The sequence below is a fragment of the Cimex lectularius genome, unplaced genomic scaffold (assembly GCF_000648675.2).
Source record: "Cimex lectularius strain Harlan isolate CLEC.00 unplaced genomic scaffold, Clec_2.1 scaffold103, whole genome shotgun sequence".
NCBI lineage: Eukaryota > Metazoa > Arthropoda > Insecta > Hemiptera > Cimicidae > Cimex > Cimex lectularius.
The window spans coordinates 1,490,024-1,624,387 of NW_019392691.1; the positions used below are offsets into that span (position 1 = coordinate 1,490,024).

The 134,364-nt window shown below is 34.7% G+C and overlaps 8 protein-coding genes and 1 long non-coding RNA gene across 21 annotated transcripts in view; 5 read left to right on the forward strand and 4 right to left on the reverse strand.

Annotated features, from left to right (window-relative positions):
* LOC106670423 (RNA-binding protein Musashi homolog 2-like) overlaps nt 1-7,618 on the forward strand; it is a 393,099-nt gene extending 385,481 nt beyond the window's left edge. For 3 of the 5 annotated variants that reach the window (XM_014400751.2, XM_014400747.2, XM_014400750.2), the window contains 2 exons: nt 4,863-5,310; nt 6,821-7,618. In XM_014400751.2, coding sequence (XP_014256237.1) covers nt 4,870-5,310; nt 6,821-7,591 — 1,212 coding nt within the window. In that variant the 5' untranslated portion in view covers nt 4,863-4,869 and the 3' untranslated portion in view covers nt 7,592-7,618. Of the gene's footprint in view, nt 1-1,498; nt 1,934-1,965; nt 2,164-4,862; nt 5,311-6,820 lie in introns of those variants that run through there. The other 2 variants (XM_014400748.2, XM_014400749.2) reach the window with 2 other exon arrangements.
* The window catches only part of LOC106670425, a 70,812-nt gene extending 40,573 nt beyond the window's left edge, over nt 1-30,239 (reverse strand). Inside the window, exons 1-4 of the mRNA XM_014400752.1 lie at nt 30,134-30,239; nt 21,134-21,203; nt 3,857-3,942; nt 3,537-3,600 (exon numbers count right to left, since the gene is read on the reverse strand). Of these exons, the coding sequence (XP_014256238.1) occupies nt 3,537-3,600; nt 3,857-3,942; nt 21,134-21,190 (207 nt within the window). The 5' untranslated portion in view covers nt 21,191-21,203; nt 30,134-30,239. The remainder of the gene's footprint in view (nt 1-3,536; nt 3,601-3,856; nt 3,943-21,133; nt 21,204-30,133) is intronic.
* A 5,682-nt stretch (nt 30,240-35,921) lies between these two features.
* Nucleotides 35,922-40,976, forward strand: LOC106670419. Of its 2 annotated transcripts, none has more exons than XM_014400733.2 (5): nt 35,922-36,728; nt 36,786-36,885; nt 40,364-40,471; nt 40,531-40,686; nt 40,747-40,976. In XM_014400733.2, exons 1-5 carry the CDS (start codon nt 35,956-35,958, stop codon nt 40,795-40,797), a joined length of 1,188 nt encoding a protein of 395 aa, XP_014256219.1. In that variant the 5' UTR covers nt 35,922-35,955; the 3' UTR covers nt 40,798-40,976. The 2 variants fall into 2 exon arrangements, with proteins under 2 accessions (XP_014256219.1, XP_014256220.2); XM_014400734.2 differs by lacking the exons at nt 35,922-36,728; nt 36,786-36,885 and adding exons at nt 39,163-39,924; nt 39,993-40,092.
* Nucleotides 36,497-49,241, reverse strand: LOC106670421. Its single transcript, XR_002910092.1, has 3 exons — nt 48,997-49,241; nt 47,397-47,500; nt 36,497-36,600 (listed from the first exon to the last, which is right to left on the reverse strand). It is a non-coding gene; the product is annotated as an uncharacterized LOC106670421 (long non-coding RNA).
* LOC106670420 lies at nt 41,076-45,118 on the forward strand. Of its 3 annotated transcripts, XM_014400736.2 has the most exons (3): nt 41,076-41,315; nt 43,618-44,305; nt 44,370-45,118. In XM_014400736.2, the coding sequence occupies exons 1-3, from the start codon at nt 41,166-41,168 to the stop codon at nt 44,372-44,374; spliced, it is 843 nt and encodes a 280-aa protein (XP_014256222.1). In that variant the 5' UTR covers nt 41,076-41,165; the 3' UTR covers nt 44,375-45,118. The 3 variants fall into 3 exon arrangements, 2 of the variants coding, with proteins under 2 accessions (XP_014256222.1, XP_014256221.1); XM_014400735.2 differs by having other exon boundaries at nt 43,618-45,118; XR_001341076.2 differs by lacking the exon at nt 41,076-41,315 and adding an exon at nt 41,439-41,468 and having other exon boundaries at nt 43,618-45,118.
* Nucleotides 49,073-72,879, forward strand: LOC106670416 (transcriptional regulator ATRX homolog). 4 transcript variants are annotated; one of them, XM_014400720.2, is made up of 35 exons: nt 49,073-49,155; nt 49,521-49,589; nt 49,749-49,862; nt 55,637-55,758; nt 55,820-55,948; nt 56,019-56,161; nt 56,223-56,256; nt 56,330-57,442; nt 57,505-57,650; nt 57,716-57,942; nt 58,115-58,222; nt 58,294-58,391; nt 58,573-58,718; nt 59,033-59,074; nt 59,176-59,316; nt 59,391-59,469; nt 60,812-60,946; nt 61,010-61,144; nt 61,204-61,320; nt 61,374-61,537; nt 61,598-61,755; nt 61,819-61,956; nt 62,016-62,191; nt 62,248-62,481; nt 62,538-62,691; nt 62,758-62,920; nt 62,984-63,184; nt 63,252-63,429; nt 63,486-63,656; nt 66,606-66,804; nt 66,878-66,930; nt 66,990-67,067; nt 67,128-67,416; nt 67,552-67,683; nt 72,595-72,813. In XM_014400720.2, the coding sequence occupies exons 2-34, from the start codon at nt 49,529-49,531 to the stop codon at nt 67,656-67,658; spliced, it is 5,553 nt and encodes a 1,850-aa protein (XP_014256206.1). In that variant the 5' UTR covers nt 49,073-49,155; nt 49,521-49,528; the 3' UTR covers nt 67,659-67,683; nt 72,595-72,813. The 4 variants fall into 4 exon arrangements, with proteins under 4 accessions (XP_014256206.1, XP_014256208.1, XP_014256207.1 ...); XM_014400722.2 differs by lacking the exons at nt 49,073-49,155; nt 67,552-67,683 and having other exon boundaries at nt 49,322-49,589; nt 72,595-72,879; XM_014400721.2 differs by lacking the exons at nt 49,073-49,155; nt 59,033-59,074 and having other exon boundaries at nt 49,322-49,589.
* A 292-nt stretch (nt 72,880-73,171) lies between these two features.
* Nucleotides 73,172-86,083, reverse strand: LOC106670417 (iduronate 2-sulfatase). Of its 2 annotated transcripts, none has more exons than XM_014400732.2 (10): nt 85,689-86,083; nt 83,447-83,654; nt 79,183-79,257; nt 78,896-79,106; nt 78,655-78,851; nt 78,285-78,590; nt 78,072-78,221; nt 77,890-78,015; nt 73,620-73,879; nt 73,172-73,553 (listed from the first exon to the last, which is right to left on the reverse strand). In XM_014400732.2, the coding sequence occupies exons 4-10, from the start codon at nt 78,907-78,909 to the stop codon at nt 73,230-73,232; spliced, it is 1,377 nt and encodes a 458-aa protein (XP_014256218.1). In that variant the 5' UTR covers nt 78,910-79,106; nt 79,183-79,257; nt 83,447-83,654; nt 85,689-86,083; the 3' UTR covers nt 73,172-73,229. The 2 variants fall into 2 exon arrangements, with proteins under 2 accessions (XP_014256218.1, XP_014256210.1); XM_014400724.2 differs by having other exon boundaries at nt 78,655-78,832; nt 85,689-86,082.
* Nucleotides 82,035-107,932, forward strand: LOC106670415 (titin homolog). 2 transcript variants are annotated; one of them, XM_014400719.2, is made up of 14 exons: nt 82,035-82,169; nt 82,695-82,826; nt 89,725-89,889; nt 94,321-94,527; nt 94,586-94,875; nt 94,948-95,059; nt 95,128-95,336; nt 95,399-95,566; nt 95,626-95,921; nt 95,981-96,177; nt 98,991-99,076; nt 99,139-99,233; nt 99,307-99,432; nt 103,898-107,932. In XM_014400719.2, exons 2-14 carry the CDS (start codon nt 82,794-82,796, stop codon nt 107,545-107,547), a joined length of 5,634 nt encoding a protein of 1,877 aa, XP_014256205.1. In that variant the 5' UTR covers nt 82,035-82,169; nt 82,695-82,793; the 3' UTR covers nt 107,548-107,932. The 2 variants fall into 2 exon arrangements, with proteins under 2 accessions (XP_014256205.1, XP_014256204.1); XM_014400718.2 differs by lacking the exons at nt 82,035-82,169; nt 82,695-82,826 and adding an exon at nt 86,140-86,760.
* An 8,170-nt stretch (nt 107,933-116,102) lies between these two features.
* LOC106670433 (ER degradation-enhancing alpha-mannosidase-like protein 2) lies at nt 116,103-120,851 on the reverse strand. The gene is made up of 9 exons (XM_014400767.2): nt 120,678-120,851; nt 120,494-120,604; nt 119,057-119,242; nt 118,755-118,998; nt 118,369-118,699; nt 118,042-118,298; nt 117,790-117,982; nt 117,009-117,137; nt 116,103-116,950 (listed from the first exon to the last, which is right to left on the reverse strand). The coding sequence occupies exons 1-9, from the start codon at nt 120,782-120,784 to the stop codon at nt 116,250-116,252; spliced, it is 2,259 nt and encodes a 752-aa protein (XP_014256253.1). The 5' UTR covers nt 120,785-120,851; the 3' UTR covers nt 116,103-116,249.
* Nucleotides 120,852-134,364: the final 13,513 nt, after the last annotated feature.

Genomic DNA, 134,364 nt, shown 5'->3' on the forward strand with positions numbered 1-134,364 from the left:
ATTTTGTTTAAATATTTTATACAAAATTTTTAAAAAAATCGACATAAATTTATGTAGGTTTGTTAATATTTTTTAATTATCATTTTTTAGTGGGATTAAGTTTTGGACTTGTTAGATCGAATTGAAGGTAAATAAATTGGTAAATGAAAAATCTTGAATTGGTGGTTTATAATTAGAGGTTGATCTAATTTGGATAAAGATTTGATTTAAAAACGCTGAATTAGACTTGAAAAAGGTTGGAAAAATATTTATAACCAAAAACAAGACATCCCATTTGTTTCTAAATGATTTTTACTTGATAAATATTAGAAAAATACGGCATACAAACAAAACAGAATAGCCCTAACATGTGTTCTTTATTTTTATTTTTTTTAAATAGTTTATAAAATTTAAAAAACAGAAATATGCATATATTTCCGTGGCTTTGTTAATATGTTTTTAATTAACGTTTTTTAGTGGGATTAAGCTTTGGAATTTTTAGAACAAAGCGAAGTTAAAGTAGTACATAAAAAGTTTGATTGGTCGGAAGTCAGTTTGGAAAAAGTTCAATTTGATTAAAAAAACAGTTGAATTAAACATGGCAAAATTCGTAAAAAAAATGTATAACTGAAAACAAGTCATCCGCTTTTCTTTCTAAATGATTTTTACTTGATAAATATTAGGAAAAAATGGCATTCAAACAAAAAAGAAAATCCCTAACATGTGTCCTATTAGATTTTTTAAAATCTTTAATAAAATAAAGAAATCGACATAAATTTTTGTTGATGTTTTAATATGTTTTTAATTAACTTTTTTTTAGCGGTATTAAGCTTTGGAATTGTTAGAACAAAGCGAAGTTAAATAAAGTATTACATAAAAAAGTTGGATTGGTCTATAATAAAAGTCTGAAGTCAGTTTGGAAAAAGTTCACTTTGATTTAAGAAAGGTCGAATTAGACATGGAAAAAGTTGTAAAAAAATTTATAACCGAAAACAAGACATCCCATTTGTTTCTGAACGATTTTTATTTGATAAATATTAGGAAAAAATGGCGTACAAACAAAAAAGAATATCCCTAACATGTGTTCTATTAGATTTTTTAAAAATCTTTTATAAAAAAGAAATAAATCGACATAATTTCTGTTGATTTGTTAATATTTTTTAAAAGTTTTTTTTCTTAATTAACAATTTGTTTTTGTGTAGAATTAAGATTTTTCATATGTCAAACACATGAGACGAGAAGAATCCAAGGCAAATTTTAGATTGTGGAATCTTTCCATTAAAATCATGCCCCATTTTCACGCATGGGATCGCCTAGAAATTTAAGAAATTCGTTCAATTTTTGTTCCTTTGGACCCATGCCGACACGGTGACTTGAAGAAACGAAAAACCGCGAATTTGAGCAGTTATAATCCAATGGGCTCCAAAACAGCTGAACCGGTCATCTTTTCTCATTATCGGAAAATTGAAATTTTTGAAATTCCTACGGGACACTTCAGACTAATTAAATCTGAGATTCTTCGCATTCTGCACGCGAAGTCTAATCGTGTTTCGGACTTAGCCGAGGCACTTTCTGATAATGCATTATCGATCCGTTCGCCCAAGGGGTTCGGTTTTTATCCCATTATAATCCGTCGGCCGTATTACAGCAGGCGTTAATACTCTCCTGGTCCCGGTTGCGTCCGATCCTTTTTTCCTTTTTTTTCAAGTATTCAAACAGCCTCGGAAAACACCAGGAAAGTATGCTGATTTTTTCCACCCTTTTGCCTGTTGGTACGCGGACCGTCAGAAAGCAGCACTCCCGATTCAGCAAGCCGTCAAACATGAAACCTCCCAAAGCCAAAAAGAAATTTATGTTTCTGTTCAGCAATTTTAAATTTGCCTATTAGTATTTTTTTCTAAGGGTGCATTTTCGTGATGCTCGTCGACAATACGCCTCAGAAATGTTTGCAGGAGTAAGTTCAAAACGATGTGCTTCATTTGTTCTCCAATGTCATGATTTGTTAGGTCTGCTTTCTTTAGTATCTCATTTGTTTCGCGTACTCGCCCAGGTTTCTTTCTTAGCTTAGCCTTCGAACCGTCCACTTCTTTATAAACCTTTCTCTGTTTTAAGTTTTTAAAGCGAGTCTTTATTTTAATAGTTGTTTTTAGAGAAAATGAACCGTTATCGTTTGAAAAGTCTAAGGTATGAAGCATTTTATTATTTTGTTACAATTTAAGGATATTCTTTGGCTTTTCCTAAATTGGAAAATATGTTATTTTCTATGTCTTGTAGCTCCTAATTCTTAACTCCGAACTGTTGGTTTTTGATGAGTCGTTGAGGGGAGGAGAATGATATCCTCGATTTGAAAACTAGTATACGATGGGTTTGTTACACGAAAGCATAAACACGCCATTTATCGATCTTCTCATAAATGAACTATTTAAATTTTCAAAAGGAAACCTCTTATAAGATCTGTATCGTTTTCAATTAAGACTGTTTATATTTTTTGTTTTGTCTTTGTTGGTTGGGGGAGGTTAGTTTAATTTTATCCAGACTGGAAATTCTTATATGCAAAGAAACAGTCCAGTTTTTCAACTTACTCCAAGCTGGAGTCAGCGGTGTTACAAGGGAAGGAGGGGTGACAATTGAAATATATATTTTCCCACTTTCTGGGTAGGTCTGTATGATGGGATGGAGGGGGTTGGGGAGAGGCGCGTATTGATCGACCTGCCGGCAAGGGAGAGGTCTAAATGTCGGCCCTTGGGCTCTCCTCTAAGGGCAAGCCCTTTCATTCCCTCGCCGGCGGCTTATTGATTCACTCCAAACCCCAAAACGGAGAAATTTTCCCGGCGCCGAACCGGGAACCCGGGGCCTTTCCTCCCTTAGAATCAATCTAAAGGGGCGTATGAAGATGACGGTTTCTCTCGGAAAAATGGGGCTCGGATTCTGTAAGACAATAAAGATTTAAGGGTTGGGTTGTATTTCGAAACAAATAATGAATGGAAGTTGTTTTTCTATTTTTCTATGAAGAAGGAAAACTAAGACATACAATGAACATAGTTTTAAAGGGAATAAAAGCGATTTATCTAAACATCTATAGATCAATATACAAATATTTTGTGGGTTGACATTTAATTTTAGTACTAAGGAAGCTTTCGTGTTGTTATAATTAAAGCCTGTGAGAAAATGAACAACTACTACCTCAAAACAAAAAAAAAGGTTCTAATTTAAAAAGAAAAAAGATATATACATGTTACATTATAATCTTCTAGCTACTAGTTGAATACACGACTTACATTTCGTTATACAAGAAGTAAACAACTTTTAATTTAAACCCTCGGGTCTGTTCAAAGCACTTAGCGTGTTTTCGAAAAGGCACAACGTAGCCAGAGTTAAAACGAGCACAGAACTCACGACACTATTCACTTTAACCACTTGGGAAGAGCCTGGACACTTGGTGAAATGGTCGTCGAATAGGACCGAGCGGTGGGTATGTCCCGTACCAGCAGTAGTACTCGAACCACAATACTGCTGTGACAGGACAATAATACCGCCCGGCCCTAGCGGCAGGTTACCTTGAGACTGTACGGGTTCAGCAAGTCCATCTTCTCGTTGATGGATTTGGCGCCTGTGATGTAGCTGAAACAGGAAGAGTTTGTGATAGAGGTGCCCAGATAGCCCCCACCCCGTATGGCGTGCAGGGCGCACGTCGGCATGCGCCCCGCGGCCACCCTCATCCCCCTTCAAGCTGATCAATGATAGAGTTCAGTCAACTCCCCCGGCTCCTCGCACTCTCCTTCTCACTCTCGCTCTCTCACTTTCTCTCCATTACATCCTAATTATAATCAATACTCAAAAGGATCGATACTGCAAAATCCGATGTCACCGTACTTACGCGACGTCCCTTGTGCAGAGCAAGTAAATTACAGCAGCGATGTCCGACGGGATGGCTATGGCTACCAAGCCTACAATTGGTAACAGCTGGAAAAGAAAGATCAACGTGAGAATGCTACAGTGGCTGTACGGTGGAAAATATTTTTCCCCATAGATCCAATGAAAGACAACCCTTCTTTTATTAATTCCGTACTTCTTAAAAAAAGCAATTAATTGATTACTCAATAATTATAAATAACTATATTGCCTTCTGACATTAAATACACCAACGCAGACCAAAGGCACTGCTGGAAAACACACTTGAAGACTAGATGGTCCACCCAGATCGATTCGTGTATAACACGATTATACAAAATGTTTCGAGTTTTTCTTAAGGACCTGTCTGTACAAGGATCCATACAATTAAAACCCTCCCCCTTACTTAATATACATTGGAAAAAAAAATGCGAACCTCATATTTTTACCTTCTTCACAAATATAGATAATTATTGGATTGTACTCTTTTTAAACCTCCTAGGTTTGAGTTCCCAAGAGGTTTGAGTATGCTTTACAAGACAAACTGGCAAAAGAGTCAAAAGCTGGTAATTTTGTTTTCTTTCGTCTCGTCGAGCCTCGCTGTTTGTCACAATCATTGTCTGGCCTTAACAGCGGGCCCAAAACATCTACAGAAAGATAATCTACCATAGAAATACACACAAAATGACTTAATTTCTAATTTGTTATACGATTCAAGACAATCTATAGTGTGTAAATATTTGCTACCGAACATTGCATTTATACATTAAATTTTGCAACAAAAATTAGAAAGGTGAAAAAGTTGTTTTTACTTAAGAATTGCCGTTGCTAAAATTTGAAGCATTTTATTCGTAGCCCTAGAATTACTTTTTATTATTTAAGATTACTAAACTCCTACTTTAAAAAAGGCGTTTTTGTGTTTCTGTTGAGATTAAATACATTTAAAAAAAAAAAAATGCAAACTAACAAATTATGTTTTTGTGTTGTTACAGTTTGGGCATGGAAGCGATGGCCCCCATAGGGGAACAGGATTTGTTCAACATGAATAACCTCGTTCCCATGAACGGGCTGAGCCTCCTGCACATGAACGGGCAGCTGCCTATCATCAAACAGGACGTGAAGCCGATGGTGAACGGGACGGGATGCGGAGGGCCGGCCACCGGCGGCGGTTCTCAGCTGAACCTCAGCCAGCCGCCCCAGGCGCCGCCTCCGAGTTCGACTGCTCAGACGAATGGCACGGCCACCGAGTCATCTCCCGCGGGTCCATCCCAAGGGGGCAACTCCTCCGGCAGGTCCACCCCCAACAGCAGCGACCCGTCTGCAGCGAAGCTGTTCGTTGGCGGTCTAAGCTGGCAAACAAGCAGCGACAAGCTTCGCCAGTACTTCGGCATGTTTGGGACCGTCACTGATGTCCTCATCATGAAAGATCCTATCACCCAGGTATGCTTTTTGTACTGCTCGTAACATTTTCTCTGCATTTTTAAACTATTAATATAAACTCAGTAAAATACTATCTTAGCCTACTAACAAAATTGTTTCAATCTTAATCTATAATTGTGTCTGTCTAACTTTACGACCTGCTTAAACTTTTCCTACTGCATAGCTTTTCTTAGCCCAATGTCTGTAAGCTGTGAGCTGTTGAGCTAAAACAATTCCCCTTTTCTCCAAACAAGCCAGAATAATGTAGACCCAAATTAATGATCTATCACTCATTAATTAAACGTAAATATTGATTTAAAATTCCTTTTGCTATTGAAACTGCCAATTTTTACGTGTCAGACATATCTGATGAACATTACTTTTGTTGGTCGTCCTTAATCAATTCCTCAGCCTATTTTGTTATAATTTTTTCATTGTTTAAAAATTTATTTTATTTGATAAATTTAAAAAATCCTTGTCATCACATTTTTGTGAGATTTCTTCTTTAGGTCAGTGAATCGATGAGCTGAAGTTACGCCGTTTCTGACCACTCCGCTCTGTCTCATTGTTTGTTCTCGACGTTTCCCCATTTTTTTTTTCCAAACACTGGCTTGTTTTGAAAATGTAAGGGGGGGCAAGATATTCCTAAGACATAAGATTTTTTTTTCATGCTTCATTAATTGATCCTGATGTTTTGTTTCATAGTTTCACTTGTTTCTCATAATCTTATCGATTTTCAATTTATCCGAGAAATACTGACAACAGACCGTTATTATTGTCAACAGTATTACACTATGAAACTGAACAAGCACACTGAATAATTTATTTCTCGGTAATTCCTGTTTCCTGTTTGCCTGGGAATTTTCGAAGGATGACGTCTGGCCGTTTTATTTATATCTCGCATACATCCAGATTGAACTTCCAGAATCCAGAGGTGGCGTGGACTTTTTCTGATTTGATCCGCGGCAAAAATCGACCAAATTTTTGACATTGTGAAGATCCTTTGTCCCGAGGTTGGAGACCTCGTCTCCTTTTCTCTCCTGCGTGCGAGGGGCTTATAATATATAACTGGTTCCTTTCAAGGACACAACGCTTGCCTTCGCAACTGTTCTGCAGACCCAATTTCTTCTGCACTATAATTGATCGCCCAGAGTACACGGCCTCGCAACCAGAAATAATTATTTTTCAAAGGACATAATCTCCATATGTTATTCTGATCACCTTCTGACCCACAAAGGAACTGAGCGTCGTTTTTACTTAATTCAACTTTTGTTGTTTATAAAGTTTTGTAGCAATTCCTGCCAGGAATCTTTTTATTGCCTAAAACACTTGTCCAACTAAATTTACAAACTTAAAAATTTGAAGCTTGTTATATCACTGGAGTTTTAATAAAATGTCCGATTGATGAAAACCAAAAACGTTATATGTTTAAAATAATCATTTAATATAACTAAGAATTGTTTCTTGAGAATAAATTTGGATTATTTTAAGATTCAAGTCTAAAATTAATCTGGTTTTGACATTGTTACAGAGGAGTCGTGGATTTGGGTTTATAACATTTGCTGAGGCAGATACGGTTGAAAAGGTGCTTAAGGTACCGATACACACATTGGATGGGAAGAAGATTGATCCAAAACACGCTACACCGAAGAACAGGCCTAAGGCTACAAACAAGACAAAGAAGATATTCGTTGGAGGAGTGAGCCAAGACACTTCTTCAGATGAGGTAAAGGCTTATTTCAGCCAATTTGGCAAAGTCGAAGAAACCGTGATGCTGATGGATCAGCAGACAAAGAGGCATCGTGGATTCGGTTTTGTCACATTCGAGAATGAAGACGTTGTTGACCGAATTTGTGAGATACATTTCCACACTATCAAGAATAAAAAGGTGGAGTGTAAAAAGGCACAGCCGAAGGAGGCAGTGGCTGCAGCGGGATTGCTCCTCGGAAAGAGAGTCATGATGGGACCCTTGGGAATGAGGATGGCTGCACCGGCTCCAGTTGCTGCCGGTCAGCTTGTTTCGGTGACTGCCCAAGCGGCTCAGGCTGCTGCGGCTGTCGCCGCTCAACAGGCTGTTGCAGGTTATAGCAAGTTGTTCGGTGGCTATCCCGGACTCGCAAGTTATCGTTATGCACCGTATCCGGTAGCTGCACCGGCGCCTGCTACACCGACACCGGCTGCACCTGCCCCTGCGTTAACTCCTGCTTCGCCCTACCAAGGATACTCGTTACCAAATGTGGATATGACTAGCTTCCAGGGAGTCGACTGGGGATCAATGTACGGTATGGGCATGTATGTCTAACTCTGGTAATTCACATCTTTACTTATTATATACCTATCTTTTGATGGCTTTTTGCTCACTTGTCTTGGGCCCTTCACTAGCAATAATTTGCAATAAAAAGACAGTATTAGCGTCATGCCCATCTTTGAATCTTCCATAAATTGGTTTGATATTATATCTAAGAAACATAATAGAAAAACTAGTATTAGTGTGATATATTGTGTATTGAGATTTTGTAAATTTGATGATTGTGATTGAAACACTGTAAAATTGTTGTTATATTAGTGTTTGTTGATAATGCCTACTGGCAGTTGTTTTTTCAAACCCTGTACACAGAGGGGTGTGCCATACATGTCTCAAGAAAAAGAAATCCTTCGAGACTTTGTTTATCGTGTTGTGAATTTCTGTATATATAACTTGATCTCAAGTGTGGGTACATATTTATACTTTAGACATAGAACAGAAAATTGAGACGGTAAAATCTCTTAAATTAGGGCTTTCAAGCCTTTGTTTGCATTTTGCAATAGTTGATATTTTGTATTAAGTGGTTTTGCGCTTTAAATAACCATGTGACAAAAGTCTGCATTAGCGGATTCTCTGAAATCTAGTCACTTTCTTTTCTCTTATTTCTTTTTTAATTTTCATCATCCACACTTTGTAGTGATACTATTTATTAATCCACATCACGACTGAGTATTTTACCTTTTAATCCCTTTTGACACAAAATTTGTATTGTTCCTTTTTTTTATATATATAATTTTGTTTTTTAACTACTTTATTTTGTTTTATTTATGTCTTGCTATTTGTATTTTATAGTTGTCATTAATTCAAATTGAAACATTCCATAGATTTGTAGCTTTTTTTCTTCAAAAGTAAAATAAATTTTTAATAGAAACATCGAAGTTTCATGCATGTGATCAAGTGGACCAAAATACTTTGTTTGGGGCGAAGGTGGTGGCATAAAAGGAACAATGTCAAACTAACAACTTCAATGAGGTACAATACCTTTAGAAATGTAGCTAGCTATCGTCGCCACCTTCTCCTTCTGTACTTATTTTTGTACTTAAAAGTAATGAGAAAATGGAATTACAAAATGTTAAATCGGTTGTTTGCAACTGTTGGGTATCCTAGTTTGAGTTTGTAATGATGATCCTAAATGAAAACAAAAGTAAATAACTTGTAGAATATAACATCAGTGTTTTTAATTTTGTCTTATTCTTTATATTACTTTAATTTTGTTTCTAATTTTATCATTTGTGGAAAAAACAACAAAGCGAAGCCCTGTATAGATGAACAGGTTGAATGTTAAAGTATGAATATATTTATATATATTGATATATATAAATTGCCATGTGGAATTATTACTACATGTCGTGTAAAAATTGAGAAAAAAATATCAATGTTACAGTGTGTTAAAAATAGTTTATAGCTCATGATAATTCAGTTGTAAACATTTTTGTCAGTGACATGAGATTCATATCTATCTATAAAATTGAGCGAAAGGAAAAAGGATAGCCCTGTAACCCCCCCCCCCTTGTTGGCAATAATGTTCCTTGTTGTAAATGTTAGACTTTGGAGTTACCTCACCTGTTTGAGTGCCAAATGGACAAATGTCATTTCACATTGTTTAAACCGAGAAAAAAAATCTTGACATGGGTATCAACAATCTATTTTCCTTTCGCCGTTATGAGACAATATTTGATTATGTGAAAGCAATAACAGTCATAGGAGACCCCTTTTTGAGTATAATTAACCCTCTATTTTTGTATTCTATAAAAAAAAAAAAGAAAGTTGTGAAGAGTTAATAAAGTTTGTATTTTCATGAAGATGTGGTGTAAGAGGGTTTCTCGGTCTCGGAACTGTCATGTGTAAACTATTAACCTTTGTCTCCTCTATACTTCTCGACTCGTTGCTGTTTTGTTGGTGGACTCGTAGTATTTAAGTATTCACTTTGACAAGTTTATTTAGTGTTAGATGTTTTTGTAGTTTCAGTGTGTAGTTGTAGAATGGGTTATCCCATGCACTTGTAGCTCAGTTTATTGAATAAAGTAGATTTCAGAAAGTAGAAAAAAGTGCTGCTTGATATGGTATTTTTATTATAACAATAATCATTCCTTTTTATTTACATATACATATTTATAAATTAACTTTGTATAATGCTTGACTGGCCTTGACTGACAATTTCAGCTTTTGTTCTAGTGAACCTACGTTCATTTTCTTTTTACAATTTTAATGAAAAAACTTTTCTTTTTTCTTAAAGAAAGTGGAAAAGACATGAAGGTTGATCATATTAAATAAGAACCCACTCGCTTTTCTGTGATAACACTGCACGGATTGTTTGTTGTTAGCACGATAGGTGAAAGGTGCAGTGGAGAGATCTACTCAACTATAGCCCAGTGGAGATTCGACATTTCATCTCATTTAATACCGTTCTTCAATCATTTTATTACCCGATTGTTAATAATTTTGGTGCCGAAATTCGCATGAAGTCTGGTAGACAGACCCGAAGCCCAGTAAACAGACTAACCACAAATGCATGTTCAAAATATGTATGACCAAAAGTAAAATTGCCTTTAACATATAATGACTAACCAATTTCATCATTAAATTCTAATATAGTTTTTTAAAATGAGATGGTTGATTGTAGGATAGTGGACTCCTGTAGTGATAATTTTTTTATTAGAATGTTTGGGAAAGTTTAAATTTGTGCCTTTAGATTTGAAATAAAGTATCAAAATATATAATAATAATAATAAAAATAATAACGCTGATATTGATGTAGATGTGAAAGTAGATTTTATATAAATGTAGTAGACAGAAATGTGAATTTAAAAAAATATATATACACAAATCAGTTGATAAATGTATTAATATTTGGCTGTTTTAATAGAAAGCGATTTTTCAGGGAAAGCGTGGGAAAATTATTTATTTGATGGCCATGCAAGCAAACTTTTTTAATTGAAATTCTCAAAAAATACAAATGAGGTTAAATTAAAGAATTTTGCCTGCTATACTTATCTGTGATCAGGTAACTAAGTCTTTCACTAACTTGAGATTTTTTTTTTAAATAGTTGTTTTGGTTAAACTGTTTAACTATTTTTAGCTGTTTCTCAGACATTGTGTTGTTTTAAGTTGAATATTTTATAGTTTACTGTAAATTAATTAGACCTTATCTCATTTCTTTTCTATACTAATAGTTTTAACACGAACCTTTGATTTCATTCCAAGAGTAGTTTAATAGCATTTTTCCTTTGTCTTTATAATTAAGATTTGAAGCCTTAAAAGAGATAATTTTCCCACTTACTCTAATCTATGACTATACAATAAAATAATTCTTATCAATTAGACTGCTGTTAAAATTTTGAAGGGACAGATCCCAAGCATTACATTTATTTTTACATGACAAACTCTCTTCAATCAATCGTCAATATGTAAATAATCAGACAGAATTTGGAAAATTTTCCCTATCTTGTTTGATTCCCCTGGTTAGCATGAGCATTTTTTTTCCTCGGAGGAAAATTGTGTACGGTAGCCATAGGGGAATGGGTCAAAATCATTTGTCACTCACAAAACATAAATCATAAACAACATATCTATCGTGATGCAATTAATGTTGAATTATCACAAAAATAAAACACGTTTATCTTATAGTCAAAATCTTCGCTCATGCAGTTTCTATTTCCTATCGCGTTTTCTGATTTTCCTTGTGTATATATCGTGAAATAGAATAATGTAAACTTAAGCATTTTCATTAACACTCAATTATTGTGGTTACTCGGTGTTTTAAATACTATTATTTGTATAAAAGCTGAAAGGAGGCTCTCTTAGAAACTACAGAGACATCGAATATTAAAAAAATAATGTAAATAGTTATTAACATTAATTATAAACTTATTTATCTTCTTAAACAACTTATTTTCAAAAGTAATTTAAAGAAAATTATTTAATGAATGCAGATTTTGAAACTTTATCAGTGCCTTTTTAAGTGGGGGTCAAATGACATTTTTATCTCATTAGCAGATCATTTTAGACTATTCATACAAAAAATAAACAAAAATCCCTTTACCTATTTGACGTGAGCTAGTCATAGCGTAAAGTTAACCACCGCACCATACAACTTAATTTCAAGTGGTAAAAAAATTTAACATAAGATGTAGTACACAGTTTGATCACAAGGTTTGTCGAAATTTCATAAAAATAACGCTTATTATCAATTATACTAATGTATTATTACACGACAGTAGAAAATGGATGCATTGTAAGTTGGGTAAGACAATACTGAATGCATAATTGCTACCGAATTACAATAGCAATGAAATTTAGTAGTGGTTGAATTAAAAAAAAAATTCTACTAACACCAAAACGTTCTCTATGTATATTTGAGCCCGAATGTAGTTGATAATTGAGGTAAGTAGTATTATTGCATAGAATTTAAATAGATTAATGCTATTGGTGTTGTGTGGCATCCCCTATACCAAATCCTGATACCAAATATTAAAAATTCCCATTGGGAATCTCTTGAGGCCTACACATAATAAACTCATTAATTTATTATATTAGTTTAACTTTTTAAAAAATAACTTAGCATGAAATTACTGTTAGGGTAGTTTTTAATTTATTTTTTCCTTTTCTTTTTTTTTAACATGGTACGTTTAAACAATAATAATAAATAATATAAGTACCTGTAACTATATTGTGATATGCAAATATATTTAAATTAATCAATATATCTAACTAGTCAATCATAATGTCACGCCTTACATAATATTGGTGTATTTTGACCACTCACTGTCTTCCTTTAAAAGTAAAAATATTTAAAATCAAAATAATATTTTATATATTCCCTCTGGTTATAAATGTATATTCTGGATTCTTAATAAATATCTAAGACATCCCAGTATATTTTAGAACATTTTCCCATATTGTAATATATATATAAATATAATATTCATTTTATCATTAATAATAATATATTATTTGTAATATACTTATACATGGTTTATGAAGTCAACCTGATATGCTGTGTTTTCATTCCTTTAACCCTAAGCCTTTAAAACTCATCCTTAATATTATTATGATTGCTTTTTTAAACTTTTATTACAAGCACTTAAGCCAGTCGATACCAAAGAAATAAAAATAAAAAAATTATAGGGCAGAGATAGTGTTGAGACCAAGCACTGACTTAAGATATTTCATTTTGGATTTTTTTTTTAAATTACTCTTGCACATTAATATAAAATGCATATTAAAAAAACAACTAATTATTTAACAATAATTAATATTGTTTTAGAAGATTGAAATCCCAAACAAATATAATAGAAGTAGTGTTTTAACAATGCTTATTTTTTCAACTGTCTCAACTAAATCATTCGGATATAAATAAACCAGTAAACTTGGTTTTATTTAAATTTAACAAGTTTCGCCAGTTTGTAAGACTGTTTAATAAACCTTAAGACAATTAAAAATTATGACAGTTTGGGGTATTTTACGTTTTGTGTTTCGCAACCGGTTAGCAATTCGGAAAAGGAATGAGATCATTTAAAATGTATTTCACTACATTGACCAAGTAGTTATGGCATCCGACTAATATTTGCTTAGCGGTTCTGGATTCGAATCCCAGCATAGCACATGGCTTTTTAATTAAGAATAGTATGGAAAAAGTACTTATGGTGCTGGGTGTTGGTCTATGAGCCGGTGAACTCGTGCTGCATCTGGCATTGGGGTCTATAATCACACACAGGTTGTTCGACTACTCTTGTAACTCGACAGTTCCTCACTGAAGATGGCACAATGCCAAAATGCATTTGAGTTCAACAAACCCGCAAGTGTATAAAGACCCAGTACCAGTTGCAGTATTGTAAAGCAGTTTGACCCCTCGTCCTCGACAACCAGTAGTTAGTTGATGACAGGAATTACTTTACTTTATATTTCGTTACTATTCATTAATAGTTAGTAATAGTAATGAGGTATTAATTATAAAAGAAATACATTTTTACAAAAACTGTCAAATCATTGATGTGCAGCGACTTAGTATTTTTTGTTTTTGATTTATTTGAATGGACTATCAGCCAAGTATAATTTTATTTTATTTCTTGCAAAGCATTTTTGACTCCTAATTTCTTCTGGTGCCCCTCATTAGGCTTTCATGGTAAATACTGCAACTACAATACGGTTGGTAAAGTTGCAAATTCTACCAAGAAACCCTGACAGGGGGATCAAAAAAACATGAATCAAAGTAAATAGAAAAACAAAGAAGAATGGGATAATAATAACACAAATTATGAGATTACTTCTTCTGCGGGGTAATGAACCTGTTCATTTTGGTCAGCCTTCGGACCATCATCGAAGATGTGTCTTGCAGAATAAAATAATCAAAAACAAAATAATTTAAAAAAAAGATTTGCTATAGAAATGAACATATGCACATCTGACAGTGTTCACAAAATGATCTTACCCTTTCCTAATTGCTCACAGGTCTCTAACAAAAATGTAAATATGCTAAACTCTCCTTGATTCCCTTTTGATTAATTTTTGTTAATGGTAATTTTCAGGGCTAAAATTATAATTTTTTTTATTATTACGAATAACCAAAAGCATTCTTTCTTTGTACATAAAATATTTGGGCCAGGATTAGATACACGATGTAACTACTCAAGGAACAGATTTCCTGAAGATTCTCATCTTGGACAAGATTTAGAGATTGTGATTGGTAAGACTTTTCGACAGTGGGATTTTTTTTCTTCTTTTTATTAATTCTCATAATTACTCCAAAATAAAAATAATTTCCGACGAATCCTTTTTCATCAATAAAATGAGACAACAATGCCATGGAACTGTGGCATATAAAGTACAAAAATAAATTTTGTAGGTATTTCACCATTAATTGTAGTTTTTACGGCCATTTTGTAGACACCTAGAGAATTAAAAAAAGGCCACCCTACATAAACATATTTATGTAATATTGTCAATTGTAAATAAACAAAAAATGTTTTTAAACATTTAAACAGCTCAGATGAAATTACTCTTAACAGAGATCGTCTTTCATCTCGCATCAGAAATTTTCCAAAATTACATGCACCCTTGAATTTATTGTTTTTAAACTGCAGGTAAGTAAAATTAGAATATTTTCTTCTCAAATTGGTTTTTCTTTTATTATAAATTACATTTATTATACGTTAATAATAAATTTACTTATTTATTGTTTTTGGAAAAGAACTGGAAATTGGGTTAAAAAGCCTATATTCTGCCTCGTAAGAAAAAAATTTTAATCTTCAGAAACTCAAATAAAATAAGATAAAGACATATCACCAAAAAAAAAGCTAGATTATTTTATTGAGTAAAAAATTAATTTCATAAATTTTATATTATAACAGTTTTTAAATATAAAAAGTCTTCAGATTTCTATTGAGTACACTAAGCAGTTGTGGGTTCGAATCCTAGCACAGGCCATGGAATTTTAATTGGTAATAATATGTGAAGTCGTTTGACTACTTGTTCACAACACCCAATGGGTAGCACTCCTGACAGGAAATATAAAAATTTGAAAATTTCAATACTGTTTTTTAAAGGACACAAGTAACTTTTTATTCCACAAATACAAATAATTCAAGTCATGTCAATATTGGCTATTCTTTGTTACGGGTTTGGTAAACGAGTTATTATACCCGACGCATTCTTTATCGACCCTTGTAAACAATAAAATATCGGTTTTACAGTGATGCAAGAAAGTGAATAAAAAGGAATGGAATAAAAAGAAGTTTGGCGTTATGTGGATAAAGGGCCATTAGGAAAAGGGTGTGGCTGCTTTCCCAGCCCCATTGCAAACAGTCCATATCCTAATTGGGTTTCCTAGCTTTTAGGGCTCCCCCTCCCTTGTTTGATTAGTAAGAGCAAAGTTGATCTATGGTCTCCAATAACGCGACCTTTTGTAAACCTCTTGCGATTAACCAAGTCACGAAACAGTGGTGTGCTTAAAAATGAATTGCTTCCGAAACCATATATAGTTACTCTGTACATATGAGAAAATTGTGGGATTTGCAGATTACAGGTTCCTACTGTTTGAAACCAAAATCTATTTAATGAGGTCGTAGATCTGATAGTGATGAATGTTGTAAAATTTTCCCATTTGATTGTTACCGATCTCACCACTTGCCCTTGATCTAGTACCTTATGATTCTGCAGTACTTTCGGGTGCCGGTGTTTAATTTTAAAAAAAATTGTAAGTATGTTTGGTTGGAATGCAAGGCCCCTCAGGGACTGATCGTGTTGAGGGCTGAAATGACCTGGCTGAGCATCATGGATGGTTGGATAAAACTGAGGTCTGACCCCAGACTGCCAACACCTACGACGGGTGATTCTCAAGGCCTGCTGATAATTTACTATATATTTCAAAAGCTGGAATTGCTGATGGACTGCGAGAAGAGATAAGCTCAACTCTGTACATGTGCTCACGTATGTACATGATCTAAATAACAACTGAGAATAAGAGAAGAGACATATACAGAAAGGAAGATCTTAAATGTTATATAGATTTGTTTGATTTTGTTATTTTATTAATAAGGAGATTTATTGTAATATGAATGGCAAAAGTGTATTAATCAATTGGGAAAATATTGATTTTTGGTTTATCCCGTTTTAAAAAAATCACAACACTATTATTGTAATATTTATAACAAAGCAATAATGATAATTTCTGCTTTCTCTTAACCCTATAAACTTTACATTTGGTGTTCTTTGGTGCAAGATCGTAAAAGAAATGGGATTTTCACCCCGAGGACGGCACCAAATATTGCCTTATTCGGAAGGAAATGCAGTTCCCCGGTTGCTATAATGTTCACTCGGGCGGACGATTTACTGCCCCCAACTTTTTTTCGGTTCCCCGGGGTTGGTGGTCGTAGCTAGACCGTCTTCACCCCCAGGGAGGCTTCGGTTGTATTCGGCCCGGGCGATAATTCATCCCCCAGCCGGAAAATCTAACTTTACCCTCGACTGGTAAGTAATTGAAAAACTTCACCGGCAAAATGCCGCTCTCGTTTCTCTCCGATTAGACACCGGATTTTCCAGACAAAGTCGAATTTTGGAAAAGGGTCGTTTCGATAAATGTTAATTCCTTGATTTAGACACATTCTTCCTTTGGTGTAAACAATTGGGACTAAGAATCTATATTTTAATGTCAACGCCACTGCCATTTTACACTGGCACTTATCTCTTCAATACTTTTGATGAGGTATGAAAAAAACCAACAGTTCTGGATGAAACAGGAGAACTAGAACTGAAAGAAACTATAAGACAATAGTTGCCACCTACGCAGAAACAGGCTAAATTGCGTTGACCACCCTTGAACGTATTGGGTTGTCCGGAAAATAATGCAGGATTTTGGTATTAAACAAAAAAAAAGAAACTAGTTACTTTAAAGCAATGTTCTTTAATCAAAATAATTTCGTTGGTAACTTATTAATTCCGTCTGAGTAGAATTCAGAATTTTTAGAATTGATAAAGTCAATAAATGCATTTTCCAGTTCCGTTTGATTTTTGAATATTATGTGTTGTAAGTAGTGGTCCAGGTGTCTAAAAAAATGGTAGTCAGTAGGCGAGAGGTCCGGAGAGTAGGGTGGGTGAGGCAAAGTTTCATAGCCAAGCTCCAATAATTTTTGTGACGTTACACGTGACACATGTGGTCGAGCGTTGTCATGCAACAAAATGGGCCCTTTCCGATTGACCAAAGAGGGCTTCATTACTGCCAATTTCTGATGCATGGTATTAATTTGGTTACAGTATGATTCAGCATTGATGGTTTCGCCAGGATTTAAGAAGCTGTAGTGTATTAAACCAAATGAAGCCCACCATACCGTAACCATTACCTTTTTTTGATGAGTTGGGGGCTTTGGAGCTTCTCCTTTGTCGAGCCACTGTCCAGAACGTCTAGTGTTATCGTAGAGAATCCACTTTTCGTCACATGTAACAATTCTGGCCAGAAATGGGTCATTTTTGTTTCGACAAAGAAGTGATGCACAAACATCAAAGCGCTGATTTTTTTGGCGATCGTTTAATGAGTGTGGAACCCAATTTTCGAGTTTTTTCACTTTTCCAATCGCCTTGAGGTGGTCAGCGACGGTCGTTTTACTGACTTTGAGTTGCTCTGCAAGTTCTCGAACAGTTGTTTTGGGGTTTTCTTCCACCACTGATCGCAGAACATCATCATTAAGAGAGGAAGGCCTTCCACGACCTTCTTCATCTTCAAGGCTGAAATCTCCCTCCCGAAATTTTTTAAACCACCTTTGCACAGTGCACTCATTAACACAACCCTCGCCCCAGACTTGGTTAATGTTTCTAGCCGTTTGGGCTCCGCTTCGGCCGAGTTTAAACTCGTAAAAGAAAATCGTACGAAATTCTCGCTTTGACATTATAAGGATGACTGAATTATTTCCAAGAAGCGGAATGCTACAGAGGTAAACAAACAATATCATTTGGAAGAGGATTAATAAGTGTTGACATTCATACAAATGAGTAATCCTGTAAACGTAAACAGAATATTTTATATAGATTTTTTTTAATGAAAACTTAAAATCCTGCATTATTTTCCGGACAACCCAATAGTTGTAGAAAAAGCACTGGTAAATACATATATCTGACTTCGAGAAATTGATCAACACAATGATGTCTTGAATTTCAAATTTTTTGCCACCAGGCGTCTCCACTACTTCATGCTTCAGTTTTCTACATGTCAGCTAGTGAACGTGCATCACCTCTTAATTGTTGTCAAGCTTAACCGACTTTAATCAGACTCATCAATGAGACGAGTTATCACTAATAGAACAAGCAACCAACCCGATCACCAGTCATCTCAACAGCACTAATTGCTCACTCGACAGCCGATGCGGCTGGCAGACTCTGTTTTATCCACCGACCATCATCTGGCTCATCGACACCCATGTGGGCTCTAACTACGGCGTACGGCAGATTGGTCAGCACTCAGTCGCGTCGCCTGCCCGTGATTCCTCGTCGCTCAACTGCACCACAATTTTTTGGTGTTGACACTTCTTCTCAAGTCCACTACACGACCCCAACTTTATCGTGTGCGAACGCTCGTAGTTCACCGTTTCCGCACTGAGTAAGCAATGCACCAACAGATGACCAACTTTTTTGTTGGAAGGCATTCCGACAGCCTATCCAACAGTCTAGTCGGACAGGAGTCAGCCGGTAGTGAGGGTTTGCGTCGTTCGCAAGAAAAGCCAACCTCGCTGTTGCAATTCCCTGCTAGACCACGACCACCCACCTATCGCCAGGGCAGAAGGATTTTGTCCTCTGAACTGCCCAGAGGATCTGTACGACTCTACGCCCAGAACCTATTAGTTTGATAATAAGATCAACGATGAGTCCAAACAAAACAAATGAACAAACAATAGAGGTCCCAGATTAAAATTCTAAACAAATATAATAGAAGTAGTGTTTTAATAATGCTTATTTTTTAAACTGTCCCAACTAAATCATTTCAATTATAAATAAACCAGTAAACCTGGTTTTATTTAAATTTAACAAGTTTGACTGTTAAATAAACCTTATGACAGTTTGGGGTATTTTACGTTTTCTGTTTCAACCTGTTAGCAATTCGGAAAAGGAATGAGTACATTTAAAATGTATTTCACTACTAATGGGACCACATTGGCCGAGTAGTTATGGCATCTGACTAACATTTGCTTAGCAGTTCTGGATTCGAATCCCAGCAGAGCACATGGCTTTTTACGAACCATGAGTCCAAACAAAACAAATAAACGAACAATAGAGGTCCCAGAGATAATAAATTCGTAATTAAAGAATTCTCTCTAAATCTGGCAAACACATTGCTGTAGGCTGATAGTAAAAGCCAGGAAGTGATAGGGCTCTATACTGATGACAGTCATCTGAGAAAACGCAACAAACCATATCCAATGATGGCCCCTATTCGTAGGTTATGCCATGTGGAGGAAGGAACTGCCCGATTAAAATGTGTATCAACCATCAATGGAGACCTAACTTACGGTACGAATAAAATCCGGGAAAAAGAATTACAGCAATGACAGTCAATGACCTACTACTCTTGAAAGAAGGATCAAGTCAATTAAACTGAACTAAGGAACTAGGAACAATACAATACGCCAAAAGTCTACAGGGTTTGGGGAACGCCAAAACCGCCGCTTCTTAGTATGCTCCTCATCATCAACATCATAGATAAGTATTACTATTACATAGCCAGAACCTTCTCATTTTAGGAGTACAATTTATAATGGGAGCCATTCAACACGTGGAAAACCTGATCTGAGAAGATAACCTTTTTCAACTATTTATGATTGACGTAAATGCATACTTATAATCAAATAAAGACGGTAAATGTTATCTTACATAGACATAGAAGATATTTTCTAAGGAAGTGACAGTTATCATAGAGTCAACCGCTATCCTGACAAAGTCAAAAAGCTACTAATTAAATTGATTGAAACATCAAATACTTTAACTTCTCTTAATTTGGGTAGTTACTCAGGAAAATGAGATTGTTTTGTGCGAACTTGTGAATTTTAAACTTTTCTAGAAAAACCGTACAATGCTTACAATTAATATTCGCCGTGCCAACAAATTGTAAAGCTTTCAATTAAATCGTGTTCCTTAAGTATCTTTCATTCGATAAATTAATTTTTCGAGTTGAAATTTATTGTCCGCCTCGGAATGGGATCGCGTAATGTGTCGGATCACGCAATTATTTCAGGAATAGAAATGCGATTTCCTCCGTCATGATATCGTGCAATTTGGCGTCGAAAGAAAAGCCATTTTTCTAACGCAAGGCAAACTTTTGAACAAACAAAGAAAAATGAATCAACACTCCACACAGCTCCATACCCCTTTAACACTATTTCTCTTTAACGTTCGAAATCGTCTCAGCGTTTATTTTCCCACGCTTTGAGTTACTGTTGTACCAACGATTGCAGTTTGTGGCAGTTTAACGATTAATTTTTATAAAACTGATCATATTAAAAACGAACTCGTTGACAGTGTGAGTGTGATCAGATATTGCCAAGATTTAACCTATGAACGCTTTGAGTTCCAGTTGTACCAACGATTGCAGTTTGTGGCAGTTTAACGATCAATTTTTATAAAACTGATCATATTACAAATGAACTCGTTGACAGAGTGAGTGTGATCAGATATTGTCGGAATTTAACCTATGGCTTATTTCTCCAGTTTGAAAAACAACAAATCACTCGACGTCCTCAGTTTCAACGTCAATCCAGATAAAAGCGATTGGACTTTTTGACGTTGAGAAGTTTTGAAAAGAATCTATTAACTTATGAACTAATGTATTACGTAACTTCTTATATTTTACACATTATATATTATTAATGATTATATTATAATTACATACATTGTACTAATTCTTTTTTAATATGCGGTGCCGGTGACAGACCTGCTTAATATATGGTGAGGTTAAGCTTGGTGTCTTATGTCGTTTCAAACTGAGCCCTAATTTGTTTATGTAATTACTTATTTAAAAAGAAAACATTCTAAAACTACAATAAATTTGAAATTGCTTACTGAATAGTGTGTCTTGATTGTTTTTAATGAAAATAATTTCCACTTAGCGTCTCCCATTATGTCTGCAGTGCTGTAACATTTTTCAAAAACAGACAAAGAAAATTAGTGGATGATTAATGGTAGGTTATCCGGTTTAACAATATTATTAAGGTGCTGAAAATACGATACAAACAGTTTAAAGATTTTAGTGGATAAAACCATGAACCAGAGTCTAGATGTGAATAATATTAAAACAATCCCAATATCAGAGTTGCTGTAGTAGGAGTGGGCCAGTTTTGGGACGTAGGGTATGTTGAGTTCGGTAGAGTAGAGCATCAACTATTGTGCGACTAATTTTGGATTAACATTGGAACTGTTAAACAATCGAACTGTTAAACAACCCGAACAATCCAAGTCCGTAGGTCCAAATTGGGGGGAAATGTCAAATTGAGCCCACCACATGGAATTAACCAAAGTAGGTATGTAAAATGAGCCGGTTATGGTTTCACTACCTTACCAGGAGATGTAAAATGAGCCGGTTATCGTTTTACTACCTAACCAGGAGATGTAAAATGAGCCGGTTACATTTTTACTGCTTGTACCAGGAGATGTAAAATGAACCGATGGCATAAGGAAGACGTTAGAGTCATAAGTACATAATGTAGGTGTAAATGCTATCAAAAGCACATCCGTCGATAAAACAAATCATGAACTAGTAGTACATTAAGTAGGTGCAAAGTCGTCAAAAACACATCGGTCAATTTTAAACAAATTATTGATTAGTCATTTAGGGTGAACTTTACTGTTCACAGCTCTGAGCCTGTCAAAGAGCTGAATGCTGTTGATTTCGTGATTCTCGTATATTGATAACTGTGACCTGATGGAATCCTGTTTTGTAATACCTACCTCATGTATAATTGCATAACTTACAACACATCCCTATTGGATCTCTCCTGATTTTGTGTATTGTGTACGATATATTTGCGATATTTGAAGTTACCAGTTGCAAACACCCACGCTGCCCGGTGACCACTTCCACGTTTTTTTTCCTGCGCTCCCTACATAACTGAATCGGTCATTTTGAAAAAGGGGCCATCTCCAACTTTTCAAATTTTAAAGGAGAAACAAAAAACGTATTATATAGTTTAAATTTTGTAGAATTGTTACCAATCTTTTTTTTCTATTAGCAAAGGATCTTATGGTATATAAACTCGTTGTTTTGGATAATTTTAACCCGTTGTTGTGCATAGGAAAATTAATTTTCCACGAGAACCTATTTACAAAATGAACTTGGGTTTTCTAAAGCACAATACAAGTATTTTTTTTTTTTAATCCACAAATATATATTTCGCCCTCACACTATTTTTTTTCTTTATTGTTTTTTCTTATAAATACAAATATCACGTTGTTTTTGTAATAAATACATATAAGTTAAAAGATCGAACATCGATGGTTTGACGTCGTTGTCCTATCCTTAGGCTCAGCCGGGTGTATTTACCCGCTGGCTCTTTTTACATCAGGGATTAAGGTTGGCGGGCATTCCCACCACAGGTAGCGGTGAGATCGGCTCAATTTGCCATCGTCCAAATTAGGGATTAGGGTAGTGTATAATAGTTTTTTTTTTTTTTTTATTAAGTAATGTCAGCTTGTTTCTTAGTCTCTTAGGCATCTAAGGTTACAGCCAAACTGAAAACTATGTATTTATTTATTTTTTACCTTGAACAATAAAACACAAAGGGAGCAAGCGTGCTTCCCTGAGGGACGCCGCCTAAAATTAGAAAAATAGGTGAGGCCTTAAGTTACTTCGAAGTAAAGGTTTGTCAGGAAGGATTTGAGGATAAAGTTGTATGTAAATGGAAGAACACTAAATTGCAAAAATAAACAAGACAGATTAGGTATGCAAAATAAAGACATCTTCTACGGGGTCCCAGGACATGTGGGAGTGGAAGGCAAAGGGAAAGCGACGCCTTTGCAGGTAGGTTTGCTATACCGCTGATAGGTCCTGAGCCCTTTTGTGACATAGGGATTCACACTATCAATGAGTACCTTAGAAAATGAGAAAACATTGGGCACAAACTATCCAAGAACTTTCTATCAAGTTTTGAAAGGGAAGAAGTAAGAGAATAGATTAAAGGAAGCAAGGAAAAAACTTCAAATCCTAACAGCATTGTTAATAGGACACTGCAGACCAAATGGGCATTTGAAGAAGATTGGTATATCACAGCCTGGTACGTGCAGATTTTCCAAAGAAATAGAGGAAACACCTTCACACCAACTAACAAACTGTAGTGCCACATTTGCCCGAAGAAGTGTTTTGGGATGGACAGTGTACCGTAGAGGAAGTGCAACCACTGAGGCCGGACCTACTAGTCAAGTTCGTTGATGAATTAAGACTCACCGGTGTGCTATAAGCACAGATTTCAAGGGGTGAGTATGCTATACATTCTGATTTATTACATCTACATTTAACTGGAAGGATACCCTTCCACAACAAGCCCTCATGCCATACCCGACCAAAGGCATCGGAAGATCAAGGAAAACAACGAACTATTGCACTGCTTAAGACATAGAAATTCAGCATTAAGGGCCTAAAACCAGTCTATGAAACATGCACCCAATTTAATCAAGTTAACAGAAAACATAAGAAGCAGTAATGTTGTTTTCTCTTCAGTAACTCTGGGAAAGTACCTACTACACAGAAGTCTATACACCAACAGAAATTTATTTACTCTACTTTTAAATAAGTGTTAATAGAATTAAAAAAATTCTCAAGGCTGCAAATCATCGTAACGCCAGCCATCGTAAATTTATTACATCCATAACCGAGGTAGATACGCGCACGCAATACGGGCAACGCCCATACTGTTAATTTAATGAAACTTATTCTCTTATGTATTGGAAAAAAGGGAATTTTTGTGAGATGAAGTCAATTGAATTTGACGCTTCGTTTCTTTATTTGACAATATTTAGAAATATACAGATTTAATTGATGAATATACAAGATGGCCCGGATGAATTTCTCTTCAATGACGCTATCAAAAAAACAAAAAATAAGTCTAATATTTTTCAGTCTAGTTTCGAATTCTTCCTCGTGTTTTGGAGAACACTTGTACAGAGTACCTCAGGCCCAGTTCAACTTCAAAATTTCAAATACAACCCTGTACATCACGACTCATCATTTTAAAGGATTTTTTACGCCGAAAACAATGGTGCAATCGGATTTGAAATTGGTCAAAAGATGACACAGTGATGGCAAAAAGAAACCAGCAGCATAATTTCGACGAGGAGCTGTATGTTACTTTAATGTATGTTATTTTACTGTATGTTAGTGAAAATCCGAATTCCTCTCTCCGAAATGTTGAAAAGGTTTTAGGTTTTTCAAAAAATAAAATTAGAGATGTCCTCCGGACTTATAATTTTAAGCCGTATCACTCCCATCTTGTCCAGGCACTTCGGGACTTATTATGACATGCGTCTAACGTTCCTTGCAAAAATGTCGATTTGGAAAACTGAAGAAAACGTTGTTCCATACATCCTATGGACTGATGAATCCAAGTTCACCTCTAATGGCATACTAAACTGTTGCAATTTAAGAAGGTGGGCAGAGGAAAATCCGAGAATTTCTTACTCTTATCATCATCAGGTGGATCATAGTATCCTTTGGTGTGGACCTCTCGGCAATAAATTAATAGGGCCTTATTTCTACAAAAATGATTTAAATGGTGCTCAGTTCAGGTTTTATCAACATTATTACATGATATTCCTCCGCAACAAAGACAAAGAATGATACTCCAGCTTGATGGATGCCCCGCACATAATTCTTTGCAGGTGAGACGTTATTTGAGTCATCACTTCCGGGATAGATGGATAAAACCTCATTTGCCGAACTGTTGACCTCCTCAGTCACCCGATTTAACTCTACTTGATTATTTTCTGTGGGGCCATTTACAAAACTGTGTCTACGCCAACCATAACCCAGCAACCTTAGTTGAAGAACTGCGGCAAAGGATAGAAAATCCTTGTCAACCCATCTCAAGCTCAAGCTGTTAGAAATGATCATACCTGATGTGGTCTTTGTCAGCCAAACACTCCTAAAGTTCAACGGTTGACTACAGATCTACAGATGCACTTTAATTTGGTGACTTGCAAGTTCACATCATTCAAGGGTTAAGTCTTCCCTCATGCAAAGATCGTCAAACAACAAAGACGTTGAAACCAAATATCAACCGATTTCGGTCTCGATCGAGTAACAGTGTTTACAATCAAACCGCTATGTTATTGTGGTGACTGCTTGAGGCTTACTAAATTTCCACCTGGCGTCATCTCTACATCAATGTATGCGGTAATGAGCATTCAGTAATTTAAGTAGAGGCTCAATCGACTTAAATCACACTCGTCGACTAGTTCCCATCAATAATGGAGTTAGAAAGTATCAAAAGAAAACAGTCTTCTCAATAGTTCGAATTCATCGCACTGCCCAAGACCTTCGCTCTGTACCGTCGACCAACATTTGACGAATGGGCACCCACGACGGGCCGTAACACTGGTTCTAATCACACGATCCCCGCTAAATTAATAACGTTTATGGGATTTAAAACATTTCTTAAATGGAGGGGAAAATTTTGGATCTCTAGATGGTCTGGTCGACAACGGATTGCGTTCTATCGGTTTTTTTGTAAATTTTAATTTATGAGGTATTTAGGTATGATTTGGATTCTTCTATGTGTAATTATTAAAATTTGCAATAGTAATATCGAAAGAAAATACAAAGGCATTCACTGCTGACAACCGACACGAACCGTGAGAAAGGCTGGCCATGGTGCCAATGGATGATCAAACTGGGAACAACGCCTCCCCAAAAACTCGTTCACATTTGAAATTGCAAACTTCTCCTATTATGCTAGACAAGTTTTGTGCGCACGAAAGTTTTTCGTTTCTTCGTCTATAAAATTATTTTTACTTAAATAAATGTTTCGATTTCTTAAAATTCTTTTTTAACTGTTTTTAATTCGACCGTAAATGAGGGAGTTTTCAATCATGTCATCCCTTTCGACATACCCAAGGATATATCAGGTCGATTTGTCCAATTTGAGTAACCGACCGATGATTTAGCGTCTTAGGTCAGTTTAATCAGCAAAGAGCTAATATATTTTGGGTGCACACTTTTTTACATGTGGGCCTGGGTCTAACCGTGTCACATTTTCTAGAGAAAGCCCGAGAAAAAGTTTTTAAAAGATTCATGCGTTACCTGCGCTGAAATGCAGATTTATCGTTCCCTTGTGCGGTCAGATCACTTATTCATGCAAGGACGGGACCTTTTCCCGATCCGGCCACATCCGAAAATGGCTCCCTTGCGAAGGAAAAGTTCGAAGTTTACTTTAGGTGTTAAATCTTGTGGAAATTACTAAGATAAATTTACCCCGTTGTAAAATGTTGCATTTTAAATGAACCACGGCTAATTGAAAAATGGATATGTACCGTTTTGGACATAAAGAATGGGTCAGTCATTTTCAATTTTGGTGTCAACGTCCGGCTTACGTAATTTCCATTTTCGTTATTTCTTGACGATTGGGCCTAACATTTTTGATATATACATATTTTGGACCATATTGATCGGAAAGGACTACACATGTTCATCATCCTGCAAACCCCATGAAGAAATATCAAACTTTCTACTATGAAGTATGAGTCAAGATCCTAGCAGTTCTGAAGAGGGACTTGTGTAAAACCTGTTGGGTGTCGCGGACGAAAAGGTTAGAACCACACCACAATGCTTTCTCCAAATTATTCACCATTAAAACTCCATGGGTATGCTGGGATTGGAACCTAGGACATCTAGTGTGGCTATACGAGTCGGACATCCCCACTCGGTCAACGCGTGAACCCAGCCGAAGACGAAAAATCCATTATAATTTTATTGAATACAGTATTAACTTCAAATAACAAATTGCCAATTTGCGGCCTCAGTGAAATACGTCGGACATGCTAAGTTAGCAGAACAAGTTGATACTTAACTTACAATCCTATGCTCCTGCACCCTTTAAAAAGGACACCAAGTGTTTTCGAAGCTTGTTGCTTAATATCGGAAGCAAAAATTAGATAATCATTGAGATTTTAGGATCGAATTTTATAATGGCTACTGACAACATCCAACATTTCCAGTTAAACAGTAAGCAAAGAACACTGTCATTTTCTTTGAAAACATTTCCAAAACACACGAGTTAGTGCTGTGGTGTAGCATTGGTTCATAAACACAGGTTTACAGTCGACGTGGTTTAAGGAAGAAAAAACCAGCTGTGTAATTGAGAAACTTTAATTAATGATAGTACACATGCAAGCACTGGGTGGGGCTGGCAGTCGGGTCCAATTTCATTAGCTGACCGGATACACCTTTGTCAGCGAGCGCAAGATTGATGTGCGGTTTCCATCGAGGAAAAACCCGAGAGACAACGCCTACCGGAGAAATATGATAACTCTTCATCGCGATGACGGGTTTATTAAAAAATATTAATCCGTCTCCAGTTAATTATCCGGCAAGTCCGGGAGTAATTTGAAGGTTAAATTAATTTAGGAGGTAATGGGAGGATGCCACGCGCATCGCAATTGGATGGAGTGACGCTCGAAATAGGAACGTAAAACAGGTTCGAGGGCTCTCCTCATGATTCCATGTCATCGCGAAAAGATATTTTTTTAGGAATCAACTCATACTTACACTCAGGATGCACACTGTATGACGTCCTTACAACAAAATTAATTTTTTTATTTACGCTTTTTCAGATTTATGTACCAAGTATTGAGGTGTTTAGATTGTTAGCTAGGAACTTCGAAAACACTAGTTGACATCTTTAAAGTGTCTAGGTTAGGGAGCTTATCCTGAGGCATTCGTTTATCCGGAGGTCTTATAGCCCCGTGTATTCTTCTACCGTTCTGGCACAATATCCAGGAATTTGTATCGAAAGTTAATCCATACTTGTTCTGCTAACCTATGCAACTCTCGAGGTTTCACGAGGTTTAGATATGCGCGTGTGACATCCCGAAACTTCTACTATTGTTTTTGCTGATGAAGTGACTACATTAGTCCTCTCCTCTCATATAACAGAGCAATGCTGTAGAACAGAAAGAATTTAAGTTAACACCGAAAAATCAAAGACTTTCATAACTCCATCTACTCCTACAAGCTAGATGTGATGCCTGTGGATGTTCCTAAAAAAGCAACCAACCTGGAATAATTATTACTCAAACATATGACTAACAAACAACAGACTGGAATTTTTTGAGTTCTGCCAAGTTTACCAACATATAACGATTCAAAATATCCCAATCCAAACCCAGAATTTCCCCAAATTTTATGTATTCGGTGAAACATAATAACCTTTACGCTTCGTACGTGACATAAATCAATCCCAATCCTTAATCCGCCATTCAACACCCTATGAAGGCCGAAGAATCAATGGCTTATACGAAGATAGTAAAAGGGAATGCAGTGAAATTTAGCTGTATAATTTGAAGTGCCATGTTCATTCTAATTTTGTGGTTTTTTTACTTGTCAACTATAAATTGTGCTATAGTATTGGATTAAAAATTATGTTATCTTTCGTTCTATTGTTTGCCTGTACCTTTTGTTTCTTCTAAGGTATTTTCAGTGTATCCGTTGTTACTGAAGGCTACCTTCAAGAATTTTATTATCAAATTATATCAAGAAAGTTACATTACGTCAATTAGCGTTTTTTCCCTTATATTTTGAGACAGTTCGTCTTGCTAGGTTAAATGTAGAATGTCTAAAAGTGAAGGGTGTTTTAAAACTTGTTAACTTGGTGTATTAGTATTTGGTTTTTTCATTTAATTTTCTCTATTGGATCATAGAAAAGGTCACAAATTGTATCTTTCTAATGCCATATTGTCATTTTCAGTGACTTCATGGAGGATTATTTAAAGTTTTTTATGTTTATGTGGACTTCTGTTTTGTTCTCTCAGAGAGTTAAGTCCAAGGCATCCGGCACTTGTGTTGGTTGAGTGAATTCAAGCTCTTCTCGTCACTTCTTTCAGGAGAATTCTGCTGGTTTATGGGGTGGTTTTTATCTTTCCTGGTTTAACATGGAATATAAAGAAAGAATAAAGGCTAGTTTTGACTTGTTAATTTCCCAATTTAGTGTGCTAGTTGTCCGAATAGATTCAGATTTGATCGATATTTACTACGATACTCATAATTAGCATATTGAGATAAGAACTGGTGCGTTTTGTGAAAAAAAACTTTTTATGTTACAAACAGGTTGAAATATATCCGTTAAAACGTGGAAATGTAATAAACATAACCCGATATATTAGGAAAAACCCAGGACTTCGTTTTCTTTCAAGAACAGGTTTATAAAATGCCAGAATTTCTAAAAATCGGTTTTGTTTTAATAATTATTTCACTTAAAATTGTCAAAATAATTTCAAATACAGTTGTTCCCCTGCTGGTTGCATAAAATGGTATATGATTCGTTCTCATTTTTCTTTTTTTTTTTAATTTCATAAAATCTTCAATGTAATTTGAAATCTCAAAGTTGCACTCTTTACTGACAAAGTTCTGCCTACAAAGTGCTGTGTGGAAGTGAGAGATCGATTGAGAGAAAACGTTTCTTGTATCGGGTTTAAAAAGTCTTACCCATTTTAAAAGTAAAAACTTTTATTTACAAAATTGCTTATAACAACAATTTTTTACGTTTTAATCCAAAAGTTTTCATTTAAATCCATTATGTCCTTTAAATTTTTTTGGAACTGATTATTTATGTATCATCAGTTTATCCAATAAATTGTGCACTTGAGAAGTAGATGTTTTAACTTCATTCTGACCACAGTTGTCGTTGGAAAGGATGGATATACTTTTTACGATTGGAGTTTTATTTTACTTATTATTTTTTATATCTGGCAAGAAGGTGTGAGCATAACTTACGCATGTGTATAAGTGAAAATTGTAATCTAGTAGTGTTAAGTCTTTATAAGTTCAACAAGTAACTGTTAAGGAATGCGACTGATTACCTTTATGTTTCCTGGACGAGTCTTGCAAAATCAAAAGTTTGTTTCGTGTTTTTACTATTAACTAACAGATGAACAGAAGAAAAACATGTGTTAACGTATAAAAATTGGGGGGAAAAATATTTGAAAGCAAATTTGAACTACAGGTGCTGGGGTGGTGCCAATTTACATTATTCCGTTTTTTCATTTTAATCTGTTAGCCAAGATTTTGGTTTTGTTTATCGTTCGGACGAACGGAGGCTGAAGGGGCAAAGCTAAGTGCCCGCAGTACTACTACACAGTGCGCCACTACATAATTCCTTACCTTCCCCTGATATCCAGCCAAAGGTTTCTAAGGAAAAGGGATACGGGGAAAATCGAGATAAAGGGTTTTTCGTGGCTGGGATGTCGGTCGAGGGATGTTCTACCTGTTCTAGAAGCTGCTTGAGAACTGTGGACCCCTCACGGCTCGCCCGATCAATATGGACGGGGGTGGGTGCAGGGTGGGGCCCCACTCTACATGATTGCCGGGTCTTATCATATTGAAGCCTATCTATCACATTTATCGGGGACACTTCCAAGCAAAGATGCAATTTTCCTTTTCCTTTTCGACAAAAATTTCGACATTTAGCATTGATCGTGCCAGAAAAGTTGATTTTAAATGCAGCCGTTACAAACTCATCGTCAATTTACGACAGATCGAGCAGAAGCTAACACATGAGCAATCGAAATGTATTTGAAAATTCCAATGATGTGATAATTTAATGAAGTTATCATACAGTGGGGGAAAGAATGGTCATAGTACTCATTTTGACAATATCAGGCCGAAGGAAATTAATTCAATGAAAATTGAAGACAATTTTTTTGAAAAGACGTAACCTATGATACTACGAAAAGACGGGAAAAATAATGCAATGGTAGTAAAAGGCTACTTAAGAAAAGGATCGAGTCAGTTGAACTGAGCAACAAACAAGGAAAAGTAAAATAGCCCAGAAGGTTGCAGGTCTTGGTGAATGCAAACCCCCGCTTCCAAGCAGTCCATTATCAACATCATCCATAGTTTTGTCACCATCAAAATGACAAATTGCAAACCAACAATATTGTGTTGTCACTGGACAGTGTCCTGGACTTGTTAGGTGAGGATCGCAGTAGCCTAACGGTTGGAACGAACCTCACTCATAGATCATACCGGTTCATCAACATCCATATTATTTTACCAAATATTGACTGCATTCACCATGCCCCACCACCGTATGGAACAGCTTGGCTGATCTTATGAGGGATTTTTTTGTCACTGTTCCTTCTTTTAAGACTTCCTATGACATAAGAGTTGAAAAACCGAAGTGTACTTCCCTCAGGGGTTTGAATTGGAATTCGCGCTCGTGTTTTGGAATCGCGCAGAAAACACCTTACTAGGCTTTGGAGATAGATTATAGTAAGAGCCGGCCTCTTTATTGGTAGTAGTTTGTTAGTATTGGTCCATTGTGCATCTACATTGTTGAATAGAGTTCCACATCAAGGCTTTTTACCAGAACCCAAAACTTTCTCAAGGACTCACGTATGTACTCTTTAGACCCGGCTGTTCCTCTCCTAGGAGTAGAAATCTCAAACTAAATAAACTTTCGCACCGACAGAAGACATGTTCCGCTGTCACTTCTTCTTGGCAATATCTACTAGCAGTCCAACTACTATTCTAGTCCTAGCATATCCTAGATTTAGTAATTCTCCTGTTAGTTTCACGATGGTCTTTCACGCTTTTTCGCATGCCTCTGCCCTGAGCTACATTACCATTCAACGGAGGACTTATTTTTAATCTTTGTCTGATGGATCCACGTTTTTGGGAGTTTGGTATGCCACAAAAGGGTTCAGGACCAACAGGTCATGTCTGTAAAAGTTCAATCCGGTTTTCAGATGACCCCTAACTGTCCTTCAGTACATTCATTGGCCAATATTCTACGAATTCTGGCGCAGACAGAAGCTTTTCCAACCTCCTGATACAACTTCTTCCAATTTTTTTGTCCTTTCTTATTTCTTCTTGTTCTGAGCCTTCTTACATGTCCTCTCATTTTTTCCAGGTTCTTGCTCCACCATACGGTTTTTGTTCTTTTCTTCTTGTCTTTTCAGAGAAAAAAAAAGCTTGGAATATTTATTAGTTTACCTCCTGAACTGCTAGAACAAGTCCTCGCTAATCTTGATTTTTACATTAGTGTGTTTGAGGAACTTCACATATCCTACCCAATCCGTTTCTCTAGGATTAAGGTATTTTGCAAGCATTGGGGGGGGGAGTAGTAAAAGCCTAATGTGTCTATGATCAGAAAAATACGACTCTTTTGATACATGCCAATACGTAACGTATTCGAAACTACGTAAACAGGCTCCTGCTAGGGTGATGAAGGTACGTACGCCGCTATTGGCTATTTCTGAACCCTCTTCAGTAATGAAGACTAAGAGAAACTCACCTCTAGTGCTGATGTTCGTGCTGCCTCACCTTATCGTGCTGCGTCACATCCAACCACATTCCTGGACCTTCTTCCACTAGGTTACACGGTGTCGTTCACCAACTACGGTGGACTAGCCAAGAGCCAACTATCCTGCTCTTTGTTCTGCCCTCCGTTTTTGCGGTTAGGACAACTGAAATAATATCGCCGGAGCAGAATCCCGGGATTAGTTTGCAGCTTACTTGTTATTAATAACAATACGTGTTAGCGAGGATTTGTGGTACAATTGTCAGTAACTTGACAATTCTTCTGAGGAGTTTTGATTGGAAGATCCAGGATGAACTGGATATCATTTATCATCCCACAGTTCCAATCTGTATGTCTTGATGACGGTCAAAATAGATTTCAATCTAAACTTATTCGTAATTATCCAATTCTTCCGTTAAGTTAAGGACGGCAGTCAGCTGTATAGGTACAGTCCTAAGCATCTAATGACTGTAAGTACTGGACAAGACTGTTTTTCAATGTACGCTGTGTACATTTTTTCTGCCTTGTCCTTCTCACCGCAGTATTTGATAAACTCAAGTCGATCGTGGATATTGCCCTTTGCTTGGAAATGTTCGGGTGGAATTGAACTAAATTGGGGTATCCATCCGCGTTGGTAGTAATGATAGTGTAGGAATGTATAGGGAAGTCTACATTTCTAAATAATATACAAGACCAAGAACGTACCCTTGTGGACGGCGGCTTGCATTCATCTAATATATGAGTAATTTTTGCCCCAATAGGATTACAGGATAATGTAGTAAAGAGTTGGTAGGAAGCAATTAAGTTTAGGATGCCTGGTTGCCAGGCCATGTCCAGGAGTGCGCCCAATTTTTGTATGTTGTGTTAATACTCTATGTTCTATAGAACGGACGAATTGTCAACGCTGAAATTTTGCTGGTTGGTGGAGTGGTAAACACGCTTCATTTGTGAGAAGGAATGATCGGTATTAAACGTTTTAAGAGGAGTGTCCATTGGATTCCAATCGCCTCCGAGACCTATTTTATTTCGTGATTGCGTATGGCGTAGGATTCATGCTTAAATGACCTCTTACCTCTAATCATATTCAGTACTCCTTACTCTAAACATAATACCACTTACTAAACCCAAACAACCTATTCTTTTGCATACCAGAGTTAACTGAAAACTTTCTTAAGAAACCTAAACCTAAGGAACTTTACCAACAAGGTAGGAGATGCAGTTTTGACTACTTACCATCACCATTCAGCAATTCTCATCCTCACTTAAAAACTTACTATTTACCCCCTGAAAAGACCATACAAACCATATCCGCTTCCGCTTAAATACCAAACTTCTAGACTCAAGGACGTAAGCCAGAAATCTTTAGCAACATCTTTTTATCCTGCCGACAAAAGAAACTTCAATCGATATTTCTGCCAGCTCAACTCTCGTCCTAGTTCCTACTGCCCAGTGCTCTGTTTTTCTCGCTACAGCAAATGCCTTAGATCCCTTCCCATTCGTGACAAGAAACTTTACCTTTACTACGCCTACTACACGAATCAAACCAGTGTAAGCGGGATTTTTCCCTATTTCCCAGAAAAAGGCGAACTAACTAAGAGAGAGCCCTCTGCAGTCAGCTTAATATAAAAATAAATAAAACATATTTCCTTTTTTATGAACTCATCTCACATGAAGGGCCCATAAATACGTTTAGAGTACTCCTAACCCCATTTATAATTTTTAATACAAATAATTTGGCCGTAGTCCTCACTCAGGAATGGCAGGGAGTGGACAAAAATCCAACTCACTCTTCATTCAGATATAAATGATGCACGTCATACACAACCTTGACATCTCGCCCTCAAACCTTTCCATCCTTCTGAAAATAAGTACTACTTTCACAAACCCCAAGTACAAAATCCTCTGGACATGACCTAATGCCCAATATACTTTGAAACCTTCCTACCTGTGTGCTTAGCTAAGCTTTTTCTAAGAATATGCTTTGTATATACATGTATTCTATGTATGCTGTAAGTTTTGGTAGCTATTTTTGCTGAGCTTTTGATGACCACCAGATGATAACTTATTACAGCCAAGTGTAGCCAATAGACCGTTTTCTGTTTTGGCAGAAATCTTAGAAGGAATTTTGTTAGGCTGGACAATGATTATGACCGAAAGATGAGCAAGGCCTTTGGGCAAAACTGTCAACTGCAACGAAAATTTGTAAATATTGCCCTTAAAGAATCGTAAAAAGTAAAAAATTGCAGAGTAGACTACTGTTAAAAAAGTTAAGTTATACTTGGCTTAACGTCCAACTACCCGTTGGTTGTTGCGGACGAGGAGTCAAAATCACTTTACAATACTTCTTTCAAGGGATGTCGGTGGCCGCAACGGTTTAAGCGTTGACACGGCGCTCATCACTGTAAGGTAAAGGTCCCGAGTTCGAATCCAGCGGCCCTGCATTCAAACCCGACATACATACAAATGGGCTTTTTTCAAAAACACCGGCACCCTGAGGGCTTATATGGCCTCTGCTGTTGCGAACCCAAGTAAAAAAAATATTTAAAAAATACTACTTTCATATGCTATCCTCAATTAAAAAGCCATGGGTTATGGCGGGATTCGAACCCAGAACCGCTTAGTGTGGCAAATACAAATCGGAAATCTTTTTATATTTTTAAACAATTATGACAGTTCGCCTAGTTGGACTAGTTCACCATTTTCTTACTGGCCTAAAATTTACTTTTCACCGCTGGCCTTTTTAACTTAAAGTTTCATTAATTGCTAAGACGGTGAAAAGCATCCCGTGAGGTGGAAAAGTCATGAAAAACGGAATAAAAGATAAAACTTTAAAATGGGTTAATTAGATTTATGTAGATAGTTGTAGTACACAGATAGTTGTTAACACACAAAGCGAAATTTCAAATACATATAAAACAATCATGTTTTTGGTTTGAAATTTTCTATTTCAGAAAAGTGAAAGCAATTGATAATAATAACAGTAATGTTAGATTGATGTTTTCTTGTTGTGAATATTATCTGAACACATTGGTATTTACATCAACTTATTTTAGTGGTGCACGACAAAAACCGAAGGGCAACATCACACTAACTCGTCCACTGAATAAATTAATACTCTGCTATTATCGTATTGGTGAGAAAAGACATAATTATGAAAATAGCACAAAATCAAAAACCAAGTAGGTACTATTATAATATTTAATTCATTGGCTCTTGCCAAGTACCTTCTTGACAATTATTCTTCACTGTTAGGAATAGATTATTAAAAAAGTTCTTCAAACTTAGCTAAATGCTTCTAACAATTTTTGCAAAGTTCATTTTTGCTTATGGCCGGGAACAAAGCTTATTTGTTGAAATAGTTCAATAAATATATATCAAAAAATGATATTTAAACCAGAATTATCATCCATTGTTAGCCTAATGAAATTGGCCAGTATAAGGAACGACAAGTCTGACAAACCCATAATAAGATTTTTAATAATGTTTAGGCATATATTTGAAGTTGTACTCACCATCGGCACCGCAATCTCTTGCTACGTGGCTGGATGGAAAAACAACATAGGTTTGGTGATGTTCTACTCTATCATCGGGACTATCGCCTGTGTGCAGTCAATTTACTTTTTGTACAACTATGAAACAGGCAAGTTGATCTTTCATGATCTTAAGATGCTGATGAAAATACAGGAATTGGACAGGACGCAAGACATGCTCCACAATGAGACAGATTTCACCTGGAAATGGATTCAGATGTACAGCTTCAACTTGATAGCTTTCATGATTTTGTATTCGTCCTCACCAATTTTGGTTGAATTCATTCTCTTCATTTTAAAAATCGAAGTGGCTCCATTTTTACCACCGTTGCCATTGAATGGATTCATTGTTGGAACAGAACGGCACACAATATTGTATTTTTGTGTTTGCTTTGCAAGTATATATTGGAGCGTGTCCGGAATGCTGGCTGCCATAGGGAACCAATCAGTTCCTGCCATCTACTTGTCGTATCATTCATTGGGGATTACTGTACTGCTAGAGAAAATGAAAAAACTAAAGAGAAAGATCGACTTGAGATCTATGCATTTTAGAGACACAGTTGATGAAAAAGTTGCTGTAAGAGAATTAATTCACTTAATACAAGAGCATAAGCTACTATTGAGGTAAATATATGTTTAAAAAAAAAGTGCTTTTTTTATGGTTTTCTTCTTATATTTTAGATTAACTCACAATATTAATTTGTACTGTGGATTTCCATTGGCAGTGCAGAATATAATGATATCAGGCTGTGTCTGTCTTCTTGCGTATGCATTTTTAACGGTAAAACATTTTTTTTTTACAACTTTATTTGTATAAAAAGATAACATTTACAATTTGTCAAAATTTAAGAAAGCAATTAAATTGAGTGTAAAACACGAATATGGCAAAGTACCAACTCTACATTGGCATTCCTCTCATTTTTTGTAGTGTTTACTGGCATTGTTGATTATAAAAAAAACCTGATAATATAAATTTAACACAAGAAATTTTAAATTATTAGTGTCTTTAGCTACTTAAAGAAAGAAATGATGCCATTTTTCCCCAAACTAGGTAATATAAACACAAAGGTTTTTCTTAGCGTGGATCCCTTTACCACAAAAATGGCACTAGGAAGATTTAAGCCACTTGTTCTAAATGGAACTGTAATTCCCTTCCCAAAGAGTGAAAATTGCATTGGTAGAAGTAATCACCTTTGTGGGAAAAGTCAGGGACAAAATCCAAAGGTCATACACACAGTTGTTTGACCAAAATAACCTATCGTGGTTTGGTGGATGAAGATATTACAGCTAAAGACAGTCAGGATCCTCAGTACTGCTTAGAGTCAGTGGGCATAACTGAGGCAATAACAATGACCTCTAGTGCTGCCTTGGGTGTCCTACTGAATCTGCCATTACAATATATCTTCTCAAGATATACACAATATATCTTCGTACAAGGACAGGCTAAAGCCAAATTTACAAGTTAATTTTAGAATCCAATTACATACAAGGAGCAAATAAAGCTTTGGGAGGAATTTCAGGTAGAAAAAGTTCCGGGACAGCCAGATGACGCTAAAGACATCTACCACCTCATTAGTAGTCAAGTCCAGAGCCATTTGGGATTGCATCAAGGTGCTGTCAGACATTGTACACAACAATAAAATTATCCATGTTTGGGTACCAAATTAAGCAAGGAAAGTTCGATGAAGACATATATCCTGAACCCTTTAGCACCATACAAAATTGCCAAAACCATAGATCTATCAGACAATTGGTTAAAAATAAGTCCTTCGTTCCATGCGATTGTATTCCAAAGAGAGGCATGCAAAATGTTTATAACTTTTTAAGTTTAGAAACTAACAGAAGAACTACTAAAAACTACTTAGTTGGACACTAGAGTAGCTAACTGGACACTACAGACTCCAGAGGCATAGTATAGACTCGGATCAGCAGAAACAAACCTGTGCAGATATTAACAGGGAGAAGAAGAAATAGCAGAATATGTCCTCAGTTGGTGTGAAGGCCAATGCAGGTTAAGTTTCCTACATGTAGAAAAGGAAAACCAAGGCCTAAGGATAAAACAGTAGTTTTTAACAAAGCTTTGAGATCTGATAAAAAGCATTAAGCTTAACAAAGAGCTCTAGATAATATCAAGATTGCACAGTATACCAATATTCGTCATGGTGTGCAAGGTGGCTCAAGAGACCAACTCCTTTTAACCATTCTGAAACCATGTTCCAGTAGTCTTTAAGAGTGACCAATACTACAGGTAACAGCAATATATCTCGGACCTCGAGAAGAAGTTCACATGGAAAAAACATGTAAGTGACCTCCTCAAAAGGATGACCTATTAGTTCCAACATCTCTACTTGAATGGAAGATATTAGTATATGTGGTAATCATTAGATCCATATGGATGTATTCCTATGGAATCTAGAGATCAGAATCAAACAAATTAGCAAAATTCAAATGTCAATATGTTTATCCAGGAAAATTTCAAATTCTCCCTGGTACATTAGAGACACACATATATTCAAGGACTGAAGTATATGACCATTTTAAGAAACAATGTATAATTTTCTTACAATAAGCTGTGTGCATCTTTTGAAAGCGAACAAACACACACACACAATACACAGTAAACAGAGATTACTTGCAGAGATTCATAATTACCCCCCCAAAAAAAAAAAATCCATTTACTGAAACCAGTTTTTTTTTATTGTGATCATCTATTTTTATGTACATTCCTGTATATTTTACAATCATGGATTGTAGACTTAAATAAAATACATGTAATTATCGTATTGGTGAGTAAAGTACCTTAACTTATGCAAATTAGCTATGAAATCAGAAAACAAAAGAACGGCTTTCTCACTTTTTGTTCATTGTTAATTCATTGATTACTTTCTGTAATTATCTTTCTCCTTAGGACTAATATTTAAAAAAAACTTCTTGTTCTTTATTTCTTATAATTTTGGTAGTCTATGAATAAGTTCAGCCAGGTGCTAACTACTCTTTACAAATATCCCCTTTCAGAACTGATTTTGAATATTCAGTGTTAGACAAAAATGATATTTAAAGAAGATTTGTCATCGGTGATGACCATAATGAGGCTGGCCGGAATGAGGAATGATAGCAGCGACCGTTTAATAATTAGATATTTAATATTGTTCAGGCACTTGATGGAAACCTTAGGCACTATTGGGACGATAATCTCCTGCTACGTTGCAGGATTGAAAAAAAGCCTCGGGATTGTGATGTTCTTCTCTGTCATCGGAACAATCACAAACGTCCAATCCATCTACACTTTTTTCTATTATGAAACGGGTTTGTCGGTCCTGCATGACCTACAAGAGTTGATGAAAAAGCAGGAGCTCAATAGACCAGCCAGCATGCTGCATGAAGTGACAAATTTCACCTGGAAATGGATCCAGATTTATAGCTTCAATATGATCAGTTTTATGATCTTTTACTCATCCTTGCCAATCGTGGTCGATTTCTTCTTCTTCATTTTAGAAATTGAAATGACTCCATATCTTCCTGGCAAACCTTTTGAAGGATTCATCAGTATTACAGAAATGCACAGTCTTGAATATTTCTCCCTTTGCTTGACTAGCATAATTTGGACCAGTTCTTCGATTTTCTCGAGCATGGGCCACCAAATTCTTATATTGATTTTCTCCATGTATCATATGCTGTGTATTACAGTGCTTTTGGAAAGAATGAAAAAATTAGGCAGAACAATCAATGACAGATCGGTACACGAAAGGGATACAGCCGAGGAAAAAATGGCTGAAAAAGAACTCATTGAAATCATACAAGAACACAACCAATTGTTGAGGTATTCGATGACCATGTATTTTCTGTATAATTAATATATTCAGATAATTACACTTTCTGATGTTATAGAATTGGCAAGAATATAAATTTGTACTTTGGATTTCCATTCGCCATGCAGAATACAATGGCATCGGGCTGCGTATGTCTACTTATGTATGCTAGTGTTATGGTAAAATAGTACCACTTTCAAACCTATATATTTTGGTTGTGTATACTGTGTCATAAATTAAAATTCTGTTAATATCAATTTACAATGCATTCAGATTTCAATAGATACTTTACTCACGAGCAATATTCAGAATATGTTTATCAAAATTGTTTAAATGTATTTAAAGCGAAATGCTCAATATTGGCTTGTTTGTGCATCTCCTTAAATTTCCTATTACATTTCTCGATTCAGTTTTCATTTTTATTCCTCTCTTTATCATTCAATTTTCCAGGAAATCAACACTGACATCAGTGCCATGCTAGTCAACGCATTCTGCCTTGTCCTTATGTTCCTCATAGCTGGAATTCCTTGCATTTTGGGTCAAAGGGTTGAGACCCTGGTAATTGAAGACTGTTCTTTGCTTTAAAACAGTTTATACTATATTCGATTAAATTTCAGAGCTACCAACTATGTGACGGTTTGTATGATTTGCCTTGGTACAAGCAAAGCCCGCATTTGAGAAAATATCTCAATATGGCACTTAGACAGGCAAACAAAGGTATGAAGATACACTATCATGGACGGTCGCCGCTCAACCATAACACATTGATTAATGTATGTTACTAATTATAATTTAAAAAAAAATTAAATGTTAATGTTTGATTTTGTTTCTAGATATTAAATACATCTTACTCTTATTTCATGGTTTTACAATCAAGTTTGTAAGGAGATTGAGACACTTGCATTATTTATGGAACACTGAGATTAAATAATAATAGCTCACAAATTACACCATCAAATACGGTGTTTTTGTAACACACTTTATATTTTTGGTTCTGATGATTTTCAGTTTATGAGTGTTTAACAAAACTTAAATTATATGAATTTACCGAAATTTAGCTCTGTTATTTTCAGGACTTGTCAATAAAATTATTACCAGTCTTTTTCTTAATTGATTTTTTTTTTATAAGAAGAATAGTTTGTAGTGTACCAATAAAGAAAAACAGTTTTTTTCTACTTTTGGAACCGCAAGGAATGTACAAATAAATACTTTATGTACCGTTTCTACCAGTAGGTTGTAAGAAACATTCAAAATGTTTTATGAAGTAAGTGCTTGGAGAAAGTTAACCATTTTTTATAAATGCGGTGAAAGCGTTTATTTTGGCAGTAGGCTCAAATTCTTTATTCTAAGCATTCAATTCTTCATGTCTCTTGAATTCACAGATGCAGCTCGAGGAAGTATAGTAAGTTGATATTTAAATAATACTATGAAACATTAAAATATATTAGAAATGGATTTTTATTCTGTTTTGTTATAAATTGGTTTAAGAAGTGAACAGATGTTTCTTCAAAATACATTTAAAAACTGTCATCAGTCAATTCATCCATTATTATAAGTATGGTTTTTGTTTACTTTTAGATATAAAAATTTGATTTTTTTCTAATAAGTAATAAAAGTTAGTAGTAGTTGTTATAATGAAATGTAAACTTTAAATATTTTACTTTTTTCCACAATTGTTTGATAATATGGTGAAATTCCTTGGCTCCATATAGAGGGTGTGCAGGAATACCACCTGATATGAGAATTGTGTTTGAACAAGGCAGCCCCTGTTTTGTTCCCTATTCTGATTCTTACAGGAAACAGGGATATTTTATTTTATCTAGTACTAATAATTTTATGTGCCCAGTGGATATTGATTTGGATTTGGATTTATATAGACTCAAATCCACACATGTACATACATACAAACAAGTACCGAGTTGAGCCTATTTGTTTCTTGTAGACCACCAGCAATTCCCGGTTTTGCTATTTACAGTTCACTACCGGCAGACTCAAAAATCACCCCCCCCCCATAGGTGTTGGCAGTCCAGGGGCAGACCTCAATTTTAACCGTCCATCTACCGAGGTTGGGCTCTGGGGGTGGGAGGTGCTGTCAACAGTCAATAATTGAGGGTCGATATGGTACTTGATATTCCACTATCAACATTTACACATATTATGCAACTAACCTAACTGAGGGTCAATGTTGTACTCGATATTCTACCATCAATCTTTACACACATTATACAACTAATCTAATTGAGGGTCAATGTTGTACTCGATATTCCACCATCAACCTTTACACATATTATACAACTAACCTAACTGAGGGTCAATGTTGTACTCGATATTCCACCATCAACCTTTACACATATTATACAACTAACCTAACTGAGGGTCAATGTTGTACTCGATATTCCACCATCAACCTTTACACATATTATACAACTAACCTAATTGAGGGTCGATGTTGTACTCAACATTCCACCATCAACATTTACACATATTATACAATTAACCTAACTGAGGGTCGATGTTGTACTCGACATTCCACCATCAACATTTACACATATTATACAATTAACCTAACTGAGGGTCGATGTTGTACTCGACATTCCACCATCAACATTTACACATATTATACAATTAACCTAACTGAGGGTCGATGTTGTACTCGACATTCCACCATCAACATTTACACATATTATACAACTAACCTAATTGAGGTTCGGTGGGTACTTGGTACGCTAGACAACTATGAACCTTCTCACATTATACATTCATGCTAATAAATTCATTCAATCTCAACACAAAGTAGTTATACACAACTATTATTACTATATACAATAGAACAACCCCGTTTCCTCCAAGAATCAGAACAGGGACAGCACATTTCTCAAATTGTGTGGCATTCTTGCACATTCTGTATGGAGCCAGGGAATTGCATCCTTCAATCAAGTGGGACACATCGAGCAACCTTTCTCTGCATGCCGGATACATACATGGGCTTTGGCCCAGTTTTGTCGAGAATGAATGCATTTATTGATACAAATGTGTAGTGTGAGAAGGCAGATGGCGCAATATTGAATGCGCCATTGACACCCAATTAAGTTAGTTGTTACACAATAAGTGTAAAGGGTGATAGGAATATTTAGGATTTAGGAAATTATTGAATTGAGGGCTGAAATGGCCCAGCTGTCGGTGGCCCCTGGAATCCAATCTCAGCGGCTGGATGGATATATCCAACCCCAGACAGCCAACCCAACACCTGAGAACAGCTGGAATTGCTTGTGAACTGGGAGAAGTAATAAGTTCAACTTTGTACAATTTGAGCTTATACATCTCTGTATCAATATAGAAATCAGTTTGATACTACAGAACAACCTGATAACAACAAAACCCAATCGGTTCAGTAGTCAACTAGAGATTCACAAATATATTAACAAACGTACTTTAGTCAGTACCTATAAAAAATAGATATTTTAATAAGTTTGAATTCGTTTAGAATTGAGACTATTGAGATCAGATATGTGAAACTATAATTTTCTTGGTCTGCCCCACTGATGGGCAGCATGATGAAATGATCCAGCTTGATAATAATAAATGTAAAAATTGTTAAACTTTAGAAAAAGTATTAGCTTAAACATGCATACTTAATGATCTTAATTACTCAAAGTTTAATTTTGAAAAATATTTTTAGCTGAACTATTTGATTTTTTTTCCAGAAAAGATCATCCTCAAATTTTAATTTAGACAGTAATCCTATTGCAAGTTATTCTCTACACCAAATACAAGGTCCACATGGAATAAAAAGGTTGATTCACAATGAGCTTGAAACACAGAATAAACACCCACACAAATGGCGTTTTTCCAGTCAAAAGTCATCAAAAAACAATACCAAAACAGAAAAGAATAAAACCAATTCATTTTTTAATAGATTTTACAGTCATACAAAGCCAGGAGGGGTACAAAATAAAAAATATGATTTGAACTGCAGTGAATGTTACAATTGCCAGCCGAGAATCAATGAAGGGAAACCAGCTTTGAATAGCATCTATTCAAGCACGGAGAGAAGCAATACTGAAACAAAACCGATATATTTGCAAGTTAATATTTACATGCGTAATACATCAACCGATTCACAGAGATTTAAAGAAGCAAAGCCTGTACATTTTGATAATCTTGAAAAGTTCTTTTTAATACCAGTACAGATATATGAGAACAGAAAGCAAAATGATTATTTGTCACAACCGCCATTGAGTGAATATTATGCTTTTGTAAGAAATAACGAAGGAAATTCACAAAATGTTGGGCCAGAATATCAACGATATAGTCTAGATACTTTCCAAGGAAAGCCAACAAAAAACTCGCAAATTCCTGCTGAACCAAGATACCCACCAATTTCAACTTTCGGTATGAATGTTGAAAAAAAGAATTTTGTAACAAAACAAAACCAATTTATACCACCATATTTTAGCATAAATTACTTCAATGGCAAAAGGAAAAATGAAGATATATTCAAGGCTAATGAATGGCTATCACAATTGAACACAAACAGCAAAAATAATGTCCAAAGAAAACAAATATTTGCTTTTCAACCCAATACTGAGAACGAATTACAAAAACATTTACTATCCTCATTGTATTTTAGAAACAACCTTCCAAAATACAACAAACAGTATTATACAACTGTGGATATTAATAAAAACTAATAATTAAACCAGTGAATATATTTTAGCTATTTTACTTTACAGCCAGCACACATTCATAAAATTGAAAATTCCTAAGGAGTGCTCTTCAACATTGTGCCTGAGGCTGACAAGCTAAATCAATAAAATTGTACATCTAAACTTCACAATTGTGTATAATGTACAACATCTTTGCTAGTACAACATAGTTTCTACATCTTTGCAAATTGGAGGTTTATCTTAAAAGGACAATTGGCAAAAATTAAACATAATCTAATCTGTAAAATTTCTCTGTATAAAATAAACTTGGATTTTCATTATTACCAACCATATTCCAAATCTAACATTGCAGTGAGGATAGGCAGACCAGAGTGATCAGTAACAACCAAATTTTCACGATTAAAGTCGTTAAATGATTTTTAGGCAAATACTTTTACTTCTGCACCTTAGGGCAAAATTGGACAAGTCTAATTTTGGCCAAATAAGTTAAATCCATATTCCAATAGTCTTTAGACCTGACAGACTGTATAAATTATTAAATCAAGAAGGATACCATTTTTAAAAAAAATGCAATGAGTCTATATATGTATATCGAAAAGTTACATCAAAATGTTGATAATTTTACTTGTCTATTTGTATGCTGCTTTTATACTGCAATAAAGTAAGTGTATTTATCTATGCCCTAATGAAAGTTTAGATGCAATAAAAATATGTTTTTTACTACCTATTTGTTTAATGGTCTGTCTTGTTATTTCCACTGATATATTTCTAAAAGTTTACTTGTACTCGATATTTAAATCCATGTTAAAAATTAGATAACCCTTGGTGCATAATGTCATAAACATTAAAAAGTCATGATAAAATTAAATAAATTTAAAAAAACCTCTTCATAATGAAATCTACATTGGATTTGATGAAATATAACCACAATAAAAAAAAAAAAAGTTACTACAAAAATTGAATTTGTATCAAAGGTCTAACTTTAAAATTGTAATCCAAAAAGTTGTTTTTTAAGTTATCCAGTTTTGCCCCCAAGAGCATAAAAACTATTTTTTATCAGAATGAATTAAAACAGTAAAATCGATTAATCGGGAATACTATTTCTAAACAATTTCTTAATTTTCATTAATATTTTTGAGATTTCCTATATGATGCGTCAGATCTGGAAAAAAATGACAAAGCAATGGATTACAACAGTCTGCCGGAAACGTATTAATTGTACATAGACTTAAGGGAATTCTTAATAAATTGACTTAATCGGACTGATAAAGCTTTTTTCAAAATATAATTTTAGTCACAATTAAATTATTATTTTGGTGTATTAATTGCATTATTGATTAACACAAAAACAAAAAAATGTTCTTCGACGTAGAATATTCTAATTTGATTTCAATTAATTATACTCTTTATCTAAGGTCTTAGTTGACATGGAAAAGAGAGGAAAAATTTGAAAGGTTGTAGGTTGAGAGGAAGAGTTGGTGTCCGGGTGTATCAAAGTCACGATAGCTCAAGTGCTTAGAGCAGCGGCGAATTTAGCTGAAGGTCGTGGGTTCGAATCCCACTCGTGACACTAGCTTTTTCATCTTAACCAAGACCTTAGATAAAAAGTATAATTAATTGAAATAATTAATACAGTTACATACATGGATTAATATTTTTAATTTGGTATAATTTAAAAATATAAATCAACAAAATACTGCTTTTTTTTGCACTTAACATTATGTAAGCAAAGTAGGTCAGAAAATGGTCAAAATGACCTCATTGTAAGATTCGTGATTCTAGCATTATAAAATCCTTAATGTCACTCTAGAAATGCGGTATTCCCTGAATGACGATTACCACAGAATATTTTCCAAGTCTCAAGATGCTCGTGTGCAATAGTGTGCTTATGTATACTATTTTTTTATACACACATGCAGGGTTCGTACAACCAACCAGTTTGTACAGAAACAGTAACAAATACGTATTTGCCAAGTGTCGTGCGAGTCTTCAACTTAGTACCAAACGTGATGGACAACAGCGAAGCTAATGCGGTTACCGTTTTGTATAACGGCTACAAACTCAGTCACAGACTACTGTTGCCTCTTTTACTTTTGATCCGTTTCCAAGAACTGAAAACCTCATTCCGAATGTTGTGATTCGGAAGAGAAGCATTCGAAATTGTTAGTTCAGCTTGGTACAGATCGAGGAACTCCAATACTATTACATTGAGCCAATCCATTCCTAACCGACGGAAACTTCTTTTCTCTTTCATTAATACATCTATATTAGATAGAATTGTTTAATATTGAAAAAATTAATGGCCTTGTTGATTGATAATTACAGTTGATATCCATACAGTACAGTTGATTAACGAATGTGCTTTGAGTTTGACTACTCCACGAATATTCATGCAATTTGAAGCCCAAGGAAACCGACAATAGCCAAGCAAGTGCGACCGAGCACTCATCCCCACTAATCGGGATTCGGCGAACCTTTGCTCAGCATTTGGCGAACCCCGCATATCTGGAGCATCCTTTAGATACCGATTTTAGTGGACTACATTAATTTTATGACTGATAATTTTGTCTGCATGGCTGACATTCCTACTCCAAATTTTAACGTAATTTTTCTTAAAAGCTAGTGGACCGATTTTCATGGTCGATAATTTGTTTTAAAGAAATTGTCAAGTGTGTTTTATAAATGTTTCAAAAATTTAAATCTGACAGTTAGTTCCATTAAAAAATCAAAAACAATTAATAAAAAAAGGTTAATTTCTGACAAATAATTTTGTGTATTTTTTTATAGAAATGTTTTATATATTTTGTGATACATACTTGGTTAAAAAGCTACGTTCCTCTTCTTTCAAATGGTCTGACTGCCTTTAAAATCCTTTCAGCCGTTTTTGAATTGTAGCTCAAAAATTTTAGGAGTCAAAAATCTATCAATTTAATTCAGTTAGTTATTTTTTTTATCTGACGTCTTGAAATGAAAGGAATAATTAATGCGGTCAATTATGACCGCTAAACATATATGGTCTATCAATTTAAATTCAAATAACAATTTATATTTAGGGGTCTTCTAGAGGTACTAAAATGAAAAATATTTTGAGTTTGTTTACTTGAAAACTATTCAGGGTTTAGAAATTTTTTGGTCATTTAAAAAAAAAAAGTGCTGCAAAATAATATCGCAAGTAGAAAGGTGAAATAAAAATATTTAAAAAAAATAACTTAAAAATTTTTTTTTTAAACCTGGGCCAATACAAGAAGTGGCGGATACATTTCCGATATTTTGGAGTGTAGAATCACACAAAAAAAAAGTTTGTTCCAATTACGTAACACACCAACCAAGTAAGCTTGTAACATCAGGCTTTTATGCAAAATGTATGGAAAATGTTTTTTGCCTCTAAAAAAAAAACTTTTTGATTTGATTTGACTTGAGAGGAACTGAGTTTATCCTCTCTAATTGGTCTCTTAGCTGATTAATTTGTTTATAATAAAACAAATATATATAACGATATAAGGTTGATGGCTGCTCCGAATTATTTTGCATTTGCGTTTCTCTGCAGCTAATTTTTTTTTTTTTTAATCATAACATTGTTTTCAAAATTGAAAGCTTGTCTAAACGTGTTTGTGAAGTGGCACAAATGTCAAAGGGATTGGTTGCCTTGAATTTTTTTGCTCATAAAAAAAAGATGTCTTGGGGCCAATTTTAATTCCATGGCGGAAGTAGTAGATATTTGGTGTATTAACGAGAATAGAATTTTCTTTAAGGTCTTTACTAGGTGAAAGAAAGACAAAAATGTCGGGATAACCAAGCTTTCAGCAACATTGTTGCCATCATCAGGGCCTATTTATTAAGAAAAAATATACATAATTAATATAAATTTAACAATCAACAATTAAAATAACAATGCATACTTTCCCGAGAGAAGAAAAAAAAAAATTCTCATCGGAAAAAAACTAATGTAAAAGTGCTTTGGTTTAGGTTATGAAGCCCATGGCCAGCATTCAGTTATATATGGTGCTTCATAACCTAAACCAAAGCACTTTTACATTATTTTTTTCCGATGAGAATTTTTTTCTCTTCTCTCTTGGGAAAGTATGCATTATTGTTTTAATTGTTGATTGTTAAATTTATATTAATTATGTATATTTTTTCTTAATAAATAGGCCCTGATGATGGCAACATAATGTTGCCGAAAGCTTGGTGATCCCGACACTTTTGTCTTTCTTTCACCTAGTAAAGACCTTAAAGAAGATTTGAACTCTACATTGATTATCTGCAGGTCGATCTACAAACATCATTTCTTGAGAATAGAATGGGTAAGAATTACAGTTAATTTTTGAGGGTATAGAAAGGCGAAAAGTGATTTAAAAAAAGAAAATGCCCAGTTTTGTCGTGTCAGAAGGAGAGGACAACTGTTTTAATAATTACCTTCCAGGCCCTGGCAGTACGAATTTGGCGGGTCACCATAAGTTCATGACGTTAGCTGCATCCAAGGATCAAAGATGGCGTCAGCGGCCGTCAAGGAGAGAGTTCTCTAAAGCGTTTCCTGGCATCAAAAGAGATTTTCAACAAGAAAGAAAACGATTTGTAAGTGAAAACGTGAATCTTTTCAATCCCTGATGCTTTTGATGTTTTTGAGAAATGGGTCTGTGTCCGCGTTGTCCATTTTCGACAATTCGCCCGTAGTTTTTCGAATCGTGCCTCGAGGGGCGGTTTTTTTTCGGCGGGCCTTCGGGAAAAAGTCGGTCCGAGCGCCGAGCACAGGTCGGCCGTGGCGAGGACTAGGCCGCGACCGCTTCTTGTTGATTCTCATTCTGATTTTTGACTCGCCCTTTTTTTTGATTTTTTGTTTATTGTCAACCCGTTCCCGTCCGGCACCCTTTTCCCCCGAGAACGCGCCCAGGACGGCCAATTAGCCGCCAAGCGTTTTCACCGCTTTTCTTTTTTTCCAGTTGGCGAGATGTCGTCGGTCGCCGGAGATTCGCCAGTCGCGAGCCCAGCTCCTTCTGATGTGTCACAAGGTAAATCGGCGGAGTAGTGAGACGAGCCCCGGAGGCGGTTTCGACTATTGATTTCCCCGGCCGTCCCGCTGCTCCCATCGATTAAAATCCATTTTCAACCCAGGGCCGACGCCGTCCCAGAATCAGACGATGGCACTTCATCCCGTAATTTTATTACAGATCTCGGGGAGGCCGTCGCAACGATGGGTCCAGACAAAGGAAACGAAAAGGCGAAGGACAAAAGAATACCGGTCACAGAGGCTGAAATGAAACTCAGGAAAAAACTGTACCCAGGTACGTTTTTCTCATTTACACAATCATTCCCTGATAAAAACATTTCTCTGGGAAGAATTGACCATCTCTGGTTTGTTTATTTTCATGACATCTGCTACACCTCCGTGTCATACGTTATAGCAGAGTAGTCATGGCATCTATCCAAAAATGTCCAAAACATTGTCCTCATTATAAATACATGCAACCATATCAGTTGTTTACACATATACTAAATTGTATAAAAACATACACTAGGATCATCACAACCGATGATCTGAAATAAAAAGTAGATTGTATATTAATTACAGCATTCACAGTGATACTTTTTGTAAACAAAGCACATTTTACAGCTACTTTAAGATCTAATGGAAAGACTTTTTCAAATAGTTTTATTCTATTTTGTGTTCTTTCTTCTCCTGTCCTCCTCCATATCATAAATATCAATAATATTCATGACAATTTATTCATTTTATCGCTGTTCAAAAGGGGTCACAGACCCAAAATTGAGAAGTCCGTTGTGCAAAAACATACATAACAATATATAATTAAAAACTTAACATTACATAAAAAGAATAGATTACGACTAGATAATAATTGCAATAGATAAAAATAAAAACTTGTTGCAAAGAGGGAAAAAATACCCGTCACAGATGCTAAAATGAAATTGAGCAAAATCCTGTACCCAGTACGTTTTAACTTTTGAGAAATTTTCATGCTTACATCTGCTATACCTCTGTGCTATTCATACTCATGAGAATGTCCAAAACATTGTCCTCATTATAAATACATGCAACCATATCAATTGTTTACACATATACTAAATTGTGCAAAAACATACACCAAGAGCATCACAACCGATGATCTGAAATAAAAAACTAGATTGTATATTAATTACAGCATTCACAGTGATACTTTTTGTAAACAAATCACATTTTACAGCTCCTTCAAGATCTAATTGAAAGACTTTTTCAAATAGTTTTATTCTGTTTTTTCTTTCTTCTCCTGTCCTTATCCCCCATGTCATATCATAAATATCAATAATATTCATGACAATTTATTCATTTTATCACTGTTCAAACGGGTCACATGACCCAAAATGGAGTAGTCCATTGTACAAAAACATACATAAAAATATATAATTAAAAACTTAACTTTAGATAAAAAGAATAGATTATAACTATATAATAATTGCAATAGATAAAAATAAAAACTTGTTACAAAGGAGGGGGGGGAAATACCCGTCACAGATGCTACAATGAAATTGCTCAAAATCCTGTACCCAGTACATTTTAACTTTTGAAAAATTTTCATGTTTACATCTGCTAAACCTCTGTGTTATTCATTATAGCAGGTACTCATGAGAATGTCCAAAACATTGTCCTTATTTTAAATATATGCAACCCAAATGTTTATACATATATTAAATTGTGTAAAAACACATTAAGATCATCATCACAACCGATGATCTGAATTAAAAAAATTAGATTGTCTTTTAATTGTAGTATTCGCAATAATATTTTTTTTTTTTGTAAAGAAATAACATTTTACAGCTCCTTCAAGATCTAATGGAAAGACTTTTTCAAATGTTTATTCTATTTTGTGTTCTTTCTTCTCCTGTCCTTATCCTCCACATCATATCATAAATATCAATAATATTCATGAAAATTGATTCATTTTATCGGTGTTCAAACGGGTCACATGACCCAAAATTGAGTAGTCCATTTTACAAAAATATACATAAAAATATATAATTAAAAACTTAACTTTAGATAAAAAGAATAGATTACAATTAGATAATAATTGCAATAGATAAAAATAAACACTTGTTGCAAAGGGGGAAAAAAAATACTCGTCACAAATGCTAAAAAGAAATTGAGCAAAACCCTGTACCCAGTATGTTTTTAACTTTAGAAAAATTTTAAAGCTTACATCTGCTAAACCTCTGTGTTATTCATTATAGCAGAGTACTTATGAGAATGAAAAAAAAAAAAGTCACAGATGCTAAAATGAAATTAAGCAAAATCCTGTACCCAGTACGTTTTAAACTTTTGAAAAATTGTCATGCTTACCTCTGCTAAACCTCTATGTTATTCATTATAGCAGAGTACTTATGAGAATGAAAAAAAAAAAAAAAAAAAAACGTCACAGATGCTAAAATGAAATTAAGTAAAATCCTGTACCCAGTACGTTTTTAACTTTTGAAAAATTTTCATGCTTACCTCTGCTAAACCTCTATGTTATTCATTATAGCAGATTACTTATGAAAATGTCCAAAAAGTCCAAAACATTGTCCTCATTATAAATGAATACAACCTTATCAATTGTTTACCTGTATACTAAATTGTGTAAAAACATACACTAAGAATGATCCATCATCATCACAACCCATGATGATATAAAATAAAAATTAAATTGCACTTTAATTATTGTGTTCACAATATTTTTTGTAAACATGTAACATTTTACAGCTCCTTTAAGATCTACTGAGAAGACATTTTCAAATTGTTTTATTATATTCTTTGTTCTATATCTGAGACATCATTTGTTTGTTTATTTATTTACGAGCAAGAGCCTATTTTATTGCAACAATAATGTATTTAATCCACTATATTTCGATTGACCAAATGACTTCTTTCAATTAATTAATCTTTTTATGTAAGGTATTGGTGGAAATGAAAAAGTTAGTGTCACGAGCGGGATGACACTAACTTTCTCATTTCGACCAATACCTTACATAAAAAGATTAATTAATTGAAAGAATATATTTAATATTATTAATTTAAGAATAATTATAAGAAAGACAAAGAACATGTAAAAGTTGAAAAACATTGAGATATTAAACATTGACAATAATAAAATAATATCATACAGTATAATTTAGATACCAATATGCAAATACTATATACATACACATATTTGCATTCACCAGATATACAAATTGACTGTTGTACAAGTTCCTCTCAAATTCCACTGTTTGCAATTACTTTTTGCCATGTTTCTTCAGGAAGCATCTATTCATTTTGCATAATAATTCCCATCCTTTGAGTCCAGCAATGTTTGAACGGTTTCAAAAATTTTGTAATGACTGAAAAGATTAGTCACAAGGTGAAATGTCCGGAGAGTAAAGTATGGCGGGTGTGATAAAATTTACCAATTCAGATTATTTAGTAATTGTTTGGTACTCAAAGCAACGTTGGGATGGGTATTGTAGAGTTGAAAGACCACCATTTATGCTTGCTAGATCAGGTCGTTTTTAGTTTATTTGAAGGTCTAAAGGGTTAGCTGTTTACAGTACAGTTCACTATTAACCATTTGCCCTTGTGGTGACAGCTCAAAAGCAAGGGGCCGCCAGAACAACTAGGGGCTGTTGACTGAGTGGCAATAAGCATTTTTGCGGACTATGTTTTTGTGTGTGATCTAATTTTCATCACCTGCTACCATCTATGAAGAAATGGGGTCGTAAGTGTGATGATAGAGGAGTGAAGAGCAAATTGAGATCCGATCTGTCAAACTCTTTTGCTCAGTTCATGTGGGATCCACTTTTGAACAAACCTGTTGTCTTTGGATGTGGTTTCTAATTGTTGTATGGGAAAAATTCAACGTCTCTCCTAGGTCTCAGGTTGTCAAAAAGGGATTTTCTTCTAGCCTATGCCTCAATATGTCATCGTCAACCTCGAAGGACATCCACTGCATGTATCATCTTCAAGAACATAATTAAGAGACAAAGCCTTTTAATAGTTAAGCATGTGAGGAGGATTCCACCCAATGGTTGTCCTTTGAAATTTGGATTCTTTTTAAACTAACTTGTGGTGTTTAGTGGCCATTAGTTAATGATTATTTGGAGACCGTGAGATGCGATCTGGTGTGACATAGGTTTTAGAAAAACATTTTCTTTATCGGCCAATTTTGATCTTTATTGAGATCATCTCGATAAAGATAGAAATGTTGGTACGATAAAGAAAATGTATTTTAAAAACCACGGTCACACCAGACCGCATCTCACAATCTCCAAATAATTTTTAAACTAAATTTATTTACACAGCAAGATGTCTTCTTTTCAGTTTTTGAAGTTCATTTGTCAGTGATAGCAACTGGACAAAATCAGTGAAGATGTATTCAAGTGCTCAGTTATGATACAATTTCACATATGCTTCTTTCACCACTTCGGCGATGCATGGTGTATTTAGATCACAGTGAAGTACAGAATTCCAAATATAAGGCGTGTTTGTGATAATCTACAGAACTTGATTTTAATGGACTTGGGAGTGTTTTTAATTGAAAACCAGAAAAGATGATGCATACTGCCAAACGGGACGGAGAAGTGATAGGTATAACAACATTAATTTTAAGAACTCTTGTCAAGAATGGGCTTTAGAAGGCCAGGTTCATCCCAAAAGTCGTTTAATCAAATCACATATGTTTTGAATATGTTTATCTTTTATTGAGTGGGATGCCTAAATATTTGACGGAATCAACTTCAGGTGCCTAAGCTCCATGACTATCAGTGTTGTTACAAATCTTTGGGAATTTACTTTCATACGCCATTTTTCATTCGTCAACAATTTTGTTAACATGATTTTATAGTTTAGAAACTATAAGACTTTTGCCTCTAGTAAGTATAGCAAGATCATCTGGAAACATGGCTGTCATTGTCATCTTAGATGGACATAACACAAGTAAGAAATGCCCCCCCCCCCAGATGCTTCACTGCAGAAAGCCAGCTCTTTTGGTGAGCTATGATTTTGCACGATGGTAGTAGAACCCTGGCAACTACTTAATTTTCAATAGAAGTCCAGAATGCCAGACTCTGCCAAAGGCCCACTGCATGCTAACAAATAGAGCTTGATGCATTTTTGCAGTTTTTAAAATTGTGTCGATTCCTCTATGGAGAGCTGTTGTTGACATGTGTGCTATGGACAGAAACCAAATTCTTAAGAAGTGGTTGGATCCGGGTTAAGATTGTTTGATGGGTGAGCAGTTTATCATATTCTTAACCTGTCATGGACAAAAGTAGTAAAAAAAGAGGAGAGCTGGAGTGGTTGAGTTAGTCAATCCATATCAGCTTCTTGTCAAGTAATACCTATAGGTACCTTTGCAAGTGAGGATAAATTCATTGTGTAGTATCATTTTGGGAATGTAGGTGTGAAAGTGGCGCAGGGTGAAGGCAACAATTATTGATATCTGAGTGTTACCACCAGTCCGGATTTTGCACCAAATTTCCAACTTACAAATCAGGCCTGGATTGTTTGTTCTGTGGATTGGGTGATTCCGTCTGCATAAGACTGCCATTTTCGAAGTGGGATATTGAAAAAGTGTCGATTGAAGGGAAGTTGTTAATGTATAGAAGTCACTCTACTCTAGGTGTGGACTCAATATACCCTGCAGAATTCCCAAGATCGCTGAGGATTTAGATAATCGCCTTTGTCACTTAAAAGTAGACATTTGATTGGACAAATATGGCATGATAGTGGCAGGGATGGCAGATTCTTCACTTTGTGTATGAATCCGGGATACCAAACCTTGCCAAAAGCCTTTTATGTATCCAGATGTCCTTTCTTTCAGATAGTTCTATATGTTCTATCAGTCTATGCAATTACTAAGGAGTAAAATGTTTCAAAAACGAAATTGGGTATTGGATAGATAGAGGTTTCGGATCAATTTTGAAGGAGGAGGATGTCAGGGAATGATCAGTCTGTGCTCGAGGAGTCAGTTTGGGATTTATTAGACTTTTTATTAGGGAAAATGAAATTATTTATTCTAGCTGTTTGTTTTATTTTTTTGTTTTTGTTTTACAGATGTGTCTGTCATTAAAAACCAGAAGATTCTATGTACAGCCTGTTTCAATGATATAAAGCATGTAATCCTTTTAAAGGAAAATTTGTATGAACATATCTTCCTGAAGGTTGTACTTTGTAAGGTAATTAGCTTGTAATTAAGCTATTTTATACAGAATTATCCATTTCATTTGATATTTACAGCATTGCTATGAATTTTACGGGGATGGGGAGTTTTCCAACGATGAGGACGGTTTTGATAAATACTGCAGTTGGTGTGGTCAAGGGGGGCACCTATTCATGTGTTCCAAATGCCCGCACGTATTTTGCAAGGTTGTGATATCAATTGGTTGATTGATCGTTAGTAGGTTTTGCCCTCTTATTAATATTTTTTTCATTTCAGAAATGCCTTAAGGTAAATTTTGGTAGAAGTTATGCAAATAAAGTAGAAGACAATGACTGGCAGTGCCTATTTTGCAAGCCTGAAGTTTTATACGAGCTCAGGGCACTTTGCTGGGCCGTTAAAGAACATCTAAAAAACATTAAGTAACTATTTTGTTGTGGTTTGTTTTAGGAAATTTAACTGTTTTGTCTTGGTCTTTTTTAGGAGCAAGTCAAATGCTAAAATTGAGACTTCGCAGGTAAAAATTAAATTCTTTTTCTCTCTTAAAATTTACTCTTGTATTGCTTATTGACATGATAATCCTTTTTTAGAGCAAATCAAGAAAGTCAATATTAGACGTCAGTGTGTTTGATACAAACAGTGATTATACCGAGCACATTCTCAAAGCCACAGACAAGTATAATAATTACTTAACAAATTTGAGAAAGTTCTGTGATATTCTTGAAGTTGATCTTGGCAAAAAACATTCACAGTTATCTGAAATAAAATCTCTCAGTGATTTAAATGGGTTTGCTGATTCTTGTAATGACGTGTTGATTTCTTCGATACAGACTTTAAACACATTCAAGAAGTCTATGCACAGTTATATGAAGAAGTGGCAAAAGCAAGTTACAACGAATGCTAAAACTGAAAATGTAATAGCATCGGAACAAGTCATTGAATTAATCGACAGTGATGAAGAACAAGACAGTGAGAACGAAAGCAAAAAGAATGGGGTTAAAACGAAGGATGGCAGATTATTTAACATTGAAATGATTAAAAGTGGTATTAAGAGGCAAAAGGATTGCTCACAGAAGAAAACCGACGTGGTAGACTTGAGCTCGGATGATGAACCGCCATCTAACCACTTGAAAACTAATCAAAACCAGTCAAAAGACTGTGTGGTGAAGTCTGAAATTAACACTACAGAAATGTCTGCATTTGAAGAGTCGATATTAAACGATCCCCTTACCAGTACCACCAATGAAAATAAAGATACGGAACCTTTTCAAAATAATGAAATGGAAGTTAGTTGTGACTTATTTGATGGTTTAACAGATGACTTACAACTAGATTCTACTTTAGAACCCCCTCGTAGTGAATTTGAGGAATTGCAATTGTCAGAAGAGGTACAATGTTCTTCGTCCAAAACAGGTGAAAGAAAAGCTTCAAGCAGTAAAATTGGAAGTGATTCAGAATCCGAGAGGGAAGAAAAGGCAGCATTTAATGATAAAAACAAAGCTGGAAAGTTGGCAAAGAAAAAAATGGTGTCTGATTCATCAAAGGATGACTCAGACCACGATCTCAAAAATGCCTTCAGCGATTCTAGCAGTGATATTAATAAAAAGGAATTATTTCCAAAGAAATCTACAAAAAAGGAGAAAAGCAAGAAAAGAATCGCAAGATTGTCTTCCTTGGAATGTGGCTCTTCTGCTACAGATCCAGTAAATATTTGAATACTATCCATGCAAAGTTCTCTTTTATCTTAAATTTGCTTGTGTTGCAGTTGGGAACTCATTCATCGAGTGAAGAAGATTTTAAAGCAAAAAACAAAAAGAAGCCTGTTCTAAAAAAACAAAAACGCAATAAGGAGAAAACTACCCAAGAAGACAAAGAAAAATATTTCAGTTCTTCTGATGAAGACTTCAAGAAGTACTGTTTACACTTCTAGTGATCATCTTTGTTGAAAACATCAGTCTAAATATTATCTTTTACAGATTTCTTGACATATCTAGTCTCAATTATAAACAAAAAGAGTACACCAATGAATATAACAGTGGAAGTTCTTGCGGCACAAGCCCAGAACAAAAAAAAGGGACTAAGTCTGGAACAAAAAATACCAACAAAGGATTGTCATTATTGGACTGCCTGGATGAAAGTGGAGAGGAGGAAGGCAAAACAAAGGATAATGAAGGAGGGAAGGATGATGACGATGTGTCAAATGGTACGTGGTTTTACATTTTCTTTTCAGGAACCTTTCATCAACTTTATTAAACCATATAAAATAAAATGTTTAACCTTTTTATCTAATGTGAATTAAATGTTTACCTTTCCTCACTGTCACCTCTTTTTATTTTATTTTTTTATTTTATTTTATTTTTTTTTATTTTTTTAAGTATTTGATTTGAATATTGATTTGGAACCATCATTTAAAATTAAAAGAAGTGAAGATGGTCGTATTTTAAGTACACTTTTAAGTGAAGATTCAGATTCTGTAGACACAGGTATAATTTTATATTCAATTGTTTTAATTATCTTGGCTTGGCATCATTAATGTGGCGTTTTAAATTTCTAGTTGCCTCAGAAATCCAGTTGGATATATCAGATGATGAAAAACGGAATCCAAAGAAAAAAGCGCTGGAAACAAAATCCAAAGGAAATGAAAATAAGGAGGTAAACTAATAAACAAGTTAATAAAGCAGTCTGTGAAGTCTTGCAGTCATTATATTATTATTATTTCCTAATTGACTTATGATGACAAGTTTTGCTTTTGTTTTGTTTTTATTCAGTAAATTTGTCTGTAGTAATTTGGAATTAAATTTTGGTTAAATTTTGAACTCAATTTTATTTTTAGAAAAGGACAACTAATTCGAAGAAGAGGTACACGGATAAGCTCCTTTCGCAGAAGCTCAGCGATGATTCTTGTAGTGATGAAGATAAAGTTATACAGAAAAAGGAGAGAACTGAAAAGAAAATTGTGAAAGACAGCACATCTGAAAAGTAAGTCAGAAATCAACTTTAACATGTTTCAATATGTGTATACATATTTTCCGCCAGACGGTACTTACCATGATGTACAATGTTAATTTACTTTGTTTTGTATATATATTTTTTTTGTTATTATTATTAGTATTATTATTAATTTTTAAGGGCGTTTTAACGGCTAAGGTCATTTCTCGCCCTAACATCCAAACCTCTATCTTAGGTTAGCTATATCCCTTCTGAGTGCATTAATATTATTATTATTATTTTACATATTCAATATGTATTATTGTTTGAAATTCATACTTTAATTATTTATTTATACTGTTCAGTTCAGACGACGATATGATTAAGACTCCAAAAAAGGTTAAAAGGTATTATAGCCATTTCTAGCTGGAATGCTAAGCTTTGTTTTGTTTGTTTGCACTTTTCGTTGTTTGTGGATAATAATGATTTGGTTTTGTAATGTTCTAAGGAGAAAGAAAATTGGAAAGAGGAATAGACTATTTTCAAACAGCGAAGACAGCTCATCATTCCACGAACCGTCTTCTTCTTCTTCTGACGATGACGATTTTGGTTCAGAAGACAAAGAAAAAAAGCCTGCCGAAACGACAAAGTAATTTTCTCTTTACTCGAGTCAATTTGTAAAACATTCGTCAAACTGTTTTATTTATTATTTTATTGTTTCAGTAAAAAACGCAAACGGATTCAGGTTCAGACATCTTCAGATTCAGATGCTTCTGGAAGTACCCGTCGAAAAAAGTCAAATGTAATTTTTTTCAGTAATTCCTTGACAAATTTAGGTAAAAATCGTAGAGAATGCTTTTCAACTCATTCAGTAAATTCACTATTTTTCGTGGTCTGCTTGACCAATTAATAACATTCAATTAATGAAGGTTTTAAGTTGATATAAAAAAGTCAGTGTCACGAGCGGGATTCGAACCCACGACCTTCGGCTTGATACGCCGCTACTCTACCACTTGAGCGCTATCGTGACTTCGATCACCTCGGGCTCAACTTCCCATCTCAACCCCACCTTTTGAATTTTCTCTCCTTTTTGCCATTTTTCAAAATACACTTCACTAAAGCCCTCTGTGGCCATTTCATTTGTCACCGAGAATCCAATCCAATTACACATTTGAAAAATGGCAAAAAAGAGAGAAAATTCAAAAGGTGGGGTTGAGATGGGAAGTTAATGCCCGAGGTGGTAGAAGTCACGATAGCGCTCAAGTGGTAGAGTAGCGGTGTATCAAGCCGAAGGTCGTGGGTTCGAATCCCGCTCGTGACACTGACTTTTTTATCTCAACTTAAAACCTTAATTAATTGAATCATTCAGTAAATTTTTTTAACCATTTCCTATCAAGATTTTTTGTTTAATTTTTAATTTACTTAATTTTTGATTTGTTTCTTCTATTAGTTTGTGATAACTTTATTGATGAAATAGTATTCCAAGAAAAAAATTATTTTGAACATAGTAAATGTATGCATTTTATTGGGATACACCGTTATCAGTTGTCAAAGGTGGGGAAAAATTGTTATATTTCTTCTTGGAGATTGCAGGAAGAAGACATGAAGTTTGGCCATTTCCAATCGTTTTGGTCTGCCTATCCTCCTGTTTTTTGACCTGTGTGTTTTCCTATATGTATTACACGTCAACAAACGCACCACAAGATATGAGAAGCAGAAGATTCTGATTGAGGATAAGCAGATCAAAATGATCAGAAATGACTTTTTATGTACTTGTGTTGTTTGGGCAGTTAAATACATTTTGGCTTCTGGTCATCTTCAGTAGTGGGTTCTGACAGACCAAAGCAGTGTAGATAGACCAAATTGATCAGAAACTAGCCTATTAATTCATTATTTATACACAACTAACATCTTAGAAAATTACTAAATTCTTTTTGCTATAAAACTCTCCATGAAAGGAAGAATATTTTAATTTAATTAGTGTTGGACAATTAAACGTTAATTCAACTCGTACTGATTCTGAAAATTGTGAAACTTATTCCACTTATTTCAGTGTGTGTCATGCTTGTTTGAACTAGTGTTAATAATATTAATGCAAATTTATCCGTACAATTATTTTTTTAAAATTAAGTATAAATTATCAGGTGGAAGACAGTGGTGGCAAGGGCAGGAAAAACATAAGACGTGTTCTGAAAGAGGATGACCTGAAGGAATCAACTCAGGCAGCTTTAAAAGAAGAGCAAGAAAGAAAGAAACGGATTGCCGAAAAGCAAAAATTAGTAATTTTACATTGGTGCACTTTAAGCTATATTTTATTACTATTCTAAACGTAATGTTTTCAGTATAACAAATTGATGGAGATTGCAAACACAGAGGTGGAAGAACTCAAGGAGGTCGTCTTAGACTTCGATCCCGATACCAAAACACCTCTATTGTCAGTCGACCCTGATTTGGTTAAAAAATTGAAGCCCCATCAGGTGAATAGAATTTATTTCTTTGTAAGTTGTAACTAAATTTGTAATATTGTAATTTCAAGGCGAGTGGGGTCAAATTCATGTGGGATTCTTGTTTTGAATCGCTCAAAGACCTTTCAAATAAGAAAGGTTCCGGCTGTATTTTGGCTCATTGCATGGGCCTCGGAAAGACTCTTCAGGTATGAACTGTGGGGGGGGGAAAGATGAATATAGGATTAACATAAATTTTTAGGTTATAACATTGGCGCACACCATCCTCTCAAACAAGGAATGCAAAGTAAACACCATTCTTGTCGTTGCTCCCGTCTCGACAGTATTAAATTGGGTCTCAGAGTTCAACAAGTGGCTTAAGGATGTCGGCTCCGGTCAAGATATTGAAGTTTTTCACTTTTCAAAGTAGTTTATTCAATATTTGCCATGTGGATAAATAATTTAATACGTCTTTTATATGTTTAGGGTTGATGCTGCATATCGAACTCATCAACTGAAGGAATGGCACAGGTGCGGTGGTGTCATGATCATGGGCTACAACCTTTTTAGATCATTGTCAAATCCACCTGGGAAAGTTAAAAAAAGTTATAAGCAAACTTACACCGAAACACTTTTAGATCCAGGTATAATAAAAATAATTTGAAGTTTATAGATAGAAATTTTGCCAATTTCATTTTCAATCCTAGGTCCTGATGTTGTCATTTGTGATGAAGGCCATATTCTTAAAAATGAATCGACAGCAATATCCAAAGCTATGAACAAACTCAAGACGCTCAGGAGAATTGTCCTGACGGGAACACCATTGCAGAACAACTTAGTCGAATGTTAGTTTTAATTTTTGTACTTTCTCTTGTGATTCTTTAACAATATTGTACATTTCCAGATCATTGCATGGTACAGTTTGTGAAGCCCAACTTGCTCGGTACAAGAAAAGAATTCAAGAACCGATTTGTGAATCCCATTCAAAACGGTCAGTTTGAAGATTCAACGAACCACGATGTTAAGATTATGAAGCGGCGAGCTCATGTACTCCACACGATGCTTGATGGGATTGTTCAAGTACGAATATCATCTTTGTCTTAAATTCATTGACTTATTCCGGTTTTAATTCACAGAGGAAAGATTATAACGTACTTACTCCTTATTTACCGCCCAAGTTTGAGTATGTGATTCATCTAAAATTAACAGACCTCCAGTGCAAGCTTTACAGGTTTTATTTGGACAATGTAATCCAGACCAGTGACATCTTAAAGAGAAGGCTGTTCGCCGATTTTCAAAATCTAATGAGGATTTGTCTTCATCCTCGAGCGTTATTGATGAAGGCTGAAAAAGATGAAATCGCGAGAGTGGTCTGTAACCCATTTATAAAGTAATTACTATTTTATTTATTTGTCATTCTTGGTAGATGAATTGTGATGATGAGGAAGGATCTCTGAAAGACTTCATTGATGATGGTGATGGTGACTCAGAGAGTAAAAGTTCCCTCTCTGAAACGACAGAATCATCTGATTCTGATTCTAATACTTCACACCAATCAAAATCAACAAGACGAACAAGACGTATGTACATCAACTAACTTTCTATTTGGTGGTTTTCTTCTATTTTTAACAAATTTATATTTATAGAAAATAAAAACATGGTGGAGGAGGAGGAAGAAGTTGTTGAAACGAAAAAAGAATGGTGGTCAGATCTAGTTGTAGAAGACGATTGGGAGGATATAACCCGAAGTTCAAAGCTTTTCCTCTTTTTCACAATTTTAAAGTACTGTGAAGAAATTGGGGACAAAATGTAAGTTATAAATAAATTTTTCCTCTGAACAAAGTGGTTGTAATTAATTATCCTTTATTGCAGTCTCGTGTTCAGTCAATCATTGTACACATTGGACATTATTGAATATTTCTTAGAGAAATTAGACGAAAATAAAGATGGAGGAAATAATCAATTTGCAGGTTCTTGGATAAAGGGTGCTGATTATTTCAGACTTGATGGTTCCACTGGTACTGATTACCGTCATTCCTGGTGTAAAAACTTTAATAAGGAATCTAATACTAGGTATGTTATTCTTTGATTAAATTTCTTATCTTGAGAATTTTTTAAAATAAATTAATTTTAACTTCAGGGCGAGGTTGTTTCTCATTTCAACGAGGGCAGGAGGTTTAGGCATAAATTTGACTGGGGCCAATCGAGTAATCCTGTTTGATGCCTCTTGGAATCCTTCGTATGATGTACAAAGTATATTTAGAGTTTATAGGTTTGGGCAGACAAAGCCTTGTTACATTTATCGGTTTTTGTCTAAGGTAAAAAATATATAAATAATAATATTGTTTAATTTGATTAATTTTGTACTTTATAGGGCACAATGGAAGAGAAGATTTATGAAAGACAAGTTGCTAAACTTTCTACTTCACTTCGAGTTATCGACGAACACCAAATTGATCGGCATTTTTCACATTCAGCATTAGCGGAATTGTACAGCTTTGATCCCGAAGGATCGGAACTGCAAGGGGTACCAATACTGCCAAAGGTATTGTTTTATTTAAAAAAAACAGAATTTTTGTCACTGCAGTGGCTAAAAGTTTTTGAAGTACAGTGAGTCCCGCTCGTCCGTTAAATTAGCCAAATAATGCAAAAGTAAGCAGTAAAACAAGTGTGGTACAGACCAGAGCAGGTAATAGTGTACATGCAACTCAGAAGAAAGAATGTTGAAAAAATATTTATTTGAATAATCATACACACTTGAATTGTCAAAAACATTTCTTGTCATCGTGGTTTTTGCTAAATTATACTACTGATGGACAGATTCTAAATGAGTTACGAAATTTAAGACACGAATATATGTATTGATTTATCCAACGGTTCGTCTATTAAATGCCAAAATTTTTATCATTTCACGAAATTTTTAGTTCAGGTCAACCTGTTCCATCTCAATAAAACTTATCGCTCCATTAAACGGTGATTCAGTTAGGTACAAATATTGATCGAACATGTGCAAACAGAGAAAACAAGGCTTCATTGAACAAGTTTTTTTGTTTAAGGATGTTTTAAAAGCAAATAGTCTTTAGAGAAGAATAAAAGTTCATATTTCATAAATTGTTATTCAGTAACAACATTCAGTTTTTAATTTTTTTTTTTTTTTTTTTTTTTTTTTTTTTTTTTTTTTTTTTTTAATTCAAGAGGTTCAACTATGAGGTTATATGAACCCTCATGATACTGGTGTTTTTGAAAAAAAAGTCCATTTGTATGTCGGGTTTGAACTGTTAAATTTTGAACTTTTTGCAATACATTCAAATGCAGGGCTGTCAGATTCAAGCCCAGGACTTTTACTTTCAGTGATGAGCGCCACCGACTTCCCCCTTAAAATAGAAAGTTGTACTACAACAAAATGGTGTGAAGGGTGTCGGTGGCCTCAACGGTTTAAGCGTTGACACGGTGTTCATCACTGTAAGGTAAAGGTCCCGGGTTCGAATCCTGTGGCCCTGCATTCGAACCCGACATACTTACAAATGGGCTTTTTTTTTTCAAAAACACCGGCACCTTGAGGGTTTATATGACCTCTGCTTCGGAGAAATATGACCTTGGGAAAAAAAAGGTGTATCTTGCCTTAATAACTCCTTAAATATTAATCTCAGAGACATGGTAGTGTCATTTTTTTAGCTTACATGGTCAGCTCGCTGATACAACATTGAATTTGCATCACACGCTTAAGGGTTGGCAGCGAGAGTGCATAGCGCTGATTGGCCAAAACCGTCACTCTAGCATCCTTTTCATTCCCAGTAACTCATGGCTGAGATGTAGCGATGATTCGTGTGTTTGAGTGTACAGTTTGTACCCATCAATTGATTTTTATAGTAATGTGTTTTTTGGACAATATTTCTATGTAAAAACTTGAAGTAAGCGTGTAAAAAAACTAGGAAAAAAAATTAAATTTAAAAAAAAATTAAGCCTCAGCGCACACAAAAGCCTAATGAAAATTTAAATCTTGTATATTGTTGGAAAGAGGAGGCTACGACCCATGCACAAGTACATTCCAATGTCCATTGCTGAGTAAGGGAATCTCTTTACGGAGCATGGGAAAGCTGGCACAGTGAACGATTTTTGCCATTGCTGTCCCTGAAACATTTGACATACATGTAACACCCATATGTCTGCCAAAGACATCTCCGAGCTGATGGAAGTAGCATTCTACTGGCGAGCACCAGACAAATGCTTCAAAACGATATTCGAAATTTGTTTTGTCTATCTTGCAGTGTTTGTGATCGACTTTTGATCGTATCTGCTTTCAATGCTCAAAGTTTGGTGTCTGAGGAGGTATTGAGATAAAACTCCGGGACAGTGGACTTGGATGTATAGCGCGAAGTCTGTTTAGTTCAACGGCTTTGAACTAGCAAAATCAAGCAATAACACCGTAATTGAATATTGTAGAGAGGGTCCGTTTAACTTTTCCAAACCGCCATTGATAAGTTTCTGCAGTTGGTGATTGTACAATCTGCAGAAATCTATCAAGCTTCATGAGGTGTAGAGTACCCATAGTCGATGCGATCAGTCTCTGCGGCAATTCTGTCTTCAAAAAACATAACATTGGTAACAAATCCATGGTGGAAATGAAAGTCGGAGATCATACGCTGTTTATCCTCAGTGCTGTAAATCACAAAGTTTTGGCCAAAGATGTGAAGCTATGTCTTTATCAATCACTTTTGCCAAACTTGACAAAAATATTAATCGCTGACAAATATTAGCCGAAATAAATATCATGTACCATTCAGTGCGTGCTTTATGTTAGAATAAAATTTGATACACATTCAATGCTTCGTTTTCATTTCAATCAAATAAGATAAAAGCAACTTTTCCAAATAAACGTTTCACATTTTTTAAAATTAATAATTGGTTAAAATTCACCAACGAAGATGGTGACAAGTTGAAACGCGTCTGACAGACCAAAACAACACTAATGTGCAGACTAAATCATTTACAAATGGGGGGGGGGAATGGCTATGCAGTTTGGAGTAAGAAAAGTAAAAATAACTGCCATTAAAACTACTCAAAAGAAAACTATATTTATTATGTAAAAAAAATTAAAAAAAAAAAAAAAAAAACTATTTCCTCTCTTACTGATCGAAAAATCTTTGGATTAGACAGATATTTAGATTAGCAGGACTCCACTGGTATAAGCAGTCTGAAGAAATACATTATTTCTTACATGGTACTGTCAGAATAAAGGTAAATTTGTACCTTTCAATTAATTAAGGTTTTTAGTTGAGATAAAATAGTCAGTGTCACGAGTGGGATTTGACCCCACTACCTTTGGCTAGATACGCCGCTGCTCTACCACTTGAGCTATATAAGAGATATTAATTGGTCAAACAGACCACGAAAACTAGTGAATTTGTACGTTTTGCTTAACTGTAAACAATTTTAAATGTTACACATACATATTTATGCAGTGTCTGAAGTTGTGAAAAAACATCTTTTTTAGGACCGTTTGATGGCTGAGCTTCTTCAAAACCATAAAGATATAATTCTTTCTTATCATCAGCACGATTCTTTGCTCGAAAACAAAGAGGATCAAGAACTTACAGAGGAGGAGAGAAAAGCCGCTTGGGATGAATATGAAAATGAAAAGAATCCACCTGCATTTACACAGCAGATGACAATGGACCAATCTCAACAAAAAAGTAAGTCTCGTCTCTCAAATTTACAAACTTTAAAAATTCATTGTTCTTTTTTTTTCTTAAAAAAACAACATAGTTTATGGCCAATTATTAGTTCTGCACAATATTCAAGACAAGTTAAAGAAACAGGTAAATATTGAGGTTTGATGTATTTTATTAGCATGTTTATGAGTTTTCTTGAATTCCAGAATCCATCTCTGACGAAGGAACAACTGTACGAGAAGTGCTATACAGTATTGATGTCATTCCCAGAATTTCAAATGACGGTAAGATAGAAAACATTTTCTCCTTGGGCTCAATAATAAGATTAGCTATATGTTTTCTAGAAAGAAAAATATGCGCAGCTTGATGCGCAGTTGATCCAGCTGCAAGCCATGAATCTCCCGCAGTTTAGTGTGAGTAATAATATTCCACAGAATCTACCACAGCAGAGCTTCCAGTACAGGGCTCCCCAGCCAATGATGAACTACTACAACGTCAAAACATTTCCCACCCCACAAAACATAGTTGTGAACAGGCCTGGAGGGCTGCGAGGTCCAAATGTGCAATCGACAATTTTAGCCAACAGTTCGAATAGCCAGAACAGAATGAATTTGCAGAACAGTGCTGCGAACAGTGAGTTTGTTAATTTTGAATAATTTATCCTTTTTTTTTTTTTTTTAATTTGAATTCAACGTGGAGCTGCTTTGGGAAGCGTTTGGTGATACAGACCCTTCGTAAAGGTAAAATGAATCAATTTAATTTTTTTAGATCAATGGTACAGGCAAACGATGGTCAATACATTACCCCGGAATAAAAGGCCTCAAACAAATTCAGTAGTGTTGGTGGATGACTCGGTTGTGCATGATATAGATTGATTTAAAAGCTAAATCAAACTTTAAGGTGATTTTATTATATTTTGGTTATTTTATTTTAATTTATTATTATTGGGTTGGTGCAAAATTAATGCAGGTTTTGAAAATTGATTTTAGTTTTGCAGATGCTTGTCATGTAAACAAAGCTAAATCTTCAAATTTAATTTATAGATTGCTTTAAATACTTTTAACTGTTATTTTTCATACAAAACTTTTTAGTTTATATTGAATTTTAAAAGAGAAAGGGTCTGCGAAATTAAATGTCCAAACTAAATTTTCATCATATTTATTTGTTTGAATTTAAACTTAGGTGAAGTGAGGATAGTTAAGCCCAAACCGCATGTAACACAACATGTTTGAGGGGAGGGAAGCATTAGCAAATGCAGTGCAGCGATGGTTTTAGTATTTTGTCTTGGAGATTTCAATCTCGAAGACAGGGAAGGTCACCATTGTGGACGATGATTAACTCAAAACGTTGATTGAAGAAAATTCATGAACGAAAACATGGGAAATTGCAGAAGAGCTTAGCATTGATCACTCAACCGTTCACCATCTGGAGCAAATTGGCAAAGTAAAGAAGGTTGACAAGTGGGTACTGCATGAATTAACCAAAGCCCAAAGAAATCGACACTGCAATTTGCACATCTCTTCTATTCCTCCACTAAAATGATCCGTTTCTTTATTAAATCATCATGTGCGATGAGAAATATATTCTGTACAATAACAGGAGGCATACAAGTCAATTGTTGGACAAGGATGAAGTGCCAAAACTTTCCGAAACCAAATATGCACCCAAAAAAGGTGGTGTTTCTGGGGTAGTTCACTATAATTTCCTGAATTATGGTGAAACTATCACAGTAGAGAAATATTGCCAAAAAATTTACAAAATGCATGGAAAACTGCAACGTCTTTGTCCAGCATTGGTAAACCGTAAAGGGCCGATTCTTCAAGATAACGCCAGGCCACATGTCACAATGCCAACCCTGTGGAAACTTAAGGACTTAGGATATGAAACCTTACTGCACCCTACATATTAACCCGCCTACAGACTTTCAAGACTTTACTGTGAGTCGAAATAAAGATTTTTATATCAGCAGAATAAAAGCGCTTTTTACATTGGCAAAGATGTATAGATTGTGATGGAAATATTTAAAATAAATTTCTTTATTTCTTTATTGTATAAAAATTAAAAATAGTTTTGCCAGCCTTTTCAAAACCTAAAACCTGCATTATTTTTGCACCGGCCACATAACCACCCAAACATTTTTAATATATACAGGGTGAATTGCTACTCGTGCTACAAACTTCTCCAGTAGATTCTTCACCCTAAAATGAACAAAAAAGTTCATATTGTCCATGGTCCGATTCTCAACCATTTCAGAGTAATTTCGCTTTTTATCGATTTTGAAAGATATCACGTCCTGGCGTCGGAAAATCGTGATATCTTTTAATCTAAACATTTCTCTTAAAATCTATAAGCACCGTTGAAATCCCCGTTAATTTTTAGAGAGAATCAAAATCATAATTCCATTGAAATTTTTTAATTTAATTTAATGCCCATTTAGTATGTAATGCTTAAGAAGTTTACAAACAGCTAGAAGGTCAAGGAAGAAAGACCCAAACGTTTTGCCACCTTCATCTTCTTATTGAAAAATTAACGGGGATTTCAACGGTGCTTATAGATTTTAAGAGAAATGTTTAGATTAAAAGATATCACGATTTTCCGACGCCAGGACGTGATATCTTTCAAAATCGATAAAAAGCGAAATTACTCTGAAATGGTTGGGAATCGGACCATGGTCAATATGAACTTTTTTGTTCATTTTAGGGTCAAGAATCTACTGGTGAAGTTTGTAGCACGAGTAGCAATTCACCCTGTATATATATATATAATCATTTTTTTAAATTGAATTTTCATTTTTTCATTGAATTGGTTTACATTTACTAAATTCACTAGTTTCATGGTCCACTTACCAATTAATATCTTTCAATTAATTAAGGTTTTTAGTTGAGATAAAAAGTCAGCGTCATGAGCGGGATTCGAACCCACGATCTTCGGCTAGATACGCCGTTGCTCTACTACTTGAGCTTTCGTGACCTCGATCCACTCGGACACTAACTTCCCTTCTCAACTCCACCTTTTGAATTTGAAAAATGGCAAAAAGGAGGGAACAAAAGGTGGGGGTTGAGATGGGAAGTTAGTGTCCGAGTGGATCGAGGTCACGATAGCTCAAGTGGTAGAGCAGTGGCGTATCTAGCCGAAGATCGTGGGTCGTGACGCTAACTTTTTTATCTCAACTAAAAATCTTAATTAATCGAAAGAATTTACATTTACTGTGGAATTCCACTATTATCAAACCTGCCCACCAGTGCACATTAACAAGGTAATACCACCATGAACCAAGTCGTTACCTTGGGCTTTACTTAGATAGCAGACTTATATGGACCAACATAACCAACACAAGATTAAAATGACAAGAACTTAATAAAAGATATGGACTACTCACAACTGCTGGGTACCAAAATCAACACTAACATACTAAATTAACCGTTTATCAAACATTCATCAAACCTTTTTGGACTCAACAGAGTCAAACTGTAGGGCTCGGCCCATCATCCAACATCCAATGAATTCAATCGTTTACATCTTAATTTCTCCGCTGTATCCACATTGATCCTTTCTACGTCACTGATCAAACGATACACAAGACCTGCTGGCACTCACTGTTCTGGTCTGTCAGACAAATTCACATGACATACTAACACTGCGATGATAGGCAGACCAAAATGATCAGTAACAACCGAACTATACATTCATCACCTGGAAGACATTGTCATAACATAGGCTTAATATCATCAAAATTTGTATATGCAACACAATATTTGTCTTCAATCAGTACCAAAATCTCTTAATCACTTCCAAGCTACTACTGTGTAATTCTTATGAATTAAAAAGATGATTAATTTGAATTATGAATTATAAAACGTTTAAGTACTGTTAAGAAGGAAAATTAACAAATAAGTGAGAGGATCAAAATGCAATTTTTTTTAAATGATACCACAGGTCAGAATTTCAAATAAAATGACAAGAGATATTGCAGGGATCGAACCCAGAACCACTAGGGTTGCAAATATAAAGTCTGACGACCTAACCACTCAGCCACCGTGGTCAAAATTATGGGGATCATATATATTGATAAAATTTTGTCCTGTCTTCGATCACATTTCACAGCAGTCAAAACTCCCTTTAATTGCCATTTGCTTCAAGTGCCATGAACCTGATTTTTTTCTGACTCATGGGTCTTTTTCTTCTATGTACTTCCTATAATGATAATCATTCCTATTTATTTAGAAATCATGAGATGCGGTCTGGTGTGATGTAGGTTTCAGAAAAATATTTTCTTTATTGTGCCAACGTTTCGATCTTTATTGAGATCATTTTCAGGGCCTGGGATTTACAAACATTGTTTATATATTACAATTACATTTTGGATGTGGAAAAGTGAATTTATACAATGCAAAATATATTTTATATATTCAATCAAAGTATTTCTACTCACTCAAAGTGTTTGTCTTCTGTGTAATTGTGCCATTCTTGCGTGTCGTGTCGAGAGTGCCAGTGAGATTTTGCTATTTTGTGTTTATATAGATTGGATTTTGAAGGGGTGGGGACACGACACACAAGAATGGCACAATTACACAGAAGACAAACACTTTGAGTGAGTAGAAATACTTTGATTGAATATATAAAATAGTTATTCAGATATCGTGAGATGCGGTCGGGTGTGATATAGGTTTTAGAAAAACATTTTCTTTATCGTGCCAACGTTTCGATCTTTTATTGAGATCATCTTCAGGGCCTGGAATTTACAAACAATGTTTACATTTAACAAATACAGTTAGGATGTGGAAAAGTGAATTTATACAATGCAAAATATATTTTATATTCAAACAAAGTATTTCTACTCACTCAAAGTGTTTGTCTTCTGTGTAATTGTGCCATTCTTGTGTGTCGTGTCCCCACCCCTTCAAAATCCAATCGTGTTGAGAGTGCCAGTGAGATTTTGCTGTTTTATGTTTATATATGTTTGGTACACATCATTCCTATATTGAAATTTCTGATTTACATATATTTACATTATATTTTACAAATTGTCACATCAAAATCTTGGTAGGAAATACGTTGGTTTTGGGACATAACAAAGTACGGACAGGTGTGACTACTGGAGATTTGCCCAACCATAAAATGTTAGATGAACTTGTCAATATGGTACACTGTTAGAAGTTAATGGCGTTGCAGGATCACTTCTGAAGTATATTGTCAAGAATTCATTTTTCTCACCCACTGTTCCTCTTCTAGTTCACTTTAACTTTTAGTACCAGAACAAAAATCCATTCATTTATATTTATCATCTTCTGGTTAATTATTTATTTGATTTACATTAATAGTTAAAAAGTGTGATTGGTGCACACTGACACGCCCCATAGTTGGTTAGTAGAGGATTATTTATTTTAAATAATTATATTTTATCTCTTAGAGGTAATTAAAAATAGCAAATAAGATTTGTTCCCAGTTCTGTCCTTGTTCTATTGAGTCAGATCCAAATAAACCAAAGGTAAGTTCTGCTTCCACCGTGTGGTAACCAGTTAGTTGCATGTTTGACATGAATGTTTTCCTTGTGTCCAGTAGTTTTTTTTTGCTAAAAAAGTTTAAAACTTAAACTAATAATTTTAGTCAAATTTTCAAAACACATGTCGCATGGCAATGCAGCAGGGAAAAGTATCCAAAGTATGAACCTATGTTTTCCATAGAAAAACTAAGTTGAGCATTTAAGCTCTTTCATCCCTTCACCTATTGAAATTGTCACGACATTAACTTGTACTTTTATAATGACTTGCTTTATTACAGTTATAATTTTTTGTATTATTTTTTTTCCAGTTCGATTTTAATCAGTGGCTGTGCAATCTGCTACGTTTATTGTTGATGTCAACTACATAACTATTTCTTTGTAAGTCGTTTTATTTATTGAAACAAAATTATTTGATTTATATACATCTATGTATGTTAATATACACATAGAAATTAACTTTGAGAATAGAGTTCCTGTAAAAAAATTTTGTGCTATTTTTTAAAAATTGTGTTGATGATTTCATCTGTATAATTTTGTTTAAATGTCTTATAATTTTGTAATATTAGTTACTATTTAGTATATACAAAATATAATTCATATTATTTATTAAAAAAAAAAAAAATTACTTGAAAGTACAAATACTTTATATATAAACGATTATTTAAAATTGATTAATCGGCTTTCGTTTGTTTATACATTCAGTAATTGTGATCAGGGTATTATGTTTTTATCAAATCATGTTCGAAAAATTTTAATCAGATTTCATAAAAAATATTGCTATACCGTACATATGTGTAGAAGCAAAATTGTATAAAAATTTAACATTGTACGATTATGAATTTCCTAATGTAATAATTAGATTAGATTAAATTATTAGCCATTTTGAAAGGGTTTGAATAATTTATTTAAAATATAAAAAAAAAGTTTCATTTGAATAAAGCACTCAGCAGAACTTGTACTTGTTGATTTCATTATGTAACCTGTCCCTCAGTAATTTGACAGTTTCGGTATAATTTAGATCATTAACAACATTTTGGTTTTCATGTGGATCGGAAAAATGATCGTACAGCTCTGCAGCAATGGCTTTGGACCAGTCGGGTAGAAAGTTGTCAAACAGAGCCCACTCTGTATAGCGAAACGTTGCTGTCCTGAGCGAATACCCCATTACGTGGATATCTTTTAGCCTCGGCTTGTCGCTGTTCGGGTGGAGTGTGGGATGCGTCCCTGGTCTCGGGTACTGGCTTAATGCTATGTAACTGTCTTTGCCCTGATATAGAAGAAAAACAATCCTATGAATAATGAAACATTTGGATCAATTTTGGCAAAAGTTTACCTTGGAATCTTTCAAGAGTGGCACAAGGCTCTTGCCTTGGGTGCAGGTTGAAATTTCCTTTGAACACAGAGGGCATGACAGAATGGGCTTCAGGCCCGACAACTCTACCAGTGTTGGAAACAAATCGACCAACTCAACGACATGCCTGATCCTATTGTTGTAAATCTTTTTAGCTGGAACTTTTATTATAAATGGAACTCTTAATGCAATTTCATAATTGCTAAATTTGGACCATTCACCATGTTCCCCTAGTGACCAACCTTAGATAAAAGAAATAAGTTATTAAAATGGGATGGAAAAATTACTTCATTACATTAATGAAATTTGAAAGCTTTTAGTAAACGACAAAGCATGATTGTAAATATTGGATCATTATTTGATAACAATTACATTTATTAACAAAACATCAATGTCTCATGATTTGTTTTAAGTTTTGATATTAGTTAAGTACATCGGATGTGCCCACACTAATCATCTTGGTCTGCCTATCTTCGCTGGGTTTCCCCAGGATAGGTAAACCAAGATGATCAGTAAGGATAAAATTACAGTATCCTGTAGATTGCAGGAAAAAATGTTACTTTTTTTTTTACAAGGGTTTGCAACAGCAGAGGTTATATCAACCCTCTGAGTGAAGGTGTTTTTGAAAAAAAAAAAAAAAAAAACATTTGTATGTATGTCTGGTTCGAATGCAGGGCCGCTGGATTCGAACCCGGGACCTTTACCTTACAGTGATGAGCGCTGTGCCAACGCCTAAACCGTTGCAGCCACCAACGCTCCCTTAAGTGTTACTAATTATTGAATAAATGAAAAGAACTGTAGATTCCAAACATGAGCTTTTTTAATAGGCTTTTTAATACGACGTTATATGAACTTCAAGGTGTCAGTTATTTTGAAAAAAACAAAAAAACATTTATAAGTAAATAGGTTTGATTCAGGCTGGATTCAAACTTGGGATCTTACCTTACACTGAAAAGAACTGTGTCAACTGTTGTAGACACCAAACTGCAAAACATGAGTCGAAAAAAACCCTTAGAAAACCGTTATTCTATTTATTTGTACATCATGCATTCAAATTTGATAATTTTATGATTGGAGATTGATAGAGCGCAGAGATTGACACACCAATTCTCCATTTCGATGCGTTCAGAAGTCTTTGTAGTTTACTTTAGACATATTTTTATTTCAAGGTGGATGTTGGTCTACAAGTCGGTGAACATATATTGAAGGTACTGGGTCTGTTGTTGCAATCCTCACTGAAGTTGGCCATACAGACGGACCCAGTGCTGCTTCAATATATATTTATTTCATACTATACTAGAATTTAAGATTTATTTACAGTCCAACTGGTAAAGCAAAACTTATTTGGTTGATTTATTTAAGCCAAGGTAGAAATTATCAGCTGCTTAGTTAGTCTGAAGGTATGAATGAATTAATTCACTACTTTCGTGGTCTGCTTGACCAATTAATACATGACAATTAATTAAGGTGTTTAGTTGAGATGAAAAAAAGCTAATGGCACGAGAGGGATTTGAACCCGCGACCTTCGGCTAGATACGCCGCTGCTCTACCACCTGAGCTATCGTGACCTCGATCCACTCGGACATCAACTCCCCATCTCAACCCCACCTTATGAGTTTTCCCTCCTTTTGCCATTTTTCAATTTTTTTGATGTCCGAGTGGATCGAGGTCACAATAGCTCAGGTGGTAGAGCAGTGGCGTATCTAGCCGAAGATCGTGGGTTCGAATCCCTCTTGTGCCATTAGCTTTTTTTCATCTCAATTAAAAACCTTAATTAATTGTCATGTATTAATTGGTAAAATGGACCACAAAAGTAGTGAATTAATAATTTAAAAATGAAGTACACTTCACTAAAGCTCTCTGTCGCCATTTCAATTGTCGTCGAGAATCCAAACCAATTACACGACATTTGAAAAATGGCAAAAGGAGGGAAAACTCATAAGGTGGGGTTGAGATGGGGAGTTGATGTCCGAGTGGATCGAGGTCACGATAGCTCAGGTAGTAGAGCAGCGGTGTACCTAGCTGAAGGTCGTGGGTTCGAATCCCTCTCGTGCCATTAGCTTTTTTTCATCTCAACTAAAAACCTTAATTAATTGTCATGTATGAATTAATGTTCCAACAAATATATAGAAACAAATAACAGGTTTTTACATATTTTTGTCATATGGCCAGCCTATTTCAATACCTTACATAAAAAGCAAAATGCTTTGAAAATCTAATTACATCGTTTCTCAAAAAATTAGTTTTATGTCACTGTAAGGAGAAAAATAAGCTTGGTTGAAGTTTGATGGAAGTGTGGAGTTCTTGACGCATTTGACACACTAGCGGTTTTGGGTTTGAATCCCAGCATAGCCCTGTTTAATTGATCATAAAATGAAAAAAGTATCATTAGGCATAAAACACAGCAGACTAGTAAAAACAACCTGAGGCTGCTCCAGGCCATTTGAAGCAAACCAGGATGTCCTTTTTAGTGGTTCAAGTAGGGATAAACCACACCGACCAAGTCAAATGTTTTGTTTGCTTCAGTCTGCTCCAGTCACAATGGATCCACATGTTTCATGAGTACCGGTTTGCTTTAAACATAATTATAAAAGACAGCATGTACAACACATTTTCCAAGACCCTTACCCTTATCTTTTTCTACAGTTCAAAACTAAGCCAAAGGAGCCAGAAAACCTCACATTTGCATTTTTTAAAAGTTTAATTCCAGAGATAGATTAATTGTTACAGGTGACGAAACGAAAATTTAATCGGTTTGAATGATGTCTCTTTCAAATAGTTCAATATATAGCACCAGTTCATCAGAAGCCATACGACCAATTAGTAATGGAACCAGTACATCAAAATATTTTGGATAAACAAATGTATAATATTGATATATGTCACATAATCAGACAGTACACCAAAAAGAAGTATTCAATACCATGGTTTGTAAACGACATGTTTTGCATGGTTTGATGTTCCAGTCGTATTCAATTACAAACATTTTGTTTTGTTTTGCTTCGACCAAACCTGATGTGTTTTGGGACAACCCAGTGGGTGGGTTGTTTGTTAAGCCCTCCTGTATGATATTGATGTGATTGGGTCCGTGGTATTAAATTCTATTGAGATTCTCAGAAAATATTTTGTATTTTCAGGTGCAAAAATTAGGAAAAAATACTGTTTTACATTTCCCTTCTATTTTATAATATAATAATTCAATTTTAGAAAGTTACAATGGAGATAGCTGGAAATATTGGATACCTAGACGTTCACAGTCAGTGTTCTGTGAGATGATACAATGATTTTGGTTCAATGTCTGATAACACAGCTAATAAGAAGTTCTGAGGAGTGGTCCTAATAAGAAAAATAACATTGGATCACAGCTTTTACCTTACATATATTGAATCTGAGGGACAATCGAGAATTATGCCAATTTAGAAAAGTCATCAAGCTCTTTGGATTCAAATTAAAAATGATAAAGTTGCAAACTAAAAAAATGATGGAAGTAAAATGAGTTGGTGCGCTGTAATGTGAATTTCAACTGATACAAGAAGTTCACTGAACTTTGTTACTTCTCAAGGTGTTTCTGGTGATATTGGCCTGATCTCTTGATGCAACTTTCACGATTCCACTTTTGTTGACCAACTATGTGGTTTTGCCAAAGATGTCTTATTGTCTGGTAATTTAAGGCAAAAGGCAAATGTCTTAATTTTGAAGGAGTGAATCCACCAATTTCCATTTATTTGATAATACAACAAAATATACCTATAAATATACTATAAGTTCGAGTATTTTTGCACTATTACATTAAAAAAAAACCAAAAAAAAAACCCCCAATCAACTGAGATGTTCACATGTTTCAAATTATGCTTCAACTTGAAATGAGTGACAAATTCTAGTTGATCAACTAAAAAGTTGAACCATAAAACGTGCCTTCAGCAATCTGGAAGTAGGCAAGAATAATCCGTTGCGGTACAGGTAAGTTACAGTTTAGATAAGGGCTGAAAGATTCTGTAAATGTTAAAACTACAAAATGTACCATATCACCTTTTTTTAAACTCTTAAACTATACTTTTTTAGGGGCGTTGATGGCCGCAACGGTTTAGCTGTTGACATCACTGTAAAGTAAAGGTCCTGGGTTCGAATCCAGTGGCCCTGTATTCGAACCTGACATACAAATGGGCTTTTTTCAAAAACCGGCACCCTGAGGGTTCATATAACGTGTAAGTAAATATAATAGACATATATACTTTTGGTTTAATTATGTTACCATGGTCTCCTAAAAGAACGACGATTGTATTTTTTCTGACTAGACTTTTTAAAACTTCACCAATTAAATCGTCTATGTAAGTCACTGCTGCGTAGTAACTTTGAATTATTAATTTTGCCTCGTTGTCTGTAATGACAAATTTGATTACAATATGAAAGGGGATTAAATGAATTTGTCATAACCTGGGATTTTTTCAAAAGGGAACGACAAATTTAAAGATTTTATATCATCGCGTTCCCTCAAATCAGTCCACGGGTTCCAAGCTACATCTGGCAGACCTTTGGGCTTCCGTCGTACCTTTGGCAGAGCGACCTTTTTCAACGGGTGATATTCTGCATCAAGTAAAACATTTTAAGAGCAATTAATATTTTAAATGACTTAAAATTAAAAATTACTTTTGTAATGGTACGGGTATTTCAAAGGGATGTGCGGTTTATGGAACCCCACTGCTAAAAAAAAAGGTGCACTTTGGTTTTGAAATTGCTTTAGCGTTTTAATAGCTTCTTGAGCAATTTCAATATCTGGCAATGTCTTTCCCGGTTGAACCCTTGTTACAACAGGGCATACTATATTCCTGTGCAGTACAAATGGATTTTTCTTGCTGAAACAGACTTTAGCTTCTTTGAATTTTTCTGTCATCGGATGAAAAGGCGTTTCAGTCCAACTGTACAGTTCATCATCTGTGAAGTTGCTGCTTATACCTTTGATGATACATACATTTAGATGTTTTATTTGTAAATAATAAATATTAAAAATTGCCTTTACCAGGATGAAACACCTTTCCAATTGATTTAGTTTTATATCCGTTTTCCTTAAAATACTGCGGCAGTGTGGTGTAATTTCCAGAAAACTCTCTCCAATAGTTGTAGAAGTCGTAGAGTCGTGTTGTATCTGGACGTCGACTCGTGAGGAATGAATTTCTGCTCGGGGCACAAATTGATTGCTGCAAAGCACATTCACCGCTAAACTCGAATAAAACAATTGCATCCTTTGGAGAATGAAATACCTGTACAAATGCATTTTCAAATATGTAGCTGTTTTTCGCTAAATTGTCAATGTTTGGTGTGTAGGCTTTTTTGTCACCATAGCAGCCCAAGGCCGGTCGCAAGTCATCAGCAATAATCAGAAGTACATTCATTTTACAATAAATTTCAGCAGATTGAATCAAAATTAATAACAAAAGTTTGAAAAGCATTCTTGCTTTTAGCACTTTTTATCTGAAATAAAACAAGGCTAACAAATAAATTGATTTCTCAATGGAAAAATTAAATTTCTAAAAGAATGGTGCCTTACAGAGATAAATATAAAATTTTAGTGCATCACTGCATCATCTCCTGCTTCACTGATTGAAATCAAAACAATCAGAGCCTGTAGTAACATAATTGAATTGACATATCATTTAAAAATACTAAAACTTAAATTTATAAACTGATTAAAAACAAAAACAATTTTTTTATTTTATTTTACTGTTTTTCTACAATAGAGTTAGAATGCTACAAGCAACTTCATGAATTTTATATTATAAAATATAAAATATTAACAGTGGAGAAGATATCTATTAATTACACTCTAAATACCCCCACTTGAAATTGTAGGTATGTTAAGAGATTTGTCAGGAAGGATTTGTGATGAAAAGTGCTGGGCTATGGGGTTTGGAAGAGGGTCTAAGTTATACGGAAGCTGTTACAGAGATTTGCTGGTTTGTTTCAAGGAATTGGATTCGAAGTATGGAAGTAAGGTTAGGAAGTAGGAAATAAGTAGGCTACTTGGTCAATGGTTAGAAAGATTTTAGGCTGGAACAACTGAATTCTTTGAAGATTGGAACCCTTGGTTGATCTCCACAATTCAATTCCATATATCCCTTTTGGCTGTAGTAATTTTATGTCCAGTATTTTGAGTATTTATACTGTCTGCTTAGTACAACTCAAGTCCAAAATAACAGAAGAAATTAGTTGCAGGGAGAAGGACAGAGTTGTAAATTGGAGAAAATTTGATTTTGTCAGATCTGATCCTCCATTTCTTGGACCATTTTTCCAAATGGAGAGATGGTCCTGGAGGTTTCTGAAAGCCAATACTGGACCTGGGTTAACTGAAAAGTTAGCAGTATCATCTGCATATGTGAAGAGTACTGCATCAAGATTGATAGGAATATCTGGATGGTGAACTTAATAAAAAATGGGACCAAGAATCTGCCTTTTGAAACACTCACTTAGGCATATAGATTTGGGAAAAGGGTGTTCCAATTTATACTTGAAAGTATCCATTGGACAGATAGGAATTTAGATAAGTGAATGGAAAGAGGCTCTTGAGTTTCCTGGGCAACCCTCGGTGTTGCACTTGATCAAAGGCTTGTGTCAAATCTAGGAAAGCACATGAGAAGCATTCCTAATGCTCAAGGAAGATACAATGTTTGTCCACCACCCTGTGGTATTGATGGTAGAGTGATGTCACCGGGACCCAAATTGATGGGTTGGAATAACATTGGGGCTTTCAAGGATGGGATATAGGTGTTTCAGGAGGAGTTTTTAGATATTTTGCCAAGTAATGGCAGCCAGGGGGGCCGCGGTAGCCGAGTGGTTAAGACGTCAGACTCTCGGCTAGTAGATCCCGCGGTCGTTGCCTCTGGACTTTTTCTGACACCTAAGGGGACCGGTGGCCGCAATTGAAAGAAATTGACACGGCACTCATCAACGGAAGGAGAGGGATCGGATCTCAGCAACCCTGAATTTGTTTCCAACCCCCTTCAAAAATGAGTTTCTTTGATGGAAGAACACCGGTACACCGGGGACTCAAATTCACAATTGTGTTGCGAGCCCCCAAAAATATGGAGCCAGGGATAAAGTACAATAAGCTGTACAGCTGCAGTGCTCAGGAGGGAACTCCTCCAGTTCTTGGTATCCAATGTAAAAAAATAAATTAATTAATTAAAAAAAATAAATAAAAATAAAAAATGGCAGCCAACTAATAGAGTGATTGTAAATAATGCTGAGGTTTAATAATGGATATTATACTATATTAATAATTGATAATTTCCATAGGACTGGGAAGTTCATAGTTCTAAGAACTAGGTGGTAAATGATGGTTACAAAAATTAAAGCTTTTTTAAGGAAGACTTTGGATGTTTGTGGTGAAAAGGTCAAAACCAGGGGTAAATTTTATTAGAAGTACCTAATGAGAAATTTGACCTCATTAAGTGGTAAAGGGCAGTCTAGGTCCATTAGTGCAGTAAACATTTTTAGCATTAATGCCGGTACTTCACCTGAAGGGCACATGTCATGAAAAACCTGCCAATGCTGGCATTCAGTGAGAGGGATTAAGGGCAAGGAAGTCTTGAGGCCATCGTCGATTAAGGTGACATAGTGAATTTTTGTGATGGGAATGTATAGAGAGGATTTGAGAAGTAGGGTTAAGCTGTATCGAGAGCTTAGTGTGAATCTTGGAGTCGGGAACAAATCAATTCATTGACAAAAATTTTAGGCCATTGTTGGTAATGAGTTTAGTGTGCAGTAAGAAGCTTTGGCGACTTTTGAGTTTCAGTCAAAACTTCCAAGATTTTACATTGGAAGGATTGGATACGCTAGATGTTAGATGGCTTAGCAGAACCTCACAGTTCTACTCCATATGTCCAAAGCGGTCACAGTAAATTTGTATAAGATTAGTTTAGTGTTGACGATCAAAACAGATTTCGGATCAAGTTGTCCAAGTATTCTGTAAAGTTGTTATCTCTGAAGTATTGTGCGGGGATTCCACGTCTGTCTGCTGTCTAGGTATCGTCCTAACTATTTGACTTTAATGGAAGTCAGTATCTCTTTGATGCTGATGTACAGTGAAGGCAAGATTGTTATTTTCAAGTGAATGCACACTGAGTACATTTTTCTTCATTCAGTCTTGTTCTCCACTTTTTGCACTAATTTTCATTAAGCTCAAGGTGTTCTTGGATGTTGGAGGTAGCTTGAATAGAATTCAAGTTAGATGACAAAATTAAAGTAATATCTGTGTAGGGGTGATAAATGGTATTGGGATGTAGTTCAGCAATATATATGATATAAAGGATAGGACTCTCTTGTGAGACGCTGGCTTGTATCAATATTATTTCTGAGAACTCATTGTCATATCTAACACGAAACAACAGTTGATTAGGTAGGATTCAGGACAAGATAAGGAGTGGGAAGGAAGTGTTTAAGACCCTGTCAAAAGCTGCACTACATCTAGGAACACGCCCAAGCAATAATTTTCTTTGTTCTCGAGGTCAGATAAGCAAGTTGCAAATACAAAAAAAGGTAAAAATTGGATTTCCATACTTTTAATTTTTTTAATAATATTTACATTTTTTTATAATTATAATTAATTAAGGTTTGTAGTTGAGATAAAAAAAGTCAATGGCACGAGTGGGATTTGAACCCACGATCTTCGGCTTGATACGCCACTGCTCTTCCACTTGAGCTATCTGAGGTCACGATAGCTCAAGTGGTAGAGCAGCGGCGTATCAAGCCGAAAATCGTGGGTTCGAATCCCGCTCGTGCCATTGACTTTTTTATCTCAACTAAAAACCTTAATTAATTATAATATATTACTTGGTCAAGCGGACCACGAAATTAGGGAATTTTTTAATAATAATTTTTTCATGTTATTTTAACATTGATTTTGAAATTTTGTCTTTTACAAGATTGCTAAAAATAATTTTTTTATTAAAGAAATGTAAAGGCAATTTTTTAGAAAGATTTTTTGTCTTTTTAATAATTCTTGTAATAATGTTATCTTTTAACATGTATGTAAATATTATTATTATTTATTTTTTTTACAAGGGTTTGCAACAGCAGAGGTTATATCAACCCTCGGGTGTTGGCATTTTGAAAAACAAGTCCATTTGTAAGTATCTCGGATTCAAATGCAGAGCTGCTGGAATGCCTAAACTGTTGTGGCCACCGACGCCCCTTGTAAATATTATTGTTTATTTTATATTACAATAATTTAGGAAGAATTGTCATTTATTTTTTTAAGTACATTTTTCATTATAAAACATATCTGAAATCAGAAGACCTCTGACCAAAGAGTCAGATACAAAACACTTCCTCTAATTTCAACCCGCTGGGTTATCTCTTGGGTAATTGCAGATAATAATGTTTCATAAAATACAATTGCAGTCTTGTTATAAGCACATCATGCAATTTCAAATATACTAGGTTTTCATAAAAGTTAAAGTTTAATTAAAAATAAATGAATTTTTTTAAACTTAGGATTTAACAGTTTCTTTTATAATTTAGTTTAATTAATTATACTTTTAATCTAAGGTCTTGGTTGAGATGAAAAAGCAAGTGTCACAAGCGGGATTCAAACCTACAACATTCGGCTCAATACACCGATGCTCTAACCACTTGAGCTATCGTCACTTGGACCCTCTCCGACACCAACACCTCATCTCAACCCTCAACCTTTTGAATTTTCCCACTTTTTGCCACCTTTGATAAAAAGTATAATTAATTAAAATAATTAATGCAGTCAATTATGATTAGGAAATACATATATAAAATTAGAACGTTTATGTTTATGCACTTACTTGAACTTCAAGGAATGTGTTATGCCCGAGTTCTCAGTTCAAATCTTTTATCGATATTTCTACAGCACTTTTTCTCAGGTTTAGTGCAATTAGAAATTGAATCTTTCCACCATCATCCCCTATGCAGATTATATGCCATGAGGTATATATAATTTTCATTTCATCTAATGTAAAATGGGCCTGCTAGCTCGTTTGAGATGAGTTATCACTAAAAAATTATTATTTTTAATTAACTAGCTATATAATTCTGTTAATAAAGTAATGGTACAAGCAAATATTTTATATGAGACATTATTTGCAAGATATAATTTTTTTAACCGTCACAAGATGTTGCATAATCAACAGAAAATCAGTTAAAATAATAATATATTAGTGATGACGATGGTTTTTGTTAAAAATTTAATCGAGATTAGAATTTAGGGCCATGATAAATGCTTTCTTGACAAGGTTGGTGGTTTTTATTGATCACCCAGATGGGAACAATGTGACATACTCCATAAATCTGGGAAACATAACTTTGCGATAGTTAAGCAGTTGGCTGAAGGGTGTCACAGTACAGACGAAAGTGACGTTATGTCCCTCACGAACCAAGGAAACCTAACCCTGCAATAATTACACAGTTGGTCAAATAAATAAGAATGTTAAAGGGTTGTCGCAGACCCTGATGGGAGCTATGGATGCTCCCATGAACCTGGAAAACATCAAGTTGAAATAGTTAAACAAGTTATCAAATAAATAACCAACATAGAATTATTTAGTGCTGAAAGGTGGTCACCAGGCCAAAATATGTAGCGAACATCATAAACTGGGGTCGAGTCAACCAGGTGTGTGACACCCATCTCGCCAGTCCATGACAGCATAGGGACTCGCTGACTTTTGATTTTACTTTCCACTTCTACTCCGGTAGAGAAACTGGTGTAAAAAGAGATGAGTTGGAAATCAAAGACCAAAGACTCATCCCAGGCAGTGAACAGCCGATCCCAGAAGTCGATCTTGAACAAAAGCAGTCTGTGACTCAAAAAGATGACAGCCAGCAAGGACCGCCCATTTTGACACATCAGGTCAAGTCGATGGACTAAAACCAGGGAAAGACGCTGGGGATACTTGAACGCTAATCATGGTGAGCACTGTTTGGGGCAAGTACTTTTGTAAATAGACTCATCCAAGATTTAGAGTTGTGGCTGACTTTTTAGATTGATTAAGATTTTGTTTTTGTGTGTTAAAATAAATGTTGAAAAATTTACCCTCTGGTTTATTAAATTCTGGAACCCTACCGTCCCTACAAAAGAATAAGTAGTGAAGCGCTTACAACGATTACTGCCATATTGCTTAGAGAAAAGCAAGAAAATATAGAGAGATTATTTGGCTGTTGTATCATCGCCGCTTAAAGTACTATATGTCCTAATGTGAATTGTATGGAATAGGGATAAAAGAAGCCATAAGGCCTTCTGCACCTTGACCTGAGAAGATCTACTGTGCTTCAGGTCGTTAATCAACCTCCATAGCCTTGCCAGCGGCTCATTAGGATTTTGCATGTGGCTTTTCCTGTCCTATTTCAACTACTGCTTCCTGGCAATCTGCACAGTGTTTCTTCTGTCTGTACTCCTATCCGGTGTTATCTTAAGTTGCAGTGCCCTGTCAGGAGTCCAACCAGAATCTGATATGAATTGTAACAAAAAAAATTGAAAAACTTGTCGATAACATTTAAAGTCAAGAGCCATGAGACAGCTAAACCCTTAATAATAGTTATTATTTAGAGATCATGAGATGTGGTCTGGTGTGATGTAGGTTTAGAAAAACATTTTCTTTATCGTGCCAACGTTTCAAGCTTTATTGAGATCATCTTCAGGGACTGGGATTTATAAACATTGTTTAAATTATATAAATACCTATAAAATGTGAAAATGAACTTATACAATGATGTACACAATATAGAAATTTTAGGTTTATTCAAAAAGTGGGAACAAATACTTTGAATAAATTACAATTAATTAAGGTTTTTAGTTGAGATGAATAAACCTAAAATTTCTATATTGTGTACATCACTGTATAAATACATTTTCACATCTTACATGTATTTGTATAATATAAGCAATGTTTATAAATCCCAGGACCTGAAGATGATCTCAATAAAGATTGAAACGTTGGTACGATAAAGAAAATGCTTTTCTAAACCATCTCTAAATAATCGTTAATTAATGGTCACTAAACACCACACACCTTTATATTAGGCAAACATTACCTCCACATGTTATTGTCTGATATCACTGTATTATTTCTTTTATTACAATTTAAAAAAAATATATATAAATAAGTCAGCACGTAATTGGGCCTGCCTTGCTATAAAAGTTGACACATCCAATGAGATTTTTCTGAAATCGAATCTTGTCAAGCATTTTTTTTGCTGTAGAAAAATCTATTGCGAGGATGTTTTTTAAAAAGAATATAGTTTTTTCACTTTTACCCAATACAATCTGAATCCCTGACCTGTCTTATTCATTTTCATGGCTATTGTTGTTTACTTCTATCAGCTGACCTGCTCAAAACAGTCCACCATTTTTAATGAGTGGATTTAGTCAGTTTCGTTTCACTAGATTTTAAAGCCAAGCGTTTAAAATATATTCTTGCCTTTTCTGATTAAATTTTGTGTTAGATTTAGTTTCTAATTGGTTTAAATTTGTGTATTTGTGGTTGTTTAATTTTTGTGTTGGTTGGTTGTTTAAATCGGGTTTGTTTGGGAAAGCTAGAAGGGAGTGTATTTGACGTCAGCTGGTCCTGTGATGTAATAAACGAAACAGCTGTGCTGTCAAGTAAAATGTTGCAATGACAGTTTATTTGCGTCTTAGTGATGTCTGTTCGAATGTTTGAGATCGGGTCGAGTTATCGTTAATCCGGGGGAAAGGAAACCGAGCGGGGAACTTAGAAGGCGAAGGTGAGCGAGAGAGAAATAGAAAAAAAAATCTCATCCGCCTTCGAAGAGCGATCGGAAAAATAGCGATGGCTTTTCTCCGCTTTGTTTACTCGGGGCGATTCGCCTGACACGGCTCTCGTTTGTTCGTCCCCGATCGACCAAGGTCGTCCCGTTTCTCTTTCGCCCTTTCAAAAGGGATCGGGACGTTTTCCAGGTGTTCGCCGATCGAAATCCCTAGTTCCGAGTCTCAGACGGGACTTTTTCGGTTTCCGCATCGGAGAAAATGTCCGCCGATTCGACGAGGAAGCAGGCGTTCAACGGGCAGACCGTCCTCCCGCAGCCCGTCAGCGATCCTTCCATCATCGAGAGCGTCGCAGGTTTCATCCAGGAAGTCGTGCCCCAGGTAAAACTGAATTTGACGCATTTTGAAATTCGCAGTGGCCAATTTGACGAAAGACCCCGCACGTCAAGGTCTCAACTTTCGAAAAGTCGCACAAAAGAATTTTACTCAAGGTTTTTGAAAACAAGAAAAATCGAGTCTTTTTTTTGTTTCCTGTTTTGAGATGAACTACCCACCTTGCCGCCCCCCGCCGAGGTCATCGTCAAATTGCTCCGCACTCCCTTTAAAATTTGACCAGAGCTGATGAAAGAAATTCTAAATTTTCATTGTCATAAGACATCTTGAAAATGAACTAACAGACACAAAAAATCAAATTTATTTCAAACGTGATAATTTTAAAAATGACGTTTAAACAAGTTTTAAATTTTATGTATAAATTTTGTATAATGATTTTAGTGAGAATATAGGTCGAAAATTCAATTGTTCTATCATGCGTTCTTCACTCATTAACTAACTAAACATGTATCTGTTTTCATGTAGGTCGTAATATTTCATAAGGCCTGATTTGAATACTTATTTACTCAAATATCTTTATTCAGCTATTGACAATTTAAGGGTACTATATCAAATAAATTTCACTTGAACGTTTCTTTTTAACATTACTTTTACAGCTCTATTTCTTTTTTTGTAGTTTTTTGTTCTATGTGTTGACTCTTGTTGTTATTTGTTTGTATCTCTTTTCATGTAGACAGTACACACTCAGTTATCAGCAAATTTAGTAGCCATGTAATATGTTGTTATCGACAAATTAAGGATATTATATCAAATAAATTTAACTTGAAATTTTGCTGTTACTATAAATACTTTTACAAATTCATTGATTAGATTTATTTTGTTGTAAATTGTTAGCATACTCTTAATTAAGTTGTATCTTAGAAGGCAGCATAGTGATACATTGAAAAATCAATTGTTCTGTCATCTGTTCTTCACTCGTTAAATGACTGATCTGCTGGTATCTCTTTTCATGTAGGCAGTAGTATTTTATAAGCCTTGATGTGTAATACTTAAACATTTTCACTTAGTTATCAATAAATTAAGGTATAAATTTAATTTAAAATTGTACTGTTATTTTGAAGTGTTTTGATTTACTGTTTTTTTTCTTCATCTAATTTGGTGCCAACTATTGTTGTTATTGGTTTGTATCTCTTTTCATGTAGGCAGGAATATTTCATAAGCTTTGATTTGAATACTTATTAACTCAAGTATTTTTATTCAGTTATTGACAAATTGAGGATATTACATCAAATAAATTTAACTTGAAATTTTCCAGTTAACGTACTTTCACAACTTTATTTCTATTTTTGAAGCGTTTCAATTTGCTGTTATTTTTCTTCCAATTTGGTGTTGATTCTTGTTATCATTGGTTATTATCTCTTTTCCTGTGGGCAGTAATATAAGCATTGATTTAAAATATTTTTTTTATTCTATTTATTTTCAAAAGGCATGCGACAGCTTGGTCATTTGAGCTTTGAGCGCATGCGAAATATTACAACACACATTCAATACACATTCACAGAAATAAATACATTCACACGTATACATTGCATTCATTCTATTTGGTAGAAGGAATAGTCAATATTCTTCAATCGACCTGCATACAATAAAAAACTAATCTAATTGTGGGTCGATGATGTACTTATCTACCGTCGACCCAAGTCACATACACAGCTCGAGGTGTGATGGGGATGCTATTCCACCATCAGCCCCTCCCCATTCACTGTAATAAATACACTCACTCATACAAAACATATTTTAACGGCTACTTATTTATTTCATCCAGTTATTAATAACAAATTAAGGTACAAATTTAATTAAAAATTTCATGATAATATATGTGTTTGTAAAACTATTTCTTTTGAATCCATTATATTTAGTGGTCTATTGAACAAATTACTTCTTTCAATTACTTAATCTTTTGATGTAAGGCTTTGGTCGAAATGAATACGCTAGTGCCATGAGAAAAATCACAGCATATTTCTTTTGATTTTTTTTTTAATTAGAAAAAATAATGTTAATTAAGTTGTAAATGTATCTTCTTCCACCATGTAATACGTAGTTATTGACAAATTAAGTATATTATATGAAATAAATTTAACTTAAAATTTTGCTGTTGATAAAAGATACTTTTATAATTTCATTTATTTTTTGAAGTGTTGATTGTCTTTTTTAAATTTTTTTTTCTAATTTGATTTTGGCTTTTGTTGTTAATAGTTCGTATCTCTTTTCATATGTTTCATTTGTTTCGTCTCATTTTTCAAAAGCCTAAATTTGAAATAGTTATTTGAACAAGCATTTTCATCCAGTTATCAATAAATTAATGTATAAACTTCATTGAAAATTTTGCCGATAATATACATGCTTGTGAAACTATTTATTTTGAATTTTTCAAAATAAAAAATAATATCTTTAAGTGAGATATTGATAAGTCAGTTGTTCTGTCTTCTGTCCTTCTCTAATTAAATGACTAATCAACTGGTATCTCTTTATGAAAAGGTCGAAACAATTGTCATGAGGTCAAAAACATTCCGTTAATAAATAAAATTCCATGCTGCACCATATTTCAACAATCTACAATACAAATAATAAAATTATAAAATAAACAGCAAAAACATTTAATTATTGTTATAAAAAAACTTATTTAAACAAGCATGTTCATTCAGTTATCATAAAATTAAGGTATGCATTTAATTTAAAAATTTGCTGATAATATCCATGCTTGTAGAACTATTTCGTGTCATCTTCAAGGCATAAAATGTCTTGTTATTCAAGTAGTGACAGTGTTGAGTGTTGTGAACAATTTTATTTTACAATTATAATTTGCGAACACAACAATTTAACCATTTTTATTTTTATTTTGGCTGTGACACCCACTGGTAGTTGGGCATGAAGCCTTCCTGTATCAGAGGAATTGCTTTTTAAAAAAAATCGATTAATTTTCTATTTATTTAAAAAATCTTATGGTTGCAGGCCTACTCCAGTGTGCTCCCAGGAGAATCGCGTGAGGCAATATCGTGGGCCAGATTTGAATCATGCGACTTCAACGATCCAGAAAACTACCCACAGGTGACTGAATGTGAGAGCGAGAGTGTCCCACCACTTCTTTTAGTCCTTGGCTATGGGACTGGAGTGCAGGTATTAAATCTCTTGAAATAACAGTATAATTAGTTAGGAAAAGTGGCAATATCGTTAAACAATCAAGGCATAGTTGAACAAATAAATTATTTAAACACATAACAGGAGGCGAATATATTCACCTTTCTGCTGATATTCTCAATGAGTCATGAATTAATGATTGTATTCGTGACTGTGTGGAATATTTGTTTGTTTTTGTTTTCTTTTTCACTTGCATTTATCTTCTTAAGTGATAATACATCCATATTAGTTTTTTTATTTGTTGTCTTATCATGGATTGTTTTAAAATGTGTCACATTTCCTTAGCTCCCTTGAGATATTGCTGTGAAATGATAAAAGTTGGTTCAAAAATGTATAGGGGGACAGTTTATCTTAAATGTATTATTTTAAATAAATACAAAATATTGTTTTCATGTTTTTAATTACTTAACAGGAAGATGGGTTGGAAATGAATAGTCTTTTACACAATAAGTATTTATTTTGTCAGGCGCATTTCTGTCTAATTTAATGAATTTTTCATTTTTTACAAATACTTATATAGAATAAGTAGCCTCTTCCCACTTTCATTTTTCTACTCTCCCTTCCACACTTAATTTCCGTATTGGTGTTTGTTAAAAATGAAAAATACCAATCCGAATAACCCGTTCTTGAAGACTACTCACCAAGTCCATAGTCTCCAGACATCCACTTTTAAGTTTATTACAATGTAGAAAAACCATCAAACCATATTAAAAAAAAGGTATACAACTTTAAAGCCGTCGTAATTATTACTATTTCATTTTGGTATATTCTTTATTATTAGCTTAAATAAAATCTAATAATGTAATTACCGTGTTTCTATATAATTTGTACCACTTTTGTTATTTAGTCACTGAAGATGGTCTATATTAGACCGAAACTAGTCTTTACAAAATAAATTGTGGAAAGGAATATTTATTGTGGAATTCCACAAAATCAGGATGGATACCATCAAAAAATAACAGTATAAAATCTTAGTTTGCAAATCAAGATTGTAAATTTTTATTGTGTAGTCTAGCTCAAATCAATTAACAATTAAAACAAAAATCAAGTAACAATTAATTTTTTAATTATTATTTTTATATTTTTATTAATTGATAATTAATAAACTAATGAGCGCAAAGGCAGGATTTATAGATTGTTTTCGATAATATATTTTACTATAAGCTTTTAACCTAAACTCTTTTAAAGAGGGAAAGGTAGGATTGGGATGAATTGAAGATTGATGGGATTTTTACTGTAACGAGCGTTGACCTTGTCTATATTATTTGAAGATCGTGAAATGCAGTCTGGTGTTTGTTTTCTGTGTAGATGTGTCATTATTGTGTGTCATGTTGAGAGTCTCTCACACGGAAAACAAAACTTTGAGCCCTGAAGATGATCTCAATAAAGATTGAAACATTGCCACGATAAAGAAAATGTTTTTCTAAAACCTACGTCACACCAACCGCATCTCACGATCTCCAAATAATCATTATCTAACGGTCACTAAACACCACACACTTATCTATTATTGTACTTTGCAGCAAAGTTCATAGTATTGTGTCTTAATTAATATTAAATTAAATTTGCATGATAAAGTTTGAATTGCCCTTGACTTTGAGTTCAGTAATTTATCATTTTGAAGATGAGGTATTATTTTGAACTGAATGTGACTGTGCTTTGGAAATTCTCTTTGTGGCTATTAGAATTTAAAGTTAGTTTTTTCAGAGAATTATTATTTTTTTTTTTTAACGATACTCCATCTTGGCTGATCCATAATATTCTGCTGCATATCTAATTAGAAATTAAAACAAAACTTTGTATGCGATTATGAGGTGTTTTCAAAGAAGTATTGTCTCAACAGGCAGAACAGTTTCTATTTTGATCAAGATATTCTGTGTGGTGTGGTTCCCGTTACATATTTGAGTCTAAAGTTCCCAAATAAGTTCGTTTACCATGTTCAGGGAAGGGCAGTCATATGTCAAGGCCTGAGTTTATTGTCACAAAGCAATCACGGGATGGACAAGATGTGTCTGCACATGCTTGTAAAATAATGATAACTGTTTTATCAGGATTAATTGTTAACTTTTGATCATGAGACTAGTAAACTAGCAGTAAACTATTCAAGAATGATTGAGCTTATGAGAAGCAGACATCTGATTTTGTACTGACAAAATTACTGCATCATCTGCATAAAAAAACTTCTTTTTTTTTTAAATTGATTCCAAAATATTTATACAGACATCATATTTTACATTATTATTATTTACTATTATTAATACGTACAATTATACAACATTATTTACAGTCTTACATTCATATTCCTAATGAATTCGTACAATTTGCAGTACACACCTAATTTGATGATATTAGATCTCATAGTTTTCTTTTGCATTTGAGAGTTTGTCGAACATATCTGTGCATTCTTTTGTTTGCTTCTTGCAGTGTATATGATGTGTTCAAGATCGTCATATGTTACGCAGACCTCACAGTTTGGCAACGGGATTATATTCATATATTAAGATATCCCTTGCACAGGCCATGATTTGATCTTAGTATTATTATTGTTTTTGTAAAATTCCTTCAATTAATACAAATCAATTGCTTTGGCGAACCAAGGTTGCCTGTTACCAATGGAAAAATATTTTTAAATCCCACACTTTTAATATTGCATCGCAATCTTTTCTGGGTGCAGATGTCTTCAGGGAATTGCCTGTTGTGGTGGCATCTTTGGAAAACTGATCTACTGCATCATTGTGTTTGAACTCAGTATGGCCTTTGATCCAGGTGATTACTGTTTTGTGTTCTTTAGGCAGCTAGTTTGAAGATGTCTGTAATGATGTAGTCCACGATGTACATTGCGAAGTGTGACACTCTGGACCGATATGTCCAGAAAGGGACTGTTTACATGGATTGACTTGTTCCCAAATTTAAATAAAACCCCAAAAATATCCTAGGGAAATTAAAGTGAAATAAAAAGAGAGATAATTCAATCTCAAAAAATTTGTTTAAAATAATATATATTTTTCAGAAAAACATTTTCTTTATCGTGCCAACGTTTTGATCTTTATTGAGATCATCTTCCGGACTCAAAGTGTTCATATTCTGTGTAATTGTGCCATTCTTGCGTGTCGTGTCGAGAGTGCCCTCGTTTTTCTGAAACCTACATCACACCAGACCGCATCTCACGATTTCTAAATAAATATCGATTAATGATCACAATACAATAGAACACAAACACAGATCTCTTCGTCAAATGCAAAGAACTTGTTTGGAATGGGACAGCAACACAGTAGGCCGGATGCGCACAATGGACCGACACCTGCAAAATATTCTCGGCAGCTGATTTTTGACTGAATGTGCAGGCACGGTACGGTGTTGGCCGGTGACAGAACGGTGTAGTGGGCATTTTCTAATACTAACTGATGTAAAGAATATTTATTTGCATGTGTCGGTACGGTTACGGTCCTAGTATGATACGTTCTAGTGAGTAAAGACCTTAAGAGTATGTTTAGGAGCCCATCACTGTTAGCCAATATCTTGGGAAGACCTCCAATGCTCCCGCCGGAGTCTGTCCTGGAGGGTTACTCCTGCCCCCAGCTAAAGCATCAATCCTGGGGGGTTGACAGTACATACGAACTTTGGGGAAATGGTTGCTGATTGCATACTATATAGGTTCTGTGGGAGTGAAAACGTTACAGGACCTTAAATACACACCCTATAAGTCCATTTAGGAATGATCCATCAGTGTTAATAAAATGCCCATCTGAAAATTTGCCTAAAGATAAGTTAGTATTTTTGGGTGTCTTGGGTTTTACTCAGATTAGTGTATGTTTTGGAGATGTATGTAGATATTGTTGAAACTTTCAAAGTTTGAAGAAAAATAAGTTGATGCTCAAAACGATTCAACTGATGGTTCATATTTGGCTAGGTTGGTGAAAACAAATGTTAAAGGTGTTCTTTCTTTTTAATCCAGTATTTATATGTGAGTATCTTAAAAGATAAGAGAACAATGCTTTGGTATTGTGACTTTCTGGCCCTAAGTGACAGTATAAAATGACCTGTTAGCATTTTTCGCCTATGGTCAAGCAAAATGCATCAAAAAAACATCTTGTCTGCACCAATTGTTTTATTCATTTTGTTCACTTAAATATTGTAAAGAGAGACCCTAAGGAAATCCACTATTACGTTCTGGCACTATTAACACACATTACCAATATTAAATCACAAGAAGTGAAAGAAGTTATTTAGGCAATCTCAATTACATTATTTAAATAACAAAGAAACAATTTGGAGATTTACTCTTGTGAATCTGCTATGTGGTAGTTTGGACATTTTCGATCATTTTGGCCTACCTAGGCAGATCAGAATGATATTTTGTTTAAACAAGTAATAAATGTTACATTTATCACAAGTTTGATTTTAAATTAGATATGGAGCATAACTGGCAGTGGAGACGCATCTGAAGTCCTTTCCTGGTCTCAAGGCAGCGTGAGGACATTACGACTTCTTAACAAGCCTAGAGATGATCAAGACCCATTTGCGAGCAAGAGGCCCCTAGTTGCGATCGTTGACAGCTCTGGTCCAGGACCACAGTTTTGCACAGTCAATTTTGTTTCATTGAAAACAGCAGAAATAGTAAGTTTGGATATTTCGGTCTTCAATATATTAAATTAAACATGTACTATTTTTTCAGATCAAAAGTATTAAGTTCAAAACACCCATTTGTGACATTTTCTGCAATAAAAAAAGCATAGTTATTACGTTTGTGGAGAAGATTGCCATATTTGATGTCGGGACATTTGAGGATCGTATGACAATAACGACATGTTACCCAAGCCCTGGCATCCATTCCAACCCTGTCGCTCTTGGCCATAGATGGCTGGCATATGCTGAAAAACGTTTGACCACTTGGCAAAGGAGTTCCGGGGGCAGCGAAGGAGATGGAGCACAGTCGTACACAGCCACTGCCATACATGCAGTCAAGTATGCTCGCATTCACTTTTTTCATAATTTGAAATTAACATATTTTTCACCTGCGCATGTTTTGTTTTAAAGGACCTTAGGTAAAGGTTTAAGGGATCTCAGTGGTAGTCTGAGTGGTAATGTTCCTCCGCCAGTTAACAATAATACCGCCCAGCCTGGAGTTGTCACTATTGTCGACATCGAGGTAAATGTCGATGATTTTCTAGATTGCATTTGAAAACAAAATTTCATCACAAAACCATAACGTTGTAGACAAAACCGACAAAAGAGGACGATGTTGACAACATAATTGCACATTTTGTCGCACATGTTGGCCCGATTGTGGCAATGAAATTCGATTCTTCTGGCCTCCTCTTAATCACAGCAGACAAACATGGCCATAGATTTCATGTTTTCAGGATACACCCTCATCCCGTCTCGTCCCAGCTAGCTGCTGTTCATCATCTTTACATCCTACACAGGTTTATTACTTAATAGTTTTCTTTCAATATTTTGTGACTTATTTTTAATTGTTTTAAACTAGGGGTGATACAACTGCAAAAGTACAAGATATAACTGTTTCTTGGGATTCAAGATGGGTAGCAGTAAGTTCTATTAGAGGAACAACGCACGTCTTCCCAATAACACCATATGGTGGCCCAGTCACTGTTAGAACACACACAACTCCAAATGTAGTTAATAGGTTGTCAAGGTAAAATCGTAATCATTAATTTTGTTTAAATGATCTGTAATGTATTTTTGTTTTTAAAGGTTTGAGCGAAGTGCTGGATTGAGCGATGGCCGGGGAAGCCCGTTACCTGAAGTGCCGAGTCAACCGTTAAATCCTCGCCTTCCACCATACCCACACCCAACAGTGCTCTCAGCACTTGCACAACTTAGAAGGACGCCTGCTGGTGAAGAGTCTCCCCTAGCGGCAACTTTTGGAGCTGCCCGAGCCTGGATACCTGGCCGGCCAAAAGGGAAAAAACCTGTTGCAGAATCTCTCTTTGTCATTTCTTCCGGTGGTACTTTAATACAGTACAATTTAGATCCAAAATGCATACCAGGTAAAGTAATACATTTTCAAATAAAACTATAAAATTATAAAATGAGTTTTAATTTCTAGGCGTGCCCAAAGATAAAATCAGTTATGATACAAGTATAGAATTAGAAGTTGAAGCAAATGCAGAGTGGGCCTTACTTAAACCCCCTTATAGCAGCAACGTTCAGCCTCCTCTCATGCCAAATAACCCACTTTTGGTTAATAAGTTACCACCCAAAATTGAAAATATGTCTTCAAATGATGATCGTTGGCTGTCTCAGGTATGCTGCGATTACCATAATCCTTTTTTTTTCTTTTATTTTTTTATTGCTGGCTCCTCGTGTATTTTCAACCTTGCATTTTATCAGGGCTTTGTGATCTTTTATTTCCCAAATTTTTTTATATTTAAATGAAGATTTGCAACAGTAGAAGTAATATTAACCCCCGGGGGGTGCTGGTGTTTTTGAAAAAAGCATATGGTTGATTGGATTTGAACCGTTTACAGTAATGAGTCACTTTGTTAACACTTAACCACTGTGGCCATTAACACACCTTCAGATGTTGTTGGCACTGATAAAATTAGGCTTAAATTATATGTCTAAAACATCTAAGTTAGGTATTCAGGGTACTCACTATTCCACTGAAATCTCACCATCGTTCATGCTAATGAATATATTCATACAAAACGCAATCTTTCACAAAATGTGCAGTTAAACAAAAAATGCTTTCACCGGGTACTTGATATGATGCTGTTGTCTTACCCCTTTAACTTTTACTATGGTAGGTCTCTAGGGTAGTCAACACTACTTTTAACCCTTTGGCAGGCGCATCATAACTCATGTGACGCCCGTGGCACCAGCACAATTTACTTCAATTTAATAAATTATGTGTGGCGATTAGTGACCATTAGTCGATGATTATTCAGAATTGCCCAACAAAGAGTGGGCACTCTCAACACGACACGCAAGAATGGCACAATTACACAGAAAACAAACACTTTGAGCCCTGAAGATGATCTCAATAAAGATCAAAACATTGGCACGATAAAGAAAATGTTTTTCTGAAACCTACATCACACCAGACCGCATCTCACGATTTAATTGTTTTTGTATTAATTTTATAATTTTTTACGATAATATAGAACAAAATTACAATACCACAAATGTATTATTTCTTATATATTTTTTTAAAAATATGTATACAAAATAAAATAATCTTTTTACTTAGTGATTAAAAAGTCGCTTAAAAAAGATAAGATAAAAAGACTGAAAGATATAATGGAAAATAAATATGGCTTCTAATAAGGAAGGCTTTGATTTCTATGCCATCGGTTTATTTGATATCTCTTTCAAGTATACATTTCTCTGTGACTAGACTAATTTGGTAATTAGTACATTGCACTATGTTTTCAATCCTATTGGGAGTAAATAGAAGTTCCAAACACTGTACATTTGTTTTGGCTTTCTTTTCCTTCGGCTTTCATTCCTGTTTTTGTTGACCAAATGTCGATTCAATTTTCGTCGATTTTGAGGAGGAATTTTCTTGTTCCATTTAGTACAACTATCTTTTCCAAAAACTACATCGTTTTCATTTTCATCATTATCAGAATCATCACTGTCGATGTCAACCTGTTGTTCTGTGTCGATCGACTCTTGTTACTTGCACTTCATTATCAAAAGTGACATCGGATTCGGAGACATCGATACTGGAATTGAAATGTTGTTTGGATCGGCTGGGGAAATGGGAATTTCGAACATTTCCTTTAAGGCTTGGACACTTCTTTCATCAGGGACAAATGTAAACCAACGTTCACACATGTCTGAAAAATGATTTATCAATTTACATTTATTTAGTTGAAAAAATTATTTCATAATTAATAAAGTAAAACAAAATGTAAAAAGTGAGGAAAAAGGACAAGAGAAATTAAAAAAGGCATTAACATTAATTACACATTAAATTAACATTAAACAAAAGTCCATTGTATTTAGAGATCTGATGGACCAAATTACTTCTTTCAATTGATTAACCTTTTTACGTAAAGTTTTGGTTGCAATGAAAAAAATTAGTGTCACAATTGGCTAAGGCTAGCTGAAGGTTGTGGATTTGAATCCCGCTCGTGAAACTAACTTTTTCATTTCAACCAAGACCTTACATAAAAAGATTAAATAATTGAAAAAAGTTATTTGGTCAATCAAACCTCTAAATATAATGGATTAAATAAAAATGTACTTACTGTGACAAGTTCGTTCACGTGGCGCTTCAGAGATACCATTGAAGACCGATCTAAAGGGGTTGATCAGTGGAAAAATATTGAAAAATAGCAAATAGTAAAAAGAGGATGGTAGGGAGAGCCCCAGTCCCCTCCCCCAAACAGATTTCAGGTAGTAACAAAAAGAAAATTAGGTAGAGCCTCGTTGTGATAGCCAGAGGGTTAAACATTCACACTAATAAATACATTCAAACAAAAAGAAAACTTTTCAAATTCCATTCTTTCAAGTTATGTGTTACATGTGTTATATTGTATTAAACTAATTACAGATTTATGTGGTCATTTATATGGTGGTCCAGCAAAAACAAAAAACAAAAAAAAATTGGATTATAGTACATTCTAAATATAATAAAATGCAACCAACCGAACTATCCTATCTCAATCCAGTCGGAAGTTACGAATTTTTACATGTTTTTTCCGAAAAATCCTGACCTTAAGCCATAAATTGGCATTTTTCCAAGATCTAGAGCATCCGTTCAAATTTTTAACCACATTTTTGTATTCTGCATTAAATTTCCTATAAGAAGAAGCTATAAGCTTAATCTCATCAGATGCTGATGTATGTTTATTAGGTCAACCCAAAATGAAGAATTTTAAAAAAGGAGAATCTTGATAAATTTTCAAAAAATTACTGTTTAAAAAAACATATTTTAAACAATACCAAACATCAAATAATAAACTTTCTTCCAAAGTTCCAAAAACATCAACCCTTCAATGGTAAAATCAACCTGGAATGTTAAAAAACCTGGTTCTGTTAATTTTTAGTGAATTTTTAAGTTGGTAAGTTTGTGTTATTGAGATAATAATCTGTTATTAAATTTTTAGGTTGAGATTGTTACCCATACCGGTCCGCATCGTAGGCTCTGGATGGGTCCTCAGTTTTCATTCAAATCAATAGACCCTCTTCAAAGGTAATTAATAAATTAAAATCACATTGCTTATACATTCGCTATAAAATTAATTGGTATTTCAGTGATGGAGACGTGTACAGCGAAAACCTCAATCCCGTTAGGTCAACGCCTGTCAACATGCCGTTAAGACCGTATCTTCTAATAGAAGGTGGCTCAGGTGGTTACTTGAATCCATATCTTAAGGTTTATTGAAAAGCATTAAACCATATTTTTTTTTTTTCTTCTGGTAGGAGGAAGTATCGACTCGCCTCATTTAACAGGGTACGGAAGTGGAAGCGAAGAATTGGGACACGGTGAGTCCAGGCTTCGGGAAGATCTAGCTGATGCAATGATGGAACCGACAACCCATAATACAGGTCAGTTACAAATTTAATTTAAACAACAATTCGTTTTGTGTCCGTGTAAATGTTATTTTTGTAATTTTGTTAAAGTGTAAAAATATAATGGGTGACCAATGAAGATGTTCACCCATGTAATTTCACAATGCCCATGCAATGCTTTTTTAACCTTTTTTTTTCTTTTTTTTTAAATGACATTCTGACATAATTAAATTTTATATCATACAGTAGAAATCTCCTTTGGCTCATCATTAGTTAGAAAGGTTTAATGCAATAAACAACTGAGGGATTGTGAGAGGAAAAACTTAGGACACCAACAATTATATCTATGACAAAACCCTTTCAACTAAGACAATTGGAAATGACCAAACTACTAGTTAGAAATTCACTTTAGCCTTCTGGTCATGAAATTTACATTTGTTGTTGTTAAAGAATTGTTTTGTCTACTTCATCTTTGAAATTCAGCTCCATGATTCATCTCATATTTGATAATTTTAGTTCTATCAATCGCTTCAGTTTGAGATTTTCAAGTCCATTGAGTTGTCTATGAGTATGATTCGATTTCATTAACATTATCTACTTCATAAATTCAAGCACCTACAGTACATTGAGCACAAACTTATAAACATTAGACGCTTTACTTCAACCTTGTCTCAAACAATTAATCAAAATTGCATACATTGGTAATCTCAAACACTCTGGATCGAGGTATGGTCAAAAACGTTGAGTACACGTAAACGTATGTACATATTTAAGATTGTTTTGGCCTGATGATGACCTCAAAATAAGTCAAAAGCTTGGATGTAACAACTGAATTTGCTTTTTTCTTCAAGACCATACATTCAACCAGAGTGTACGGGAGTGAAAAAGGGTTTGTGCATCTAACATTGAATACATTGGTAATAATACTTACAAAAATTAACATAGCCTTTTGTTGAAGTTGTGAGGAGTGGTCAAGAATGGAGTATTTTAGAAAAACACCTCTTCATATTTTTGCCGATGGTTTCACCTTTATTCTGATCATCTTCAGGGCATAAGTGTGGTGCTGTTCGTGTGTTGTCATATTAAAAAAAATGCACACTTTATGCCCCAAAGAAGGCCAGAATAAAAGTCGAACCGTTGACAAAAAAAAATTTATAAACTGCTTCATTCTTGACCGCTCCTCACAACTTCAACAAATTATTGAACAACCGGTCACTAAAAAACAAACATTAGTTGTTGGAAAATGAACATAAGTTGTTTGGACGTCTTCATTGTGACACCCTTTATATTGATTCCAAATATAGTTGTAAATATAAAATACTTGTGGTAAATTAACAAGTGAAAAAAAGGATATTAAAATGTAGGCAAAAAGAAATATTGATTATAACAATTTTTTAAATTATAAATTTGTTACATAAGTATCACAAGAATCTCAAAAGCTAGGATTGCACTAACATAAATTTCACTGGCCATGCCCGAAAACAGCAATTTAATAAATATCAAATATTTGATAATAATTGCAAATATATTTTTAAAATTATTGAAAAATGTTACAAATTGGTTCATGATTTGCTATATTTTTTAAGAAGAGAGTTGATCGATAATTTTCTATGTATGTATTTCCTTTTTTATGTGACATGTGATAAAAATGTATGTAATTTAAATATCGAAAATAACTCGAGGTTTGGTTCTACTGCAAGTCGGTAGGTTTCTTCTTGAGGTCTACAGTTGGGGGGGGGGGTGTTTTATAGAGAAGAGTAAGAGGTTAAAAGTATAGGAACCGGCCTCTTTATGACCTAAACCATGACCTGTATTAGTCTATTGTGAATCTGCTTTGTGGTCTAGAGCTCCTCATTAAGCTTAAGGCTTTTTACCAGATGCCAAAGCTTTTTCAAGGGTTCGTGTGTATCCCTCAAGGTCGGACTACTACAAACGTCTTTGCATCAACAGAGGTCTGGCATCTCCTGGCAATATCTGCAAAGACTTGTTTCTACCACAATCCTACTCTTATTCAAGTGCTAACTCGTTCTAGATTTAGTAGTTCTTTTAGTTTCTATAATGGTCCTTGATGAACTTTTTCCCATGCCTTCTGGGCTATTTTACCATTGAACAGAGTAATACTTACCTTTAATCCATTGTCTGTTAGATCCACATTTTTATGGAATTTTAATTTTTCAACTGTTACCTATCTAGGTAAACACAATCACTCAAATAAAAGCTTTGTTCTAATTATACCAAAACTTGAGAACATAAAATGATTATTATAGATCACAAACAATACCAAAAAAGGTAATTTGGATTTAGATGTATATAAACTCAAGACTTGTGTACATACATACAAACTTGTGCAGAGCCTACTGCTTCTTGCAGTCCACTGGCCATCTCAGCTTTGGCAACAGGCCTCAAGAATCACCGACCCCGGGTGTTAGCAGTCCGGGGGCAGACCTTGGTCTTATCCATCCAGCCACCAGGGTTGAGCTTGAGGAGGATGCTGTCAACAGCTAGGTCAATTCAGCATCCAATCCATGCAGTACCAAACCCATTCATAGTCACGTTAATTATTAAATACATTCTCTCTAGACCATTCATTCAATTAGGGTGGTGGAGTACTTGATATTCCTCCATCACACTTTACCCATATACTAACCTGGATACTCTGCCATCGACCCTCTCACACCACACATTTATGCTAATAAATGCATCCACTATGTACACACTCTAGGTACACAAAACACTATCATTATTATATAAAATAAAACAACCCTGTTTACTCCAAAATACGGAACAGAGACCCAGATACTCACTGCCATGCTCAAGCATGATTTTCATATCGGGTGGCATTCCTACATGCTCCCTAAATGGAGCCAAGGAATTGCACCCCTCAACTAGATGGGTCACATCGAGCAACCTTTCTCTGTTGTAGACAGAAAAAGGTGAGCAACTTGTTTTATGATTAAAAGTTTAAAAATAAACACTAATTCTCTTCACTACATAGTACATAAGTAAAATAAATACATAAATGAGTCCATTTTTATTTTTGTTTGCTTTTACATGATTTGTTTGTAAACAAATCAAGGAAAGACAAAAAAAAAGGCTAATTCCACATCACCAAATACTTCAAAGATACTTAATGATTTCTTGAAACTTGTTCAAATTTTATAATTGTCTTCATCGCCAATAATTAAGTAAGCTTTGTTGTTTTCGAATTTTCGCAAATTTGATATCCATATATATGTTTTAGTTGGTCTTCTATTTTGAAATGTATTATTTTTATGAAAAGTGTGAGTGGGATGAAAAATTAGTGACACAAGTGGGACTCGACCCCGCTGTGTTCGGATCGAGTGGTTCGAGTACCGTTTGTGACACTAATTTTTAACCATTAGGTAAAGGATTACCATGGTTAATCTTAACCAAATTTTGCATAAAAATGATAAATCAATTGAAAATTTGATGTGCAGTTGGATTGATTTTTATTTAGGTCCAGCTATTTTCACTGTCTGCTTAAGACAATAATCTTGGTGTTAAGACACGAACATTGAAGTAATGGCTATATGACTTAAGATGACAGAACAATTAAACGAAACAATACAAGTCTTTTGCAGTAATTAGAAAGTCCATCTTCAAGGGGGAAATATTTTGAAATAAAATATCAAAAAATTTCTGTTTAATTTTTTTTTAAACAAACTTTAATATTATTTTAAAATAAAGTTGGATCTTGCATGTGTGTTAGCATTGCTATCATAATGAATTTTGAAGTTTGACTAAGCTTGTTTTGTTTTGTAACAGGGAAAGGTGGGTGATGGTTATTACTGTAGCGCATGTTCTCCTTTAATCCTCAAGTTATTATTTTTTTAAATTTTCCCAAAAAACCTCAATATATGTTATTCTTCTCAGTAGATAAATATATAGAATTTGTACATACATATAAATTTTGGTGTTTTAGTTATGTTTAAATAAATGTAACTGGGCAATGAAAATATAGAGTCACACTTCACTAGCCAGCACAAGAATTATTTTTATTTTATGTATATAACGTATATATTCTACTTTTTCTTATGTGGCGGCACACATCTATATAATTTATTTGTTATCTTTTCTATTTTCTTTTGAACAGCCTTCCTAAATATAATTTCCTCTTCAAAAAGATAATATAAAACAAAGAAATTCCTTGTCTTTTATTTTTTTAAGAACAAGATTTCACACCAATAAATAATGTTGGTACGTTTTATGTTTTAAAATTACATTGCTTCCTCTGAATCCCCCTACCATAGCTTAAAAATGCACTGCATGGCTTTGAAATTTACCTAATATAGAATATATTCTTTTTCACTTCTTGGATGCCCTAATCAAACCTATAGGTGTGTGTCGCATTTTTAACAAGTAACAATATTATTAGTTTTTTCCCTTTACGAGTGCCATTCTACTTTGACATCGTTTACTAAAGTAGACTGGGACTTGAATTAATAAGGCTGGTAGTGACTCTCTGTTTTCTGTATCAAAGGTGTTGTGGGGGGTGTGCAGTTGAAGGCAGCCATTTTGGAGCGACAAGTCAATCCCCTGGGTACTGTCATTACATTGCCTTCGAATGAGCAACTACTCCATCACCAGCAGCAACACCAACATCACTACCACTCTCAACCAGCATTGCCCGCACATCCCGTCCAGCCTGGACCTTCAACTTCAAGAACACACCAAAAGGTAGATAAAGAAGAGCTTCGTGTAAGCAAACATTCTAACATCAGTGTGGATCGTGTTTGTATTAATCAGAATAATGCTAAAAATCAAAGTGATTCGTTGTCTGAAACTACTAGGGGTTCTGGAAGTGTTGAGCAGTCCACGCTCTTTAGTGAAGGTAATAAAATGGTAACAGACCTGACAAAACAGGATGACACAGAAGGAGATTCCCCTTTGCAAGTGAAAACCCAAAAAAGTGAAGGTAAGGGGAAAGGAAAATCTAAAAGAAAAATTAGAAGTCCTAAACTAAGCCCTGAAAATGAAGAGATTAGCAAGCCTGTGAAAGATAATAATTTTAATTCAAAACATCAAATTACAAAGGATACCCCATTATGTGTAACAGATGAATATTCTGACCCTAAAAATGTTGATTATGGAAAAAATGATGAAACCAAAAATCCAGAGGAATCTGATGAAAATCTAGCGATTTATAATCAAGATGAAGTAAGTGATAATGATCAGAGTAATAAAGAAGAAAAAAACATTGCCAGTTTAGAATTAAAGAATGATTCAAATACAACTGACATATTAACGTACGACACTCATGATGATCACGGAGATTCAGAATCTACCAGTGATCCTACAACTGCAATAGATATTAGTGAAACAGATACGAAAAGTGAGATGCTTGTTTTGCGCACAAGTTCACCTCCAAAGTCCACTCCGTTTAACCAAGACTCAAAGCCAGAGGACAGGGAACGCACAACAGATGAACAAACCATAGAAGTTGACAGTGTAAATCAGGATTCACAGGTTAAAAACAAAATTATTAAAACAGAAGAACTAATTCAAGAAGAAAATGTTTTAGCTTCAGTAGACGTTTTGTCTGATAATGAAAACGACTCTGAGGTTAGTGAAGAAGTTGATTCAGACAGTGAGGAAATTGAATCGGAAGAAGCTGTTCCAGATCCATCAGATGTAAGAAGTAGCAAAATAAAGGAAATTGTGGCGTGTACAAGCTCTTCAGAAATCCCAGTGGAGCAAAGAAGAGATAAGTTAAGGATGATCGTGGATGATACTCTCAATCAGGCTATACCTATTGCTTCAGGATCTGGTGATGATGGTGAAACCTCCGTAAGCCAGAAAATCCATCCTCACAGTGATTCTGAAAGTGTAGTACGGAAAAAGTCAGAAAAGGTTCAGCTCCAAAGTTTCCCTTCCAAATCATTAAAAACTGATATGTCTTCTCGAGGAATAAATCTTTACTGTAGTGCTGAAAGTGTTGAATCTAAGAAACAGAAAAAAACATGGAAAGGGAAATCATTTGCAGATGAGAAGAGCAAAACTACATCTAAATACCCAGAAGAGATTGTCAGAACAGGGTTTTCAGGTCAAGAAAGTAAATTTCTTGGTGATTCAAAGAGTTTTGAATTGGAAAACCCACAGAAAGAGAAATCCCAAAAGTTGAGGTCCAAGGAAGGAATGCTAAGTATGAAAAACCAAGACCAGGAAATTCTTTATCCTGATGCTGAAAATGTTGAGTCAAGGATTTCAAGAATGGAACAATCTAAAAAGTCGAGGTCAAAAAAAGAAGTTGCCGCTTCTGATCAGGGTATCTACCTACTTCATGGTACGGAAAAAATCCCGGTGAAGAAAACCAAACAGGAGCATTCACAAAATGTGAAATGGTCCGAATTGGTTGCATCAGCCTCAGCTTCTGAAGAAAAAACTCCGAAAATAGATATCTCCTCTGGTCAAGAAATTTGTGAGCCGTGTGTAGTGGAGAGCAGTCAATCAAAAAAACAAAAAAGGAAATTGTTACAAAAGGAGAAATCTTCAGTTGTTGACTCGACTGTGGAAAATAAAAGTCGCTCTGGTAGCGAAGAAGAAATAATTGCAAGTGATTCTTGTAGTCAAGTAGCTCATGGGAATGTTTCAAGAAAACCAAAACATTCTGAAAATGTGAAACTGGCTCCATTTGATGAGTGCTCCCAGAAAACTGATGATTCTCATCAGGCCAATGTCGAGCCTGAAAATGTTGAAATCAAAATGCCAAAAACGAAACAATCCCAAAAGGTGAAATTGTCTGAATTTGTTGAGCTGGAGCCAGGCTATGAAGAGGAAACTGCCCTAATGCATTCTTCTGCTCAACTCGAAAGCCATCATTCTGACTCAGAAAGTGTTGAACGGCAACACAAACATGACCAATCCCAAAAGAAGAAATCAGTGGATGAAAAGGAAAGTTCGTCTTTCTCTGACAATGAGAAAGAAATTATTTCAACTGGTCAGGAAATACAACCGTGCCATGATCCCAAGTGTGTTGTAGAAGTTAGAAAATCCAAGAAGGATCGACTCCAAAAATTGAAATCCACAGAAGTTGCGTTGGATGTAATCGAACGTGAAAAGAAAACAGGTACACTTGATGTTTCCTCTGTCCAAGAAATTCACAATGATCCAGGAAGTGAAGGCTTTCAAAATTCAAAAAAAGAACATTACCGAATGTTGAAATCTGAAGATTCAGTGTTGGATTTGAAAAAGTCCAGTTCTGACCACACAATCGAAAAACTGGCTACAGATACACCTGATCAGGAAGCACAGCCGCACACTGCTTCTAAAAACGTTGAATTAAAACAATCAAAGAAGGAGCAATCTGAAAAGCTGGGAATGTCTGAAGTTGACAAAGCCGAGATAGCAAACGCAGAGGATGAGAAAGAAACATTCATTACAGAAACTCCTACGGGTCAAGAATTTCATCTCCACTGTGATCCAGAAAATTCAGAACAGAAAAAATCCAAAAGGGAGCGGGCCCGAAAGTTAAGAACTGTTGAGTCAGAGGCAAGTAATAAATCTCCTTCTCCGGTAAAAAGTGATCACAAACCAGATACAGATTCAAGTGATGAAGCATTGGGTAAAGTGACAGAAAGTAAAACTAGTTCATCAAAACAGCCGAAGCGTAAACGCGGAAAGAAACCAGATGAACATACCCCTGAGCATCTGGTGGTTGATGTAGAAAGGGAACAAGTAAAATTAAAGGCTAAAAGTAAGTCTGAAGGAACTCTGGATATTGAAAAATCAGATTATGAGACGTGCTCTGAGAAAAAGTCTGATAGCTCTGTAGAATCATTTCCTGATCTCAAGAAAAAAGTTAGTGATTCCAATGGAAATTTTCAAGAAGTTAAATTGTGGAGTAGCATCGTTAAAAAGACAAAAGAACCGCTTAAACCCTCCAACAGTGCCGAGGATAGAGATTCGGTTTATGAATCATGTAATGATGAGGAATTCCCGGTAGTAGAACCACCTGTGCCTTCTGATGGTACTACTTCCGAATCGAGCAAAAATGAAGATATAGCACAAGATAGTCTAAAAGCCGAGTCTTCTCCTAGTACCACTGATAAAACTGATTCAGGTGAATTAGAAGGTACCGCCAACTCCCAGAATACTAAAAAGGTGCGCAAACAAAAGAAAAAAAGGAGATGATGTAATGTCAGTTTCTTTAAAATTTTCAAAAATATAAAAAAAATTAAAAAACATTTACGTTCAGTGGTAAAAAATAAGAAAAAAAAATCCTTAAGCATGGTGTGTGGTTTAACTGTTATTACGTAGGTTTTCTTTGTTTTAACGATATTTCTTTCTCTTCACAAATTATTCTTGAAAATTCATTCATGCACTGTTTAGTTTGTATTCAAAGATGAGCTATATTTTTTAAACTATGGTTTTAATTTGTAGACTAAGTAAGTCATGATATTTTATGTGCTATTTGTTGTAGTTCATGTTATTGGGTTGTCAGGAAAATAATGCAGGATTTTGGTATTAAACAAAAAAAAAGAAACTAGTTACTTTAAAGCAATGTTCTTTAATCAAAATAATTTCCCATACTCTCAATACATTTCTCNTGAGTAATCCTGTAAACGTAAACAGAATATTTTATATAGATTTTTTTTAATGAAAACTTAAAATCCTGCATTATTTTCCGGACAACCCGATATTTATTTTACCAATAGAAACTAATTTATAACTTATTTTGGGCTCAGTATAAATTTAATTTGTAAATAGAAAATAATTCGGGATTGTGCTTTCAAGTAAAACAAGCATTATTTGCATAATTATCAATTTAATCAAAATGGACGATGGAATATTTTCCAAACAATTATGCTCAAAATTTTAATTAAAAAGAAAATTTTCAATTTTACTCTAAACAGTATAATACCGTTAGTCTTACAGGTTACAAAGTCAAATTTAAAAATTAAATTGAAAAGGACTTTATTAAGTGCTACTTTTTAAACATGTACCTAATATAAAATTAATTAATGAAATATATAGCAAGTCAATAAATTTGAATATGGTATAAACGAATTGTATTTCAAATGTATTGGACTTTTTGCTGACTCTTGTGAATAGAACATTGGTAAATTTATTGGATGAAGTGTGAAGTTTTGAGTGTATGTATATTTATTGTAAATTTGTATAAATGAATTTATGGTAAGAAAAAACTTCAACAAATTATGTGCCTATACTCAATTTAAGTGAAAATATGACATTTTTGGCTCTCTTTTAGTTAATTTGGCCATCAATTTTTTTTTGAAAATGTGATGTAATGGAGTGATATAGTATTCCTACAAAATCATATATATATAATAATTATATATACAATTGTTTTATCATCAAATGTTTTAGCATTCAATGCCTGATTTTATTTATTTTGTCCATTTTAAAATTTATTATTTTAAGCACTTCTACCTTTTTTTGGAAAATAAAAAAAACAAACTCTTTAAAATTTTAAAACTGCCATTAGATATTAGGTGTGAATTGTAATGTGTTAGTGAATGTTGACCAGTTAACATTGAATCGTTGTACCTTTGGGCTATATTCGGGAACAAAATTCATTATTTATTTACAATTTAGAAAAAAATACAAAAAGCCAATAAAAAGTAAGGGTCTACCTTTTTCTGAAATTTACGTTCATAAATCCTTCTTTTTATGTATTTTTGTTGCATGCTAATTTCTCTGTAAGCATGACCATTGTAATTAGATATTCCACCTTTGTTCTAATTTATCTTCTGTTTGCAGTTCAGTATAGAATGTGTTCTCCAAAATAAAACAGAAATGGATTATTGTTATTGTATAACTATATATGTGTTGTACTTTATTTTATATTTCTCCTTAGCTTTGATCCTGTTTCCACAAATTCCTACTAATCCAACTCTAGGCCAAACTATTGAAAGTTATTTCTGATTTACATTTTGAATCATTTATCTTACATAATAATTATTATTTTAGGATTAAAAAACAAACAAAAACAACTATGTAAATCAACAATTCAATCAATCCCAATGCAAATTTAATTATCGGTATAATTAATACTTTTAGACTTGCTAAATTTAGTTATGGACACAAAAACAAACTAGTATCTTTTACTGCTATAAAACAATGGACAAGAATTGTGGTATCTAAAGTTAAACTAAATTCAGGGTTTTATGTTCCAATTAGAACTTCAAACCAATATAATGTTAATGATTTTTTTTTTTGGTAGGTTTTTATTTGAAGATAGTTGGTTTGAAAAGGCTTCTCACCTTTGTCACATCCTCTGTTCAATTATTGTTGCTACTGTATACTTGTTAAAAAGTTTTCTTCACAGTCATCTCCATTTATTTAACCTAATTAAATTATATTAGATAGTCTGTTTGATATGGGGGATCGCAGTGGCCGAGTGGCATTTGCCATGTCAGTGGTTTTGGGTTTGAATCCCAGCAAAGCCTTTTGAATTTTAATTAGTAACAATATGTAATAGGTATTTTAAAGTAGTTTGACCCTTTGCCCTTGACACCCAATGGGTGATATTAGCTCTCAAGTATGCTGTACTAATAAATATACAGATCAGGTGCCATACTATTATTCCAGGGAGTATTCCTAAGAAGTAGATAGACCATAAAAAAATAAAAATGCTTACATCAAATTTAGAAACACAAAATAAAATAGACACAAACCCTCTCCATTGCGCTCAATGGTCTTGTACAATTTCTTCGGGAACCTCTTAAAGCCCTCGGTGATTTCTCCAACTTCCTTCTTGTTCTCTTGGACCCACTCGAGATCCTCTAGAGGCCGCGTCTGGAAGACAATTTTTCTTTTCACATACTTGCTTTTTCTCTCTGTCCTATCGGAACCATTTCTCACATCTCACCAGCTCTTCTCCTGTTGAGCACTCAGCTGGGCCCTTGCCATTCTCCTTGCTATGCTATCCTTGAGCCGGCCACGACCGTGAAAAAATCTTCTTTTTTTTTTGTCTTCTATGGCCTTGCTTCTATTTTCATATCACAATATTATTAAACCGATATTCTTCTTGTTGCCCTAGTAATTTGAACTGACGTTTAGTAAAACTGGAATTACTTAATATTAAAAAATAATGGCCCCATTCATGAAAACTTATTTAAGAAATGATAAAACTACATGTTCTCATTGAATTGAGGAATAATAAAAATTTACAGTTGAATGAGAAATATGTTTTATGTGATTTAATTATTAATTCAAATCAATAATTTTGATCAAATATTTTGTGTGATTTCCTCCTGATGGCTTCGGAGTGATTCGATCCTTCCCGACCATCTTAATACTGATACTGCCTATCCTCATTGGATTCTGTCAGACGTATATCGGCATTTCACCATCTGTGGCAGACGAATGGCAGTACAATAATTTTCACACTGATAATTTATTACCTTTAAATGTTTAAAATAACACTGACACAGACCCCATTACTCACGACCTTTTTAAAGAGACGTGACTGACTTACAAACACACCGAAGATGAAAAAATGCCTAAAGGTGTCTGACCGACCAATCCAACGGTGATGGGCAGATCAAGGTAGGTAATCGGGAAGGATCAAATTATAGATAAAGTATTATTGGTTTACTGCTTCTTGTCTATTGTTTAATCTATTGTACCACAGTCTTCTTTGTTAAAAACATTAAACATTGATTTTCTTTGTCGTCCAACTGGTAATTTTTCCTTCCACTTACATATGCCTTTAGGGTTCATTTTTTTCAGTATGGGTTTAAGTTTATTTTGCTTTTTTTTAAATAATTACGAAATGTCAGATGTAAAATATTTATTTTCAATTTTTTCGTATTAATAATTATTTTATTACTTCAGAGCTATTTTATATGTTTTTTTAATTCTATCTAGTAATTGTATCAGAGAATATCACCAAACCAAACCTCTTTAGGCTAAAATAAATTGTGTGTTTGGGTATTGCATGTCTGCAATTTCTTTAAAACAATCGATTAATGGTTTTTTGGAAATTGATTTTATTTCATTTTTATTTATGTTGTGAATTGATTTATTCTTGAGCCATTTATGTTAATGCCATTTTAAATAAAATCCTATACTTACAGAATTTTTGGATGGGCCAAGAATAAATGTTATTATATAGAACAAATCATAAAGAAAACAGATAAGAAGACTAATGATTCTTGATGGTTTATTAGGGGGACTATCGGGGAATGAGAAGTTGGACGCAATACATTTCCCATTTTAAGCCATAAAACAGTAAAGTGAATTTGTTGTGTTCGGTGAACGGTTTAGGATTTTTCTTCCATACGTGATTAATGAAGAAATCCTTCGAAAAATAAGGTGACACCATAATTTATTTCATTTTAAACATTCTTGGTTGTATAAAGATTTAAACTCAAAAAGACAAAATGTGTTCATATGTGTCTTAATGTTTTTTTTTAGACATGAATGGTTGTATAATTCAGAAGAAAAATTAACAAGAAAATAAAGTTACACTTTTTTCATCAGAAAATATAGAGATTTGTTTCTGATTATTTAAAGGAACGTTTTCAGGTGGAGCACAGTCTCAAGTGAGCATTGAGGAGGAGCTCAGCTCGAGCAGCTTTAGTTCGGCGAGCCGCTGTTCACCGACGCCATCATGCACAATTGAAAATCTCCTCGTATTTCCAACGGATTCAGTCTGACTAAACAAATGAATACTGCAGTCTTTTAATTTGTAATGAGATAGTGTGTTATTACATAGATGATAATAGTTTTTAATTTGCATTGAGTTTGTTGAAGGGCATGTATATTTTTAATTGAAAAGACCACCAATTGTTGAAGTGTTCAAACATTTTATGTTTAATTTTTTTTTTTGGTCTCATTTACTATAAAAAGATTCGGTCTTTTGTTTTGTATTTTCTGTTATTTACTTAAAAGTACCTGTGATTGCAAAAACTGTTGGAAGATCCATCAAACATTTACTTTCGCTTTTTTAGAATAATTTATAATTAATGAAAGTTACTTAAATTTTGAGTGAAATATAGTTGGAAATTATCTTTTTACTTTTGAGCGAAATCTACTTGTAAATTATATTTTTAATAATTGAGTTTTTTTCTTCCTGTGGATATTTTGTTAATTTTTTACACAGTTAATAGAAATGAAAAAAGCGGCTCTTTCCAGTTTTAACATTTTATTTACATTGTATTAATTGTATTAAGCACCATTAGTTGGATTGTCAAAGTTGTGCCAATTTGAATACTCTACAAGTCATTGTTAATTCATTTTAAATTGGCGAACCAAATTTCTGTTACATTTTGAACTTAACAGATTTCATATATTTTTATGAATAAATAGTTTTTACAAGGCATGTTTGTTTTATTATAACAGGCTTCTTTAAATACAATAATTCAATAAACATGGAAGTCGGAAAGTGTTATATATATTTATCAAATAGTTCAATATTCTGGTCAAAAGTGACTGAAACATATTTTGTGATACTTGTAATATATGTGTATTATTCAATCCTGGAAAATTTAGTGGACATATTTTTATAGACGAATACCATCAAAACATATGTTAATGTTAAATAACCCAACAAATGAGTAAACCAGTCAAACATTCCCTTGACCGCTATCAATCAAATAGCTCAAAATGTGTTGGTTTTTGAAAGGATAAATTATTAATTGTTAAATTAGGGAATTTGTAAGTTAAACATTTTTACCGTGATTTATTTTTTATCTTGTGATAACATTGTTTTATTCAATTTATTATATAATTATTTTATTGTATCAACAAGTGATCTATATTTTCTTTAATAAAATACTATGTTTTAATAGTACTCAATTGTAATGGTTTTTGTTTTCTTAATGTAAAAATTATACATTATTTGGTATCATGTTTATCCTTTTTTTTTAACCCTACCCTACTCTTTTGTCAAACTAAAATTTAAAATATTTCATACGTAAAAAACAATAAAAAGAAATAAATGTGGACTAGCTCTTAAACTCAAGCTAAAATATTAATTAATCTTTATGTAAGGTATTTTGATTGAGATAAAAAAGCACAAGTTGTGTCACAAGCAGGATTCAAACCCACAATCTTCGGCTAGATACGCCGCTGCTCTACCACTTGAGTTATCGTGACTTCAATCCACTTGGACACTAACTTCCCATCTCAACCCCACCTTTTTGAATTTTCCCTCCTTTTTGCCATTTTTCAAAATAACTTACATAAAGATTAATTAATTGAAAAACGTGATTCGGTCAATCGGACCACAGACTCTAATGAATCTAAAATATTAAGTCAAACTATTTCAACGAATTTCGGTTAATGTGGGATAGTGTAATTGCATTCATTAATATAAATGGAGGGTATTATTCAGGTCTTTCTCTTTTCTCTCTCTCTCTCTCTCTCTCTCTCTCTCTCTCTCTCTCTCTGCTCCTTGGCCTTGAAGGCTCTATCAGAGATTATTTCTCAGCAATATAATTTTTGTGCTCTGCTTGACAGTCATTCCCAGCTCATCCGAGATTTTGGCCGCAAGTACATTGCGCTTGGGATGGACCAACGTGTAGGTATCTCGATCGGGGGTCTGGAGCGGGTTTAATTACATTTTTTTTCCCATTATAGTAGCATCCATACATGTATAGATTATTGATGATTGGTAACTAGTTCGTATCACGTTTGGATTTAGGCCAGCCTTTTTCCTCCAGCATGCTGTTAAAAAATTCTGTCGATACCTTTATATTTACTAAATTCACTAATTTCGTGGTCCGCTTGACCAATTAATACATTACAATTAATTAAGTTTTTTAGTTGAGATAAAAAAGTGAATGGCACGAGCGGGATTCGAACCCATGATCTTCGGCTAGATACGCCTCTGCTCTATCACTTGAGCTATCGTGACCTCGATCCACTCAGACATCAACTTCCTATCTCAACCCCACCTTTTGAGTTTTCCCTCCTCTTTGCCATTTTTCAAATGTCGTGTAATCGGATTGGATTCTTGGCGACAAATGAAATGGCCACGGAGAGCTTTAGTGAAGTATACGTCATTTTAAATCATTAAATTCACTAAAATAAATTCACAAAAAGGAGGGAAGATTCAAAAAGTGCGGTTGAGATGGGAAGTTGGGTTCGAGTGGATCGAGGTCACAATAGCTCAAGTGGTAGAGCAGCGGCGTATCAAGCCGAAGATCGTGGGTTCGAATCCCGCTTGTAAACTAAAACTTGCAACTAAAAACCTTAATTAATTACTTTATATTTATTTTTAATTTCTTTCAAAGATGGCTGAATGCCAACAAATTTCACTCTAGTTAACCATTTGGCTCTTTCTCCTGATATAACTTACACCTTAGGGTAACATGGTCGACATCCTCTACTTCACCTTGTCATGAGCATTCTGGGCTATCTTTTTTGGCAAAGAAATATAGCTTTCCAGTGCCTCTGATGTCTGGGAAGCATTTGTAGGTGTCGTCCTTTGCAGCTTGCATTCCAGCGAGTTCGCCACTCGTTTATGGCCATTAATGTGCCTCCTTAGGTGTGCTGATTGGTATGTTGGGTGTCTTATTGTTGTTTATGTCCCATAATGCACATTGTTTTTCTATCGCAATGTCTATGGGAAGCTGCCCCGCGATTACTTGTAGTGCTTCTGTAGATACCGTTCTGTAGGCTTTAGTGCAAATTAGCAATGAATTAAGTTGGGCTGTGATATCGCTTTTGCTGAGCTCAAATTTCTTGCCCATGCAGGGCTAGCATATGTCAAGAGGGAAGCACAGATTGCCTTGTACATGATTATTCTATGCTTGTAAGGTACAGCCCCAGGTTGCACCGCAGATTCTTTTGGCAATGGATCTGGTTTTCATCGATTTGGTGTTTTCCCTGAAGTTCAAGTGTTCCCCTATTATTATGCCAAGGTACTTTACTGTGCGAGGGCATTGATGGTTATTCCTTCTGTCCGCACTACTAGTGGGCTTCTCATGTTTAGCTTGCCTTTTAATAAATTGAGAGCTGTTTTTTCAATAGCTTCACTCTTGTGCACCAATTTTTGACCATGCTGTTTTGTTACCAATATTCTCCTAATCGGCTTTTGCGCGAGCCTCTACGACAGCGATTAGGTCATCGACATATGCTATTGTCAGTATACCTGATCTACTTAGGAAGTCAATTAGGTCATCGAAGAGAAGAGGGTTTTATTCCTACTTACCTCGAGGAATATCGAGTACTCTGTTGTGGAGAAAATGTACTTATTAGCATGAATGGAGGTGCTTATCCCTAATTACGTCAAGGAATATTAGGATCTCTGAGATAGTGTGAAAGTATTTATTAGCACGAATGGAGTGACTTTTTCCCTAATTACCCTGATGAATATAGTGTCTGTGGTAGTGTTAGACTATCATGTTTCTGTTTTTGCGTATATGTGTTATTTTGTTCGCAATTGACGACACCCTGAATTACTGAGGTATGAGAGAGGATAGCAATAGGATAAAGTAAAGAAAGTTGGTTACCGTCCTAATTGGGTGGATCCTAACTTAGCTGCAGAAACAGTAAAAGAAGTTAGCAAAAAAGAAACTACTTAACAAAATTGTATTTATATTTGCACAATTCAGTACTTATATACATAAATAATAAAATATGTACATTTTTATTTACATTACAATACAATTAATAAAGTTACTTGAGGCAGGTTCAAAATGTACTTCACGTTTTTTGAAACTGATGGATCTAAGAATTTGATTTGTATTTGGTCTTAAAATTGAAATAAAATACAATAAAGAAAAAAAAATTAAATTACAGCCTTAAAATATCAGTCAGTTTAAAACTTGTCAAATAGTCTGTTTCATTATGTGCAAATGTGATTCCAATTGATCCAGTATCGAAACGTTTCTTAAAGAGTATAATTTCTCAAGGGTGAATTACTTTTCGTCGAGGAATTCCCCAGCGATTGTGAGTCTTATTAGAAACGGTTGTGCTTTGCAGCTTAAGAGGTCATACTGTGACTCCCAACTGTCCATTTTCCTCTTGTTAGCCCTTATTATCTCAAGGAGCTGCTGTGGATCGAATTTCGGCTTGTGCGAAGGCGAAGCGACAAGTTGTTTGACGTATTCGGGAAGAGTCATCAGGTCGGACTTTTTATCTACGTGCTCTTGTTCACCCGATTCCCTGGCTTCCGACAAGTTTCCATTAGCCCATTCTGGCGCTACAAGTGGGTTTTGCGATGTATTTTCCGTCGTCATACCATCGCTGTCTTGGTGAAATACAGGTTGGTGTTCTTTATTCAAAATGGCATCTTTTATATTGTCAACGTTTTTCTCGTCCTGATCAGAAACGTCTTCAAAGTCTTTGTTTTCCTCTTTTGACGTGGAAAGCTTCTGCAAAGCTGCGAGGATCTTGTCGTGGTTCGTTTTAATCATGCTTAGTAACTTGTTGAGATTATCTTTTGTATCTAAGGACCCCTCTGTTTGCTTTCCATTCAAATCTCCTTTCTCCGGCTTGTCAAGTTTTTGAGGTTGGTTTAAAACATTTGGCGTTTCTTCGAGGCTTAAGTCTTCAATTGGCCAGACTTCCGCTGTGCCTTGAATTATATTAGATTCAATTGGTTTTTCTGCAACTTTCTCTTTAAAAACAAAAAAACAATTTAAAAAAATTATATGCACAAAAAACATTTGTATTACCTTTTGATTTCTTATCCTTTTGCTTATTCTTGAGACTTTCACCTTTAAAAGTGAACCTGTCGTTTGAAATACTTATCTGACTCCAGTCATAGCAACAACTTAATGCGCCAGGATCTACTGGATGAGCTTCTAAAAATCAAATAAATTCATTTTGCTTTTTTTTTTTTTGCAAAAGTATTTATGCCAATATAATATTAGTAAATTGTAGGTTAAATTAAAAAAGTAAATAAATAAAGTAAACATCTGGCACTAAGAAGTGAAAAATTCACTAATAGGTGTCAATGCTGGCTTTAATTTCAATTTTTATACTCGGTCAGCAAAATTTTGAAATTGCTTTTCTAATGTATTAATCCTGTCTGTAGTTCGGCCATCTGGCTGTTTGAACACTTTAGCTCCCCTGAAGTACATCCACGATGTGTTAACCTCCTTGATTTGGACTAGAGCAGGGGGATTACGGTGCACAGGGGATTTGTAGAATTTTCTGCGTCTACTATTTTTCAGGGGATTTGGATTTGGAATTCTGGATGTGATGATGGCCGGGATATTTGGTTGAGCCCATTTCAATGTCGTACGTCCAAATGTTAATAAGTCTTTTGTTGTGAAGCACCCGTTGAAAATCATGGTTTGTCACGTCAAGTAAATTCCTACCTTTTCAGACTAGCTTGTGGATCCCACATTAACCTGTCTATGTACAGTCCAAGGTAGCAGAAAGAAATGTTATATAGGTACAGAGCATTATTCCATGTTTAAAACTTACAAACCTAGTGCATTTGTAGCTTACCGGTATTAAAAATGTATCCGCCGGAGTCTAAGACACACTGCTTGCCTGAAGGGAGAACATGGACGATACCATGCTGACCTTTGTTATGTATGAAATTGTCTGGATCGAACAATAAATACAAATATTTTGTGGTCTCCGCTAGAAAAAATGACTCCATTCTGTTTTCTTGGGTGTGATCCCTCGTGTCTTTGATCTAAAAATAATGTAAAATTTAATCAATGTGCAAAATATGCTGTAAAATTAAAAAATTACAGTTGCATATCCGCACTCAGTTTTTGCGCTATGCTGAATACTTCTAAGTATATTTAATCCTATGTCAAGCATGAAAGGATCTCCTGTCGCTCTGTACAAATACATGGCAGATTCAGCGAGCTCAGGCCTCAGCGGGTAGCTTTCCCTGTTGGTCCCAGCTTGCCCTTGCGCGATATTGTAGAACTCAGGGGTGAACCCGTATTGCTTCCAAACGCTATTGTAATTATGCATAGAGCGAAGGGCACTTTCTACATCGCCTAAGAAAATGAGAAAAAATAAAATTTGTTTTATTGGGTATAGGAAAGTTCTAGTAGTTAAGGTTTTTACCTATTAGAGTTAAAACACCTGGCCAGTAAGCTTCAAGGGACTGGAAAACAGGTAAAGTCACCTGGCCTTTGCTCATTGAAGCCCAGACGTACCAATTGTTCTTTTTGAGATATTTGTCTATCGGCTTCCTTGCTTCGTTGAACATAGCCATCAGTTCTGGTCTTTGAAGCAAAATTGATCCTTTTACTAAGTACTCAAAGTACGAATCAACACCTGCGCCAATTCCAGAATCCCTTGCTATCCACTTTCCACTATTAACATCGATATGATTTCCATATAGGCCGATTGAAGATCTATGTTCATAAAGGACTTTCAACGCATTTAAAGCAACCTAGAAAACAGTTGACGTGTATGTTTTGCATTAAAATTTTTTTAAAAAGACATACCTCTTCATAAACAGGATCTCCCGTTAATCGTGAAATGGTTCCAAATTCAACAATGAATGTCCCGACCCCTGCAGTACAAGTCACGGATGTTTCTCCTGTTGGTACACCATGACGTAAGTTCACAGTTCCATACGGCATTCCTGTTTTGGTATTGAAAGCTGGCAACAGCCTCCTGGCAACGTCTTCAGCTAGCCTTAAAAGAGGCCCATTGCAAGGCCAACCCGGTTCAACTTTCACACCTGCCCTGGAATTGGAAAAAAACATTAAAAAAAAGAAGAAAAGAAAAGCGGATAAATTAATACCTTTGGGAGAAAAGATGCGCACTTAGCAATCCGCCAACAATGCGGATGTTAGTTTCAAAAACAGATACATTAATATTGGCATCAAAATTTGCTTTTGAAATCACAATATCGACGACCCTCCTGAACTCTGAATAATTGCCCATTACTACCAGGGTATCCAAGGCATCAATCAAAGTCAAAGAGTAACTGAAAATACTCAATTTAGACAAATTATAGGAAAGAAATATATTAGTAAAACAGAATAAAAATTCTGATTTAAAAATGTTTAAAAATATTTCTTTCACTGTTAGTGTGCCATAGTCAATCATGAAAATAATTGATCATTTGATCCTTATTGATCATCTTGTTATGCCTATCCTCGTCTGGTTGGTCTGTCAGACATGTTTCAGTATTTCGCCATCCTCTGTGTGTCTGGTAGAAGAATAGCACTACAAAAATGTAACACTTTCACCCTTCTAATGGTCAGTACAGAGTCATTTAAATGCTACTATTTAAAAGTACACATGCACCACAACCCTCATGACCTTATAAAAGAGACATGACTGACTAACAGACACACTGAGGATGGCAAAATGCTGAAACAAATCTGACCAAATTAAAATTTCTTGTCATCCTGAAGTGTTGAACTTCTCTATTTGGCTCTGTAAAATGTGTTTCATCATTTCACCTTTTTCAGCAATGGGTTGTTACTATGTAAAATAAGAAAAACACCCACTGAAGATGGCAAAATGACGAAACAAGCCTAGCATCCAACCTGGTGAGGTAGGCAGACCAACATGATCAGCAATGACAAAATTAAAATTATTGTCATCCTGAAGTGGTTTTATCCTCTGTTGTAATCTGCAAAAAGTGTTTCAGCATTTTGCCTTCTACAGCGAAGGATTACTATGTAAAATAAGACATGGAGATGGTAAAATGCTGAAGCATGTCTAGCATCCAACTTCATGTAGTAGGCGAACAACATGATTAGTAATGACCAAATTAAAATTTCTTGTCATCCTGAAGTGTTTATATATCCTCTACTGTGCTCTATGAAAAGTGTTTCAGCCTTTTACATTCTACAGCGAAGGGTTACTATGTAAAATAAAACAAAAACCCACTGAAGATGGCAAAATGATGAAACAAGTCTAGCATCCAACCTGGTGAGAGGTAGGTAGACCTAGGCCTAGTTGATTATTAATGACTACATTCCAATAATACATCAAAGGTAAGGATGTTGTGAATTGTAAGTTGAATTGTAATTATCATTACACTAATTTTTTCTGCATATCATACCATTCAGTTATAATTACGAGAAAATATGTGTACAATTAAAAAAAAAAGTTATCTAACTGATATTATTATGTTGGGGTACAATAAAATAAAAAGTTGAATCTTTAAGCATTGAGATTAATTTTAGAGATATGTTTCAACTGTTACAATATCAAAATCAAATACCTTCCCCAAGTGTCAACACCGTCACATGTCAACGGCCTCAGCTCATCGTAAGGGAACGCATACTTTAAGTAGCCGGAGTAAGCATGGTTGAACATATCCCTCACCTCTTCCCTGGGGTAAAAAAAAAAAAATGGAAAAATTAGTCTAGCCCAAAACTAAAAGAATCAAACAATTTTCTTTTTACCTCAGCTTGAGCAGGTCCTGCCTCGTATATTTCCGTATTGCATCTGTGTTAGTTATAGCGAAACTATTTATCAGAGACAAGACAAAGACAAATCTGCAGCAGTACATTTTCGAGGTGGTCAAATAAATTGTTTACATGGCTTGTTGACACTGTAAATGATAAGTGATAAGAAGAAGCAGTCTTACAACCTTCCTAATGCGTGGCGCTGACTATTTTGTAGGTGATAATCCTATAGTAATTTTACTAATTATAATTTATTTTACGTATATTATGTGATAATAAATAAAATAATGAAAATGTATATGTACATTTATAAACAATATACCATACACATTACAATGTACATGCACCATGCTTAGTAGTTGGCATATATATTACAGGTAATAATCATGTCGTCATTTTTAGTAATTATAATTTATTCGAAATTTTAAATAATATATTAAAAATATATGTATTGGGGCGTAGGTGGCTGCAATTATTTAGGCACTGACATGGCGAAAGCTCGTTAATGAAAGCTAAAGGTCCCGGGTTCGAATCCAGCGGCCCAACATCGAACCCGACATACTTACAGATGTACGGCACCCCGAGGCTTTTTTCAAAAACACATATACCCTGGTAATTGAAATACCCTCATAAAAAAAAAGTATAAACAATTTACAATCGGTACAATATACAATTCATTGTAACTTAAAAGAGTGACGATTGGCGTGTAATTTGTAGCTAATAATCCTACTAATAGTAATTTATTTCAAGAACATATCTATAACGGTAATAACTAGAAAAAACCACATTTTTATAAAAAAATATGCAATACAATATATACAGAGTGGCCCCAATCGATTCAGCCACACTTCCAGATCTTATAGGAAATTGAACGCTGAGTAAAAAAGGTCCTATGAACGTGCGTCCGCAAACCCTTCAGTTACGAGCTACAGGCAAAAAACCATGAAAAACCACCTTTTTGACCTTATTCGTGAAATTGTTAGTAAACCGTTAGCCTGACCGTAAAACAGCTCGAAACAACATCTGTAGAGAATTAAGTTCTGCCTCGAATGAGATTAAAACCAGCCTGATCGGCCGAAAATTTCATTTTTGGCGATTTTTCGAAATTAGGAGGTGAAGGGGTACACAAAATTCACCATTTCTGACATTTTTATCGAAAATTCACAACTTGAACTGTTTTCTGATGGGTACCCCCTACTGAATGAAATATTGTACGAAAAATCTGAACGGCTTACCCATCAGAAAACAGTAACATTCGATTTGGGTGAAAAGCAGTAAATTAGCCAAAATTCGAATATTTCATGAATCGGACTGGGGTTGGTCTAATGTGACGGAGAATTCGATCACCAACAAACGAGGTTTGTAACGTAGAATTTTTTGATAGGGTGTTCAAGTGGTGAATTTTCGATAAAAATGTCAGAAATGGTGAATTTTGTGTATCCCTTCACCTCCTAACTTCGACAAATCGCCAAAAATGAAATTTTCGGCCGATCAGGCTGATTTTAATCTCATTCGACGCAGAAATTAATCCTCTACAGATGTTGTTTCGAGCTGTTTTACGTCAGGCTAACAGTTTACTAACAATTTCACGAATAAGGTAAAAAAAAACGTGGTTTTTCATTGTTTTCTGCCTGTAGCTCGTAACTGAAGGGTTTGCGGACACAGGTTCATAGGACCTTTCTTACTCAGCGTTCAATTTCCTATAAGATCTGGAAGTGTGGCTGAATCGATTGGGGCCACCCTGTATAATGCATGATTTAAAAAAAAGGGTGAATGGTGGGACGGATTGGCCGAAAGGACAAACTGACTCTCGGGACTCTAGCCGGTGCGCTATTCTGTGACAAACGGACCAAAACAGAGAGGGGAAGCATACAAGGATGAAAATAAATTGTACTTTAGTCGTTACCGACCATTTTGGCTGCCTGCCCGCACTGGGCTGGTCTGTCAGACGAATTTCGGCATTTCGCCATCTTCAGCAATACGATTTTGTCTTAGTTTACATAGTAACCCATTGGTGAAAAGAGGGAAATGCTGAAACACTTGTGGTAGACCAAAACGGAGATGATAAGCACACCGGGGCAATAAGTAATTTTAATTTGGTCCTTCCCAATCATTTTTATGTGCCTATGCTCATTCCGTTGGACGGTCAGGCGCGCATTTCGGCATTTCGCCTTCTTCAACAATGGGTTTTTGTCTTATTTTACATAATAACCCATCCTGAAGAAGGTGAATGCTGAAACATATTTGACATTCAAAAACAGAGAGTGTAAGCATACCAGGATGAACAGAAATTGAACTTTAAATATAGAACAACATACTCCACCATTTATCATTTCTGTTGGTCTGCCTGTCCTCACTGAGCTGGTCTGTCAGACGCATTTCGCCTTCTTCAGCAATGGGATATTACATAGTAACCCATTACTGAAGATACAGAAATGCTATTTATGCTATGCTAAAAAAATATGGAAAATATCACTTGTGACAGACCTTGTAAGTATAAGCATATCAGGATGAATAGAAACTGAACTTGAATCCTTACCGATAATTTTGGTTTACTGGGTTGGTCTTTCAGACGCAGTTCGGCTTTTCAACATCTTCAGCGATAGCTTTTTTTTCTTGTTTTACATAATAACCCATTGCTGAAGATGGTGAAATGCTGAAACACTTTTGACCGACCAAAACAGAAAGGATAAGCATACCAGGATAACCTGAAATTGTAATTTGATCGTTACTGATCGTCTTGGACTGTCTATGCCCGCCGGATTGGTTTGTGAAATGTGTTTTAGCATTCTACCATCTTCAGCGATGGGCTTTTGTCTTATTTTACATAGTAACCTATCCTGAAGAAAGTGAAATGCTGAAACACATTTGACAGACCAAAACAGAGAGGATAAGCACACTAGGATAGTCTGAAATTGTAATTTGGTCTTTCCTGATCATCTTGATTTGTCAATCCTTGCTTGTCTATATGGTAATACAACGATAATGCTTTATAGCCCACTATTTAATAAATTGATCGATTTGTAGGTATAATTGAACTCAGGGTGGAAGGTACTTTACAATCTAGACAAGCCGTAAGTTTCAGTTAGTTATTACCATAATAGATGCTAATTCATATCTGGTCTTAACAAATTACAAAGTCAAAAAACAATTTCACCTGGGAGTCGAATTTACTTTGCCTAGCTCTTCACCAGGGCATACCTAACTTGTTGCTGGGGAAGCATGCGCGAGAAGTGCAGATCCAAGTGTTTAGTCGGCGGACCCGTGAATCCAGTACCTCTCCAGACAACGTCAGGATCTCATGTAAGTCACCTTTCTTGGTACTTGTCGTAATTAAGCTCGCAAAAAATTATTTATACATTTAAGAAAATGTCCCATTTTGTTTATTATAGCTGTTTATGTAAAATTGATGGCTTTTTGTTATGACTTTTGATTTTAACTTGATTAATTTTGCTAACGGGCTTGTAAAATTTTTGACAGTGTATTTTATACAAATTTTGGGTTTTTAGTACAAATATAGAACCAACGTGCGTAAGAAATCCGAAGAGACAGATTTGTAAGTTGAATAGGAAATAAATTGTTCACTTTATAAAAAACATTGTTCTTTTCAGATAGATATTTTGGAATTTTTATTTTGAAATGATTAATCATGGACAATGGGAATCTTAAATTTAATTACAGTAGTTTTTTAAACCCTCCCACCAAAAAAAGAGAGCATTTTTACCTATTTCCTTTTGGTTTAGGCTCTTTCCTTTCTTTTAGAGTAGACATTGTTTATTCGGCTCACAACTGTCTTTCAGATAAAATAAATAAATACATGTTTGCTCCGAAGAGGATGCCGATGGACTATTTACTTTGACGGGACCTTAGCCTCTATAATTTCGTTTATGATTTTTGTCTCATCTTTAATCATAATGAACGAAACTATTTTCGCCTTGAGCGGAATCTTTTTTACATCCCTGGTCTTTTACATTTTATAGTTTAACAAATGGAAAATTAATTACTAGGAATATCGATCATTTGTAAGAGTGGTAATTTACGAAATGACTGAATGAAGCCAATTTTAAAGCAATTTTTCTCATGAATTAGTAGTTAAAAAAAAATCCTGATACATTTTAACATACCTTCCTGTGATGAGGTCACGGGTGGGTAAATTTTTTGAACAATTTATCTATTTATAGTTCAATAGTACCTATCATCTTTGTTGAATTGATGAAATGTTTTGTACTAGGTACCTTTATCATCTCTGGCTAAAGTTTACGGTTTAACAAGTGGCACCCAGGTTTTCATACATAGGAATCGAGAGAATTGATTATCTAGTAGATTTACATATTTATTAAATAGTTAATGAAAATGTAATCAGGATTTCAAAGGACCAAATTCGATCAGGAATCAGCAGTTCATAATGCAGGGTTGAGCCTCTTCTCGCAAATCACCGGCAATTCCAGCTTTTGTAATTTACATTAGATTACCGGTAGGCTTCGAGAATCAACCACCGCGGTGATCACATGTAGTAAAAAGTAAGTTTCCGTGTGTCAACCTCGCATGACCTTAATAGGGTGAGGATGACCCTTCCTCTTCGAGTCAGATCAACGAGGGCCACCTATCGACAGTGCTCTTGATACGTGAGAGCTTTTCTGCCGATCCGACCCGACATAATAACGAAATCTTGCTAGATTTCGCTTGCAATGGTCTAGGGATTTAAACATGTTTTAAATTAAATAGTAAATTGCTTATGCTAAACAAGTTTCTTAACTTGTTCCTTTTTTATAATTAACCATGAACAATTATGATCCCAAATTATATCTCCAGTAAGTTATCAGACATAAAAGCAAAAGATATTTTTGGCTATGTCCTTTTCATTTAGCCTCTTTGACGAATATTCATCTTGGTAATATAAATTGAATTGGGTCGGTAGGGCAAATATGACTTTTATCTTAGCTGTTCTTTAATCACACTGAGCGAAATTTCCCTTCGGGCTAAGTCCGATGAATTTGATCATCCTCTTGATTTCTTTTAAATTGAATTATTGAATTACATAGGACTTTTTATCATCGTTTTATTATCGATCATTTTATTGGGTTGTCCGGAAAATAATGCAGGATTTTGGTATTAAACAAAAAAAAAGAAACTAGTTACTTTAAAGCAATGTTCTTTAATCAAAATAATTTCCCATACNTAGCGGAATGCTACAGAGGTAAACAAACAATATCATTTGGAAGAGGATTAATAAGTGTTGACATTCATACAAATGAGTAATCCTGTAAATGTAAACAGAATATTTTATATAGATTTTTTTTAATGAAAACTTAAAATCCTGCATTATTTTCCGGACAACCCGATACGATTTAACCAGTGACAAATTTTTATGTATAGGCAAATCATTACCAGGAAAAGTTATGATCTGTTAGAGTTATAATTTAGGTGGTTTTTGTAGGTTAATTTAGGTAATTTCTCAAATTTTACAGTTTAACTAGAGACAGTGTATTCATAAATAGGCGACTGATCACAAGGAACATTGTTCATAGGTCATTGTTCATAGAGTGACTGTTTTACTGAATCAACCCAATTTTAAATTTTTTCACTTACTTTTAAGTAATTCAGTACTGAAAAGATACAAATTTGTAATTTAAATAGAAGACAAATTGTCCAAAAAAAAACTAAAAATGATCGTTATAATATATTTGTACTTTCATTGCCCAATTCTAACTTGATTGTATAATTAGGATCTCTAACTATATTACAGTAATCTTTCAGGCACAAAAACAAAAAGACCTTCTTGCCTATTACCTCTGTCTTTAGTTTTTCTAGAGTATATTCGATTTGGAAAAATAAATAAATAAAAGTTTACTCGTTAGGGCAATGATCTGCCAAATTAATTTTTAATAGGATTACACCTTTTATCAAGATAGTTTTGTAGTTAAACAAAGTTTCGCAAAAAGGGGAGTTCGCAACAGCAGAGGTCATATCCACCCACGTTGTGGCCACTGACGCCTCCCACAGTTAGCTGGTGTTTTGCGGTTTTGGCGATGGGCAAATCATAAAAACTATATTATCTAAAATTGATTATATCATTAACGTTGTTTTTCTTCAATAGGTTATTTATTATATTGCACAGACGGAGACAAAAAATCGCAATTATTAAATAAATTAAAATATTTATTATTATTTATTTAGAAATCGTGAGATGCGGTCTGGTGTGATGTAGGTTTCAGAAAAACATTTTCTTTATCGTGCCAACGTTTCCATCTTTATTGAGATCATCTTCAGGGCCTGGGATTTACAAACATTGTTTACATATACCAATTACATTTTGGATGTGGAAAAGTGAATTTATACAATGCAAAATATATTTTTTATACATTCAATCAAAGTATTTGTACTCACTCAAAGTGTTTGTCTTCTGTGTAATTGTGCCATTCTTGTGTGTCGTGTTGAGAGTGCCAGTGAAGTATTGCTGTTTTATGTTTATATATGCTGGATTTTGAAGGGGTGTGGAAGGATGTCGGTATAGAAAAGACATTTTTGTATAAGGCGTCGGCTTCTTTGAGGTGAAAAGAGCCGACGAAGGGAAAAAATGTGTTAGTAATGGTTCGGCCAGATTATCCTTTCAGGATTATATAGAAAGGGATAAATAGGAAAAGTATTATTCCTAGATTAGGATTAATAGAAAAGATAATTTTATATGGATGATATTTGAGACTGATTCCTTGTGGCCACTTAACATGGACGTGAAATTTTGTAAAATAAATAAATTCGTTTGCCCAGGAGGCACCGATCTGCCAAAAGAATTTTTACTAGGATAAAACGTAGTCAGCATGATATAACAGGATCTTTATGAGAGCAAAGGATGGCGTATCGCATAGGTGATGATGATCGTTTCAGGAATGTCGACATACAGAGAAAAATGAAATATACAACACCAAAATGAGACAAAATTTTTTAAAGAATGCATTAAGTATAAATACTGTTATTAAAATTTTTATGAGGATGTCAGATTGCTCAAGGGCTGAGATTAAGCGAAAAGAGAACTTTGTTTCAATTTTCTATTAAAGCTCATTCTTTTGTTGATTCTCTTTTAGTTTAAATCTCGGAATAAAGGTTTGCAAATAAAAAAGCGACTACTATAGTCGTTTAATAAAATTTAAAAACTTGTAAATTTTAATAATGTATGTTCAACGGTAGGTAGTGCCATTAAAAATGCTATAACTTTGCCTTGTTGGTCCAATTTACGTGTCGGAAAAACATTTTCTTTTACAGGGAAAAACGCTTTCCAGTTTATGTAAATTTCATAGAGGGTTGGAATTTTTAACTTTTTAAGTTGTTTTCCCGATATTCCGTCTTTTTCTTAAATCTGACGCAGACAAGAAAACTGCAAAACGTGGCAAACTGGTTATATTAATTATTATAGTTTCGAATTTTTGCAATTAATTAAAATTTTTAGATGTAAAACTTTTGTATATGTATGTATATATTCAGTAAACCAACTACTTCAATCCTTGTGTGTGCATATGTATTATGATTAAATATGCAGACTAAGCCCGCCATAATTATAATTTCCAATACAAAACACAAACTCATTTTCACAATAATGCTAAAACATTAGATGCAAAATGGGCGTCGGTGGCCGCAAGGTTTAGTCGTTGACACGGCGCTCATCACTGTAAGGTAAAGGTCCCGGGTTCGAGTCCAGCGGCCCTGCATTCGAACCCGACATACTTACAAATGGGCTTTTTTTCAAAAACACCGGCACCCTGAGGGTTTATATGACCTTGCTGTTGCGAACCCTCGTTAAAATAAAAAAATGAAATAAAATAAAATTAGATGCAAAAAATAAAGAAATGGATATTTAAAAAAAATTTCTACCTTTAAGTTGCCTTACGTTCTTAAATGTACTGAATCATATTTTACTGTCATTTATTAATCGCTTTTGTCTCAAAGCTAAAAAAATATCCTAGCGCGCATTATTCTCTAGCTGGAACATTTCGCAATATTTGGTAGTTAGCCAGGTTAATTACCTTAAAAAGAATAACAATAAATTGTTAGATTTCTCCCTGTGATATACTGGGTAATGACCCTGTAATTTAGTCGTTACCAACCATCCTGGCCTTTTTTTAAGTCGCTTGCAGCATCACGGGATGAGGTGCGTGTGTTGCTGATATTACAATAATAACTTTATGATAAATATTATATTGGTTGTATTGCATAGGGTATCCGGAAGTAGGTTATATTTCTGATATAATAATGACGTGTGTTTGATCGCCCTCTCTGTACATTTAACTCGTAACTAGCAATATTCTTGAAACCACACGTTTCAATGTTGTAAATATATTTTATCAATTATTAATACTTTTTAGTCGCGAGGAGGAAGATATATTCCTCAAAAGCTAGACAATGGAACTCACATCCAGGCTGTATAGGTTTGTCGGAGGTGCTTCGGCATTTCGCTATCTTCAATGTATCTGTGTGATTTCTGTAAAGACAAGCCTCTTTTATCTGGTCGAGAGGGTATGTGATTCGGCGTTTACCTTTCGTTGATTAAGTATGGGCTTTTTTCGATTGTTCCGGCCAGTATTTGTGATCGTTTATTCTTTTTCATTTCAACTGGCGTGTTTTGAACGGTGTAAACAATGTATGTTACTAATTTTTCGTCTTTATGAGTTTTTTAGTGTAAATGTGTTATGTTTGTATATTTCCAAGTTTTCCTGCTTTTTCTACGTCGTGTAGTAGTTTCATGCTTGACTTTTGTTGAAGGTTCGTCATGCTTTTCCGCCATTGTTTCTGAGTTATCTTATATGTTTTTTTTTTGTATTTATCTCTTATTTTTGGACCATGTATTTTGGTTTTGTTCTTCTTAGTAGTTTTCCGATGACGTTCAAAGTCTTTAGGGCTGTTTTGATTCCTATTTGTTAAATAGAGATGAACAGTCCTTAGCAAATTCACTAGTCTCGTGGTCCCCTTGACAAATTAATATCTTTCAATTAATTAAGGTTTTTAGTTGAGATAAAAAAAGTCATTGGCACAAGCGGGATTCGAACCCACGACCTTCGGCTAGATACGCCACTGCTCTACCACTTGAGCTATCGTGACCTCGATCAAAATTAAATTGAAAAATGGCAAAAAGGAGGGAAAATTCAAAAAGGTGGGGTTGAGATGGGAAGTTAGTGTCCGAGTGGATCGAGGTCACGATAGCTCAAGTGGTAGAGCAGCGGCGTATCTAGCCGAAGATCGTGGGTTCGAATCCCGGTCGTGACATTGACTTTTTTATCTCAACTAAAAACTTTAATTAGTCCTTAGCAATGTTGGGACTGAGTATGTTTTCAAAGAAATTTGAAATCGTCTGTGAAAAACGTAATTACGTCATTTTGTAGACATGTTTAAGATTGTTTTGCACTGATGATGTCCTTAAAATATTTCGAAAAATTGGCATTAAATTTGCTGTTTCATAAAGACCATACCGTGAACCAGAGTATTCTTGAATAGAAAAGTGATCAATACATCTAATATTTAAATAGAGTTTCTTTCCAGTCCATTTAGTGCTTGTTTTGTTTATTATTTTGTTGAAACCGTTATAACGTGATATGGTTTTTTATTGTTTTTAGTTTGTTTCTGAAAGACAGATTACAAACAGTTTGTAGTCTATCTTTCATGTATTTTGGTCGTGCCATTTTCATTGACTTGTATGACGTCTGTATATGTCGAATTGTTGTTTGTTGTCAGTTGTTATGTTAAGTGTAGAAAATATATATTAGCGTTTTTTATTACTGCTGTGAATGAGTCTAACTGAGCTTGCACGGCCGCAGGAGTTGTGCAAAACTTTTGGTAACCAAAAACACTAAATTTTTTCAATTTTTTCAGTTTTCTGCCTGTAAGTCGTAAAGAATGTATTCCCTCCAAAACAATACTAATATAAAAATAAAAGAACATTAAATTTCGTGTTGAACGAGTACATAAACAATGAAATTCGAGCCAGCCGTAGACGGGATGGAAGTCGAAAAACGGCAATTATTGCCAACTTTGAAGAAATTGCCGCTTCTTGCCTTTTCACACGTACCTATCTCCGAAACGGCTCATTCATGCAAAAAAAGTATCCATAGAAAGAAATTTATAGAGGCATTCCATGAGTTCCTAAACTAACAATAGATAGATTCATCAAACTCAGATTCGACGTATTTTTGCATTTTTTAAGATCAGTAGTGTGGTATGGATTCAGAAAATTAAGATGGATTCGGACTAGTATTGATCTGTATAAAATTATTGATGATCAATACTAGCATTACACTTTTAAAGTTTTGAAACAGGCCAACAATATATAGCTTATACTCAAATAAAAATACTAAAACGATTTTCAGCTTTTCTCCTATTGCGTCCAGTAAAAACACTTATTTTACTGACCTACGGAAAATTCTCCGAAATAAATCTATTTTCTACTCGAGCTTTTTATTTTCTTAATCTTATCAAGCTTATTTCTATTAGGCCGACATAATTATTGAACAAAGGTTATTCAATCGGTCGATATTCAACAGTAAAATACTGCACACGTACTCGAACGTACAAACCATTCCATTTCTATACGATTCGATGAAACAAAGAAAAAGAAAGGAAGAAAAAGCCTAATTTACAAGTGACATCAGCCATAATCCCAAGCATTGTGTGGATTTACTCTATTCCCTCCAATCTTTGTTGTCCAAGTTGTAAAGTGGTTTACAAACTTGCAACGGCATATCGGATAACGTTAATTGGCTTACTTACACAGTTTAGTTTGAACTTCTAAATACAAATTGGGGTTTTTCGACCTCGGCAAAGGTTTTATCGTTTGTATTATACCGTTTCGAAATAAAGATGTTTTAAAGATAACAAAAGAGCAAACAATTGTCACAATAAGGAAGTTCTAAGCAGTAATTCTTGTCTGTTTTTCATTATACTCAAATCTTAAGGTGTTTATTTATGAATTTATTTTTTACACTTATTATTGCATATCATAGATTCCGCGTATATAATCCAACGTATATAAACATAAAACAGCATTATCTCACTGGCACTCTCAACACGACACGCAAAAATGGCACACTTGCGCAGAAAACAAACACTTTGAGTGAGTAGAAATACATTGATTGAATATATAAAATATTTTTTGTATTGTATAAATTCACTCTTTTCCACATCCTACATGTATTTGTTAAATTTAAACCATGTTTGTAAATCCCAGGCCCTGAAGATGATCTCAATAAAGATCGAAACGTTGGTACAATAAAGAAAATATTTTTCTGAAACCTACATCACACCAGACCGCATCTCACGATTTACGAATAAAAATATAAGAAAAGTCAGGAACAATGGCGGAAAAGCATCACGAACCTTCAGCAAAAGTCAAGCAAGAAACTACTATACGACGTACAAAAAGCAGAAAAACTGAACATACATGAAAACTTGGAAATATACAAACATAACACATTTACACTAAAAAACTCATAAACACGAACTATTAGCAACACTTCACATACATTGCTTACACAGTCAGTTGAAATGAAAAAGGATAAACGATCACAAATACCGGCCGGAACAATCGAAAAAAGTCCAGACTTAATCCACGAAAGGTAAACGCCGAATCACATACCCTCTCAACCAGATAAAAGAGGCTTGTCTTTACAGAAATCACACAGCTACCCTGAAGATGGCGAAATGCCGAAACTCCTCCGACAAACCAATACAGCCTGGATGTGAGTTCCATTGTCTAGCTTGCAAGACATCTTCCTCTTCGTAACTAAAAATTATTAATAATTTATAAGGTTAAAAATTATAAAATAAATGTACAATATTGAAATTTTTGGTATCAAGAATAACGCTAGTTACGAGTTAAATGTACAGTGAGGGCGATCAAACACGTCATTATTATATCAGAAATATAACGTACTTCCGGATACCATATGCAGTACAACCAATATAATATTTATGCTACATTTTTCATTGTAATATCAGCAACTCACGCACCTCATCCGGTGATGCTGCAAGCGACTTAAAAAAAGACGAGGATGGTTGGTAACGACTAAATTACAGGTTCATTACCCAGTATATCACAGGGAGAAATCTAACAATTTATTGTTATTCTTTTTAAGGTAATTAACCTGGCTTACTACCGAATATAGCGAAATGTTCCAGCTAAAGAATAATGCGCGCTACAATTGTTTTTTAGGTTTGAGACAAAAGCGATTAATAAATGAAAGTAAAATATGATTTAGTACATTTAATGAACGTAGGCAACTTAAAGGTAGACATTTTTTTAAAAATATCCATTCTTTTAATTTTTGCATCTAATGTTTTAGTATTCGATAGTATAGTATTTTCGAGTACGGGTATATCGACGAAATATCGACAGAAATTATTCGACTAATGAGTCCTTACTCGCTTTCGACTGGATATAACATGCTCATGCGTTAAAAAAAAGCAAGAATTTGCTTGTTTTTTTTTTCATTTTTTAAGTATTTTTTCATTCTTCACATTTCGACGTAATTGATATTTCAATTTTGTCGTTATCGATTTATGGGAAAATTGATCAGTGGGTGTTTTGTTTTCAAATTTTCGAAAAGATTGTATTCCTACTGTATTCCCGCATGGTTAAGAAGAAGCCGACGATTCACTTACTTTTGGGAGGAGCCATGATTAGGTATCTACCTGGTTGGTTCACTTATCAAAGGTAGAGGGAGTGGTGGAGGAATCTACATACCAAAATTAGGAATCAGCATCTCATCCCCTCTCGGTAATAACACCTCCGTTTTTCAGGCGGAAATCTGGGCCATTAATGTGTGTTGTACATTAATAAAAGTAAAATTAAGGGAAAAGATATTAGAATTTTTTCTGAGAGTCAAGCTAGTCTTAAGTCATTACAAAAAGATTTGTCAACCTCTAGACTGGTGGAGGAAACTGTAGATCTTATCAATAGGATCTCTTCCAGGTTGGAGAACTCTTATTTGGATACCAGCACATAAAGGACACCATGGCAATGAAGAGGCGGATAGCCTGGCCAAAGAAGGCTCTAATACTGCATTTGTCGGGCCACAACGGGTATTACCTCACTCTATGAGCACAGCGAAAGAGAGTATTAATAACTGGGGTTTGAAACAATTCCTTAAGGAGTGGAATTTATCCCCTGGACACAGGCAATCGAAAGAGTTTGTTAAGGCGATCAAACCAGCAGAATCGAAATGGCTATTCACTATCTTAAGGAAGGGAATTAGGTCACTGATAGGTATTCAGACGGGCCACTGCCCACTAAGAAGACACCTCTCCGTAATGGGTATTCTACCAGATCCCTTTTGCAGTTTTTGCGAAATAAAAGAAGAAACGGCAAGGCACTACCTCACAGAGTGCGATAGGTATGCTAGGTCTAGATTTGAAATCTTTGAAGGATAGGACATCACCAAATCCAGAGATTAAATGGTCCAAAATCGTGGGGATTGTGAACAGGTCCAAGGGTCCAAGAGGTTTATGCAGGACACGTGAGCCGACCAAGTCCCGGACCTTGCATTATATATATATATATATATATATATATATATATGTCTTATAGCACTTAGTGGCTCAATCCACCTAAGAATTGCCAGACTTGTTAGCTCTTTTCGACTTGTTGGCTCCTTTCGCACTTGTTGGCTCCCGGAAAAAAAATAAAAAATCAAAATTTTGATAT

Coding starts and splice junctions, on each gene's coding strand:
- LOC106670419 (XM_014400733.2), top strand. CDS start 35,956: ATGATATTTAAACCAGAATTATCATCCATTGTTAGCCTAATGAAATTG. Junction 36,886..40,363: donor TTGCGTATGCATTTTTAACG/GTAAAACATTTT, acceptor TCAATTTTCCAG/GAAATCAACACTGACATCAG. Junction 40,472..40,530: donor GTCAAAGGGTTGAGACCCTG/GTAATTGAAGAC, acceptor ATTAAATTTCAG/AGCTACCAACTATGTGACGG.
- LOC106670420 (XM_014400735.2), top strand. CDS start 41,166: ATGTTTTATGAAGTAAGTGCTTGGAGAAAGTTAACCATTTTTTATAAA. Junction 41,316..43,617: donor ATGCAGCTCGAGGAAGTATA/GTAAGTTGATAT, acceptor TTTTTTTTCCAG/AAAAGATCATCCTCAAATTT.
- LOC106670416 (XM_014400720.2), top strand. CDS start 49,529: ATGTCGTCGGTCGCCGGAGATTCGCCAGTCGCGAGCCCAGCTCCTTCT. Junction 49,590..49,748: donor TCCTTCTGATGTGTCACAAG/GTAAATCGGCGG, acceptor ATTTTATTACAG/ATCTCGGGGAGGCCGTCGCA. Junction 63,657..66,605: donor GGGTACCAATACTGCCAAAG/GTATTGTTTTAT, acceptor CATCTTTTTTAG/GACCGTTTGATGGCTGAGCT.
- LOC106670417 (XM_014400724.2), bottom strand. CDS start 79,084: ATGCTTTTCAAACTTTTGTTATTAATTTTGATTCAATCTGCTGAAATT. Junction 78,016..78,071: donor CCCTTTTGAAAAAATCCCAG/GTTATGACAAAT, acceptor TTGTCATTACAG/ACAACGAGGCAAAATTAATA. Junction 73,554..73,619: donor CACTCTTGAAAGATTCCAAG/GTAAACTTTTGC, acceptor CTTCTATATCAG/GGCAAAGACAGTTACATAGC.
- LOC106670415 (XM_014400718.2), top strand. CDS start 86,641: ATGTCCGCCGATTCGACGAGGAAGCAGGCGTTCAACGGGCAGACCGTC. Junction 89,890..94,320: donor GCTATGGGACTGGAGTGCAG/GTATTAAATCTC, acceptor ATTTTAAATTAG/ATATGGAGCATAACTGGCAG. Junction 95,922..95,980: donor AGATCCAAAATGCATACCAG/GTAAAGTAATAC, acceptor TTTAATTTCTAG/GCGTGCCCAAAGATAAAATC.
- LOC106670433 (XM_014400767.2), bottom strand. CDS start 120,784: ATGTACTGCTGCAGATTTGTCTTTGTCTTGTCTCTGATAAATAGTTTC. Junction 120,605..120,677: donor CAGGACCTGCTCAAGCTGAG/GTAAAAAGAAAA, acceptor TTTTTACCCCAG/GGAAGAGGTGAGGGATATGT. Junction 117,983..118,041: donor CTGAGTGCGGATATGCAACT/GTAATTTTTTAA, acceptor CATTATTTTTAG/ATCAAAGACACGAGGGATCA.